At 47.1% G+C, this 144,179-nt stretch overlaps 3 protein-coding genes across 5 annotated transcripts in view; 1 reads left to right on the forward strand and 2 right to left on the reverse strand.

The window, feature by feature from the left end:
- Window positions 1-24,635: 24,635 nt before the first annotated feature.
- Window positions 24,636-104,902, reverse strand: LOC142295586 (vesicle-associated membrane protein 1-like). Its single transcript, XM_075338691.1, has 5 exons — window positions 104,784-104,902; window positions 62,718-62,787; window positions 33,598-33,756; window positions 26,047-26,098; window positions 24,636-24,898 (listed from the first exon to the last, which is right to left on the reverse strand). Coding segments are annotated over exons 1-5 (300 nt in total). The 5' UTR covers window positions 104,786-104,902; the 3' UTR covers window positions 24,636-24,881.
- Window positions 104,903-105,412: 510 nt separating this feature from the next.
- Window positions 105,413-116,215, forward strand: C3H17orf50 (chromosome 3 C17orf50 homolog). Its single transcript, XM_075338692.1, has 3 exons — window positions 105,413-105,467; window positions 112,993-113,171; window positions 115,958-116,215. Exons 2-3 carry the CDS (start codon window positions 113,026-113,028, stop codon window positions 116,175-116,177), a joined length of 366 nt encoding a protein of 121 aa, XP_075194807.1. The 5' UTR covers window positions 105,413-105,467; window positions 112,993-113,025; the 3' UTR covers window positions 116,178-116,215.
- A 16,562-nt stretch (window positions 116,216-132,777) lies between these two features.
- Window positions 132,778-144,179, reverse strand: part of PIK3CB (phosphatidylinositol-4,5-bisphosphate 3-kinase catalytic subunit beta) — a 254,891-nt gene continuing 243,489 nt past the window's right edge. For all 3 annotated transcript variants that reach the window (XM_075340956.1, XM_075340957.1, XM_075340958.1), the window contains exons 22-24: window positions 137,061-137,206; window positions 136,679-136,811; window positions 132,778-135,441 (exon numbers count right to left, since the gene is read on the reverse strand). In XM_075340956.1, the coding sequence (XP_075197071.1) occupies window positions 135,304-135,441; window positions 136,679-136,811; window positions 137,061-137,206 (417 nt within the window). In that variant the 3' untranslated portion in view covers window positions 132,778-135,303. The remainder of the gene's footprint in view (window positions 135,442-136,678; window positions 136,812-137,060; window positions 137,207-144,179) is intronic.

The following is a 144,179-nucleotide window of genomic DNA, read 5'->3' on the forward strand; positions in this document are numbered from 1 at the left end:
GGCAGGCAGGGTATATAGCCATTCCTAGTGGTGACCGTATACCAGCCTTCATCATATCTGGGGCTGGTGTACACAGTCTAAAACAGTCCACATAGTGTCAGAGTTCTCGTCATTAATTTTTGCTCCTAAAACCTGTTAGGTTCTTAGTGCGTCCGTGCTTGCATTTAAAAACCGCACGTGTGTGCCTGTCAGTGGCAGCGTACAGGTGCACTTGTGTGCGTTTTTACCAAACTATTATATAACGCACAAGTGTAGTGTATAATACACGTCAGTCAGCAGTGGCTGATAGTGTCAGAGTTCTCGTCATTAATTTTTGCTCCTAAAACCTGTTAGGTTCTTAGTGCGTCCGTGCTTGCATTTAAAAACCGCACGTGTGTGCCTGTCGGTGGCAGCGTACAGGTGCACGATTTGCACAAACTTTGATATAACGCCCAAGTCTAGTGAATACACGTCAGCACAGCATTGCAAAATGCGCAAGGGCGTTGACAAGGAAGTGGACGTGATGGTGGTGCAGGCAGAGGCCGAGGTCGTGGGCAAGCTCTAATTTTGCCACAACAAAGGGCCACATCTAGTCGCTCGCACGTCCTGTCCCAAATTCTTGGGGACCGCAGCAGTACACCGCTCTTGAACCAAGACCAGTGTCAACAGGTTGTTAGTTGGATAGCGGATAATGCTTCCAGTCAGATTGGCACCACCACAAACACTCTGTCTTCCACACGGTCAAGTGTCAGTAGCCGTGATACTGCACCGCACATTTCAGAACCTGATCTTCCTTCCTACCACAAGGCTGAGTACACGTCCTCGGACATTAATGATCCCACACTTGGACACTCGGAAGAGCTGTTCACGTTTCCATTCGCACATTCTGGCCTCTCGCCAGCTCATGTTGAAGTGGGTCATGAGGAGATCGTATGTACAGATGGCCAAATATTTGAGCAGCCACGTTCTCACGAAGTTGGCAACGTGTCTCAACAAGGGGTGGACGATGATGAGACACAATTGTCAGGAAGTCAGGAGGAGGAGCAGGGTGCGGAAGAGGAAGACGACGTGGTGGATGATCCAGTAACTGACCCAACCTGGCAGGAGGATATGCAGAGCGAGGACAGCAGTGCACAGGGGAAGGGAGGCGTAGCATTCCAACAGGCAGTAAGAAGCAGGGTGGTGGCTCCAGGCAGAAGTCAGGCAACCGTTCCCCGGAACAACAACACGACACAAGGTGCCTGTACAAATGTTAGGTCTTCCCGAGTCTGGCAGTTTTTTAAGTTGGCTCCAGATGATTCTAAAAAGGCCATTTGCAACACCTGCCGTGCCAGCATCAGCAGGGGTACCAAAACTAGCAGCCTGACCACCACCAGCATGATCAGGCACATGTCAGCCAAGCACCCGACTTTGTGGGAAGTACAACAGAGTCGAGGAGCAGTGCTTGCTAATGTCACTGCTACGTCTTCGCTGGTTGTGCATGCGAGCCAATCCCCTGTCCATGCTGCCTGCGAACAAGCCTCCTCCGGTCCTGCACCTGCAGTTGCCTACGCAGAAATAACACCATCATCAAGCACGTCCTTGTCCCAGCGCAGCATTCAGTTATCCATTCAGCAAACCTTTGAACGCAGGCGCAAATACACTGCCAACACCCCACATGCCACAGTTCTAAATGCTAACATTTCGCGACTGCTTGCGCTGGAAATGTTGCCTTTTAGGCTGGTGGAGACAGAAGCATTCCGCGACCTGATGGCGGCAGCTGTCCCACGTTACTCGGTCCCCAGCCGCCACTATTTCTCCCGGTGTGCCGTCCCCGCGTTGCATAACCACGTGTCACAAAACATCACACGTGCCCTGAACAACGCTGTTTCACCCAAAGTCCACCTAACCACAGACACGTGGACAAGTGCTTGTGGGCAAGGCCGCTACATCTCGTTGACGGCACACTGGGTTAATATTGTGGAAGCTGGGACCCAGTCTGAGCGAGGGACGGAACACGTCCTTCCCACACCAAGGTTTGCAGGCCCTACCTCAGTCAGTGTTTCACCCACACTCTACAGCTCTGGAAAGTCATGCTCTTCAGCCTCCTCCTCCTCCTGCGCATCCTCATCCACTGTACCCTCCACACCAGTCCCAAGCTGGAAGCACTGCAGCACTGCCTCGGCGAAGCGGCAACAGGCTGTGCTGAAGCTAATCTGCATAGGTGACAAACCCCACAATGCAGAAGAGCTGTGGACAGCTCTGAAACAGCAGGCAGATCACTGGCTCACACCTCTGAACCTAAAGCCAGGAAAGGTCGTGTGTGACAATGGCCGGAACCTGGTGGCGGCTTTGAGGCGAGGCCAGCTGACACATGTTCCATGCGTGGCCCATGTGCTCAACCTCGTGGTTCAGCGGTTTCTAAAGTCATACCCAGAGCTGTCTGATCTGCTGGTAAAAGTTCGCCGCCTGTCTGCACATTTTCGAAAGTCACCTACTGCTTCAGCCGGCCTTGCCGGCTTTCAGCGCAGTTTGCATCTTCCGGCTCACAGACTGGTGTGTGATGTCCCCACGCGTTGGAATTCAACTCTGCACATGTTGGTCAGGATATGTGAGCAGAAGAGGGCAGTTGTTGAGTACCTGCATCACCTAAGCCGTCGGGAAATGGGTCAAACTCCACACATAACACCTGAGGAGTGGAGATGGATGTCCGACCTATGTACCATCCTCCAAAACTTTGAGGACTCCACCAAGATGGTGAGTGGTGATGACGCCATTATTAGCGTCACCATACCGCTACTCTGCCTTCTAAAACGGTCTCTGCTCAAAACCAAACATGATGCATTGCAGGCGGAGCGCGATGAGTTGCAGCAAGAAACAGTAGTGGGTGTGGGTGATAACACACAGCCCAGCCTCGTCTCATCACAACGTGCAGTGGAGGACTATGACGAGGAGGATGATGAAGACATGGAGCAAATCTCCGGCCAAATTGAGGATATGACATGCACACCAGTCATATCCTCGGTTCAGCGTGGCTGGCCAGAGGACAGGGTAGATGAGGAGGAGGAGGAGGAGGACAGCATGTTCAGTCAACGTGTTGGTCAGGCTACTGAAGTCCTGGCTGTTAAGAGTCTGGCGCACATGGCTGACTTTATGGTAAGCTGCCTGTCTCGTGACCCTCGCGTTAAGAACATCTTGGCCGACAATCATTACTGGTTGGTAACACTGTTAGACCCACGCTACAAGGAGAACTTTATGTCTCTTATTCCCGAGGCGGAGAGGTCAACCAAAATGCAGCAGTTCCGGAAGGCCAAAGTCACGGAAGTAGGCAAAGCATTCCCCTCACAAAACGCTAGCGGCATAGGTCAGGAATCAGTGGACAACCAAGGCGTACAGCCGAGAGAGGCACAAGTCCAATCCGCCAGAGGTAGGGGAACAGTCTTTAAGATGTGGGACAGTTTTCTCAGCCCCTCACGTACCACAGCCCCTGAGGTGCGGGGTAGTGCCACAAGAAATCCTAAGTTTGCCCAGATGCTCAAGGAGTACCTTGCAGATCGAACAACTGTACTCCGACATTCCTCTGTGCCTTACAATTATTGGGTATCCAAGGTGGACACGTGGCATGAATTGGCTCTCTACGCCTTGGAAGTCCTGGCCTGCCCTGCCGCTAGCGTTTTGTCAGAGCGTGTTTTTAGTGCCTCAGGTGGAATCATTACAGATAAACGCACCCGCCTGTCAACTGAAAATGCTGATAGGCTGACTCTGATCAAGATGAACAAGGGTTGGATTGGGCCAGACTTCACCACACCACCAGCAAATGAGAGCGGAATTTAAAGTTTGTAACGGGAATTTGCCATGTACCTCCAGTCACCCATGGGTACACACTTCTGGACTTTGGATAATCGCTGGACTGCTCCTCCTTCTCCTCATGCGCCACCATGATGACCGTTACAAGAGTTAGGCCTTTGTTTCAGGTATACCCCCAGTGGTAAATTTTTTCGCCCATTCTTTGCAGAATGGACATTACAACGACAGGAGACCCGCTCCTTTGCAATGGGAACAATGTTTTGAGGCCCTCATGCACGTCTCTATGCAGGGACAACGTGGAGCCTCCCAATTTTTGGCTGCCCTGCCAAAGGGCTATACTATAATACACCCACTTCCTGACAATGGACACTTAATGTTTTGAGGCCCTCATGCACGTCTCTATCCAGGGACAACGTGGAGCCTCCCAATTTTTGGCTGCCCTGCCTAAGGGCTATACTATAATACACCCACTTCCTGACAATGGACACTTAATGTTTTGAGGCCCTCATGCACGTCTCTATCCAGGGACAACGTGGAGCCTCCCAATTTTTGGCTGCTCTGCCAAAGGGCTATACTATAATACACCCACTTCCTGACAATGGACACTTAATGTTTTGAGGCCCTCATGCACGTCTCTATCCAGGGACAACGTGGAGCCTCCCAATTTTTGGCTGCCCTGCCAAAGGGCTATACTATAATACACCCACTTCCTGACAATGGACACTTAATGTTTTGAGGCCCTCATGCACGTCTCTATCCAGGGACAACGTGGAGCCTCCCAATTTTTGGCTGCCCTGCCTAAGGGCTATACTATAATACACCCACTTCCTGACAATGGACACTTAATGTTTTGAGGCCCTCATGCACGTCTCTATGCAGGGACAACGTGGAGCCTCCCAATTTTTGGCTGCCCTGCCTAAGGGCTATACTATAATACACCCACTTCCTGACAATGGACACTTAATGTTTTGAGGCCCTCATGCACGTCTCTATGCAGGGACAACGTGGAGCCTCCCAATTTTTGGCTGCCCTGCCAAAGGGCTATACTATAATACACCCACTTCCTGACAATGGACACTTAATGTTTTGAGGCCCTCATGCACGTCTCTATGCAGGGACAACGTGGAGCCTCCCAATTTTTGGCTGCCCTGCCTAAGGGCTATACTACAATAGACCCACTTCCTTACAATGGGCACTTCAGGTTTACAGGCCATCATGCACGTCTGTATGCAGGGGCATTGGTGAACCTCACAATTTTGGACTGCCCTGGCAAAGGAAAATACTACAAAGACTCAGTTCCTCAAAATGGGCACATTAGACTCAGAGGCCTTTATGTACGTCTCTTCTCAGGGACATCGGAGTGCCACACAATGTTTTACGTAAAATCTTTCATGTATTGATCTCAAAAAGTAACATACATTAGCTCTATCTCACTATTGGGTATGTGCCCTTAACATTTCCGCCATGAAAAATCATTTTGGTGTCATTTTGGAAGGTTTTCTGGTGAGTCCGTAAAAATGGCGTAAAACGCGGACAAAATTGTTCACAGCTGTGACTTTTGAGTGATAAATGCTTCAAGGGGTCTTCCCCATGCTGTTGCCATGTCATTTGAGCACTCTTCTGGGACTTTTGTGCCATTTTTAGGGTTTCTACATGCTGCCGGTGGTCATTTCACAAAAATACTCGGGTCTCCCATAGGATAACATTGGGCTCGTTGCTCGGGCCGAGTACACGAGTATCTTGGGAGGCTCGGCCCGAGCTTCGAGCACCCGAGCTTTTTAGTACTCGCTCATCATTAAACAATATAGTTATATCACAATAGCTTATGGGGACCACAAACACAACCAACCAACCAAAAAACTACAAATTATACCTATGTATGGTCATTTTCTCTTTTGTATTACATATGTGTTTGTGCTTATGTAACCAAGTGTTAACAAACTTTATTAATGTCAAAATTATACATGACTATGGCTATTTAAACTAAAAAAATCTTTAAACTGATTCCTCACTTGTAGACCAGAAGTGGACACAGTGGTTCTGACACTACCATTCTCTACAAATGGTGCATTTAAAGCAGGCAACTCCTCAATATCTTCGTCATTGCTTTCATGTAATCTACAGTAATTATGTAACACTAAAGTCGATTTAATGACAGCCTTGACGGTGGTTGGTTGGAGTTGTATGGTGGTTTGATAAATGCGCCATCTTGAGGCCAAAATGCCAAAGGAACGTTCTACATAGCAACGTGCTCTTGCCAATTTGCTATTAAATAGGGCTTTTGATCTGTCCAGCCCCTTTCTGGAATATGGACGCATCAAATGCCTTGATAATGCAAACCCCTGATCTGCAACCATTACAAAAGGGACAATTGGGCCATTAGTACCAGGCAATGGTCTTGGTGCAGGCAAACTTAAACTATCAGACATTAATCGTCTTGCTAAACGTGAGCTTCTGAAAATGCGTGCATCTGAGGCACTGCCAAAGGCCCCAATATCCGCAAATAAAAAACAGTAGTTTGTATCTACCATGGCCAAAATAACTACAGAAAAAACTTATGATAATTAAAATATCTTGATGCAGAGTTCGGTGGTTTCTTCACTCTAATGTGTTTTCCGTCAATGGCGCCAATACAATTAGGAAAAGCTGTTTTCTCCAAAAATTCATCTGCAATGTGCATCCATTCCTGTGTTGAAGGCAGCTGCATGACATGATGCCTAAGGGTCTCCCAAAGCACAGTGCAGGTATGCAGGATAATCTTGCCAATTGTGGACCTTCCCAATAAGAATTCGAAATGCAGACTGCTGATGGATTGGCCAGTTGCAAGGTAACTGAAATAGAAAAAAAACATGACATTACTTTGACTATTCATGTAATTTGTATTTCACAACAAATATTTGTAACATCCAATGACTGGCGAGATACTGTGTATGTTTTTTTATAATTTCTTTGGTTGGTAAAAGCATTTGTGATCTTTACTTTCCATATTGGAAAAATATTTAATTTTGTGTGTAATAAACAAGTTTGTTTGAGTTAAGCCTCTTATTTCTTTAATTTTGGTAAATATAGAATGGAAGAAGTGACTTCTCAGTTTTAAATTTGATTTTGCAATGTGGTTAAGTGATTAATATAAGTTTTCTACAAAGACCATATTTTTACATTTAAAAATTTCTACAAAATGATGCTTTTGCAACTTAACATGTATTTCAAAATGACAGATAAAGCATGAGTATACATGACAACACCTACCATAAAGTCACCAACAGTCGTTCCTCAGGGGAGATGCTGAGGCGCATAGAGGTGTCCTGATGCTTCAAACGTTGGTACACAAGGCCAAGGATGTTGTCAAATGAATTAATGGTGAGATGGCAGTAGGCTTGGAATTTAGGTGGAAATTTCCGCATTTCCCCATATAAAATATTAAAATGCCCATGTGTTTTCCTCAGCTTCACAAGGGGGTGAATCCACAACCTTTTCTCCAGTGGTGGCTCTTCTTCAATCATATGTCGCCTAACCCCAAATCTCCTAGATATCAACCAGAGCAAATACATGGTTGCTTCATTGGAGAGAGACATTTTGGAGTGTGTCTAATGTGAGAAAGAGCTTTGAAGCCATGTTTTTTAAGGTTATTTAAGCAAACTAACCAAATTGGGTAGTTAATTGACCAATTTAACACACCAGGAGCACATTATGAAGGTCTAACAAGGTTATTTGTGTGAAAATACGTAACTAAAAAAACGGACGGCACACGGACTGCACACGTACGTATTTCATGACACTACGGACATTCCACACGTACACACGGCTCGCATACGCCATCACACGGATGCCGTACGTATTGGAGAAACGCCCCAAAAATACGGAACACGGACCCGAAAAACGGACCGTATCATACGGACGTTTTTTATGCGGAAGTGTATTTTAGGCCTATGGGGAATTGCTTGTTGGTAGTTTACTGATGATTGCAAATCTTGCCCTTGTAACATTGGTTGAATGGGATATTGGGGCATAATGAATGTCTGTGGGTTTGCAGTGCCAGGAAATAAGTGTTGATGTGTTCCAACATTTACGGCATGTCTTAAATGTTGTGTAGATTGTGTTTGTTGGACATTTGGATAAGGAAAAGGTTACGTATATGTACTACTGATTTGTGTGCTGTATGCGACTGCTTGAGTTGGCGCATAACTTTGTCGGATTGTTTGTGGAATAATGTTTGTAGAAGCTATTGAGGGTATGCTTACTTGATGTATGGCTGGGGTGTTTGGTTGTGTTGATTGTAGTGTTGTTGGGAGGCTAATTGTTACAAGATTGTCAATTGTTGACACATTTGTAGCTGCTGGTGGTAAGTTTCGCCACTGCTCAATTGTTTCAAAAACTCTAACTGGCTCAAGTTCAGCTTGACTAGCAGATAGAAGTGTGAGCATTGCTGCCCGCACTCTTTCTTGTCGTTCAGAAGGGACTTTTGCTAGACTAGTAGATAATGAGCGACAAAATCTCTCACCATCGGATTCTGGTATCAACGAATTCATGATATGTATAATTCGTGTATCAATGATTTCAGGTAATGACCTAATATCCTCATCTCGTCTGTATCGTGTACCACATATAGGTTGTGGTGCTAAACGTGGTGGGACATTACTTTGTGTGGTTTGGAATACCGGGGTTGTGGTTGGTTGTACAGTTGTTGTTTGTATTGTATTTTGGCTGGTTCCAATACCCCCATCACTGGACTCAATTCCTGCAGTTTCATTCTGTTGTTGGTGGGTTTCTGGTTCATCTCTTGCTGCCTCTTGTTCAGATGCAGAAGTGGCTGTAGCAGATGGACCAGTAGTGGCATTGTCGTCAGAGTCTTCAAGGTTATCCTCTGTTCTGTTTGAAATCATAAACAATATTTTATTTTTTTTAAAAACTATCACAATTTTAGTTAAAACGTTATGGTTATCAGAAATTATGGATATTATATCTAACAAATACTGATATTTTGTTTTCAACTTACTGTGTGACTTCTGAAATAGGTGTTAGGAAATTAAGTTGATCATAGTAGACATATTTTCTTTTACGCCCAACGGTAGATGTGGATGGAAGTAGGTTGAATTCACGACGGAATTGATCGCGGGCAGAGCTCCACCTTTTTTTAACTAGGTCAACTGTGGAAAAAGATAGATATGTTAAAAGTACCAATGCAATAGCTTTGTTTTTTGTTTTTTTTTTTAAATATTAAAAAAACATTTGAGCAACACAGATAAACATGATTTTACATTTCTTGATTATTTTTGTTGTGATGTACAACTATAGTTTGTTTTGTTTTTTTAGGGTTTTCTATACAAGCAATGTTCTTAATTAGTATGTAGGCCTTATTTATGGCTAAATTTAAATGTTGATATTTTTAGCCTATAATATTAATTTTATTTTTTTTTTGATAATTTTATGATTTATAATTTTTTTTTTTGTTTTATTTGTTATGTTTTTTTATTTTAAGTTCCTTTTAAATGTATTTTGTAGTACAAATTTTAACTTGAACTTATATATTCAATTTACACAAATTATCTTAAAAAAAACTAGTATTAAACTTTAATAACATCCTTGAAATTTTAAAAATGAAAAAAACAAAATTAATATATTTTTTTTTATTTTTATTTTTTTACATTTTTTATAATAATTCCAATTTTTAAACATTAATAAAGTTTATACATCACACTCATTGCGATGTTATATAAAATTCTGTTATTTTCACATATAAAAATTAAATTAACAAATTTTTAGTGTGGCAGATGTACTGAAACCAAACAAATGGATATTTTAAAAATCTAACCATCAACATGGTTTATAAAATTTTAACATATGATAATATGTGGGTTGGGTTTCCCATTAATTACAAAACCATCCATACCAAAATGTACATATTAATATTTTATGCATTTTTGATACATTTTTTAATTTACAACATTAATACACTCCGTTATTTAATGAAATACACACATTTTAAAATAAAAACATTCACATAAGGTACAAAACAAAAACTTATAATTTTCAAACAAACGGGCAAATCAATGGGTTTATTTAGCATATTTTGTACACTTTGCAGTGGAGCATCTTCCCCAACCATTATTCGGGTACACATCCTCTGTAACAAAGAGCCAGTTTCTGTTAACAGTCAGCCTGTCATGATACCCCTCGACACGGGGATCCCACAGTGGGGGGTGATTCTCAACTGATGAAATTAACTTTTCAGTGTCCACCCGTGGAGCCATAATTTTAAAAATATACACCACAAGTGGTTACAATGGGGTAAAGATGCCTTCAGCAGACCTGTAAACACCTTGCTGCCAATTTCTGCAAAGCAGAATGAAGTTTTTTGCAAATAAATATGAGAACATTATCACCTGAAAGTAATTTGTAAAGTAGCAAACCAAATTTCAGCAACACGGAAATGGACCATACGGACAGCACACGGACGACATCCGTGTGACGTACGTGTCAACACCGCCCCATAGACTTTAATGGGTCCATGTGTACGTGATTCCGGAGCAAAATGGACATGTCGGCGTGAGTTTCACACGGACACACGTATGTACGGAACGTACACACGTTCCGTGCACAAATACTTGTGTTTTACAACATAAAAATTAATGTTTTAACGTATGCACGTGTCTCCGGTACGTGTAAAAAATGACAAATGTGACACCCTGGCAAAACCAGGTAATCACAAATAGGCCCCTGCATAACACCTTACCTCATTAGGAAACACACAGCCAACCATTAAACCCTGGTCACCGCCCTTAGGGACAGATAGACACACCAGTGGGCGTGACCAGGCAGTTGGAAAACGCCCATCCAGGGGTTTAGACAGCCTGGGGCGGGAAAAGTGGGAGATTAGCTTTAGAGAGGAGTGTGAGTGGAGGTCAGGCCTGTGTGTCAGGCCTGAAGCTGACTGACAGGTACCAGGGTAGGAGCCCTGGTGCCACTGGCTAGGAGGCAAACGGTGGTGTCCGTCAGCAGGAGACGGGAAGACAGCTCAGTGGCAGTTGCAGGGACCACCAGCCGGGTCCCACCTCACCACACACCGTGGGTGGCGTCACGAACTTATTACGGCCTAGCCCCTACATCTACGTCCCCCCCCATTTTATTCGGCGTGTCCGCGAGATCCCCGGGTCCGGAGACCCTAGAGCCACCACCCCTGAAGGTCCGGATCCGAGCAGCGGCGGCTGCTGGCATGGGGGCGGCACACCCTGCAACTTGGCGTCACGAACAGGATACTTACCCATCCACTTACCTTGTGGAAGTGCGCCTTGTATTGGACAGTCAGCGGTGATCCGTTGCAAAATTTTCAGAAGTCGCCATCTTGCCGCCATTTTTGGGCGCGAAAATTACAGCCCAGCGTCTTCTTCCGAAAAGGGCGCAAAATCTGAAACCCCGCCCCCTGGGAACGTGGCCGGAAAGCAAGGCCGGAAGTCGAAAAACAAAACTTACATGCCTGAAAGAGGAGTGCCAACAAAAAAACAAGGGGGAGAAGCGGGAAGATGTCTGCGCCTAACCCCGATGGCGGAGTGGCGTGGGCTGCTGGAGTGGCGGCCCCCACGGACGGGGCAGATGACAGAAATGTGGCGGCTCTCGCTCCGGTCGCAGGAGCGGGGGGAGCCGTGGCCCCGGCGGTCACTCAGGTAATGCCGATCTCCTTGCCATATGTGCCCGGTGCTGCCTGGCTACCCCAGTATGACGGGAAGCCCGATGCACTGCAGATGTTCAGAAAGAAAATTTGTACTATCTTTGATTTGTATGCCATGACCGGCAAGCAGCGTGCATCTGTAGTACTCGGGCAGCTGACCGGCGCCGCTGAGCAGGAGGTGGAGACCTGGGCAGACGCCGACTGGGTCTCGGTAACCACCATTTTCGACAAACTGCAAGTCGCTTTTGAGACCCGTACTGAAGCGGAGCTGCAGATGCAGTTTTATAATTGCTGACAGCCCCCGCAGGACAGCATCTGAGACTATGCCCTGAGGCTGCAGACGGCCCTACGCACTCTGAAGCAGGTGGACACTATTAATGAGGCTGAGAGCAACAAAATGCTGGTGGAGCAGTTCCTGCAAGGACTGGGGTCTACCGAAGGTCGTAAACAACTACGACTGTGGTCTCTGGAACACGCAGACTTGAGCATTGCGGTTCTGAAAGAAAGAGCCTTTAAAGCGCTGCAGACGGTCGATGCCAGTACCGCTGACCCGCCACCCTGGCTGGCTGACACTGCTCCCGTCTCGGTGGCGCCACCCCTTGTTGGCCCTGCCAGCTCCTGCATTAGCAGCCGGGACCTCGAAGGACCTGTCATCGCAAGTACAGCGCCTGAGTGATAACGTCGCCAGGATCCTCGCCGCCTTGCAGCTACCGCCGAAAGCCAAACCAGCGGAGAAGATACAGCTCGCCGACAGCCCAAAGGATGTCCCGTGGATGCAGTGGAGGAGGAACAACGACAGCCGGTATGGACCACCCGTTTGCTACAAGTATAAAAAGACTGGTCACTACTCTCGCCGGTGCCCTTTAAACGAGCAACCCCTGAGGCCAAGGGCCAATCCTCAGGAATAGATCCTCAAGGCCAAGCCGACTGGCGTGATCGATATGCTGGAGGCCGCCTCATCATCTCCTTTGCTGTGGATGGTATCCCGACCTAAGCCCCTTCTCGACACCGGTTCGCAGGTAACAACTATGCCTTATGTACTGTACAAGCAATACTGGTCTGATAGAGAGCTCTCCCCCCCGGACAAGTTTGACCATTGTTGCAGCCAACGGACTCCCTATGACCCAGGTGGGGTTTAAGGAGGTAACCTTGAAGGTGGGGCGGGTAGAGCTGAAACACGAAGGGCTAATCGTGGTGCAAAATGACCCCAGTGACCGTACCCCAAAAATGGTCCTAGGGACCAACGTGTTCAAGAACTGAATGGGGGAAGTGCTGCACCTATTGCAACAACTGTCCGTCACAGCAGGAGGGGGGCAGCAGAGGGCTTTACAACGTGAAATCCGGGCCCTACTGCAGCGGCAGCAAGTGAACATGTCAGGTGGAGAGATTGGTGGTGTGCGAGTGATGGATGTGGAGCCTCTAGTGATGCCTCCGCGGAGCGAGATGATGATCTGGTGTAGAGTGGCAGTGGGCAGGGCCGGATTAAGGTTGGTGGGGGCCCCTGGGCAGAAAATCTGGTGGGGGCCCCATAAACGTTAACATTTTTAGCCATAACAGTAGAGCACGAACTGTAGCATTTAGATATAAATCCAATAAACATGTTTCTTAAGTCCCCGTCACACTAAGCAACATCGCTAGCAACATCGCTGCTAACGAACAACTTTTGTGACGTTGCTAGCGATGTTGCTGTGTAGGACATCCAGCAACAACCTGCCCCTGCTGTGAGGTCGTTGGTTGTTGCTGAATGTCCTGGGCCATTTTTTAGTTGTTGCTGTCCCGCTGTGAAGCACAGATCGCTGTGTGTGACAGCGAGACAGCAACAACTAAATGTGCAGGCAGCAGGAGCCGGCTTCTGCGGAGGCTGGTAACCAATGTAAACATCGGGTAACCAAGAAGCCCTGTCCTTGGTTACCCGATATTTACCTTTGATACCAGCCTTTGCCGCTCTCACTATCAGTGCCGGCTCCTGCTCTGTGCACATGTAGCTGCAGCATACATCGGGTTAATTAACCCGATGTGTGCTGTAACTAGGAGAGCAAGGAGCCAGCGCTAAGCATTGTGCGCTGCTCCCTGCTCTGTGCACATTTAGCTGCAGCACACATCAGGTAATTAACCCGATGTGTGCTGTAACTAGGAGAGCAGGGAGCCAGCGCTCAGTGTGCGCTGCTCCCTGCTCTCTGCACGTGTAGCTGCGTGCGCTGGTAACCAAGGTAAATATCGGGTTGGTTACCCGATATTTACCTTAGTTACCAAGCGCAGCATCTTCCACGCGGCGCTGGGGGCTGGTCACTGGTTGCTGGTGAGCTCACCAGCAACTTGTGTAGCGACGCTCCAGCGATCCATGCCAGGTCAGGTTGCTGGTGGGATCGCTGGAGCGTCGCAGTGTGACATCTCACCAGCAACCTCCTAGCAACTTACCAGCGATCCCTATCGTTGTTGGGATCGCTGGTAAGTTGCTTAGTGTGACTGGACCTTTACCCTGATCTGCCACATTCAGATTTACAGGACTACAATACAGATACAGTCCAGGATAACTCACAGCCGTCACTTATACAAAGAAAGTAGAGTAAAGGGGGCTTTACACGCTGCGACATCGCTAATGTGGAGTCGTTGGGGTCACGGAATTGGTGACGCACATTCGGCCGCATTAGCGATGCCGTTTCGTGTGACACCGATAAGCGATTTTGCATCGTTGCAAAAACGTGCAAAATCGCTAATCGGCGACATGGGGGTCCATTCTCTAATATCGTTGCTGCAGTAGTAACGAAGTTGTTCCTCGTTCCTGTGGCAGCACACATCGCTCCGTGTGACACCGCAGGAACGAGGAAGCTCCCCTTACCTGCCTCCCGGCCGCTATGCAGAAGGAAGGAGGTGGGCGGGATGTTACATCCCGCTCATCTCCACCCCTCCGCTGCTATTGGGCGGCGGTTAAGTGACGCTTCAGTGACGTCGCTGTGACGCCGCATGGACCGCCCCCTTAGAAAGGAGGCGGTTCGCCGGTCACAGCGACGTCGCCGGACAGGTAAGTATGTGTGACGGCTCTGGGCGATGTTGTGCGGCACGGGCAGCGATTTGACCGTGTCGCGCAACAGATGGGGGCGGGTACGCACGCTAGCGATATCGGGACCGATATCGCAGCGTGTAAAGCGGCCTTTACTCACATATTTTTAATTGATCCCAATGTTAAGGCAGCCAGGGCCGGCTCCAGGTTTTTGTGGTCCCCGGTTGAGTCTCAGTGGGCCCCATCCACACACAGACACACACATACACATACAGGCATACGTACATATACATATTTGAAGACAAATTCACAAAAATACATTTAAACAGACAAATATATGCACAGTCATATACACTGACATACATGCAGACACAGACGCATTACAGGTGTTAATATGGAGAAGTCACAAGCAGCCTCACTCACCTCTCCCGCTTGTTTTCAGCTCCTCCAGGACATATGGCTGTGTTGCATGATGGCCATCAATAACAGACATGACTGCACACCATGCACACTGACACAGCACTGATGTATATACATCACAGGAGGGGCTGGGGCCTACAATATATACATTACAGGAGGGGCAGGGGGCATGGACATTACTGGGGGGGGCATAGACGTTACTGGAGTGGCAAACCGCTCTGGTGGCGTACACATTACTGGGATGGGTGGCTTAGCGCTCTGGGGGACCCATATAGTTCTGGGGTGCCACATAGACTGCTCTGATTCATATATACACACACACAGCTCTGCTTCACACACACAGCTCTGCTTCACACACACAGCTCTGCTTCACACACACAGCTCTGCTTCACACCACACATCTTTCTTCAGCTCTGCTTCACACACACAGCTCTGCTTCACACACACACACAGCTCTGCTTCACACCACAAATCTTTCTTCAGCTCTGCTTCACACACAGCTCTGCTTCACACCACACATCTTTCTTCAGCTCTGCTTCACACACAGCTCTGCTTCACACCACACATCTTTCTTCAGCTCTGCTTCACACACAGCTCTGCTTCACACCACACATCTTTCTTCAGCTCTGCTTCACACACACACACAGCTCTGCTTCACACCACACATCTTTCTTCAGCTCTGCTTCACACACACACACACACACAGCTCTGCTTCACACCACACATCTTTCTTCAGCTCTGCTTCTCTCACACACACACAGCTCTGCTTCACACCCCACATCTTTCTTCAGCTCTGCTTCACACACACACACACACACACAGCTCTGCTTCACACCACACATCTTTCTTCAGCTCTGCTTCACACACACACACACACACACAGCTCTGCTTCACACCCCACATCTTTCTTCAGCTCTGCTTCTCTCTCACTCACACACACACACACACACACACACACAGCTCTGCTTCACACACAGACACACACACAGCTCTGCTTCACACACAGACACACACACAGCTCTGCTTCACACCACACATTTCTTCAGCTCTGCTTCACACACACACACAGCTCTGCTTCACACACACACAGCTCTCTTTCACACACACTCACACACAGCTCTGCTTCACACACAGACACACAGCTCTGCTTCACACCACACATATTTCTTCAGCTCTGCTTCACACACAGCTCTGCTTCACACACACAGCTCTCTTTCACACACACACACAGCTCTGCTTCACACACAGACACACACACAGCTCTGCTTCACACCACACATTTCTTCAGCTCTGCTTCACACACACACAGCTCTGCTTCACACACACACAGCTCTCTTTCACACACACTCACACACAGCTCTGCTTCACACACACACAGCTCTCTTTCACATACACTCACACACAGCTCTGCTTCACACACAGACACACACACACAGCTCTGCTTCACACCACACATTTCTTCAGCTCTGCTTCACACACACACACAGCTCTGCTTCACACACACACAGCTCTCTTTCACACACACTCACACACAGCTCTGCTTCACACACAGACACACACACACAGCTCTGCTTCACACCACACATATTTCTTCAGCTCTGCTTCACACACAGCTCTGCTTCACACACACAGCTCTCTTTCACACACACACACAGCTCTGCTTCACACACAGACACACACACAGCTCTGCTTCACACCACACATTTCTTCAGCTCTGCTTCACACACACACATAGCTCTGCTTCACACACACACAGCTCTCTTTCACACACACTCACACAGCTCTGCTTCACACACAGACACACACACAGCTCTGCTTCACACCACACATTTCTTCAGCTCTGCTTCACACACAGACACACACACACACACAGCTCTGCTTCACACCACACATATTTCTTCAGCTCTGCTTCACACACAGCTCTGCTTCACACACACACAGCTCTCTTTCACACACACACTCACACACAGCTCTGCTTCACACACACAGCTCTGCATCACACACACAGCTCTGCATCACACCACACAGCTCTGCATCACACCACACAGCTCTGCATCACACCACACAGCTCTGCATCACACCACACAGCTCTGCATCACACCACACATCTTTCTTCAGCTCTGTCCCTACCTGCTCTGATGCCATCCTCCTGCTGCTCCGGTATAGGCCGCCATCCTCCTGCTGCTGTTCCGGTGCCGCGGCCATTCTCCTGCTCCGGTTAGTCTCCTCTCCTGGCCGCGGCGTGGGTCTTCTCCGCGGCCGGCCGCGCGCGTGGGTCCTCTCCTCCGCGGCCGACCAGCCGGCCGCGCGCGTGGGTCTTCTCCTCCGCGGCGTCCTGCTGTGACGTCCGCGGCGTCCTGCTGTGACGTCCGCAGCATTGGACGCCGCAGCAGAGCAGGGAGCAGGCACACCTCTGACCCCGGAAGTACAGGCGATGGTACTTCCGAGGTCAATCACCGTCCTGTGCCCGCAGCTTGTTTTTGCGTCTTAGAGACGCAGATACAAATAAATGTAGGTGCCCCCCCGAAAACACAGCTGATTTAGACTGTCTTAACGGAGGGGGAGCGGGTGTGAAGAAAAGAAAAAAAAAATTGCTGACGGGTGGCAAGTATGGCCCTGGTGGTGGGGGCCCCCTTGGAAGCTCTTTTGGTGGGGGCCCCGGGGCTGAAGCCCCGCCTGCCCCGCCTATAATCCGGCCCTGGCAGTGGGACCCCGTGGACAGGATTACCCAGCAGTGGTGGAACCTCTGCCTTCTGAGCCTTGGCCCACAGTAATGGCAGCCAGAGGGGTGATTGATGTCAAGAAAGGACGGGTGCCCGTGAGAGTGATGAACTGTGGAGAGGAAGAGGTCAGGCTACCCCGCTACGCCACCATTGCTAAGTTATTCACTGTAGATGTAGATGCCATCCACGCAGCAACCTCCACTATGACCGCACCCCAGCCAGGAAGTGATACCCCATCCAGACAGTTAGAAGAGTGGTGCCAGGAGTTACATGTAGGCACCGAATCCACACCCACACATCACAAGGAAGGGGTGTACAGGGTAGTGCAAGAGTATGAGCAGGTGTTTAGCAAACACCCGTTAGATTTTGGGAGGATTAAGGGGGTTCGGCATCATATTCCCACCGGCACACACCCACCTATCAAGGAGAGGTACAGGCCAATCCCACCCGCACATTACCAGTGCGCCAAAGATATGTTGAGAAACATGAAGGAGGCAGGGGCCATCCGTGATAGTTGTAGTCCCTGGGCAGCTCTGGTCCTGGTAAAGAAGAAGGACGGCACTAGGAGAATGTGTGTGGATTACCGGAAAATTAATCAGATAACGCATAAGGATGCGTACCCTCTTCCCCGTATTGAAGAGTCGTTGGCCGCGTTGAAGGCAGCTAATTATTTCTCTACTCTTGACCTCACTAGTGGCTACTGGCAGGTGTCGGTTGCGGAGGAAGACCACGAGAAGACGGAATTCGCTATCCCGATGGGACTCTGTGAGTTCAACAGCATGCCTTATGGGCTGTGTAATGCCCCGGGGACCTTTGAGAGGCTCATGGAGTGCTGCTTGGGAGATCGCAACTTTGAGACGGTCCTGTTGTACCTGGATGACGTTATCGTCTACTCCAAGACTTATGAAGCCCATCTAGAACACCTCGCGGAAGTGTTTGAAGCCCTCTCCAAGTACGGGTGAAATTGAAGCCCTCTAAGTGCCACCTGTTGAAGCTCAGAGTACAGTACCTCGGACATGTGGTGAGTGCCGAAGGTGTGGCCCTGGACCCTGAGAAGATCACTGCCATCCAGAGTTGGCCGCAGCCCACCACGGTTAGGGAGGTGTGACAGTTCCTGGGCCTGGTGGGCTACTACCGTCGCTTCATCAAGGGATACACCAAGATGGTTGCTCCCATGCAGGACCTCCTCGTGGGACAGACTAAGGCGGGCTTTGCACGCTGCGACATCGGTAACAATGTGTTACCGATGCTGCAGCGAGAGTCCCGCCCCCGTCGCACGTGTAATATCTAGTGAAAGCTGCTGTAGCGATTATTATCGCTACGGCAGTTTCACACGCACATACCTCCCGTGCGACGTCCCTCTGGCCGGCGACCCGCCTCCTTCCTAAGGGGGCGGGTCGTGCGGCGTCACAGCGACGTCACACGGCAGGCGGCCAATTGAAGTGGAGGGGCGGAGATGAGCAGGATGTAAACATCCCGCCTACCTCCGTCCTTCTCATTGCAGCCGGGAGGCAGGTAAGGTGATATTCCTCGCTCCTGCGGCTTTACACACAGCGATGTGTGCTGCCGCAGGAGCGAGGAACAACATCGCACCTGTCGCTGCACCGGCATTATGGAAATGTCGGAGGCTGCAGCGATGATACGATAACGACGCTTTTGCGCTCGTTCATCGTATCAAAATGGATTTACACGTTGCGATATCGACTGCGACGCCGGATGTGTTGACCCCATCGACATCGCACGTGCAATGTCGCAACGTGCAAAGCCGCCCTAAGAATGGCAAGATTCCCGGAGCCCCGTTTGCCTGGGGTGAGAAGCACGAGGAATCCTTCCAGCAACTGAAGACTGCCCTAACTGGAGAAGAGATCCTGGCCTATCCCGACTATGGCTTCCCGTTCATTCTCTACACGGACGCCAGCAACGTGGGCTTGGGTGCTGTCCTGTCTCAGATGCAAGATGGCAGGGAAAAGGTGGTTGCCTATGCAAGCAGGAAGCTCCAGCCGACAGAGAGAAATCCCGAGAACTACAGCTTTTTCAAGTTGGAGTTCCTGGCACTCATCTGGGCGATAACTGAGAGGTTCAAACACTACCTGGCATCTGCGAAATTCACCGCTTATACAGACAACAATCCTCTGACACGTCTGGGCGAAACTGGGGGCCCTGGAACAGCGCTGGGTAGCCCGGCTATCTAACTACGACTTCACCATTAAGTACAGAGCCGGTCGCAAGAACACCCATGCGGATGCCTTGTCCCGGATGCCGCACCTACCCAATGAAGGGGCGGATGAAGATGGCTTGGAAGAGATCGAGCTGCCCGCCTTCCACCAACCAAGGGATGAAAGGCCTTATGTTGGCCAGCAGCAGGCGAGCTTTGACCCGTTACCCCGCCATGGGTGTCGAGAAGCCCATGATCAGGAACCCGCAGTCCGGTTAGTCAAAACAATGATTTCTCAAGATGCTTCCAGGCTAGAGCCTACTGCCCCCTCTGAAGCGCAGCGGTTATGGAAAGAGAGGGACCGCCTCTACTTGCAACAAGGCAAGCTGTACTGGGGATTGATCAACCCGAAGACGCACGAGAAAGTCTGCCAGCTGGTGGTGCCACAAGCATATGTACCTATGGTTCTGAAGGCTTATCATGATGGGGCCGGACATTTCGGCTGGAAGAAGTTAGCGATGCTGCTGAGGGAGCGCTTCTACTGGAGCGGGATGAGAGAGTCCGTAGAGGCCTGGTGTAGAGAATATGAGAAAGAATCCCAATATATGAGCCATACGGTGAACATGCAGCCAGCAATTGTGTACTGGAAGCATGTATGCACTACTCACAATTAATGCAAAAACAGAGGACAAGGAGTATCTTGTGCAATGAAGTAATTTTTATTAAATGACAAACAAGCAAGACAGCAATAATGCAAATATAAAAACAACTACCATAAAGTCAAAAGGGCATGGAATGATGGTTCAGATGTAATGTCCAATAGCCGTGGGAGAGGTGGACATAGTACACATGATATGCTGAAAATATTCAAAATGGGGATGAACAATACCACCTTCAATGGCCGTGGGAGAGGAAAAAGGTCTGTGTACACATGGGCCAGTAAATATATGGTGCACACAATGGGACACAATGGACAATGTATAGCCGTGGAAGAGGTGACCAAAACTATAAGATTACAAAAATAGCCGTGTGAGAGGTGAACAAAAATCACCAATGACTAGGACATATAATGGTCACAGATGGAATGTATAAAGTAATAACACCACGGTGCCCCAAAGTATGATCACCAAGACTGATCAAAGGTATACATCATGGTGATAAAGGATACCTAACCAAATCTAGCTCAATACCACGTAAAGTGCAAGTGCATTAGGATAAAAGGGCAGGCACCCAGAACTACCATAAAATGGCAGAAAAAATCCCACAAAAAACCATAGCTAGAGGCATAAAGATATTAAAGACATAATGCACATACCCGGATAGGAGGGATCACCACCAACGCGCGTTTCGCGACGGTACTAATGCTTTCTCAAGGGGGAGAATCCTGCTGGCAGTGTAAGCCAAAGGGGTATAAATAGCCAAATGGTTAATTCAAGTGCTAGCAGGTGGAGCACGCTGGACAGGAAGTGCACAAGGCTGCTGACAGATGGAACACCCTGGTGTAGAGAATGTGGTCTCTGTGCTCTGAGAAGACGGGACAAACCAGCCAAAAGGCCCCGCTACAGCCAATTGTTACTCGCCAGCCGGAGCTGGTTGCCTTGGACCATGTGAAGCTCACGCCTAGTTGGAGCGGATATGCGTACGCCTTGACCATCGTAGACCACTACTCCCGGTTTATGGTGGTAGTCCCTGTCAAGGATTTAACAGGTCGCACTGCAGCAAGAGTCTTCCAGGCGTACTTCTGTCGACCACACGGGTACCCGGAGAAGGTGCTTACGGATCGGGGCCCGGCCTTTGAAGCAGAGGTTTTCAAAGAATTCTGCAACTTACGGGTGCAAGAAAATCAGGACCACGGCCTACCATGCCCAGACTAACGGAATGTGTGAGAAAATGAATCATTTGGTTCTCAATCTCCTCAAGACCTTGCCTCTGGAAGAGAGAAACTTGTGGCCCGAGAAACTGCCCGACCTAGTGGACATGTACAATAATATTCCCTGCGGTTCCACGAAGTGCACGCCTGCATACCTGATGAGAACCCGGCCTGGGAAGTTGCCAGTGGACCTAGAATTGGACGTTGAAGTACCTGAGACCATCTCTCCCACTGCCAATTGGGACGTCAAGCGCCAGAAGCAGTATCGGCAGATTCAGGAATATGTAGACAAGAACCTGCACCAGAATAGAGGGAGGCAAGAGCAGCGTTTTAACAGACTGGCTTGGGCTGCTCCCTTTAGAGCCAGAGATGTGTTACTGAAGAGGAAGAGAAGGACGCACAAGCTGGACGACCAGTGGGAAAGAACCCCTTACGTTATCCAACCCACCGGATGGGAAGACCAAAAAACATACCTTGTCAGCCGAGATCAGGGAAGAACTACGTCTACTGTTTCCAGGGACCACCTGAAAAAGTGCCCAGAACGACTAATGGGGATGGAAGAGGTCCTCCCTCCTACACCGAACGTGGAGCAAAAGAAAGAGGTGATCCACACCGTGATGGGTGATTTTCCAGCTGATTGGCCAATGCAGAATGGAGCGGTGATTGTTCCCGTTATCATGTTCCCACAACCTGTGGAGGAAAGCGAACCAGAAGAGCCTGTCAGTTGTGTACCCACACCAGCGCCCAGGGATGCACCTACATCCCGACCCCGTAGGTCTCTGCCAGCCATACCTGACGTTGGGGAAGGGGGTCTGCACCCCCAGCTCCCCCACCAGTTCCATGTGAATCTAGAGGGCCCAGAAGGTCCACGCACCCTAACTTGGGCCAGCCGCCACTTAGGTACAGGGAGACCGCAATCTAGTGAGTGGTGTCTGTACATTGTGTAAATACGAGTGTGAATGACCACCAATCAACCGAGGCTGTCATCAGATTAAGATGTTTAGGTAGTGGTTCCCGGATACCCACAGTTCAGTTCCCCGTTGGGACCATCTGATGTTTCCCGTTTTCAGTTAAAAAGTTAAAAACAAAGACAATGGCTGAGAACTTGCAGGCCAACCCATAAACTTTTGGGTCTTGTAAATAGCCCCCAGACCATCCTTTTCACCAAACTGCAGTCTCTGGAGAGGCTGATTGGAGGACGGGTCTGCGGTAGAGTAGGCCGAGGCCCTGTCACCAGCAAAACCGGTGACTACCCTCCGGGTCAGGGGTCCCCTGGACGTGGGGCCCTTGAAAAGGACTGCCGAGTAAGGAACTTATTACCCGGACCGTTTGGGCAACACCCGGACCTAGCCTGGACTTTAGCAAGGGGTGCCAACCTGTGTTTTAATGGTGGCACCAGGGCTAGGTTGTTTTGGGTGGGTGAAGTGGAAAGGACCCGGTCCGTCCCGTCCCGGTTATGTTATGCAACGTTTAAGTAACCTGCCTCCCGTACGGGAAGAAATCAAAATATTCTTGAAATGTAAATACGTTATTATACTTGTAATTAGTTTCTTCTTTTATCTTTGCAGTAAAAATAAACTGGTGGTGGTCGGACTGCCCGCGGACGGTCTGTGTTTAACCAAAGAGGAGTGTGACACCCTGGCAAAACCAGGTACTCACAGACGGGCCCCTGCATAACACCTTCCCTCATTAGAAAACACACAGCCAACCATTAAACCCTGGTCACCCCCCTTAGGGACAGATAAACACACCAGTGGGCGTGACCAGGCAGTTGGGACACGCCCACCCAGGGGTTTAGACAGCCCGGGGCGGGAAAAGCGGGAGATTAGCTTTAGAGAGGAGTGTGAGTAGCGGTCAAGCCTGTGTGTCAGGCCTGAAGCTGACTGACAGGTACCAGGGTAGGAGCCCTGGTGCCACTGGCTAGGAGGCAGACGGTGGTCTCCATCAGCAGGAGACAGAAAGACGGCTCGGTGGAACCGAGGTGGACCGGGCCAGGGTTGGAGCCCGCCGGTACCGACACGGAGAACTGACCTGGAAACTGTAGGACAAAGGGGGGTACTCGGACCCTGAAGCCAGGAACCAGAACCTACTGGAACTGGTTAATTAGCCGAGGTCCTGTCCCACTCAAAGTCCCTCATAGAGGACAACAACCCACCGATTAGGGATAAGAGGTCACCGCCAAGGCCCATAGATCCCACGGGCCAGCGTCTGCGGGCACGGCTCCTTAGGCCACATCCAGCCGGGAGCGGACTCCTACGTTTCATACTGGGAAGTGTTTTCTACTTAAACAGTGCAGGAAAAGGATAGAGATCATCAGCCGGGTGGGGATCCCGAACGCAACTGGCCGCGGCACCGGCCACCACCACCTTGGTTTACCAGAGACTTGCGTGTTTTACTAAGAGTGAGTACACCAGCACCCCCTGCGGTCGTCATCTTCCCTGCACCAGAGCCATCGGGTCCCGGGGTCACCATCCCTGCCCACGGAGCTATTAATAACTTGCTGCACAACATCTCCCCCGGGTGCCCCGTAACAGCAGCGATGGTGTTCCACCTCACCACACACCGTGGGTGGCATCACAAACTTCTTACGGCCTAGCCCGTACATCTACGTCCCCCCCATTTTATTTGGCGTGTCCGCGAGACCCCCGGGTCTGGAGACCCTCGAGCCACCACCCCTGAAGGTCTGGATCCGAGCAGCGGCGGCTGCTGGCACGGGGGCGGCACACAAACACTTACCGGAGTCACAAACGTGTGACAGAGGCCTACAGCAGCCCTATGGAAAATGAATGGAGAGGTGGTCGCTTCATTCTGTACAGGAGCAAAGAGTCACCTGTCGGGGATAAGGGTCCTCTTTTCTGCTAATTGGTGCTAGTCCAGCACTGATCAGTAAGCTATCACTTACCATATGGAAAGGTCACAACTTGCTTTCTCCGGACAACCCCTTGAAGTTGGCCATAGCTGCCTGTCCATATATACAAAGGAAAAACATCTCACATACAGAAGTGAAGACCAGCCACTCATCAGAAACAGACACTTTATTTTGGAATATTACATTTCTTATGTAATTTGATATTTTTGATAAATGTACTATTACCAAATTGAATCAGAGAATTTGTTCATTGATAATAAATCATTACACTATGAATGGTGCACTGTAAAAATCAATCTCAGAACATAGGTCTATTAACAAATGAAGAAGTCACTTGGATGAGATCAGACGGAGAAAAAATGAGAGTACTAGGAAGAGGCGGATAGAAAGGAGGATACAGACGACCACAGGATCAAGTGCAGAAATAAACTGCAAGAGAGGGAGAATGTGGTTAGGAAATGGATCCAATAATGCAAGTTCACTAGTTCCTTTCACGCACAGTCTATATATACAGTCATCCATGTATATTGGTTTTTGTTTAATCATGACTTCTGGTGTGCACGTCATCAATTAGTGTCAAGGGGTGTGTGTGTGTGTGTGTGTGTGTGTGTGTGTGTGTGTGTGTGTGTGTGTGTGTGTGTATACTGGATATCCATGTTACTGGAGGAGATTGAACCTTGGCTTAGATTCTCAGTGTGTTATATACAGGAAGGATTAAAGAGATCCAACCAGCAGGATTTTCATATATAGAGTAACGCCAGTGCTATACTGGCACTAGGATGCTGAATGTAATCATAGCTTTTGTTCTTAGACTGGATGTGTTATTTCAGAAATATGTGCAATAAAGTTCCAGCAATGCACTGCTATTTGATTGACAGGTGCAACAGGAAAGGAATATGTGGGTTGGGTCTTGCTATCTATTCCCGCTCCTGTCTTCCAGTGTCGGAATTAACGTCTACGACGGCGACAGGGAGAGGGAGGTCAGGCAGGCAGACAGGGGTGGGTATAGATAGCAAGACTAGACCCACATATTCCCTTCCTGTTGCACTGTCAATCACATAGCAGTGCATTACTGGAACTTTGCTTGCACATATTTCTGAAATAAAACATCCAATCTCTGAACAAAAGGTATTGTTACATTAATCATCCTAGCCCCAGTATAGCACTGGCTTTACTTTATATATGAGAATCCTGATGGTTGGTTCTCTTTAAATGTAAGTATATTTATAGAGAGTTGTATGGCCGGTTATTGGCAACTCACCTGACATACTCCATAAGCTACACATCGTACCAACCCCCATTATATCCACAGTATTGGAAATAAGTGACCCAATGGTCAGTGCTTGAGGGCTATGATTGGCATATAAGAAGGGCAGAACTAAATGATTATTATAGTGCAGGGAATATTGTCAGCTGCACAGTGCAGTATTGGGCTCACCTGCACCACTGTACTGAGAGTCCAGTTCACATTCTTGATGTAGAATTGTATGGGGATTGGATCTGAGACGTGCAGCTTTTATGTAATTACTTGTTTAAAGGCAGCAGATTTTTATTTTGTTCCTTAGATAATTACTTACTGATGAGAATAATGAACATTAGCGCGCCTACCGCTCCCATAACAAGCATCATCTGTAGAGAGAAAAAGCGTTATTGTCACATGTTCTGTATCACAGTCATTGTCACTTTGGTAACAACAGTGAAGATAAAACCCCCAAATTATGCAAAATTACATATACCATTGTGTAGAAAATAAGTTTCTCCCCCTTCTAAATTGTGATGTAAATTAGGAATTTGTAGGAACTTACGACTCCATAGATGAACCAGGATGAAATTCTGTGTCACTTTTTAGATAGGATGCCTCAGAGGTACAAGGGGTTTCCTCTCATTTCAGAAAACGTTACCAGATATGTATAATTAGGGTTCAATCAGGCAATGTTTTTAGCAGAGTTTCATCAGTGGATGAGTTTTTACCATGAGCATTCAGTCCAATTTTCATACATTTTTGCTTAGGTAGAGAACCTCTTTTAACCCCTTCAGCCCCAGGGCACTTTCCGTTTTTGCGTTTTTGTTTTTTGCTCCCCTTCTTCCGAGAGCCGTAACTTTTTTATTTTTCCGTCAATCTTGCCATATGAGGGCTTGTTTTTTGCGGGACAAGTTGTACTTTTAAATGAAACCATAAGTTTTACCATATGGTGTACTGGAAAGCAGCAAAAAAATTCCAAGTGTGGAAAAATTGCAAAAAAAGTGTGATGGCACAATAGTTTTTGGGATGTTTTATTCACGGTGTTCACTATATGGTAAAACTGATGTGTGGGTATGATACTTGAGGTCGGTGCGAGTTTGTAGACACCAAACATGTATAGGTTTACTTGTATCTAAGGGGTTACAAAAAAATTCACAAGTTTGTCCAATAAAAGTGGCGCACGTTTTGCGCCAGTTTCCGAAACACGTAGCGTTCTTATTTTTTGGGATCTATGGCTCAGTGACGGCTTATTTTTTGCGTCTCGAGCTGATGTTTCTAATGGTAGCATTTTTGCGCAGATGCTACGTTTTGATCGCCTGTTATTGCATTTTGCGTAAAACTTGCGGCGACCAAAAAACGTAATTTTGGCGTTTGGAATTTTTTTGCCACTACGCCGTTTACCAATCAGATTAATTGATTTTATATTTTGATAGATCGGGCATTTCTGAACGCGGCGATACCAAATATGTGTATATTTATTTATTTTTTAACCCTTTAATTTTCAATGGGGGGAAAGGGGGGCAATTTGAACTTTTAGGTTTTTTGTTTTTTTTTTTAATTTTTTAAAACTTTTTTTTTACTTTTTTTATTTTATTTTACTAGTCCCCCTAGGGGGCTATAGCGATCAGCAATCCGATTGCTGATCGCTATCTGCTGATCACAGCTATACCGCTGTAAACAGCAGAAATAGTCACTTTCTTTCTTCCTCTGCTCCGTGCCGAGGAAGAATGAAAGTGAAACTTCGTAGCAGCAGGCGTCATCACATGACCCTGTGCTACGATGGCAACCACCGAACGTCACGTGATCACTCACGTGACGTCCGGAGGGGGCGGCGGTAAGTAAAAAAGATGGCCGCGCGCATATAGATCTCGCTGCCAGACTTTGGCAGCGAGATCTAAGGGGTTAATGTTCCGGGTGGAATGCGATTCCACTCGGAACATGTAGGCACACATGTCAGCTGTTGAAAACAGCTTATATGTGTGCCGATCCACGCCGCCTGCCCGCGGCAGGGGGCGGGGCTTACCGGGACACGATCCATGACGGAAAGATCCGTCCATGGTCGTGAAGGGGTTAATGTTGTTTCTTATCTTTTCCTATCTGGCAGTCCATGAAAAACGGACAGCGCTCAGATGGTATCTAAGTGTTATCCGATTTTTGTCACAGAACTATAAACATCCATTGTTGTATTTGATCCGACACTCTGCTCAAAATTGGACGTCTTCGTGATTCTGCACGGACCTTTTAGTCCACGAAAAATCACAGACATGTGAACAGTCCCATTCACTGTTATAGATACGAGTGCTATCTGTGAAAAACAGATAGCACTGGTACGCAAAATATGGGTATGTGAATGAGGTCTTGGTTTAAAAAAAAAAAAAAGCTTTAAGTACCCTCCCCAAGTCCAGTGATGAGTCTCCACTGCTGCGGTGAAATATCGGAGACCAAGGAACGGGTCCAGGGACTCAGCACTGGAACAGAGGAGAGTAAATAAAGATCAGCTTGTATTTTTAGGACCATCTGTACATATCAGGGAAGTTTTCTGAAAAGTGACAACTAGTGATGAGTGAGTACTACCATGCTCGGGTGCTCAGCAGTTGGACACTCAGACAGCGCAACTTGAGTACCGGGAGTAATGAAAGTCAATGGGGAACTTGAGCATTTTTCTGGAAGATATTCTGGAAAAATGCTGGAGTTACCCATTGATTTTTGTTATACTCGGTGCACAAGTCACGCCCATCCTAGCTTATGACTGCTGGTTACGAGTACCAAGCACCCGGGCCTGGTAGTGCTGTCTCATCACTAGTCACAACCTCTTAAATGACTAATATTACTAGTAGTTGGGGGGTTACCAATATCTTTGCAGATTGATTGCATTAACCCTTCATCGTTGGGCATGAAGCGTCATTTGTCCTCTACATTCTCCTGCTTCTTTTTATATTGCCAATTAGCTCAAAGATCAGAAAAATATATCACCTATATTTTGCATTACTAATTCTTACAGTCATATGAAAAAGTTTGGGCACCCCTATTAATGTTAACCTTTTATCTTTATAACAATTTGGGTTTTTGCAACAGCTATTTCAGTTTCATATATCTAATAACTGATGGACTGAGTAATATTTCTGGATTGAAATGAGGTTTATTGTACTAACAGAAAATGTGCAATCCGCATTTAAACAAAATTTGACCGGTGCAAAAGTATGGGCACCTCAACATAAAAGTGACATTAATATTTTGTAGATCCTCCTTTTGCAAAAATAACAGCCTCTAGTCGCTACCTGTAGCTTTTAATGAGTTTGTGGATCCTGGATGAAGGTATATTTGACCATTCCTGTTTACAAACAATTCCAGTTCAGTTAAGTTTGATGGTCGCCGAGCATGGACAGCACGCTTCAAATCATCCCACAGATTTTCAATGATATTCAGGTCTTGTGACTGGGATGGCCATTCCAGAACATTGCAATTGTTCCTCTGCATGAATGCCTGAGTAGATTTGGAGCGGTGTTTTGGATCATTGTCTTGCTGAAATATCCATCCCCTGCGTAACTTCAATTTTGTCACTGATTCTTGCACATTATTGTCAAGAATCTGCTGATACTGAGTTGAATCCATGCGACCCTCAACTTTAACAAGATTCCCGGTGCTGACATTGGCCACACAGCCCCAAAGCATGATGGAACCTCCACCAAATTTTACTGTGGGTAGCAAGTGCTTTTCTTGGAATGCCGTGTTTCTTTGCCTCCATGCATAATGCCTTTTTGTATGACCAAACAACTCAATCTTTGTTTCATCAGTCCACAGGACCTTCTTCCAAAATGTAACTGGCTTGTCCAAATGTGCTTTTGCATACCTCAGGCGACTCTGTTTGTGGCGTGCTTACAGAAACTGCTTCTTTCGCATCACTCTCCCATACAGCTTCTCCTTGTGCAAAGTGCGCTGTATTGTTGACCAATGCACATTAACACCATCTGCAGCAAGATGATGCTGCAGGTCTTTGGAGGTGGTCTGTGGATTGTCCTTGACTGTTCTCACCATTCTTCTTCTTTGCCTTTCTGATATTTTTCTTAGCCTGCCACTTCTGGGATTAACAAGAACTGTACCTGTGTTCTTCCATTTCCTTACTATGTTCATCACAGTGGAAACTGACAGTTTAAATCTCTAAGACTTTTTGTATCCTTCCCCTGAACAACTATGTTGAATAATCTTTGTTTTCAGATCATTTGAGAGTTGTTTTGAGGAGCCCATGATGCCACTCTTCATAGGAGATTCAAATAGGAGAACAACTTGCAAGTGGCCACCTTAAATACCTTTTCTCATGATTGGATACACCTGCCTATGAAGTTCAAAGCTCAATGAGGTTACAAAACCAATTTAGTGCTTTAGTAAGTCAGTAAAAAGTAGTTAGGAGTGTTCAAATCAAGAAATTGATTAGGGTGCCCATACTTTTGCACTGGTCAAATTTTGTTTAAATGCAGATTGCACATTTTCTGTTAGTACAATAAACCTCATTTCAATCCAGAAATATTACTGAGTCCATCAGTTATTAGATATATGAAACTGAAATAGCTGTTGCAAAAACCCAAATTGTTATAAAGAAAAAAGGTTAACATTAATAGGGGTGCCCAAACATTTTCATATGACTGTATTTCTAGTCTATTACTTAGCTGGCTAGGGGATCAGAACCAGGATACCTTGTGGACTCGGTCTAGGGACTTTGGCTCCGACTAGAGGATCACTTGGCTACATGGCTTCAATCTAGGGACTTCGATTCCGATTGGAGACCATAACCTCAGCATAGGGATTTCGACTCTTTCGGCTGCCAGGATTATATGATATCATCATACCAGAGACTACTTAAGGAAGAAACCCAGGTTGGGACAATTTGGTCACCTGGCTACAGACTTTGCTGTGCTCGGTAAGCTTCCTACGCTTACCACTATTCTTTTCTCAGAGTAGCTGGCCCTGGAAACCCCGATGCACGAACAATCTAATCCCTGGTGAGCCAGCGGAAGGGTGAGACTCTGTTGCCTGTTACATTTGTGTGTTTTGCTGGTTATGTGTTATGTGCCGTTAATTCTTTGGGGATCCAAAAAAGTCTTAATATTATGATTCCCTCACTCTGTGTTGTCTGAGTAGTGTTCCGCCCACGGTTAAGGAGGTCGGGCATTCAGTTGGGATGAGCCCTGGGCCACGCTGTCTTTCTAAAGGCGGCCGGGCCAGCGGACGAGAGCACCCACTGACCCCCGTGTCTCCACACCTATCATATCTTTATGTAGATGAAACCTTTCATTGTAAGCTTGCCTGTTTTGATAATAATATTACTAATGAAAAGTATCGTCTACAAAAAGTAAGTGTAAAGCGGGCTTTACATGGCGCTTTACATACATTGGCGCCTCACTAAACCTACAGTATGCTGACTTATATGTACCTGTTCTGTACTGCTGAGTGTCTGGCCGGCCAATGAAAGATAAGGTTCAATACCAATAATGAAATAGTCTTTTCCACATGTGGTATGTTTGATACTAATTCACCACTGATTTAAATATATGTATTGAATTCCATGCTACAAAACAGTGGACTTCAGTTGTACCAACCTTTTGATGAAGTTTCAGACTGGATACAGGCTTTGCAGTGACCAATACAGGATAATGCATGTTAAAAGAGGATATTGATTGAAAAATCCTCAGTGGGGCCTTATTTCATATATGAGAAAATTGTTATTTGACACATAACAGTGTTGACATTCATGGTGGGGTTAGCGTGTCCAGTAACCATACCCTATTTGGGCATTTGTTTTAAATGTTTTTAATGTTTCAATGTGTGTTTCCCTTTGTACATTTATCCTTGTGCTCTGTTTGATTGTCCCTTGAACCATTATTTTGTACAATTATGATATGATAATAAAGTTTTTTCAATTTTCTAAAAAAAACATTTCTTCTGGTGATCCCTATTGTGCCATACTCTTTCTCTTTGTTTTTCTATGACGTTGCTGTATGCCAGGAGATCCCGAAGGGTGGTGCCCTTCTCACATCTAGTCTTTACACACAGCGACATCGCTAGCGATGTCGCTGGTGAAAGCACCCGCCCCCGTTGGTTGTGCGTCACAGGCAAATCGCTGCCCGTGGCGCACAACATAGCTTACACCCGTCATACATACTTACCTGCCTAGCGACGTTGCAGTGGCCGGCGATCCGCCTCCTTTCTAAGGGGACAGTTCGTTCGGCGTCACAGCAGCGTCACTAAGCGGCTGCCCAATAGAAGTGGAGGGGCGGAGATGAGCGGGCCGAACAACCCGCCCACGTCCTTCCTTCCTCATTGCGGGCGGCTGCAGGTACGGTGATGTTCCTCGTTCCTGCCATGTCCCACATAGTGATGTGTGCTGCCGCAGGAACGACGAACAACCTGCGTCCTGCAACAGCAACGATAATCGGGATAGGAACGACTGGTCAACAATCAGGTAAGTAATTTTGATCGTTAACGGTCGCTCTTGCGTTTCACATGCAACAACGTCGCTAACGAGGCCGGATGTGCGTCACGAATTCCGTGACCCCAACGACATCTCGTTAGCGATGTCGTTGCGTGTAAAGCCCACTTTAGTCTTGTTGCAAATTTCAGCAGAATGTATTGCTTTACTTGATATATAGCAATCATTATCTTTATCACCACAACATGAAGGATTGTAGGAATGAACTAATACTAACAATAGAGAACGGACTTACAATACAGTGTAGAGCAGAATTTCCCAAACTCCAGTCTTCACGGCCCCCCACATGTGAGGTTTTCAGGATTAACTTAGCAATGAACAAGTGATGGAATCATTATCCAGGAGACCATAGTAGGGGTCAACTGAGAGGGAAAGTGACGGTTTATTCTAGGAGAAGTCAGTGAAGGCCTAGTGATGGAACGTGACAGATGTAGAGTCTATTGGTCATGAAGATCACATACAGTGGGTGGTTTGTGGCAACAAAGCAAAGGAGACAGAAGGAAACAAAGAACCTCACGTGCGGCTGGCGACACAGAGCGTGAACAGCGTTGTAACTAGACACCGATCTTCAAACAGTGTGGCGCTAGATGATAGGAGCCAGAGGACAGAATGCTATCAACCAGGCTCCTTAAACTATCAAGATACTGGGTGACTTTTACTGGTGCAGGTCTCTAGTGGCCAGGCCCCTTAGTCGTAAAGGTACTGAGTTACTCTTAACTGGCGTGTGAACGTAGTCTACCAACCTAGCGGTATCCCGCTAGACGTCTGGGAGTGCAAAGCTTTACTCTGGTCATTATTTGACTCCTAAAAAGACTGGCAGTGGTACTGCAGAAGAGGGTGACTGTCACGATGTGTGCTATATCGCTGGACTGGGTTGATTACTGACCTGTTACATTGGATGCAATGCAGAGGGAAGTTGAACGGTGTGTAATAATGTTGTGCAAAACTGTAACATGCTGGAAGATATGTGCCCACTATATAGAACGTAACTTGAAAAAGAGAATGAAGAGGTCGTCAGCTCCCAGGTTCCTTTCCTGTTCCTGAACCTTTGCAGTAAAGAGTTGTAGTTTAAAGTGAACAGTTAGTCTCCCTGTGAGTGTAAGTAGTCATATAGGCCTGACCAGCTGACACCAGCGACAGTATGCAACCTACATGGGTTCCCAGCCTGCACGGCAAAAGTCCACACACCCTGTCAGGACAACGTATTTCATGTAGTATGCAGGGGCATCCGGAGTCAATCCCTCGCCCACAGCTGCCATTCTACAATATATCTCCGGCACCAATTTTCTTGTTCCTCAGTGTTATAGGTGGTTACTCATTTGTGTAGTAACCATTTAAAAAAATATTGAATATAAAATCTTTATTACAGGCACCCGTACAAGTGGTACCTGAGGCGCTCACCTTACAGTTCTTCCACCAGTATTTCCTCTTCAGTTTTGCTGCACTGGTCTCAAACTGTGACGCTCCAGCCTGCAAAGCATCGGCCCGGTCGTCCAGCTCTGAGAGCTTCTGATCTCTGTCCAGGACCTTGTCTACATTAACACGCATGATGTCCACCACCTGCCACCAACATCAACACCATGCACAAAAACACAGACATGGCAAGAATTATCAGTATACAAAGGAAGTTAATGTGGCGCAAGAGATAAATCAGCATAACAAGAATAGTGTGACTCCCAAAGTTCATGTTTGTTGTGTATGCCATATGTCAGCGGTCACCATAACATATGACAACAACTTCACTTTGTGGACACTACAGCAGAAACTATACTACGAGAGCTTCACTGAATACATTGACAATTTATTATAAAGAACAACCCCCATAACCTACTGGTCCTTGAGGTGAGTCCTACAGTTTTAAGCAATGTGTTTTCTTCAGCCTGTTAGGGTCGCTCTGTGGGGTCATTCAGACATAAACCTTAAGCCATGGACTGCCATTGGCTTAAAGGGAACCAAACATCAGGATTTTCATGTATAAGGTGCAGCCAGTGCAGTACTGGCACTATCAGGCACATTGTGTACATACCATTAGTGGGCAGCTCAGGTGTTTAGGCAGTGAAATCCAACTTTACAAAATTTGAAAAATCAAGCACTTTTTGATTGACGTGTGCACCACTCTCCTAATGTCCTGGCGGGTTATGCACGTGTATCCCCGCTCCCCCGCCGCCTGTTCCTCCCTCCCTCTAGTTGTATTCAAATTTCTCTCTTCAGAAACATGGCACCAGAGTTGGCACCTGCGCAAAGCGCTTATCACTGGCGCCATGTTTCTGAAGCCCGTAGTAGCTAGTATTGCCTGCAGCTACGATATCGTGCCGCCCCAGGACACCGTGCCTGCACAGCAGCCGCCTGGGACACCGGGACGCCACAGGAAAAAGCCGACAGCAGCCTGCCAGTGACATCGGGGGTCAGGTGAGATAAGTTCACAATAGACTCACATGACCCCATGACGGCAGTGCTGCGAGACCCAGTCATGGTGTCCTGGGGCGGCACGATATCGTAGCTGCAGGCAATACTAGCTACTGCGGGTTTCAGAAACATGGCGCCGGAGATAAGTGCTATGAACAGGTGCCAACTCCGGCGCCATGTTTCTGAAGAGAGAAATTTGAATACAACCAGAGGGAGGGAGGAATAGGCGGCGGCGGGGGGCGGGGATACAAGTGCATAACCCGCCCGGACATTAGGAGTGTGGTGCACACGTCAATCAAAAAGTGCTTGATTTTTCAAACTTTATAAAGTTGGATTTCACTGCCTAAACACCCGAGCTGCCCCCTGATGGTATGTACACACTGTGCCTCATAGTGCCAGTACTGCACTTACTGCACCTTCTACATGAAAATCCTGATGTTTGGTTCCCTTTAACCCCTTCAGCCCCAGAGCACTTTCCGTTTTTGCGTTTTTGTTTTTTGCTCCCCTTCTTCCGAGAGCCGTAACTTTTTATTTTTCCATCAATCTTGCTATATGAGGGCTTGTTTTTTATGGGACGAGTTGTACTTTTAAATGAAACCATAAGTTTTACCATATGGTGTACTGGAAAACAGCAAAAAAATTCCAAGTGTGGAAAAACTGCAAAAAAAGTGTGATGGCACAATAGTTTTTGGGATGTTTTACTCACGGTGTTCACTATATGGTAAAACTGATGTATGGGTATGATGCCTGAGGTCGTTGCGAGTTTGTAGACACCAAACATGTATAGGTTAACTTGTATCTAAGGAGTTAAAAAAAATTCACAAGCTTGTCCAATAAAAGTGGCGTACGTTTTGCGCCATTTTCCGAAACCCGTAGCATTCTCATTTTTTGGGATCAATGGCTCAGTGATGGCTTATTTTTTGCGTCTCGAGCTGACATTTCTAATGGTACCATTTTTGCGCAGATGCTACATTTTGATCACCTGTTATTGCATTTTGCGTAAAACTTGCGGAGACCAAAAAACGTAATTTTGTCGTTTGGAATTTTTTTGCCACTACGCCGTTTACCAATCAGAATAATTGATTTTATATTTTGATAGATCAGGCATTTCTGAATGCGGCAATACCAAATATGTGTATATTTATTTTTTTAACTCTTTAATTTTCAATGGGGTGAAAGGGGGGTGATTTGAACTTTTAGGGTTTTTTTGTTTTTTTTTAATTTTTAAAAAAAAAAAAATATTTTTGTTTTAATTTTACTAGTCCCCCTAGGGGGCTATAGTGATCAGCAATATGATCGCTCTGATCTATCTGTAGCTATCTATACAGCTGTAAACAGCAGATACGGTCACTTCCTGCTTCACTGGCCTCCGGGCCGGGTGAAAATGAAAGTGACTCGTCATAGCTGTAGGTGTCATCACATGACCCTGTGCTACCATGGTAACCACCGAAAGTCACGTGATCACTCACGTGACTTCCGGTGGGGGCGGTGGTAAGTGAAAATCTTCACCGCGCGTATATACATCTCGCTGCCAGACTTTGGCAGCGAGATGTAAGGGGTTAATGTTACGGGTGGAATGTTATTCCACTCGTAACATGCAGGCACACATGTCAGCTGTTGAAAACAGCTGATATGTGCGCGGATCGCCGCACCCTGCCCGTGGCAGGGGGCGGGGCTTAACGTGACACGCTCCATGACGGATAGATCTGTCCATGGTCGTGAAGGGGTTAATAGCCGGTCACAGGTTTGTCAACTTGACTTTTTATTTTTTCTGGACAGCTTATCAAAAAATCACAGATGATATTTTTTACAGACACATTGGAAAACCATTATAAATCATTATGATTAAAAGTGATCCATTAAATATGCTCCAACTCATGGTAAAAGGCACTAAAGCGGATCTGCGATCGACAATGCGCTGTAACCTTCTGATCCCAGGTCGCCCTGAGATCACATCAGGCCGTGACACACTCGTGACAATGTCGATGTCAGCTGCCGCCTACAGAGGACCCTGTGCGATGTAGAAGAGGAGTATAATTTTTTGTGTGTGTGTTACGTGCAGAACGGGGATGATATATACCAGGAAATGGCCCAGGATAAGGCCATATATACTAGGAAGGGGCCTAGGATAAAGACATACTGTATATGTCAGGATGGGGGACTTACCAGGATGGGGATATATATACCAGGATAAGAGATATATTTACCTTGAAGGGGCTCAGGATGGGGATATATATACCAGGATGTGAGATATATATACAAGGAGGACGGACATATTTACCAAGAATGGGGGATATATTTACCATGAAGGGGCTCAGCAAGGGGACATATAGAGGTGGTCAGCTTCCAGTTTTCATTTTCTGCTCTGGTTCCTGAACTTATGCAAGTGGATAGTATCAAGATGTCCAATCATTGACGGGAACATCGCCGCGCTATGGGTCTGTGTTTTCTACTGTGGAGGAGCAGAACACTTCATTCATGCCTGTCCTATGAGACGTGAACCCTCCTACCTTGGCTCAGTAGGAGGGGTCACCCTCGGCGAAAGCAGTTTATTTTCTTCATTTACCCTGTCCGTATCCCTATTGTATGGAGAAGTTCAGATCTCTGAGGCAGCTCACCTACATTGCGGATCTGCTGGGAATTTCATTCAGCAAGCTGTGGTGGATTGTCACTACGTTCCCATCCGGTGCCTTCAGAATCCCTTGTCGATGTCATCTGAAGGTAGAGTGCTCCTGTCAAAATCAATAGGCTTCATTTATGAGCCTGTTGAACTGCACATGGGAGATACGCATTGGGAGAAGATCTAATTTCTGGTGCTTCCAAACATGTCTTGTCCGCTTCTCCTAGGTCTGCCTTGGCTTCATACCCATGGGCCTGTTCTGAATTAAAAATCCAGCGAGATTCTCCATTGGAGGCAGAAATACCACAAAAAGTGTCTGATTGGTGCTCATCCACCCAGGTCTTCTGAGGAACTATGCTGCCATTCAGTCCTGTTTCCTACCTGTCAGCTGGCTACCACTGACTTTGACGAGGAGAGAGAGGAATTCCTATGTGTTGCTGAATCATCTGAGAAGTCTACCCCAGTCTCCAGTTGCGTTTGACATTATATGTCCTGAAGAAGCTTTCCAGGCAACGACCATCTGATCCATCTCTGCCACCGGACATTTCTTCACCATCATCTCCAAGGATGTCATTCTGAAGAAAACTCATTCTGGCCTAGGGGAGCTTTTGTAGTGACTTATTCACCACCACGGCCGGCCTGCACTACTCTTCCACGTGTTCTTCTCCTGCCTTCTCCTTCCAGGGTCTGTGCATGCCATACAAGTTCTCTGGGAATGCACTTAGGGTGTGCGTGTGCTCTTAGCCATTTAAGTGCACCCTCCCACTAAGGGAGGGGCATGACTAACATGGTCAGTTAGTTAGGGGTACTTTGCACGCTGCAACATCGCTAGCCGATTGTTGCGATGCCGAGCGCGATAGTCCCCGCCCCTGTCGCAGATGCGATATCTTGTGATAGCTGCCGTAGCGAACATTATCGCTACGGCAGCTTCACACGCACTTACCTGCCCTGCGACGTCGCTCTGGCCGGCGACCCGCCTCCTTCCTAAGGGGGCGGGTCGTGCGGCGTCACGGCATGCGGCCAATAGAAGCGGAGGGGCGGAGATGAGCGGGACGTAAACATCCCGCCCACCTCCTTCCTTCCTTATTGCAGGCGGGACGCAGGTAAGGAGATGTTCCTCGCTCCTGCGGCTTCATACACAGCGATGTTTGCTGCCGCAGGAACGAGGAACAACATCGTACCTGTCGCTGCTGCGAAATTATGGAAATGACCGACACTACACAGATCACCGATTTTCGACGCTTTTGCGATCGTTTATCGGTGCTTCTAGGCTTTACACGTTGTGACGTCGTTATCGGCGCCGGATGTGCGTCACTTTCGATTTGACCCCGACGAGATCGCAGTAGCGATGTCGCAACGTGCAAAGTACCCCTTAGTGCTGTCCGTCTAGCTAGATACTTGTCAGGTCCCTTTGTTCCGTGTCTGTTATCCGTGTCCACCTACCTATACCAGTTACCCTGTACCTGCCGTGCCCTCCTTGCCCACAAGCTACTGCCGAGCTATCTGCCTCAGTCGTCCTGGCTACCATGGTCGGCCTCAGAGATTCTGCCTGTCCATCTTGGCTGTACTGTCTGCTTCAGCCATCATGGCTGCAACTGTCAGCATCAGAGGCTCTGCCAGCCCGTTCTCGCTGAACTGTCTACCCCAGTCATCCTGTTTGCACCTATTGGCCCTAGAGACTCTGCATATCTGCACCTGTGTCCATCATTGTCCTAGGGGTCAGCTGCCACAGTTCTGGTCACTTTCCTGGGAGTGGCAAGTGGTGTCTGCTTTGGTAGGCGCTTAGTCAAGCCCCTCACATTAAAGGGTAAGCCTGGGTTCCCCCTGTGGTCCAGTGAATCCACTCCCACTCGTCACCTCATCATCATCAGAAGCGAGCGTTAGAGGAGAAATATTAACCAGAATGGGAAACATATATATGAGGATGGGAAAATGTTTATCAGTAAGGAACCCAGGATGGAAGACATACTGTATATACCAGACTGGGGATACATTTACCGAGATGGGGGACATATTTACAAGGATGGGGCTCAGGATGAGGACATTCGTACAGGATGGGGGACATAATTAATACATAATGAAGGGGCAGGGGACAACTCGTGTTTATAGGATTTAGAACACTACAGGGGCCCATATGTGACTACCCTGGACTATCAGGTCATCACAGGGTATTGTACAATCTGCCCTCCCGTGCAGTATCCACCTCCTTCCTGGTTATGGGTCCCCAACTACATGGTGTTGCCTACATCAGCTAATTAAAGTCCTAGATACACTCTGCACCACACCCACCAGTGGACGGCCTGAGTGGAATAGGGTCGCCCACTTGGGGGGTTGGTTAGGGGAGGTCAGGAGTGTCAGTAGTAGTAGTAGAGAGAAGTGTGTTGGAAGTGAAGGAGAGAGGAGGTCAGGAGCAGGGCTCCTAGGAAGCCATCTATGTAGCAGACGGTGGTCTGGGCCTAGAGGAGCAGGGGATCGTGGCAAGGGGCACGGAACTGTCAAGGAGGACAGCCGGCGGCCTTGCACCATCACCGGGCTGGGACCAGGGCACGACGGGGTACATGGACCCTAGGTCAGGGAGTAGCTTCAGGCAACCTGACAATTCACCCGACGAGAACGGAGCCTTCAAGATCCGCTCTCCATCTGCTCCAAAATCGGGGTACTAGTGCAACGAGGGTGATAGGACTAAAAAGTTAAAAGGTTTTTTAACTGCATGAGAGGACACACACTAGCTAGGGACCCCAAGGTAGAGAAATACTTTGGCGTAGTGTTGGGGCTCTATTGCATTGATCAAGTCAATAGCTAAATTTCTCTTTATTCATATGTTCATGGCAGTAATGCAGGTTCCATTTTTCACATTTTCATTCTTACATATAGCTATTGGATTTTTCATGTCCGTATTCACACAGCCGTTTCTGCTATTACATGTATTCCCCTTACATAGTCACTGGTGTGCATACCTTCTCTCCATATAGTGATTTTTTTTTAGGTTCTTGCACCCAGTTCAGACTTAGAATGGTGTTCCAAATGTTATTCCTTATTTTTTAATGGAGCGCTATATCTGATTAAAGGAAACCAAGGGATGTTTTTTTAGAAATATTTTAAAAAACAATCCTTTTATTAATAGTCCCTTATAATCACAACGCGTTTCAACAATGTTGTCTTCATCAGGTGAATAAGGACTCCTTATTCACCTGAGGAAGACAACATTGTTGTTGAAACGCATTGTGATTATAAGGGACTATTAATAAAAGGATTGTTTTTTAAAATATTTCTAAAAAAAAAATCCCTTGGTTTCCTTTAATCAGATATAGCGCTTCATTAGACCGACATCTTTTTCCTTGCAAAAAAAGCAGAAGAATCCTTAACCTCAGTGTCATCAAAAGAATCATTGGCTCAAGTTTGCAAAAAATGTACAAAAATTGGACAGTAGAAGATTGGAAATGGGTTATTTGGAACCATGAGATGAAAATCAATAGACTAAGCTCTGGTGGGTCTGGAAGTAACAAGGGAAAAAGGATAATTGATCAAGAAATTGAAGGGACTGTCATGATCAGTGCAGGAAACCTGATGATATGGGGTTGTTTCACAGCCAAAGTATTGGGTACTTGACCAGGATCAATGGTGGTCTGAATACTGAGGTATATGTGAGTATTATACAAGACGAGGTACTTCATACACTTGAGTAATATGGGTGTGAAAAGGACAATATAGTGTTCCATCAGAACAATGACCAAAAGCATATGTCGAGATCGGCGAAAAAATGGTTCAGTGACAATGAAGTAGAGGTGCTGGATTGGCTTCCACAGTCCCCAGACCTCAACCCAATCGAGCACTTCTGGGTAGAGTTGAAGAAATATCTGTATACCTACCCAAGTGAGTCGACCAGTATGCACCAACATTGGGAACATGTAGAAAAGACCTGGGATCAGATTTCAATGGACACATGCTTGAATTTGATAAAGAGCATGCCCAGGAAGATTCAAGCAGTGTTGAAAGTCAAAGGTGGATTTATAAAATACTAACAAAATAATACAAATTTAAATTTAGATTTTAAGGAGCAAAACAGTAAAAATGCTATGACATAACAAGGATTTGCATAACTAATTATATGCTAAATAGTCGGAAGTGAAATTTATGTATGAGATAACCAAGATGATTGTCTTTAAAATGAAGGTAGTCTCATGTCCAAAGCTGTAGTGGATGGTGACATATCGAGCCTGAAAGTCAAAAGTTCAAAACATTGTAACCCTTTTGCTTGTCACTGTATGTGTAATTATCAATAGTAATTGCTGCATCCACCCCTGAAGTATATGGGGTTTTAAATAGAGCAATTTAAAGGGAACTTCTCTTGTGAAAAAATGCTATTAACCTGCAGATGTTGTTCTTCGTTCCTGTGGCGCCACACATCGCTGTGTGTGACACGGCAGGAGCGACGAACATCTCCATACCTTCCTCCACCGGCAATGCGGAAGGAAGGAGGTGGGCGGGATGTTACGTCCCGCTCATCTCCGCCCCTCTGCTTCTATTGGACGCCTGCCATGTGACGTCGCTGTGACGCCATACGAACTGCCCCCTTAGAAAGTCACAGGGCAGGTAAGTCCGTGTGACGGGGTTAAGCGAGGTTGTGCACCACGGGCAGTGATTTTCCCGTGTCGCACAACCGACGGGGGCGGTTATGATCACTTGCAATCTCACTAGCGAGATCGCAGCGTGTAAAGCCCGCTTTAGAGTTCCACTACCGAGTGCAAAAGAAGTTTAATCCTCGGGTTGGCAGTGGTGTGGGTTCAGCCACTGTTCTGTGTATCAAGAGTGGCGGCTGTAACCACACCCCCCACACTGACAGCTGGCACAGTCAGTGTGGGGAAGTGGTTACAGCCACCACTCTTGATACACAGAACGGTAATGAACCCACGCCACTGCCGACCCAATGACAGTGTTAGAAAAAAGCTCCTCCCCTGCCCTGCTGGAAGAAGTGCGTACCGACGATCATTACGGGACTGAACCCTCGAGAGTGATCCTCCCTCAGTGGTACTGTTAAGGCTCCGTTACACGCAACAACGTATCTAATGATATATCGCCGGTGTCACGGATTCCGTGATGCACATCCGTCATCATTAGCGACGTCGTTGCGTGTGACACCAGTGAGCGGCCGTTAACGATGGAAAATACTCACCAAATCGCCCATCGTTGACACGTCGTTCATTTTCCAAAAATCGTTGGTGGTTGAGAATGCAGGTTGTTCGTTGTTCCTGCGGCAGCACACATCGCTACGTGTGACACCGCAGGAACGAGGAACAACACCTTACCTGCGGCCGCCGGCAATGAGGAAGGAAGGAGGTGGGCGGGATATTCCGCCCACTCATCTCCGCCCATCCACTTCTATTGAGCGGCCGCTTAGTGACGCCGCTGTGACGCCGAACGAACCGCCCCCTTAGAAAGGAGGCGGTTCGCCGGCCACAGCGACGTCGCTAGGCAGGTAAGTCCATGTGACGAGTCCTAACGATGTTGTGCGCCATGGGCAGTGATTTGCCCGTGATGCACAACCGACGGGGGCGGTTGCTTTCACCACCAACATCGCTAGCGATGTTTCTGCGTGTAAAGAAGCCTTTAGTCTCTATTATTGAGCGCAATTTGTAGGGCATAGCATAGGCCTCAGTAACCAGAGCGCGGCATCCGGCCACCTAGGTTGGTGGCATCCGGCCACCACCGTTGTTAATCTACTTTCTTGTTTCGGACATACAGTCTAGTGTTTGGGATATCTGGGGCAATTCATTATTGGCACGCCCCAGCTAGTTTCTGAATCTTATAAAGTTTCACGGTTTCTGCATAGTATTCCCCTACTCGCTTGCATAACTGTTTTATATCTTGCTTGTAAATAAAGCATACCCTTGTTTTTGCAGTCTCATCTTGTGTGTTGTAATTTTACTTTATACTGCGGTGGTCTCCCAACCAGTGCTTCATGTGTCCCTTTAATTTGGGCTCAGAGATTCACCCACACATGTTAACTAGTTAAATACCGCTGTCAATTTTGGACACAGGGATTTAATGCACTCTGGTAGAGAGAGCGTCATTTCCTGCCCACATCGGCGTCCCAGTGACGTGATCATAGGAGGCCAATGGGTTGTCACAACAACTGGGGGTCAGCTGATGACTCCTGTTGCTGTCTTGACAAAGTTCTCGTGAATGTTGGCTGAGCATCAACATTCACAGGAGATCAGCATTTGATGCTGATGCTCAAGCATCGCTCTGTACAGCAGAAGTGATGGGAGAGTATCAGCTTCAGGTCCCCTAAGGGGACTAGTAAAAACAATAAAAAGTGTAAAAAAAAAAACAAAAAAAACACAACACAAAAGTTCAAATCAGCCCCATTTAAAAAAAAAACCCAACAATTAAAAAAAACAACAAAAAACACATATTTGGCATTACTGGGTTCAGAAATGCCTGATCAATCAAAATATAAAATAAATTAATCTGATCAGTACACAGTGTAGTGAGAAAAGAAAATCAAAACCGCCAAAATTACAGTTTTTTGGTCACTGCAACATTGCAATAAAATGCAATAACAGGCGATCAAAACATCGCATCTACCCAGAAATGGTATAATTAAAAACGCCAGCTCAAGAAGCAAAAAAATAAGCCTCACTGATCCCCAGATTCCAAAAAATGATTGATACATTGGAGACTGAATAAATACCTTGAAATTATTATTATGGTCCCCAAACCATTCCTGAGTAATATTTGCAATTAATCTGCTCTGAATGGGTACTGCTATTTGTGAATACTGTTACCATTAAAGGGTTATTTCCAAAATCACATTGTGGTTTTATAATAATATACTCATATTTATTTGAGCCAACATAATGCACTTTTAAATCGATCTGTATAACCTCCAAAGCATGCTCTTCTAGGCTCTTTTTGACTTCCAAAGCCATTGGAAACACCCTGCTATATTATAGTGTTTCTGGTCAAACATCATCAGTGCCCTGCCAGCATAACTGTGCTGTGTCTCCACCTCTGACATAGTCTATTCTACTTTTAGAACACACTCTATGCCTCTGTGCGCTGCACGCTCCTCCACATTAATCTTTGTCTTGATTTCATATTCTGCCACCTTCATCATTATAGCTGCCTTTGTGTTTTTACATAATTGTTAGCTGGTTTCTAGCAGGGCTCAACTCTCCTCCTACATTGATTCACAACAGGGCTTGTAATAACTAAGAAATGGAGAACTGGGTTTATTTGTTGCCTGCTGCTCACAGATCAGTGATGTGGAACTACAAATGTTGCTCTGTTGATGGATATGGCAGAAGATACTTAGTCAGGCAGAATACTCTACAGAGCGTGTAACGGGGTGCCGGGGGTGCCTCGGGGGTTGTAGTCGTGGATCCTTTTCTGGACAGGCTAACCCCCGGCCCCGCCGTCACTATTGGGACAAGGGAATGTTGCGTGGGGCAGAGTGTGGATGTAGAGAGCACGTTGACAGACGCAGGAAGATTCTGCAGACGGGCATCAGTTGAACCAAACGGCATTTTATTGCACATAGCTTCAAAACAGGCTCAATGCACGAATCTTGTAACCAGCAATCACAATTCCTGCCGGGGAAAACTGCTCCTGTCTTCTCCTCTCAGGGGACCTTGCCCGGCTACTTCTAGTCTTCTTCACCCGGGCTCACACTCCGGCTACCACAGACTTGACCCACACAACTCTGCTTCACCGACTAGGACACTTTCTTTCTCCTTTCTTTTGCTAGCTGCCACCATAGCTCCCACACTCTGCTCCCGTTGCTCTTGCTCCCCCGTCCCGGACTCGACTGACTAAAACTCAAACTTTCCTCCCTACAGCACTCTCTCTCCCTCCCCTAAGCTGCCGGCTCCACCTTTCTCCTACACTGTATCTATGGGGACAGCCGTCCCACCAGGCCACTAGGGGGGGAAACCCACTAATACAGTAAAAACACAATTTATCATTAACATTAACAGCTTTATCTACCCCAGCGTGGGGTATCTTCAGGGGGGAAACTACTCCTCTTTGTAAGGGGTCCGTCCACCCCTTAAATTCCTCCCCTCTTTTTGCCTTAGCCTCCCGGCAAGGCCCGCACCTGCAAAACACAATCTTAGCAGCAAGGCAATTTTTATAAAAACCTTAAAACTTTCATGTAAAAACACACTCAATGGGCGCACAAGTCCGGCGCCCGGAGTCCCTCCAAGGGAGCTCCCGGTCTTTGCAGTAGATTTGCCCGGAGGCCTTTAACAGGCACTCCCGGTCTTGGCTGATCTTCTGCCCGGAGGCTCTCACAGCACTCCCGGTCTTTGTAGGCAGGGAGCACAAACATTAAAGTCTCCGTCAACATCACAGAGGGAGTCCTTGCACAGTTCGGCATCAGGCTCCTTCCGGGCTCGGTAACTTGAACGCTGTTACAACTCTAACTCTAACTCTTCACCGGTTCTTCCCACAATACCGGTACTTAGCACAATTATGTCCACCACCTCCGGTCGCTATGATTCACGCGGGGTAGTATGCACGCTGCCATTCAGCTCGCTGGGCCCTCACATAGTCGGAGAGGGATTGGCCTGGCAGGCGGCGCAGCCTCTGGAACGGTTCATAGTTGACCGGTGGCTCTAACTCCTCCGTCTCCGGTTTTGACTCCTCGACCCCCGACGGGGGTGACGGGGTAGCTGAACGCGACGGCTGGGGACTACCAACGACGATCACCGGGTGTGTCACCATGCTCTGGTGGATCGCTAACACCGCCGGTGTCCCCTTTTCCATTTCGGCTACCGGTCCTGTAGCTACCTCTGGCGACACCGCCAATGTGTTTCTCGGCCGACAAGTTTCAGCCAGCACCGGTCTTTGCTGTGTACGTCTCCGGTACTGACATTCCTCCCATTCAATCTCCTGTTGCCACTGCGCGGCCTCCTGCGCAGTGGGCATCCGGGTCACTCCTACGGAAAACAGGCCCCGGCATCCCACTTCCCTCCGGAACTTCACTTTCTCTCCCGGGTACAGGGTATGAAGGCGTTGGGGCAAGCCCTCAGTGTCCAGGTTAACCCGGTTATAAAAGAAGTGATCCCCGGTCTCTTCGTCCCCTATGAACCCATAGCCCTCGGCCTGATTAAATTTGACCACGGTGCCAACGGTACACTGCCGATCAAACTCTTCGCTAAGGGGACCGGCCATCATCTCACAGGCCACGGTCTCGGTCAGTAACCTTTCTTGTACCGGATCTGTTTCAGGCGGCGGGGACTGTCGTCGGGTCAGGGGCGCCGGCTTTACTAGCTCCCAGAAGAATCCCCACTCATCTTCCTCAAGCTCCGGGACATGTTGCTCACCCGGGGCCGGAACTTCTATGGGGGTTGGAGGTCGTACCTTAACTGGCGTAACCACCTCCGGACTCTGGAGGGGTACTCTCAGGGTTTCGCTTCCTGGCTGTAGTTGCGTCTTGTAGGTGGCCCGGACTTCAGTGGATGTTTCACCGGTCACGGCATCCCATGAAGTGACCCACGTTACTTTTGCGGGTCGCTCCGGACCTTTTGGCGCCAATTTTCCGCACACTCACTGTGTTCGTGAAGACGGCGGCCATCTTAGCACCGTCTTGTGCCTGGTCCAACGCCTTAGGCACCACTTGATCTTCACATTCTTGAATCGGGACCCCCCCGCAGATAGTCCGGATCCTGCCGACTACGCCACATGTAACGGGATGCCGGGGGTGCCTCGGGGGTTGTAGTCGTGGCCCCTTTTTTGGACAGGCTAACCCCCGGCCCCGCCGTCACTATTGGGACAGGGGAATGTTGCGTGGGGCAGAGTGTGGATGTAGAGAGCACGTTGACAGACGCAGGAAGATTCTGCAGACGGGCATCAGTTGAACCAAACGGCATTTTATTGCACATAGCTTCAAAACAGGCTCAATGCACGAATCTTGTAACCAGCAATCACAATTCCTGCCGGGGAAAACTGCTCCTGTCTTCTCCTCTCAGGGGACCTTGCCCGGCTACTTCTAGTCTTCTTCACCCGGGCTCACACTCCGGCTACCACAGACTTGACCCACACAACTCTGCTTCACCGACTAGGACACTTTCTTTCTCCTTTCTTTTGCTAGCTGCCACCATAGCTCCCACACTCTGCCCCCATTGCTCTTGCTCCCCCGTCCCGGACTCGACTGACTAAAACTCAAACTTTCCTCCCTACAGCACTCTCTCTCCCTCCCCTAAGCTGCCGGCTCCACCTTTCTCCTACACTGTATCTATGGGGACAGCCGTCCCACCAGGCCACTAGGGGGGGAAACCCACTAATACAGTAAAAACACAATTTATCATTAACATTAACAGCTTTATCTACCCCAGCGTGGGGTATCTTCAGGGGGGAAACTACTCCTCTTTGTAAGGGGTCCGTCCACCCCTTACAGAGTGCACAAAACCATAAGGTGAATTCTACTCTAAGATTAGCCGTAAAGATAACTCAGAGGCTTATCAGAACTCAGGAGCACAAAGGATAATAGGGAGGGGTCTGCGGCACTGAGGAAAAGCAAGTGCTGCTGGGAAATGTAGTTTTAATAGCATAACAATAGGAGTACCCATTCAGCTAAGGCTAAGTTCACACTTCCGTTATTTTGCATCAGTCACAATCAGTTGTGTGACTGATGCAACGGACGCGTTGCAGATAGTGGCACAACTGATGTGACTGATGCTGCAAAACAATAATCCGTTTTTTGTTTTGTTTTTTTACTGTTTTACCCGGCGGCCGCTGGACGATCAGCTAATCATTCAGAAAAGGCAGCCGCCGGCCGATCAGCTGATCGTTCAGAATAGGCGGCCGCCGGCCGATCAGCTGATTGTTCACAGCCGCCCACGAGCGAACAGCTGATTGCTCACAAAAGCCGGCCGCTGAGCGATCAGCTGATCGTTTCGGCCTCTGGAATCGAATTTACAGTCACCATGGTTTTTTACTGTGCGCATGCTCACAGTAAAAAACCGATCCGCCACACACAAAAAACGTTACATTCAGCGTTGCTGCTGCCTAACGGTCAGTCAGTAAACGACTGATCCGTCACGCTGCGGATGCAACACAAGACCATCAGTCACAATCCGTTGCTAATAGAAGCCTATGGGGAAAAAATTGATTCCTGCAAACTATTTTGCAAGATATCGTATTTCCTCAAGGCGACGGATTGGGACTGATGCAAAACAACGCAAGTGTGAGTGTGGCGCCCTGGACAAGCCAGGACGTCACAGGTACTACAACAACACACCCCACACCCCGGCTAGGCACATCTAGGTCAAACACAAATCCTTGTTGCCTCCCTCCAGGGGCTGATGTCCACACCAGGGAGTGGGCCAGGTGGTTGGCCCCGCCCACCGAGGAGTTCACAGTCCTGGAGGCGGGAAAAGGAAGTCAGAGAGAGAGGTGCAGTGGAGGAGAGTAGTAGAGTTGAGTTTGAGGAGTGGAGGAGTGAAGTGGTAGTAGAGGAGACTGACCGTGCCCGGGTGCGTGGCCCGGGCACATACAGCAAGGTTGGCAGACGGTGGTGACCGTCTGCAGGAGGGGCTGATTGACGTGAACCGTAAGGACCAGGGACGGGCGGTGGCCCGCTGGTACCGGAACGGGGAGCGAAGAGAAGCCAGCACCATTCGGCAGGGCCTACGGACCCCGACCAGGCTTGGAGTCGCCGTAAAACCGGTCAAATCCGTTAGTGAAGGGAACCAACGGGGTTTCCCAGCAGTCAAGACCCGATTGAAGGCAACCGCTCAAATCGTGAAGGGAAATACAGTCACCGCCAAGGCTACAGTTCCCAGGGCCAGAGCCTGCGGGCAAAAGGGGCTCCCTCCGCATCCATCCAAGCTGGGGAGCGGGTTACTGGTGGGAAGCCATTGGAACAGTGAACATAACACAGGTGCAGGGAAAGGCAGTCACCGCCAACCTACCGGGAGAAGAACCACCGCAGCCATCTGTGGGACCCATCCATCCAGCTGTTTGTTTTACCAGAGACTTTGCATTCATCATTGGCTGAGTGAGTACCACCGTGCCATGCGGCACCGCGCTGCCCCCGCGACCCTGCACCTCACCAGGTCCTGTAACCCACCTGCCATCCCTACACCGGGCCCCGGGACAACCAACCCCCCCTACCCACGGAGGGGAAAAACAACATCTAAGCTGCTCCCCTGTCACCCTTCCCGGGATGCCCATCCAGAGCAGTAGTGGTGTCACAACCTCACCACAACCGTGGGTGGCGTCACGGACAACATCCCCCAAACCAAACTATCCCCTTTTCACTCACGGGCGAGGAGCGCCGCTCGAGTCCCTGGATCCGGCCCACCGCTCAAGCCACCGAGCAGCAAGCGAAGCAGCAGCAGCGCCGGACCCGAGCGTGGTAAGCGCAGCGTCACCTCCCCACCCGCGACAACTTGGCGTCACGAACAGGATCTTACAGCTCTGCCGTCTGGTAGAGGTGCGCCTTGTGATCGCCGGAGGTGTCCGGCCGAAAATTTTGAGAAGCCGCCATTTTGGGCGTGAAAAGTCCCCGCTCGAGCGTCTCCTCAAGCAGTGGAGGCGCGAAAGCCAAAATCCCGACCCTGTGGAGGAGGAGCCAGAAAAAGACTAAGGGGGACGGATGGCGTCTGGCCGCATGTAGTCCGCGGTTATAAAAGCAGGGACGCCAGGACCCTGCGGCCATCTTGTGGTTCCTGGAAGAGGCCGCCGCAGCGATGTACCAGCCGTCCCGCAGCACCGTAGCCCCCGCGCCTGGAACCGCGGCGTGGGTGGAGGTCCGGACCGCCCAGCTCCAACAGCGGCTGCAGATCAGGATGCAACTCCTCTTAGAGGAGTGGGAGGCCGACATGGCGGAGGTGGTGGCGACCATACGGAGACGCGAGGTGGAGGGAGTCTTGGAAGAGAGGGTAAGTGACCCACGCCCCTGTACCCCTAGTGGGTCGGTCATCGCGGCCGAGGGGCCCGGTCAACACCCGCTCGCCCTGCTACCTCCCCCGCTACCCGTGTTGGCTGCTGCTGCCCCGCCACTAGGCCCGCTACCACCACCACCGGTAGTGGTACCCCGCCAATCTGCCCAGGCGGACCGACCTGCAGCCGAGGCCCGTGACCGCCCGGGGCCGCTCCCGTGGAAGGTGCCGAAGTCCGAGGCCGTCGGAAGAAAAATACCGGAGGCACCCGTGGAGACTTCCCCCGAACCGGTGCCGACAGACCGCTCCGTGCAGGAGGTCCAGCGGGAGACGACCCCTGTGCCCATTCCCCACGCCTCGGCTGAGGCCGCGCCGGGTTGCCGCTGCAGGGCAGCACTCCAGGCCATGACACCGCGGGACCTTCCCCCCAGAATGCCAGTCCTGGGCAGCGTGAAGGAGGTCTCGCGGGGCCCGACCCGTGCGCCGGGGCCCGCAGTAGTCCCTTACTGGGACAGAGGACAGACCCAGCTGGGCCAGGAGATTGCGGAGAGGGAGCGAAGGAAGGCAGAGCTGGTAGCCCGTACTATAAAAGAAAAGGAAAGCCTCCGCCAGGCCACCTTCCGGGTACGGGGCCCGTTCTATGAAGGACAAGTGAGGAGGTTTGACGTCCGTCGGGGGTACGGGTTCATATACGAACCGGGCCTGGAGGCCAAAATCTTTGTGGTCCGTCGGGAAGTCAATGCCTACTTACCCGAGGACCATACAGGCCGCAACCTGATGCCGGGGGACTTGGTCCAATACACCAGGCACTGCGGGGAGAGGGGTTGGTTGCGCTGGATGCGAAGCTGAGGGGCAGTCAAGAGGCCCGAGTATCTGCCCAGCCCCCTCCCCTGGCCGACACCGTGGATCTGGAGTGAGTCAGCGGTCCACCGTGGTTCGCAGTTGTCCCCGTTGGGACCACCAGTACAGTTTGAAAGTTTTTAAATGATAATAGTAAATCAACCGAAGAAGTAACCTGATTGAGGTTTTGATTGAACCGGCCGTTGCCGGCAACTGTTGTCCCCGTAGGGACTGTCTGCAATCCTTGCGTAAGGAACTGCTTACGGACAAGCCCGAGAACTTGCAGGGAAACCACAAACTTAGTGGAATGTAAATAAAAAAATGTGTTGGCTTGATTCCGTTACCGCCTCTGGAGAGGCTGATTTGGGAGGATGGGCCTGGAGGAAAGGGATGGCCCAGGCCCGCCACTACCGTAACCGGTGGCGATCCTCCGGGGGGTTCAGGGGTCCCCATGGACGTGTGTCCCCTGAAAGAGACCGTACCCGCTCGGGCAGCTTGGTTCTGGACCGGGGTCAAGGGGTGCTGCCCACTTCTTAGGGGCAGCATCAGGCCAGGTTGTTTGGGTGGGGGAAGAGCGGAAGCCGTACTGCTTGCAACGTTTAAGTGCCGTACCTCTCGTTATGGGAAATTGATGCAAATACTTCTGTTTTACTGTTTTATGTGTTTTACCCCTTTTTTTTACAGTTAACAAAAATAAAACCGGTGATGGACGGGCAGCACGCGGACGGTCTGCATGTTACTAAGGGGGAATGTGGCGCCCTGGACAAGCCAGGACGTCACAGGTACTACAACAACACACCCCACACTCCGGCTAGGCACATCTAGGTCAAACATAAATCCTTGTTGCCTCCCTCCAGGGGCTGATGTCCACACCAGGGGGTGGGCCAGGCGGTTGGCCCCGCCCACCGAGGAGTTCACAGTCCTGGAGGCGGGAAAAGGAAGTCAGAGAGAGGTGCAGTGGAGGAGAGTAGTAGAGTTGAGTTTGAGGAGTGGAGGAGTGAAGTGGTAGTAGAGGAGACTGACCGTGTTCGGGTGCGTGGCCCGGGCACATACGGCAAGGTTGGCAGACGGTGGTGACCGTCTGCAGGAGGGGCTGATTGACGTGAACCGTAAGGACCGGGGACAGGCGGTGGCCCGCTGGTACCGGAACGGGGAGCGAAGAGAAGCCAGCACCATTCGGCAGGGCCTTCGGACCCCGACCAGGCTTGGAGTCGCCGTAAAACCGGTCAAATCCGTTAGCGAAGGGAACCTCCGGGGTTTCCCAGCAGTCAAGACCCGATTGAAGGCAACCGATCAAACCGTGAAGGGAAATACAGTCACCGCCAAGGCTACAGTTCCCAGGGCCAGAGCCTGCGGGCAAAAGGGGCTCTCTCAGCATCCATCCAAGCTGGGGAGTGGGTTACCGGTGGGAAGCCATTGGAACCGTGAACATAACACAGGTGCAGGGAAAGGCAGTCACCGCCAACCTACCGGGAGAAGAACTACCGCAGCCGTCTGTGGCACCCGTCCATCCAGCCGTTTGTTTTACCGGAGACTTTGCATTCATCATTGGCTGAGTGAGTACCACCGTGCCGTGCGGCACCGCGCTGCCCCCGCGACCCTGCACCTCACCAGGTCCCGTAACCCACCTGCCATCCCTACACCGGGCCCCGGGACAACCAACCCCCCCTACCCACGGAGGGGAGAAACAACATCTAAGCTGCTCCCTGTCACCGCTCCCGGGATCCCCGTCCAGAGCAGCGGTGGTGTCACAACCTCACCACAACCGTGGGTGGCGTCACGGACAACATCCCCCAAACCAAACTATCCCCTTTTCACTCACGGGCGAGGAGCGCCGCTCGAGTCCCCGGATCCGGCCCACCGCTCGAGCCACCGAGCAGCAAGCGAAGCAGTCCACTCCCCGCCCGCGACATGAGCTTATCCTAAGACAAGATGGATGCACCAAGATGCACATGGAGATGTAAAACATACACAAAGGTACAAGAAAGAATCTTTATGTTAGGCTTATCTGAATATTAACAATAAGTATGCATTTGCTATGTTTTCTGAAAGGTAATGCCTTTGTGGGAATGACCATTTAAAGTACAAGTTGGCCATAAAATAACCTAAGTTTTTGGAGCCGTGTGCACACTGACCCAGTGGACAGAATTGGCTGAAAATTGTTATGTATGCTATTTAAGGCATGGGGAAACAGAAGGCATCTTACATTTTTTTTTATACCAAAACTCCCCACAAGGTGAAAAAGTGACGCTGTACAATAAGGCTATGTGCCCACGCTGCGGAAAATGCGCGGATTTTGCCGCGGATTTCTCGCGGAAAAGCCGCGGATTTCCCGAAAATCTGCAGCGGCACTTCCCAGCCATTTCTATGGCTTTTTGGAAATGCTGTGCCCATGCAGCGGATTTTTCCGCGGCGGATTTGGTGCGGATTTTGATCCGGAAAAATCTGCAACATGTCAATTATTGTTGCGGATTTTGATCCGGATTTTGGCTTCAGAATTGGAAAAAAAAAAATCCGCACCAAAATCCGCGGCAATTCCGCGGCAAATCCGCGGTAAATCCGCGGCAAATCCACACCTTTGAAAAGGTGCGGATTTTGCGGGAAAGCCGCGGATTTTCATGCAGAAAAATCCGCAGCAACATTCTACCGTGAACACATAGCCTAAAGGCTGCTTTACACCAGACAATCTATCGTGCAATAGATCGTCGGGGTCACGGTTTTTGTGACGCACATCCGGCATCGCTGGCGATGCCGGCCTGTGTGACACCTCCTAGCGACGCAGTATCGCTCACAAATCGTGAGTCGGGTACTGCTCGTTAGGTTCCATAATATCGTTTAATTTGGTTGATCATCGTTTCCGTGGTAGCACACGCCGCTCCGTGTGACACCACGGGAACGATGACCAGCTCACCTGCCTCCCGCGGCCGCCGCCGGCTCTATGTGGAAGGAAGGAGGTGGGCGGGATGTTTACATCCTGCTCATCTCCGCCCCTCCGCTTCTATTGGCCGGCGGCCGTGTGACGTCGCTGTGACGCCGAACGTCCCTCCCACTTCAGGAAGTGGACGTTCGCCGCCCACAGCGAGGTCGCACGAGAGGTAAATATGTGTGACGGGGGTTACTGACTTTGTGCGACACGGGCAGCGATTTGCCCGTGACGCAGAAAGGACGGGGGCGGGTACGATCGATTGTGAAATCGCACAATCGATCGTACCATGTAAAGCAGGCTTAAGTGCGCCTTGCAACTCAGTCTGCAAGATGCCTGTCTCTTTGCCGGATTGTGCGCTTAGTGTGGTTGTTTCATGATAATGCCAGAAATGCTACAGCTACTGAGAGTCTTTCGTCATTTTAAAGACCTTCACACACATAGCAGTTCAATGGCTGTCAATTCGCTGAGACAGATAATGACACGTTTTGAGGCAACAGGGTTACTGAGTGTTCAGCCAGGGCGCGGGTGACGACCGATAAGCAGAGAGGTTATGGAAGACATTGCCACTGCCGTCGTGGAACAGGGCACGAACAACCCTGCTGGGAACAGCAATGTACGCAGTGTTTCCAGGCAATTGGGACTCCCGTACAGCACAGAGTGGAAACTTCTCCGAAAGGTCTTGTGGGCATACCCGTACAAAATTAGCCATCATCAACAACTCGCATGACATTTGCATTCATGTTTCTGGTGAGAGTGGAAGTGGATGGCAATTGGCCATGGAATGTTCTGTGGTATGAGAAAGTGCATTTTTACCTGAATGGAACGGTGATACACAAAACTGTTGCATATGGTCTACCAAAAATCTGCATGTGGTTGAGGGGGTTCTGCTGCATTTGCCAAAGGTAACCGTTTGGTGTGGCTTCACCTCATCAATCATCCTCGGACCGTTCTTTTACAAAGAAATAAGCAGTGAGCGGTGGCAGTGGCAGCTGCTACAGCACATCTTGGACATTTAAAGCAGGCGTCTTCCTCTCTACACCTCTGCCTTTTCTCAGCCCACCACCAACACTTTGACACTGCATACTGCAAAATGTGATGCCCTCCATATAATCTTCATAGACGGTTGTCCGAGTTGACCCGTACGACATACCATCTCTATATTAAGCAACTACCTTGATAAAGGTGTCATAACCGAAACGTTGGTTGTAGCTATATGTCAGGGATCACACTTTTGCAGTTTGTCGGTTGTTAATAAAACACTTGCATCAAAATCTATTCTCCTCTTCTTTTTGAGTGCTTGGGTTTTGCTATTTGAGATATACATTTATTTACCCTACAGCACCTTTATTTATAGCAGTAGAGCCAGACTTTCTCTACATTATATTAGTCAGCTGATGACCCCTGTGTCTGTCATTACAATCCTCCTATGAATACTGTCTGCGAGCCAATATTCATAGGAGATCGTGATTTCTGCTTTACTGAGCAAAAACGGAAAACCACAATTTTTGCTATACAGCGCAAAATGGAAAATCGCTGACAGTGATGCCACCCGTAACTTGCAGGACAGCTTGAATTTCTTTGGCACTTCATTGGGGCTGCTTATATACCATCCTGACTATCCTGCATTGCAAATTTTTATCAATTTTTTAATGCTGTCCACATCCAGGGAAATTAGCTACACTGCCACAGGTTGTAAACTTGTTGATTATGTTGTGCACTGTAGACAAAGAAACATCAAGATCTCTGGAGATGGACTGGTAACCTTGATTTTATTGATATATTTTTAATAATGTTGGTTTTCAAATCCTCAGACAGTTCTCTCCTTTTTGTGCAAATATTGAGTCAACATCTCCCTTTATTATTTGGTTTCAGGTGTGATTTTCATATTTTTCTCAATTTCTTTTTTGTGCTGGTCCATTACACACAAAGAAAATAAATGCGTATAACCAACAATGTGTAATTACAATAATTTTTGAGGGGAAAAACTTCATTTTCTGGAACAATTTTAAGGGTGCCAACATTTTCGGTGAAGATAAACATGAATGAATGGGAAAGTGCAGTCAAAGGAACAGGCAGGCATTAATAAAAAGTAATTTTCTGTGTCAGGCAGGTGCTGTAAGAGCAAACAAAACAACAACAGAAAGAGGCGCAACAACAAACCAACAACACTCTGGAGTTGACCTAAATTATTTCTTTGAAGCTATTAATGGAAAATATGAAGGTCTGCCTGACAACCGAGTCATGCTGTGACAATGACGACAATGGAAGTGACCCGGAGGCATCTGGAACTGGAAAGATGATTTCTAGCTGTGACATTCACTGCACAGGGAGCTTGTCATGGCAGAAACACTAGACGAAATAACAAGAAGTGTTGGTAACCTCTATTAATTGACACTTTTTTCAGATTTTGTTTATGGGAAAATCTGGTAAAGATACGACCAGCACCTGGCGTCAGAGGTGCAAGTGCTGAATTTAGAGGGTCGGGGGCTTAGCACCAGCAAAATACGAGATACAGCTAAAGGGTGAGCAATTTTATATTGTCTAAAAACTGGACTCACAAACGTCTACTGCATAGAAGTGGCCCGATTGCTGGAGAACTAGAAGTCCCGTCCCCTGCAGCACTGCCTGATGGTTTGCCTCTGCCTCCTGGCACCAATTTTGATTGTCTGTTGTGGCCCGGTAGCTTGGAGCTTTCCGGGCCCCGCTCCCCACTGTTGCTAAGTGAGGGAGCCTGTTCTCAGGAGCTCATGCTTGGGATTTCAGTGGGCCGCTTGCTAGGAAAGCCCTATCCCCCTCGTTGCACTAGTGCCCCCGATCTCTGAGCTGGGTGCGAACAGTCCATAAAGGCCCTGTCCTCTGCAAGTTAATTGCCGGGTTGCCTGAAGCTTCTCCCCTACCTAGGGTCCATGTACCCCGACGTGCCTTCGGTCCCGGACCGGTGGTAGACCAGGCTGCTGACCGTCCTCCTTGACGGGTTCCAGGCACCTAGCCTCAATCCCCTGCGACCGGGGGTCCGACTCCTCTAGGTCCAGACCACCGTCTGCGACCTAGTCTGCTTCTCCCCTAGGAGCTACAACTCCCAGCTTCCTCAGAGCTCCTCACAGCTCGAGGGTTCCTACTCGACTGACTTGACACCTCCCACCTCCCTGCCTGACCCCTAGGTGGGCGGCCCTATTCCTGCTTAAGCAGCCCACTGGTGTGCCTGACAGGGTGTGGTGCAAAGTGTATCTAGGATTTTTGAATGCTGGTGGAGGCAGCGCTGCAGGTTAGGTTCCCAGAACCATGGGGGTTTGAGTTCTGCATGGGAAGGGCAGATTGTACAGAACCCTGTGACGACCCAAATAGTCCAGGGCGTCACATTAGAAGATGCTGAAGATGGCCCAATGAATACAACATGGGTGACCGCACTGAAAAAAATCTTAATTACTCACCGGTAATGGGATTTTCAATAGCCCTTGACAGCACAACCTATCTCTCAGGTGATGCTGTCATGGGCGGCAGGGAAAAAACAAATGAGACAAGAGAGCAGCACAGCAGGGCAGGTAAGGTCTGGATGGATAGAACTTCTTGTTTTCTTGTTTACTTTTTGTTTATTCCTGTCTTCTAATAATTGATTGTGCATGAAAAATCCATTTTTTAAACCACCTGCAAAATAGCCTGGAAATGCAATGGGTGTGTGCCAACGTACCACAAATACATCAACCTACTTCTAATGCATTTGTAGCTAATTTGCCCATGGCTTCAGACTTTCTATTTTTCTATGACCAGAACATCCTACAAGTTTCGCTAGCAAAATCATCCTGACAAGTTTCTTTTTCAGGTCTTAATAAACAATGGGGCCTTCCGGGGGTTGCTATAGGGCCCAAAGTTCCTGTTTTACCTCTGCATCAATTTGGTGCCCTAGCAAAAGTTTGAGGTGAACATAGGGACACACACAGACAAAAGAGGGCTCCTTTGCAAAAACAGTATAGCCCTTTGCAGTCAAATAACTCATCAAAACTCCCCCTGCTTTTGAGGTGGTAGTAGCCCTCTTACCTGCTGGGCCTCTGTGCAGTTGCACAAGTTGCACCAGCAGTGGTATGTCAGACACTAGGTGAACATAGAGAAACACATTTCTAGCACCATGCAGCATGTAACTAACTACTGGAAACTGCTTGTGCATTATTGTTTCCATTTCAGTGCATCATGATCGCAGATTGGGACCATGTTGCCATCTAGTGGTAACACACTGCATTACCAGAGACCTGAAAACATCCAAAATTGGTTTCTGTGCTGGCGTTACGACTAGAGATGAGCCCAGGGGCAACGGTCATATCATTAGTGCAATCTGTGCAGTCACACAGGGGCCCATGAGGTTGGGAGGCCCATTTCTACCTCCAAAGCAGGAGGAATTGTAAATTTTAATGAGTTATTAGACTGAAAAGGGTCCATATACTGTTCTTGCACAGAGGCCCTTTTCTGTCTGTGTCCACCAGTGGGTGAGCGGACCCATAGAAGTTCAGGTTTGTCAGATTTGGCCAGGCTTTAGTTAAAAGTTTAGTTCGGGACCCGAACCCCATATAAGTCAATGGTGACCTGAACCTCTGTGCTGTAAAATGGTCTGAGTAAGAGCTAGGGGGCTGCAAAAGGAAGCAAAATTGCTCTGCAAACATGTGAATATGGAATAAATAAAAAAAAATAATGTTGGCTACTGCCTATTTTGAATAACCAGCAGAGGTAAAACACAGCTGTGGGCTGCTATTTTCAGGCTGGGAAGGGCCAAGTAACTATGGGCCTTCCCAGCCTGATAATACCAGCCTCCAGCTGTCTGCTTTATCTTAGCTGGTTATCAAAAATAGAGGAGATCCCATGGAGCTTTAATTTTAAAATTGCTAAAATAAATAATTTTAAAAAACCGGGTGGGCTCCGTTCTATTTTTGATAATCTGCTAATGTAAAGCAGACAGCTCAGGGGCTGGTATTATCAGGTTGCGAAGGCCCATGGTTATTTGGCCCTTCCTAGCCTAAAAATAGCAGCCCACAGCTGCCCCAGAAGTGGCGCATCCATTAGATGCTCCAGTTCTGATGCTTTGCCCAGCTCTTCCTGATTTTCCTGGTGCGGTAGCAATGGAGTTAATACTGTGAATTGACAGCTGGCATCAATCCCAGGGGTTAGTAATGGAGGTGTCTGTCAGACACCGCTATTACTAACCCAGCAAGTATACTCAAGTACTACTCATGTGTGAACTGAGGGTGAGACTCAGATGCAGAAACTGAATTGATTGCCCCCTGTTCCAGTATTGTATACAACTGTATCAATATCCTGAAATACTCTTGAAATTCTGATGCTCTGCAGGAGGCGGGGAGGGTGCATAATGTTGTTCAGCACCAAACCACCATGACTCATGGGCCCTATAGCAGCCACAAGATCTGCTGCTATTAACAGTGATCCGAGATGATGACTGCAGTCTTTACATTGCTGCTTGTGTACACAGCCCACAAGATGACCATATATATGTAGCGCCCCACGGGGATAGGCGTTTAACCTACTCGTCGCCGGGCTTTCGTCTGTCGCTTGTCACGGGCAACCTAGCCCGTCTCCGTTGCCCCAAGGCATACAAGAGATGTCTGGGGGATAGGATGATGGCTGTAGTAGTGAGGTGTTTGTCGTGACACCACCTGTGGTATGTGGCCAGGGAATAGGCCGCCGCTGCTGTCGCTGTCCTCCGGGGCAGATGTTAGTAGCAGCCAGGGATGGTATCGCTCTCCACAGGTAGAGCAGGCGCCGGGGAGGATGGTGAGGGGAGTAGTAATGGTGGCGGGGAGCGGCAGTATGGGTAATAAAGAGTCATAGTCTATAGCTGCGGTTCCAGATTGTTTACTCACTTCTGTACCATGCCGCTCATCCAGGTAATACTTGCTGTGATGGGCTCCGTCGAACCCGAATCCCTTTAGAGATCAGTCCGGTTTGGTGTTCGGTGGGTTTCTCCTTTGTAACGCTTGTCTGTGGATCCCCTGGCTTGAAGCTACATGGGCACCCGGGGTTTCACGAGATGTACTCTTGTCCCTATATGCAGGTGCCACGGTTCCAATGTGGGGTCTGGCTTGGAACGAGGACCCGGATCCTATATGGCACTGTGATCTCGGGCGCTTTGTGGTCAGGGAGGTTTGAAACCGTCCCTATCCATGCAGATTCTGGAAAACCAACGTGAAGTATGATCTTCCCTAGGGTCCTGCCACCATGTGTGACGTCGGTTCCGTGGGGAGCAGAGATCCCTCTCACTGCCAGCAACCGTTGTGAATGTCTCCTCCTTCCCACCAGAGCACCTGTAGATGTGACTGCTCCATTGCTCTCCTGCTGGAGAACTCCTTAACTGTTCTGTTGGCTCCTGACTCCCCCTGCTGGCTGCACCTCCCCCCTCCCAGGTTCTAAGCTAGTGGGACTGGGGCCCCTGTTGAGGGCATCTGAAAATGCCTCTCTGTCGGCGACCCCTTTATTACCCGACCCTAGCCCAGTCCCCAGTGGGAACAGGGCAACCTAGTGTGTATTTGAGTGTGTAATGTGGTGAAACCGGGACTGATCTTCTTAGGAACCGGGTTTAGCATTACACCCAAATTTGGGTGCAATACTCTGTGGCAACTGAAGCCTCAGGGGCGCCACATATACATCTCGTGTATGTTTTTTGTACCAACAATACTCCACAAGGGAGCGGCTAGATTCCTGTCACATCCCCACCGTAGTCCGCTCCTGCGACTTCTGCTCCGATCGCCAGACAATGCCATGTTCCCACCATGGATAGTGCTGGTGATGGGAGAGGAGTCGGTGCCCGAGGTTCTGCGGAGCACAGGCTCCGCTCAACCCCTAGGCTGGGTTTCCCTGGAACCTGCTGTACCACTGGCTGACTGTAGGTGGCGTGTGTCTCCCGGCTGAAGTGGCCAACATTCACCTGCAGCCTATGGGAAGACACCACACCCTTCTTATTCCCCCTCCTGTCACATGACCACTGCCAGTGATAGTTCTGTTCTCCTGGCTCATGTGCTGTTTGTATTGTGATTCCTGTGCACTGACCTTGCTTGTTGTTTGACTACCCTCCTGCCTGTCGTTTTTGTACCTTGCTGCCAGTTCCGGATTTGACCCCTGCTTTTTCTCCTCACTACGCCCTTACCTGCCGATTCTGTTCCTGTTTTGCATCTCCTGGATTTTGACCCTGCCTGACGACCACGGACTGCAGTCTACCACAGGTAGCGATCTCTGAGGCTCTGTGTAATTCCAAATCCCTGTAAAGGGGTTACAGGGTTGCAGAGTTTTTGGGGTCCTGCTTTGTGAGTGGCTTTTTTCTACATTCCCCTTACAGCCAGTCTGAGTCTGTGGCTCCAATCAGGCATTACAATTCCCCTCATTACTTTTTATTGTAGTTGTGATAATGTAATTAGACATTTCATAGATTTGTTTTGTCGCGGGCGGGGAGGACGCCGCCGCTGCTGCGCTCACTAATGTTCGGGCCCAGCGCTGCTGCGGCTGCTGCTGCTCGGTGGCTCGAGCGGTGGGCCGGATCCGGGGACTCGAGCGGCGCTCCTCGCCCATGAGTGAAAGGGGTGGTTGGTTTTGGGGGATTTAGTCCGTGACACCACCCACGGGTTGTGGTGAAGATAGGCACCACTGCTGCTGGTGACGGGCATCCCGGGAGCGATGGTAGGGAGCAGCTGGGATGTTGTTTTCCCCCTCCGTGGGTAGGGGTTGGCGGTCCCAGGGCCCGGTGGTGTGATGGGGAGGCAGGGTAGGTGAGGTGCAGGGTTGCAGGGACAGCGCGGCGCGGTGCCGGATGGCACGGGTGTACTCACTCAGTAAGAGATGCACAAAGTCCTCAGTAAACCAAATGGCTGGATGGACGGGTCCCGCAGCCGGCTGCAGTGTCTCTCCCCGGACAGGTGATGGCGGCTGTCTTTCCCTGCACCTTTGTGTACTTGTTTGACTACGGTGGATCCCCAACGGTAGTCCGCTCCCTGGTGTACGGATGCCGGAGGAGCCCGTTTGCCCGCAGGAGCTGGCCCTTGGGTCTCTAGCCTTAGGCGGTAGCTGTATACCCTCAGGGTGTGGGTGGTTGCCTTCTGACGGGTCTTTGGCTGTTAGGAAACCCCTGGGGTTCCTGTAACACTCGGATTTGACTGTTGACGGCGACTCCAAGCCTTGTCGGGGTCCGATGGCCCTGCCTGTGTGTGCTGGCTTCACTTCGCTCCCCGGTCGGTACCGGCGGGCCAACGCCCGACCCCGGTCCTACGGTTCCGCGTCGATTCACCACTCCTGCAGATGGCCACCACCGTCTGCCAACCTTGTTGTCAGTGCCTGGGCCACAAACCCAGACACTCTCCACTTGACTCCTCTCACTTTCACCTCCAAACTCTAACTGTCATCTTTTCCCGCCTCCAGGCCTGTGAACTACTCAGTGGGTGGGGCCAACTGCTTGGCTCCGCCCCACCTGGTGTAGACATCAGACCCTGGAGGGAGGCAACAAGGGTTTTGTGTTTGGCTAATGTTACTGTCTGGTGGGGGTGGGGGTGTGTTACCTGTGACGACCTGGCTAGTCCAGGGCGCCACAGTTTGATATACATCACAGAAACGTTATCTAAATATGCAGATAATACAGTGGCATTCACCACATAAAAATCTTTTTCCATATTAAATCCCAGGTGCGATGCAGAAATAAAAGCGGAATTGATAGATGGCATATCAAAGTCAAAGGCGTTACATACTGCATGTATTGGGCATTCTTTGGATGCAACCGATGGCATCAGGGCACCCCAGCGATAAAATGACAAACACAATAGCCATCTTACTTTGAGAATAAGATACTATGACTTACCTCATTGACTTGGGCCTGTGTCTGGAGGAGTCTGCGATTGCTAGTTTGGGGCATGCCGCCTGAGCCTGACCTAAAACATGAAATGATGAAATATACTACTATTATTTTTGCAATTAATAATCAATTGAAGGAGAATGCAACAGCATCTTTCACATTCAATGAGGTTACAAGAATTTGTGACTGTTATAATACCATCTTTTACAAAACTAAATATCCATTCTGAATCCTGGTTTGGGTGGGTATAAAAGGCTTTATAAAACCATAGGCAAGTAAAGGGATTGCACATTTTCTGGAAGGTGAACCTACACCCCCAGTCTCAAGTATTGTAGCCTCTAACATGTTTTCCTCCATAATTACCCAGTATTGAGCTCCATCTGTCACGGGCGGATGAGGGGACGCTGCGCTCTCCCACTGCTCGGGTCCGGCTGCCACTGCTGCTGCGGCTGTTGCTGCTCGGTGGTGGCTCGAGCGGTGGGCCGGATTCCGGGGACTCGAGCGGCGCTCCTCGCCCGTGAGTGAAAAGGGGATGATTTTGATTGATTGTGGGGGATTTAGTTATTGTCCGTGACGCCACCCACGGTTGTGGTGATATTGGTGACACCACCGCTGCTCTAGACGGGGATCCCGGGAGCGGTGACGGGGAGCAGCTTTGTTGTTAGTTCTCCCCTCCGTGGGTAGGGGGTTGGTTGTCCTGGGGCCCGGTGATGGGGTAGGGATGGATGACAGGCGGGTTACAGGGCCTGGTGAGGTGCAGGGTCACGGGGGCCGCGCTGTGCCGCACGGCACGGTGGTACTCACTCAGCCAGTAATTCACACAGAGTCTCTGGTCAAACAAACGGCTGGATGGACGGGTCCCACAGGCGGCTGCGGTGTTTTTTCCCTGACCCCAGGTTGGTAATGTAAGTCCTTTCTTGCACCCGCCGTACGCTCCTCCTGCGCTCCGGTTTCCAGCTGGCTCCCCGATTCAGTACCGGTGGGCCACCGCCCAGCCCCGGCTACCTACGGTTCCACCAGACTGTCTTCCCGGCTCTCGCAGACGGCCACTACCGTCTGCCTGACTGCTGCACGAGGGACCAAGGCTCCAACCTAGGCCCCTGTCTGCTTCTGCCTCTCTGCAGACCTCCTCTCCCTTCCTCTCCTGGACTTGTCTGAACCTGTTTCCTGCCTCAGGCCAGCTAAACTCCTGGGTGGGCGTCTCCATCTCCTGACTCCGCCCACCTGGTGTGTCTGTCTGAGCCCGAGGAAAGGAATCAAGTTTCACTGGGGATGTCTGCTGTGAACTGCTGGGGGTGGGTGTGTGTGTGTTGTTCTCTGTGGCCCCTGGCTTGTCCAGGGCGCCACACATCCATCTTCCCATCATCTCTGACCAGCTTCCCTGTCCATGTTGGGTCAAATGTTTTGGCTATCCTTCCACAAGTTTATCACAATAGTTGGTAGGAATTTGCGCCCATTCCTCCTGACAAAACTGGTGTAACTGAGCCATGTTTGTAGTCCGCTTTGATCACACCTGATTTTCAGCTTTGCCCATAAATTTTCAATCAGATTGAGATCAGGGTTTTTGAAATTTGAACAATTTGAATTCTAAGTATGCATTTTATTACAAACATTGAAAGTTTGGTTGAAGGAAAACAACCAGAAAGCACCTTAGACTGTGTGTACACTTTGCATTTTTATTGCATTTATTTGATGCATTTATGCCAGCAAAGTCAATGAGAATCCTGAAGTGCTATGCTCACATTATTTATGTTTCTTTTGGAGTAATGTAGGCTTCTCTCTGGCAGAGTGGCCTTTCAGACCAGGTTGATACAGTACTCATTTCGCTGTGGATAATGACACAATCTAACCAGCTTCCGCCAGCATGTTCACAAGGTCTTTTGCTTTTGTTCTTGGGCTGATATGCACATGTCTGACCAAAGCACGTTCATCACTGATACACAGAACCCATCTCCTTCCTGAGCGGTATGATGGTTGTACATTTCCATTTTGTTTGTACTTACGCATTATTGTTTGTATTGATGAACGAGGCACCTTCAGGTATCTGTAAATTGCATCCAAAGATCTACCAGACTTGTGCAAATCCACAATTCTCTTCCTGAGATCTTGGCTGATTTCGTTTGGTTTTCCTATGATGCTACACAATCAGTAAGTTTCAGGTGTGCATTTAAATACATCCAAAGGTGTGTCTCTAAAGGATGGTTTAGACACTGCGACATCGCGTCGTTGGTGCGATATGTGGTGATCATTATCGTAGTGAACATTATCGCTACGGCAGTGTCACACGCAAATACCTGTCCTTCAACGTCGCTGTGCCCGCCGAACAATCCCTCTTTCAAGGGGGAGGTGCGTTCGGCGTCACAGCGACGTCACAAAATGGCCGTCCAATAGCAGAGGAGGGTCGGAGATGAGCGGCTGGAACATGCCGCCCACCTCCTTCCTTCCTCATTGCCGTTGGGACGGAGGTAAGGAGATGATCGTCGCTCCTGCGGTGTCACACACAGAGATGTGTGATGCCGCAGGAACAAGAAACAACCTCGCTACGTACGAGACACCGATTTTTGGGAAATGAACGACCTCTCATATACCAACGATTTTTGTCTCTTTTGCGATCGTTTAAGGTCGCTCCTGCCTGTCACACGCTGCGATGTCGCTAGCAATGCCAGATGTGCGTCACAAAAACCGTGACCCCGACGATATATTGTTAGCGATGTCGCAGCGTGTAAATGGCCCTTAAGTAACTCAGATGTTGCCAATAAACCTATCAGAAGCTTCCAAAGACATGACATCATCATATGGACTGTCACATATTGTTTAAAAGCATAATACTCTTATGGGTGCTTTACACGCTGCGACATCGCTAACGATATATCGTCGTGGTCACGTCGTTAGTGACGCACATCCAACGCCGTTAGCGACATCGCAGCGTGTGACACCAAGGAGTGATGATCAACGAGCGCAAAAACGTGAAAAATCGTTGCTCGTTGACACATCGCTCCTTTTCCAAATATCGTTGCTGCTGCAGGTACGATGTTGTTGGTCGTTCCTGCGGCAGCACACATCGCCATGTGTGACACCGCAGGAACGACGAACATCTCCTTACCTGTGTCCACCAGCAATGAGGAAGGAAAAAGATGGGTGGCATGTTCCGGCCGCTTATCTCTGCCCCTCCTCTGCTATTGGACGGCTGCCGTGTGACGTCGCTGTGACGCCGCACGAACCGCCCCCTTAGAAAGGAGGCGGATCGCCGGCCAGAGCAACGTTGCAGGGAAGGTAAGTCCGTGTGATGGGTGTTAGCGATGTTGTGCACCACGGGCAGTGATTTGCCCGTGATGCACAACCGACGGTGGCGTGTACGCTCGCTAGCGATATTGGTACCGATATCGCAGCGTGTAAAGTACCCTTTAGTGTATGTAAAGTAATAAAAATTCCTTGAAACATTCTCTCTCTCTCAGTATTCTGACATTTGGTAAATATAACAATTTTGATTCCTAATTGACCTAAAACAGGAAAGGTTTATTCTCATTTAATGTCAGATAGTGAGAAAAACATGCAGATCTGTCTTAATAAATAGTGTATGTAAACTTCTGGTTTCAACTGTACATATAGAAGCCTATAGAGAAGAAAAGAGCACCAACACCACACAGTTCAGGGGCATCATTAGGTGCACCGAGGGCTGAGATTTCATGAAGTCACATGTAAAAAGACTTCAATTTCTTTTTTTAAGGGCATAATCAAAGATTTTCTGTACTATGAAGGAAACACTAAGGGGTACTTTGCACGTTGTGACATCGTTACTGCGATATCGTTGGGGTCAAATCTAAAGTGACGCACATCCGGCGCCGGTAACGACGTTGCAAGGTGTAAAGCCTAGGAGAGAAGATGAACGAGCGTGAAATAGTCAAAAATCGCTGATCTGTGTCACATCGTTCATTTTCATAATGTCAGTGCATCCGCAGGTACGATGTTGTTTGTCGTTCCTGCAGCTCCACACATCGCTGTGTGTAAACCCGCAGGAAAGACAAACATCTCCCTACCTGCGCCCACCGTCCACCGGCAATTCGGAAGGGAGAAGGTGGGCGGGATGTTTACATTGGCCGACCGCTTAGTGACGTCGCGGTGACGTCGCTGTGACGCCGCACGACCCGCCTCCTTCCTAGCCAGAGCGACGTCGCAGGGCAGGTAAGTGCGTGTGAAGCTGCCGTAGCAATAATGTTCGCTACGGCAGCTATCACAAGATATCGCATGTGCGACGGGGGCGGTGACTATCGCGCTCGGCATCGCTGTCATCGGCTAGTGATGTCGCAGCGTGCAAAGTACCCCTTAAAAACGCGGCTCTATCATCTGCACCAAAAACTCATCAAATAAGGGGGAAAGGCATAAAAAAGCAGCATAAATGCAATAACCAGAGGAGATTGTTATTGAGTTGTTTGGTGCGGACACCTATAGAAAACAAACACACAGTATTTATTTAACGTATGAACATGACCTTACAAATACAAAAAATAAAGATAATTGTGTAGCAAAGCTTATAAAAAAAAATGAGAAAGTTCTGGCTACTACGACTATGAATGAACAAAAAATAAGTCCATAAGTCCCAAATAGCGATGAGCACAACTCACAGATGATGTCGAGCCAGCTCTGGCATATCAAAATCTGTGTTTGGGATGGAAGGTAAGAAAGAGATATGCGGCCTTACGTCCAGCCACCGGGTATCACTGACCTGGACCGGAGTCCTGTGAATCGATGCACTCATCTCTAGTCCCAACCATCCTGGCTACAGCAGGACTGTGCCAGATTTAAGGGCTACACCCTGCAGTGTCGGGTTTCTGCTGAATGTCCCTCACTGCCAATGCCCCTCTGACATCTCCTCTTGCCGGGGAAGAAAGAAATGTCAAATGGGTGTGACATGGGGTATGGCTAGGGGTGGCCAAAACTTTCCGCAGCATGCAAAGAGGGCCAAATAATTTGTCTCTTTTTCTTTTCTTCCCAAATTGGGAGGTATGCTGACAGCCAGTACAGCGCGTACACTACTACAATGCTCCAATGCACAGTTGTGTAACGGTTTTAATTTTTTTCAGTTAATATTTACCAGTATTGTTGGTGGTTTTTTGGTGGTTCACATCTTTCTTTCCTGAGACTCCAACAAGTATTTATTTATTTCCTTCCTTGGTGACCACGGAGTCACCATGATACCTCTGTTGCATGATAATCTTGGTAGGAACTCTCCCTTAATGTTTAGTATCCTAACCTCTTGTTTTCCTTTCTCTATAAATACATTTTGAATGTTACAGACAAAGTTAGTTAATCAGCACATTAATACCGTATGTTTCACACCAACAATTCAACACGCTCAGATTCCTTTATAACACAATTTTACAAGGTGATGATGAATTCATCAGCTCAGCAGGTTTATTTTTAGTGCTTGATAAAAACACATAGGACTTTGAGTATCAGTCTGTCTCTACACCAGCATACAGAAAATACGGTGCTCAATTTTTCTGAGTACAGTGCTCTGCTATGTCCGTCAATCCCGTAGATGCATATTTGACAACTGCTCCATCCACACGGGATATAGAGCCCCTCCCTTTTGATAGGTGGGGTTCCCAGGTTTTAACCCAATTTGATCTTACCTGTGACCACCCATCCATTGGACATAATTCTTTACAAACAGAATACCTACTTTAATTTTAGGCCAGATCATCACCAAAATGAAATAGACATTGTTTAGTCCACTATATGCATAAGAGCAAACAATTAAAGTCCCATAATTAAAGAGGTGGTCTGGCACCTCAAATAAATATCTATCTATACACCCTAACCACTTTGTAATTAGCTTTATTATACATTACCCTACAGTTTCCCCTATCTCGTTAAACACTAAATATATATTTTTTACTTAACTTCCTGTGATGTTTCACTTGAGAGGAGTCTCAAATGTGATGTCACAGGAGGCTGGGGCTGCACTCACTCCCTGTAGTGTCTATCTCCCCTCCTAGAGCAGGATGTCATGAGGGGGAGATACTGCAGTTACTTGCTACAGTTCATTGCATTGCTGCCCTATGAAGATGTCCTGGATCTATGATGGTAAAAACTGTGAGAGATGAATTCAGCACCAGCTTTCTTGTTCTGTCTCTGCCGCTACTGCAGCTTCTAAATTGTAAAAGAAGATTTTGTCAGAGGGTATAGTTAGGCTTGCTTTGCACATTGCGACATCGCAAGCCGATGCTGCGATGTCGCACGCGATAGTCCCCGCCCCCGTCGCAGCAGCAATATCCTTGTGATAGCTGCCGTAGCGAACATTATCGCTACGGCAGCTTCACATGGACTCACCTGTCCTGCGACCGTCACTCTGGCCGGCGACCCGCCTCCTTATTAAGGGGGCGGGTCGTGCGGCGTCACTGCGACGTCACATGGCAGGCGGCAAATAGGAGCAGAGGGGCGGAGATGAGTGGGATGTAAACATCCCGCCCAACTCCTTCCTTCCGCATATCCTACAGAAGCCGCGGTGACGCCGGTAGATGTTCCTCGCTCCTGCGGCTTCACACACAGCGATGTGTGCTGCCGCAGGAACGAGGAACAACATCGGACCGTCGCGTCAGCGCAATTATGGATTACGCCGACGCTGCACCGATGATACGATTATGACGCTTTTGCACTCGTTAATCGTATCATCGAGCCTTTACACACTACGGTGTCGCATGCGATGCCGGAAGTACGTCATTTTCAATTTGACCCCACCGACATCGCACCTGCGATGTCGTAGTGTGCAAAGCCCGCCTTAGAAGCAATAAGTGACACAAGCACCACCCCACAGCTTCTAGCACTACCAACAAATAAATCGTCATCAGGGGGTGGTGCTGGTGTCACTTACTGCTTCAACCACCACCCTCTGAAGACTATTTCACAGTTAAATGCTGCGATGGTGGAGATAGAAGCAGAATACAGCCACTGCAGTCATATCTCCCACAGCTTGTATCACCAGGGATCCAGGACATACAGGAACTGTAGTAAGTAACCACAGTACCCTGATGATGCCTTGTTCAGAGTGAGTGCAGCCCCAGCTTCCTGTGACATCACGTTTGAGACTTTTCTCAAACAAAACATTAGAGAAAGTAAAATTAAAAAAACCACACTTAGGCGGGCTTTGCACGCTGCGACATCAGTAACAATGTGTTACCGATGCTGCAGCGATAGTCCCGCCCCCGTCGCACGTGCAATATCTAGTGAAAGCTGCCGTAGCGATTATTATCGCTACGGCAGCTTTACACGCACATACCTGCCGTGCGACGTCCCTCTGGCCGGCGACCTGCCTCCTTCCTTAGGGGGGCGGGTCGTGTGGCGTCACAGCGACGTCACACGGCAGGCGGCCAATTGAAGTGGAGGGGCGGAGATGAGCAGGATGTAAACATCCCGCCCACCTCCGTCCTTCTCATTGCAGCCGGCGGCAGGTAAGGTGAAGTTCCTCGCTCCTGCGGCTTCATACACAGCGATGTGCGCTGCCGCAGGAACGAGGAACAACATCGCACCTGTCGCTGCACCGGCATTATGGAAATGTCGGAGGCTGCAGCGATGATACGATAACGACGCTTTTGCGCTCGTTCATCGTATCAAAAAGGATTTGCACGTTGCGATATCGACTGCGACGCCGGATGTGCGTCACTTTCGATTTGACCCCACCGACATCGCACGTGCAATGTCGCAACGTGCAAAGCCGCCCTTAGGGATTAGCTACAGTGTTTCTTCGAAAATAAAACAGTTCAATATATTTTTTGGCTCCAAAAGATGCAAAAGGTCTTATTTTCAAGGTCTTATATTTTTTATTGCTGCACATGGTCCCGTTGAGTTGCTGTAACCCACGGAAAATTTACTGTTCTGCGCCGTCTAGTTAAACATATGTTAATGTAAAATGAATATTCACCCCTTTCCCCGCCCACCCCTGTATGCAGGTGTCAATGATTGTGTACAGTCACACTGCTGTATTACTGACCCAGTAATGCAAAATGAATATTCACCTCTTGCCCCACCCACCCCTCTGTGCTGGCATCAGTGATTGGGTGCAGACAGACGGTCGCATCGCAATCCTCGGACTGACCTAAGCATGACAGCTGCATAGAAATACATGCTGTTATGGTTGTGTCAGGAGAGCCGGCGGCCAGTCCGAAGATGTGATCCTCAGGCAGTAATATGTCAGTCTGACTGCACACAATCATTGACGCTGGCATAGAGGAGTGGGCAAGGGAAAGGATAAATATTCATTTTGCATTAACAGACGTTTAATCAGCTGACACACGACTATAAATTGTCCGGGGCTTACAACAACACAATACGGCAAAATACAGCAATAAGTTACATATCCTGATAGTATCCTGAAATAGGGCTTGGACAGCTCTATCAGCATGGTAAACATTAACCAGGGCTTATTTTTGGAGTAGGGCTTACATTTTAAGCATACTCCAAAAAAGCGAAAAAATCCTGCTAGGGCTTATTTTCTGGGTAGGGCTTATTTTTAGGGAAACACAGTAGATAGGCAGAAGTTAAATTTGCATGCTTGGCTCAGCTGAACATAGATGTTTATTTCACTGGGAAGTGGGAGATATATCACTGGCAGAGAGCTCTGACAGTGGTTTTTCTCTATCAGAAGAAATGTCAGACGTCCTAAAATCAATAAATCCATCTGCCTTCGGGCTGTTGTCATATAGCATTTTCTAATGTACACTGTGTTTGGAGACCAGATGGCAGCTGCCTGTATGAGCATAAAAGCATGTGGATCCCCTTTTAGCCAGAACATAGTCTTTCTAAGGCCTCTTTCACATGTCCGTGAAAAACACACACGTTTTGCACAGTACGTGGTGCAAGTGCGGGTGTCCGGGTGTTCAGCGTGTGCTGTCAGAGTACTACATGTGACATCCACATAGCACACAGAATGAATTTTTATACTTACTTGTCCATGGTGCTGATGTCTCCAGCATTGCTGCTACTTCCGTCCTCAGTGCAGTGAATACGGCGATGAGCATAATGAGTGGGGGTCGGAAGCAAGTGACAGCAGCAGTAGAGACATCAGTGCTGGAGAAGGTGAGTGTAGAAATTCCTTTTATTTCACAGAAACATGGTTTTCACACTGTCACACTGATCACATCAGTCTGAGGGCCGTGTGACACCCTTGCTGCTGGAGAAAAACAGACACACATATGCTCCACACGGTCACACGGTCCATGGGCAAACACGCACGTGTGCACAAACCCATTAATTTAATGGGTCTACGTGTGCCCGTGTCTCCGGTACACGTGAAAACAGATGTCAAACGCACCGGAGATACAGATGTGTGAAGGGGGCCTAAAGTTGAGCTGTGCGTGTAAGCCTGGCAACTCTTAATAAAACATTCTAGCAATTCTGTTTAGCAGGTCCCTATATAAACTCTGGCCTTCATCCTTAAACTCCTATGCAGTAAACTGGACTTACACAGGGCCCCCTAGATTACATCCACAGAGTGGGTGCTGGTCAGAGGAGTGGGCTGGTAGAGGAGAGTCAGTAATAGAGTTGGGTCAGAGTACACTGATAACTGACAGCAGTTGGGAGTTTAAATAGGGAGTGGCCCCACCCAAGTCTTAAAGTGGAGAACTAATTACAACTGATAATAAGTAATACGCAGCAGTTACACACAAATTCCATGGCTAGGCAGCATCACAAATCCCAGCTTGTTTAACTGCGAGGCCACCTAGCGACTGACAGAAGTTGCAGGATTCGCTCTTTCTCAATCCAAAATATTCCTCAATACGTTATAAATCTGGTCTCTAGGGTTCAGGATACTTTGCATGTTAGAAATCATGACTAGGGTATTGAAAAGTGTCTACGGTTCTAATATATAACGACTTAATGCAGAGTGATGATGCAATATACATGGCCACAGCAGCCTTTATTAAATACAACATGTAAATGAACACAATAAAACACACGTCATTTTCCTGAGAAGATCCTGGATGGCCCACCAAGCCATCATGGTACTGGTCAAATAACAATTTCCTGTTCCCCGAAATCCGCTCCAGCGGGAACTAACCACATATAACAAAGAAAGGTCACCATATCCCTGATGTAACCCCCGGCTCAATATAAAGGGCCATCCCTAACCTCCTCACCTCCAAAACGAGTGGGAACAAACCATTTCACCTGAGAATACAGCCAAACCTTAACTGCCTTAGGCTATGTGCGCACTTTGCAGTTCTATTCTGCAGCGTGTAAGTCACTGCGTGTGCGTCTCAGAACGCAGCCGAAAAAGCTGCGTTCTGAGACGCATTCGGCACAACGCAAAGTGCGGACATTCCTGGAGAGAATTCATGCATTCTGGATGCTTTCTCTGCCATAGACAGAGTGGAAAAAGCATCCAGAATGCACATTTTTCACAGTACGCACCCACTCGGCTCTGCAGCATCCCCATAGACTTACAGCAGAGCGGAGTGGGACCGCACTGTCACTGTCATGGCTGGCTGCGAGACACTGCCGCGCGATCAGAATGAACTCGGATGAACTTCACCCGACTTCATTGTGATCGCGCAGCTCTGTGCGTGTGCTGCAGCTTTATTTGCGGTCACACGTGAAGGACTCACCTGTGATCGCAAATCCCCTGAGTGACTGCAGTGAGCCACGTGATCAGCTGTGCTTTCACTCAGGTTACTCGTGGTCACAGCTGCAGTCCTCCACCTGAGAGCGGTGGCCACGAGTAACCTCAGTGACAGCACAGCTGATCGCGCGACTCACTTCAGTTGCTGCATGGAGCTCACAGGACCGGCGATGTTCTACTGCCGCTCCTGTCAGCTTCCGATGTAGCAGAGCTGGAAGCATCGTGGGACCTTGCGTGGATTACGTCGGACCTGGAGGTGTTTTTGAGGGATTAATAACGTGGTGAAAGAGGGTGTTTTTTGTCTTTCATTACAAATAAAGGATTTTTTGGATATGTGTGTTTATTTACTTTAACTTACAGGTTCATCATGGACGGTATCTCGGGGAGACGCCTGCCATGATTAACCTAGGACTTAGTGGCAGCTATGGGTTGCTGCCATTAACTCCTTATTACCCCGTTTGCCACCGCACCAGGGCAATTCGGGATGAGCCGGTGAAGTCCCGGGACTGTCGCATCTAATGGATCGGCAATTCCGGGCGGCTGCTGGCTGATATTGTTAGGCTGAGGGGCTCTCCATAATGTGGAGCTCCCCATCCTGAGAATACCAGCCTTCAGCCATATGGCTTTACCCTGGCTGGTATCCAAATGGGGGGGGACCGCACGTCATTTTTTTTCCCATTTATTTATTTTACTGCTCGATATAGACACTTCCACTGGGGGCTGTGATTGGTTGCAGTGAGACAGCTGTCACTCAGCATGGGGGCGTGTCTGACTGCAACCAATCATAGGCGCCGGTGGGTGGGGGAAGCAAGGAATACGTGATGGATTAATGAGCGGCCGGCATTTTCAAAAGAGAAAAAGCTGCCACAGTGTGAACGCCGTGCTGCGCAGAGCCGGTGATCGTGGATCGGTGAGTATGAGAGAGGGGGTGGGAGGGAGAGACCGACATGGACAGAGAGAGAGATAAAGACATAGAGAGAGACCGACCGACAGCCAGACCGACCGACAGACCGACCGACAGAGAGAGAAAGACGAAAGACCTGCCTTTGTTATGTTAAATAAAAACATGTGGATCGCAATAATAATGCAATCCAAGCGCACTGCTTAACATTTTGCCAGCGATTTTCTACAACTCATTGATTTCAATGGGTGTAGAACGCAGCCAAAATGGCAAAAACAATTGACATGCTGCTTCTTTGAACGCAGAGTTTTTGCCCAAAATTATGCAAATTAAACGCAGCGTTTCGAAACGCAAAGTGGGGGCAAGAAATTCACATTTTCTATAGACTTTGCTGGAAAATCAAAACGCATTCCTTTTGGCATGAAAATGCTGCAGTTCAAAACGGACCTAAAATGCAGCTGAAAAGCAGGTGGAAACGGAAAGTGCGGACATAGCCTTAGCCACACCTTCTCTTAGGTTCAATCACAAGAGTTCCAAACCCACCTCAGTCATGTGTACCCCATTTTTTCTAAAAAAAAATAATCCACATGAATCTCCAGCTCTCTGTAACGAACCACCAAGCCACCATTACTCGTAACAAAGCTGGATACTGTTCTATTCACCCACCCCCTGGCTTTATCAAACAAATGAGCATTACACCAAGTGATGAGCGGAAATCTCCAACCATAGCAAAATATTTGGAAATAAAGACCGGGTGCAAAACAAGTCGAGTTTAATAACCTTTATTAAGTCCCTGGATGACCTGATTCTAGGATCATTACCCCCCACATGCAACACCAGCACATCTGGGGCCCTATCCAATGAGAATAATAATACAACTGGAGGAGAACCCCTCCCCTTAACATGCTGCCAATCCCAATCCAACATTCTCTCACCTTGTTCCTGTACAGTCCTAGTAATCTTTCCTCCAATCGTAGGTCTGCTCTTATAGCCCTCCAAAACATGAATGAATACCCTACAATCCATAATAAGCAACTATCTGAATGGGTAGGAGGGAGAAGAAACAATCAGAGCATGAATTTATAAACAAAAACTGCCCTAATCCTGTATCTCTTCACATATGCAGCCGAACATAAGACCTTGATCTACTTGACTTCCAACAGTCAATTTGCTTACTAACAGTTTCACCTAAACCCCATTTTGCTGCCTCAGTAGCAGCACCAATTCTAAAGAAGTGATATGCAGACTTCTCAAAGTTCAGCAAAACGTCCCAGTACGTTATGAAAAACTGCAACATTCTGAAATTTGAATAGAGCCTTTACATTCCTATGAATCAAAAATTAACCATTTCCCACATTTGGTCTAGAAGCTATGCAGATCCCAACACATTGAACTGGACCTATAATAGAATTAGGTCTTCGAAATAAAATTACTTGTTTGTAGTGATAGGCGAACTCACAGATATCTAGGATTAAGTCTAAATGGTGCTTTACACGCTAGCGATTGCTAGTGTCGCGGGCGGAGGAGGGGACGCTGCGCTCTCCCACTGCTCAGGTCCGGCTGCCTCTGCTGCTGCGGCCTGCTGCTGTTCGGTGGCTCGAGCGATGGGCCGGATCCCGGGGACTCGAGCGGCGCTCCTCGCCCGTGAGTGAAAGGGGTTTGGTTTTTGGGATAGTTTATTGTCCGTGACGCCACCCACGGTTGTGGTGATTGTAGGAACACCACCGCTGCTCTGTATGGGAATCCCGGGAGCGGTGACAGGGAGCAGCAAAGTTGTTAGTTCTCCCCTCCGTGGGTAGGGGGTGGTTGTCCCGGGGCCCAGTGATGAGTTGGAGGATGAGGGATGGCAGGGCCGGTGCAGGGCTTGGTGGGGTGCAGGGACGCGGGGGCAGCGCTGTGCCTCACGGCACTGTGGTACTCACTCAGCCTGAGACGGTGACACAGTTCTCGGTAAAACACACGGCTGGAAAGACGGTTCCCACAGACGGCTGCTGTTGCTTTTCTCTGGTAGCTGACGGTGACGGTCCCTTTTCCTGTACCTAAGTCTATGTTGGTAGCGATGGGTTCCCACCGGTAACCCGCTCCCCGGCTTGGATATGTGCCGGAGGAGCCCCTCTTTGCCCGCAGGCGCTGGCCCTGAGAAACTGGTGCCTTGGCGGTGGTGGTGTCTCTCTCTAACGGTCGGACTGTTGCCTTCAATCGGGACTTGGTTGTTGGGAGACCCAGAGGTCCCCTTCACTGACGGATTTGGCAAATTCACAGCGACTCCTAGCCTTGCCGGGATCCGAAAGGCCCCTGCTAATGGTGCTGGCTTCTCTTCGTATACCGCTCCGGTACCGCCGGGCCACCACCCGTCCACGGTCCTTTCGGCAACCTCCAAGTAGCCTCTCCTGCAGACAGTCACCGCCGTCTGCTGACCTTGCTGTTCTCAGTCCGGGGCACACACCCGGACCAACTTCAGGCTTTCTCAACTGTCACTTTCTCTGTCACTACTCTCACTGTCCTCCTTCTCCTTCCTCTCTTGCTCCTCTACCACTTCACTGTTTACTCCTTCACTTCCACTCCCTATCTCTCCCTAAACTGATCTCTCCTCTCACTTCCTCCTCCAAACTCTAACTGCCTGTGTTTTCCTGCCTCCAGGGCTGTGAACTCCTCGGTGGGCGGAGCCAACCACCTGGCCCACCCCCTGGTGTGGACATCAGCCCCTGGAGGAGGGCAACAAGGATTTTTGTGTAGCTTTGGTGTACCTATCCGGGGTGTAGGGTGTGGTGGTGTTATGACCTGTGACCCCTGGCTTGCCCAGGGCTTCACACTAGTGATGTCGAGCGCAATAGCACCCGCCCCCGTCGTTCGTGCAACATTTGGTGCTCGCTGCCGTAGTGAACATTATCGCTTCGGCAGCGTCACGTGCACATACCTTGTCAGCGACGTCGCTGTTACCGCTGAACAATCCCTCCCTCAAGGGGGAGGTGCGTTTGGCGTCATAGCGACGTCACTGCGGCGTCACTAAGCGGCCAGCCAATAGAAGCGGAGGGGCGGAGATGAGCGGGACGTAACATCCCGCCCACCTCCTTCCTTCCGCATTGCTGGTGGACGCAGGTTAGGAGATGTTCGTCGTTCCTGCGGTGTCACACATATCGATGTGTGATGCCGCAGGAACGACGAACATCGTATCTGTGGCAGCAGCAATATTAAGGAAAGGAGTGGCATGTCAACGATCACCGTTTTTGAACGATTTTGCGATCGTTGATCGTCGCTCCTTGGTGTCACATGCTGCGATGTCGCTACCGGCGTCGGATGTGCGTCACTAACGACATGACCCTGACGATATATCGGTAGCGGCGATGTCGCAGCTTGTAAAGCACCCTTAAGTCTCTAAACATTGTGGTACAAGGGATAGGGGGATAGTAACGGCGCGCTATACTTACTGAGACTCCGGCATGGCTGTACACTGCTCCAGCGGCTGCCCATTCACTTCCGGGGCCGTGCATTAGGCTCATGTATATGCACTGCTTTCCCCGCCCACTGGCAACCGTGATTTGTTGCAGTCAGACACACCCTCACCCTGAGTAACAGCAAAAAATACACCATATTATTAACCCCATAAACAGCCCTGCAGGTTCGATGTAATCCACAAGTTTGTCTATCGCCACCAACGGGTGGACACATGCAGACTTCAGGTTGTTAGGGCAAAAAAAACAGCACATTCAACATAACAGGCTTTCTAAAACCAAACATAAAACCATCCTTCAACAATTCTGCTGCAATTCTATCCAGATAATCCCTTAGATATGGCAGCATCGCCTTGATTCTCACCGGTGTCCGCACCTTTCTGGTAAGTTTCACCAGAACGCTCTTTTGATTTCTAAAAGCACTTTGATTGTGTGTGGCTTCTGCTATGCTTAAAACGACAGATAGAGCCATGTCGGCATTGTTTGTCATTAAACTGCCACCAACAAGCTGGCCTCTGATTGGTTGAAGGTGTGACCCTGTAGTCGAACCCCCAGCCCCCGAAGAAAATGGCTGTGGAGTCAAACAAGCAAAGCCACCAAAAACCCAATGCTTCACCTATGCAGTCGATATACTGTAACAAAACAATGGCAGACAATTCTGAGGGGCCTTCTCCCTCCATCACACTGCTTAAAATAACAAAGGTTTGTAGCCTTTTGAAAAAGTCTGGGATATCAAACGATAACACCTTTTTTCTTCCTCTTCTTTATTACTCTCGTCTGGTTTAATTTTATCCAGATTAAATTTTGCCAAGGAGAGAAGGGAAAAAATTTCCATATACTCATCTTTCCAAATTTTTTCCCTTTTTTCCTGTTTCAAATGAGGCCCCAAAGGGCCATCAAAGCAGACATAAACCTCTCCCCGAGCTACATCATCTAACCTAATCCTAGGGCCCGCAGACCTTATGGAGGCCACTGCACTCGAAACCGATGTACCTGATACTGACGGGCCTGGAACTGACACACTAGACACCAGTGCCAGGGAGTGGATGCATCGCTTTCCCTATCCCCTACCCAAGCATTTACTGGGCTAACCTAATGTAATGAAGAAAAAACAAAAAAGCCAGCACTAAATGTGCACTACAGCACTAAAAATTCCAACTGTACATATTATAAATTTGAGATTTTTGGCAAAAAATTGCAATTTCTTGAGCTACCCCGCCACGTCACAGCAAATCTCTTTTGGGCAGTCCTACCCTAAAATATTTTTATAAAATGTGCCAGACCGCCTCTAAAATTAAATAGTAGAACTCCTCTTAGCAGTAGTTACTTGGTCTTTTTCAATCCTGTACCCATAACTGAGTCATGGCTGTGGGCGGGACAGGTCCAAGCAAATGCTGCATGAAGTAAATAGCCTGTGGACAGGGCCTGATGACTGAATGTGAACAGCCACCAACCACCAAAATCTAGACAGGTGGAATACATCCCACATTGGGGTGCATAGCGAGGTGGGGGGCAGCCACCGACAAATTCAATGAAGAAAAACAAAAAAGCCAGCACTAAATGTGCACTACAGCACTAAAATTTCCAACTGTACTGTATATTTTAGTGTAGGACTGCCCCAAAGAGATTTGCCGTGATGTGGCGGGGTAGCTCAAGAAATTGCAATTTTTTTTGCCAAAAATCTCAAATTTTATAATAAGTACAGTTTGGAATTTTTAGTCCTAAAGTACACATTTAGTACTGGCTTTTTCTTGTTTTTTTTTTAACCTAATGTAATGCCTGCATCCCTGCACATTTTCTCACTCTTCTACCAGCAGGGACTCTGACATGCTCATTATCCTGGCGCATTGTAGTGTCCTCTCCTCCAGCAGTGACTTCCTGCTCCCGGGTACTGCGTACGCCGTGCAAGTCTCTTGGGAGTGCGCTTAGGGTGTGCGTGCGCTTCCCCGCCTTAAAGAAGCAGCACGCTTATTCCAGAAGTGCCTCCAGCCTATGAACTTTCTTAGAATGACGCTCCATAAGTCACTGCTAGTCAGTGGCAGCCTGGAATTTCTCATGCTTGTGAGAAATTGCATACCTACAACTGACTGAAAGTGACTGTAGTATCATTCTAAGAAGGTTCACAGAATGAGGCACCATAGGTTAATGTGGTTCAGTAGCTGCCCGGAATTTCTCACCAGTGGTGATGTCAGTAACTCAGTGACATCACCGCTCGCAAAAAATTCTGAGTTGCTGTTAACTGGCAGTTACCTATGGAGCCTTGTTCTGAGAACGAAGCTCTATAGGCCACTCCCGGTCAATGGTGGGTTTATAATATCTCACGCATGTGAGAAATTCCGGACTACTGCTGAGCAGCAGTGATCATGGCGCTTCGTTATTAGAACGTTCGTAGAACATATCTCCATAGGAATCAATGGGTGTCATTGGACATTGCTCCATTAGATTACGTCAGAGCATCAAGGATTTTTTGTTCGATAAATTAGTGAACGTGGGCATGTCGGGGAGCGTTTATTAAAAAAACTTTTTTCCCTGTGTTTCTGGGAGTTTTAATGCTATACTTACTGGGTTAGTAATGGGGATATCTGATAGATGCCTCTCCATTACTAACCCCTGGGCGTGTTGTCAGCTGTCAGTTTACAGCTGACATCCATCCCCAAAATTATTATTCCGAATGCCACCACACTAGGGAAATCGAGAAGAGCTGGTCAAAGTGCCAGAATTGGCAGATCTAAAAAATGTGCCTCTTCTGGGGCGGCTGCAGGCTGCTATTTTTGGATTTGGAGGGGCCAAATAAGCATGGTCCCTCCCAGTTTGATAATACCAACCCCCAGCTGTCTTCTTAACCTTGGCTGGTTACCAAAAATAGGGCAGAACCCATGCTGTTTTTAATTTTACAAGACCGGAGTGGGATCCCCTCTATTTTGATAACTGGTCAAGGTAAAGCTTTTTTTTTAATTATTCCCTATTCACATTTGTTTGCAGGCCAATTTTCCCCATTCTGCTTCCTTTGCAGCCCCCCTAACCCTTACAACAACCATGATAGAGCACAGAAGTTCGAGTCTCCATTGACTTATATGAGGTTGGGGTCCGGGGTCAAGTTCGGTTTCCAGGCTGAACTTTTAACTAAATTCTGGCTGATCCCGGCGTACCCGAACTTCCACAGGTCCACTCAGCTCTAAAGATGGATCCAGAGAAGGTGTCTGTGATTCTAGGATAAGGTATGCACACCAGTGACTATGTAAGGGGAATACATGTAATAGCAGAAACTGCTGTGTGAATACTGACTTGAAAAATCCAATAGCTATATGTAAGAGTGAAAATGTGAAAAATGGAGTCTGCATTACTGCCATGAACATATGAATTAAGAGAAATTTAGCTACTGAATTGATCAATGCAACAGAGCCCCAACACTACGCCAAAGTATTTCTCTACGTTGGGGTCCCTAGCTTGTGTGTGTCCTCTCATGCAGTTAAAAAACTTACCGTGTATGGGAAGCTGAGACCCAGGTCAAGCTTTTGCCTTGGGAGAAGTTCCTATTTAATAATCATGTGACCAAGGCTTCGACAAGGTGTCCATTCTTCATTGTGTATAGTCAACAGCCTAATATTTCCTTTTTCCTGGGTCTACTACTTCTGGCATCCCTGAGGCCAATGGACGAAGAGGCACCTCCCGTCTAGTTTTCGGCCTTTAGAGAAGGTATTGCTTTAATCAAAGTACGTCCATCTAGAGGTACTTTCCTACAAGTTGGATTTTGGCTACATTGGATATTTTAAGGTGCTTAAACAAATGAATGCCATGTCCTACAAATTGAAGCTTCCAGCCTGGTTAAGTATCCCCAACTCCTTCCATGTATTTTTCCTCAAGCCTGTTTTCCTGAGTCACTATTTCAAGGATCCTAGTGCCTTGTCTTTGCCTTCAGCTTGGAGGACGTTATCGAGGGGAAGAAACTTCTGGCCATAAAGAAGGTTAGAGGGAAAATCTTATTCTTGATTGATTGGAAGAGTTTTGGTCCAAAGGAGAGATCATTAAAGTCCAGGGAGAATATTAATACCTCTCTTCTCCTGAAGAGATTCCTTTCTTGGTGAGGGAGGGGCATAAGAATATCAATGCCCCATTTCTCCTGAAGGGATTCATTTCTTGATGAGGGAGGGGCACTCCTCACCATCCACCTCGCATGGTTGCCAACATACTCCCATTCTAGTTGCTCTGTTGTGTCCTCTCCTCTTGCCGCCACCACTTCCTGCTCCTAGAAAATGTGCATGCTGTGCGGTTCTCCCGGGAGCATGCACATGCTTCCTGCCTCTTAACCCTAGAACGCATACCTGGGGCCTCGCAGGCCTGCTAGGTCACTTGTTTCTATGGTTGATTTCTATGGTTGCATGTTCTAGGGTTAAAGGGGCAGCATGATTATTCCAGAAGAGCCTCCAACCTGGTTGGAAGGCACAGGATACATAAGGCATCCTCCCCCTTAGGCAGGTGCCTGAGAAACATGTGTAATCAGCCTGCCTGCATGTACTGCTGTATGTCAGGTCCCCGTTAACCAGAACTTGTCCTGTGTATTTGAACCCATGATCCAGAACCAGTACCCGTCCTGTGGAACCGAACCAATGATCCTGAACTAGCACCTGTCCAGTGTATCCAAACCCATAATCCTTAACTAGCACCTGTCCTGTATACTCAAACACGTGATCCTGAACCAGTAACCCTCCCTTGTACCTGTACTTGAGTTCCAGCCCTCTATCTGCCATCCTGCTGGTACCAGCCATCCAGCCTGTACCTGCCATCCAGTCTGGTACCCAGAGTCTGAAAATGCATTACTGCCCCCTGGGGTCAGTTGCTGCAGATCCGGGGACTGCTCTGGAGGGATTCCTGGCAGCTACCTACAGTACAAGCCTAACTACACCATTAGTGAAGGCCAGGTAGTTGCTTAGTCATGCCCCTCCAAGGTAAGCCTGGCTCCCTGGCGCAGTGGGTTCACACCCATCAATGTGACACTTGACTACCAATTATGGGATAAACTGGGACATTACTTCTCTAAAACTAGCTAACAATTGCCCAACAAATTCCCCAAAAATATATACACTAACCAAACTCCCAGAATTCACTAAGGGTGGTGTATGTGTCACGGGCGGGGAGGAGGCCGTCGCTGCTGCGCTCTCGCTAATGCTTGGGTCCGGCACTGCTGCGGCTGCTCGAGCGGTGGGCCGGATCCGGGGACTCGAGCGGCGCTCCTCGCCCGTGAGTGAAAGGGGTGGTTGGTTTGGGGGATGTTGTCCGTGACGCCACCCATGGGTCGTGGTGAAGATGGGCACCACCGCTGCTGGTGACGGGGATCCCAGGAGCGATGGTAGGGAGCAGCTGGGATGTTGTTTTCCCCCCTCCGTGGGTAGGGGTCGGTGGTCCCGGGGCCCGGTGGTGAGACGGGGAGGCAGGGTTGGTGAGGTGCAGGGTTGCAGGGACAGCATGGCGCGGTGCCGGAGGGCACGGGTGTACTCACTCAGTAAGAAATATACAAAGTCCTCGGTAAACCAAACGGCTGGATGGACGGGTCCTGCAGCCGGCTGCTGTGTCTCTCCCCGGACAGGTGATGGCGGCTGTCTTTCCCTGCACCTTGATGTTCTCTGTTGACTACTATGGATCCCCAACGGTAGTCCGCTCCCCGGTAGGGGGATAAAAGTACACAGGGTCCCTCCGGGGACAACTTGCCGGAATCGGCCGGAATAATCACACAGATAATCAGATGAAGTTCACGGGTCATTAAAGTCATTCAATTAAACTGCTGATGGTCCCAACGGGGGACAACTGCTTGCAACGGCGGACCGCTGCTTATTCCACCTCTTCCTCGGAGGTAGCCTCGCCCTCCGCTGTTAATACTGCAAACATCCGATGGCAGGCCTGGTGGGAGAGGGCCGCCCCGGTATCCGTTCCCTCCACCGCGCGGGACATAGAAAGCCACTGGCGCATCGCCATTTAGAAGGCTCTGACCCGCTTCCTCGGACTCCGAGACCGGCTCTGTGTCAGCCCCCGAGCTGCCGTCATCTGTCTCCAGGGAACTAATGGTGGGACTTGGCAGGTCGGTAACGGTTTCCAGCTGAGCCCAGACTCGTGGCTCCCTAGTGGCAAGCGACCTATCATTGGCCGGTGTATGGAGGTCTGCTATTGGGTCTTTTACGTTATCCGTTCCAGCTGTTGATGGGCTGGCTTCCTCTCGGGCCTCCGGGCCCTGGCAGGGCAACACAGACTCTGCCACCTCCATAGGGGACGGTGATCTGGGTGGGGTTGTATGGGCAGTCAGCACAGGCGATGGGTCGAGCCCTGCTGGGGCCAGGGGTAGACCGGATCCTTCAGCCGCAGCGGCCGGTCCTCTAGGGACACAAGGGTGTGGGTCTCTCACCAGCTCCTCTAGCATGGTCTCTATTTCATGCGCCCGCACGACCGCGGCCAGCTCCTCCATCTCAGCGGTCCAGCGATCGAGCAGGTCCCGTACTTGGACCCGGTTACGGCAGCACAACAGCATCACTTGGGTGTTCAACCAAGCCGCCGTCCTGGGGGCAGGCTCCGGAGATTCAGGCCTCTCTGATGGTGCGGACATGTTGCAAGCTGCTTCCAGGAACTGGTTATGTTTGCAGAGTCCTGGCGTCCCCGCTCTTATAGCCTCGGCTACATCAGGCAGACACACTCTAGCGCCCCCTTGGTACTCTTCAGCACTTCCGTTTTTTGGGGGCGGGGCTTCGCTTTCGCGCCTTCCTTGCTCGAAGAAGACGCTCGAGCGGGAGATTTTCGCGCCAAGATGGTGGCGCTTCAAAATTTTCGGCCGGACACCGCCGGCGGAGATCACAAGGTTCACTTCTACTGGTAAGTAGATGGGTTCAATCCTGTTCGTGACGCCAAGTTGTCGTGGGTAGGGAGGAGGTCATCGCTGCTGCGCTCTCGCTAATGCTCGGGTCCGGCGCTGCTGCGGCTGCTCGGTGGGCCGGATTTGGGGACTCGAGCAGCACTCCACGCCCATGAGTGAAAGGGGTGGTTGGTTTGGGGGATGTAGTCCGTGATGCCACCCATGGGTCGTGGTGAAGATGGGCACCACCGCTGCTGGTGACGGGGATCCCAGGAGCGATGGTAGGGAGCAGCTGGGATGTTGTTTTCCCCCTCCGTGGGTAGGAATCGGTGGTCCCGGGGCCCAGTGGTGAGACGGGGAGGCAGGGTTGGTGAGGTGCAGGGTTGCAGGGACAGCGCAGCGCGGTGCCGGATGGCACGGGTGTACTCACTCAGTAAGAAATGTACAAAGTCCTCGGTAAACCAAACGGCTGGATGGACGGGTCCCGTAGCCGGCTGCTGTGTCTCTCCCCGGACAGGTGATGGCGGCTGTCTTTCCCTGCACCTTGATGTTCTCTGTTGACTACTATGGATCCCCAACGGTAGTCCGCTCCCCGGTGTATGGGTACCGGAGGAGCCCGTTTGCCCGCAGGCGCTGGCCCTTGGGTTTCTAGCCGTAGGCGGTAGCTGTATACCCTCACGGCGGTGTGGGCGGTTGCCTTCAATCAGGACTTTTGCTGTTAGGACCCCCTGGGGTTCCGGTCACACTCGGATTTGACTATTGTCGGCGGCTCCAAGCCTGGTCGGGGTCCGATGGCCCTGCTTGTGTGTGCTGGCTTCACTTTGCTCCCCGGTCGGTACCGGCGGGCCAACGCCCGACCCCGGTCCTACGGTTCCGCGTTGCTTCACCACTCCTGCAGACGGCCACCACCGTCTGCCAACCTTGCTGTCAGTGCCTGGGCCACAAACCCAGACACCCAAGTGTTTACTCCTCTCACTTCCACCTCCTGGACTAAACTAAAACTTTTCCCGCCTCCAGGCCTGTGAACTCCTCGGTGGGCGGGGCCAACCTCTTGGCTCCACTCCACCTGGTGTGAACATCAGACACTGGAGGGAGGCAACAAGGGTTTTGTGTTTGGCTGGTGTCCCTGTCTAGTGGGGGTGGGGGTGTTTGAGTGTTACCTGTAACGACCTGGCTAGTCCAGGGCGCTACATATGCTCTTTTAATCCACAAATGCCAGACACATTAGGGGAAGAAACAGACAAAGAAACATGTATGATGGTTCTCACAAGGCTGACTCTGGTCGGAAGTTGAACCAGCTGACACACTAGAAAGCAGGCGTTGTACTTCCTTCAGGACCCCATCTCTGTCTTCTTGATTAACATCAGCCTCCTCAGAGTTAGAGGACAAAGGGTTAATGTGATCTGATGCAGTGCAAGTGGCCTGTCCAGTCCCTGGTCTCCCCACTGGCATGGAAAAGGTCTTCACACTGTTCCTAGGTATCCTCTTCCAATGTTTGTCTGTGAGTGACCCAAGGCACAGTGATAATGAGGTGGCCATGAAAGGTGTGAACACAGCGGGAAAGGGTGGATCCTATAAGTTCTTTCACACTTTGTCATCACTTCGAGTGCTGAGCCTTGACACTCCAACTTGCAGGAGCGGCCTCTGCATTATTGGTTCCTGGTGTCTAGCAACGTCATCACCCCGTGCTGTGAGGATGGCCATGTCTGGTCCCGAGAAGATCTGCTGGAAGTGGTGACAGGCTCCTCATTCATCTACAGTGGCAGTGAACATCTGGGCTCATTCTCTCTGGATGGCAATGGGGCCTGGCAGGAGGGCACAGTGGATTGCTGAGAGGGCCCAAAGCAGAGTTCAGTTGCTCCTGCAGCCATGATTCTTGACTGTTTCTTTCAAAGAGGACATCACACCTGGGTCCAAGGCGTCGGTCTTCGTGCACTGGTCCTGGAAGCTCGCCAATGCTCACTGGTCCTGGATCCTGAGTGAACGCCGTTGCCAGTTTGACACCCTGGCCGGGCCAGATAGTCACAGATAGGCCCCTGCACTACACCTTTCCCTCACAGGTGACATCAGCCAACCTTCAAAACCCTAGTCACCCCGCTCAGGGCTGGGTAGAAACACCAGGGGGCGGAACCAGGCAGTTGGAAGACGCCCACCAAGGAGTCTAGACAGCCCGGGGGTGGGAAAGTAGTGAGTTCAGTTGAGTGAGTGTTAGGGCGGCTTTGCACGTTGCAACATCGCACGTGCGATGTCGGTGGGGTCAAATCGAAAGTGACGCACATCCGGCGTCACTTTCGACATCGTTGTGTGTAAATTCTAGATGATACGATTAACGAGCGCAAAGGCGTCGTTATCGTATCATCGTTGCAAGCTCCGACTTTTCCATAATTTTGCTGCAGCGATGGTACGATGCTGTTCCTCGTTCCTGTGGCAGCGCACATCGCTGTGTGTTACGCTGCAGGAGCAAGGAACTTCAGCTTACTTGCCGCCGGCGGCTCTACGGAAGGAAGGAGGTGGGCGGGATGTTTACATCCTGCTCATCTCCGCCGCTATTGGCCACCTGCCGTGTGACGTCACTATGACGCCACTCGACCCGCCCCCTTAGGAAGGAGGCGGGTGGCCGGCCAGAGCGACGGTCGCAGGGCAGGTGAGTGCATGTGAAGCTGGCGTAGCGATAATGTTCGCTACGCCAGCTATCACAAGATATCGTACCTGCGACGGGGGCGGGGACTATCGCGTGCGACATCGCAGCATCGGCTTGCGATGTCGCAATGTGCAAAGCCCGCCTTAGAGTTCAAGTTGGAGAGGAGTGTTGGCTGGAGCTGGGTGCAGCTCCAGCAGAGGTGAATACCCCAAATTGAACGGCGCCAGGGTAGGAGCCCTGGTGCCAGTGGCTAGGAGGCAGACGGCGGTCTCCATCTGCAGGAGCCGGGAAGACGGCTCGGTGGAACTGAGGTGGACCGGGACATGGTAGTGGCCCGCTGGTACCGACCCGGGGAACCGACTCGGAAACCGGAGCACGCAGGGGGGGTACTCTGACCCTGATGCCGGGACCAAAAGTGACTGGAACTGGTTAATTTATCGATTGAGGCCAGGACTAGAGGTCCTGTCCCACCCAAACTCCCTATTAGAAGACAACAGCCCACCGAGGGGGATAGAAGACCACCGCAAGGGCTCAGAGATCCCACGGGCCAGCGTCTGCGGGCAAGGGCTCCTTAGACCACATCCAGCCGGGAGCGGACTCCTGAAGTTGTAATCACAGAGAGTCCACCATCTTACAAAGGTGCAGGAGAAAGACAGAGACCACCAGCTGGGTGGGGGACCAGAACGCAGCCGGCTGCGGCACCAACCACCATCACCTTGATTTACCAGAGACTCATGTGTTTCCTTCAATAGTTAGTACACCAGCACCCTGCGGTCGCCCATCTTTCTGCACCAAATCCCAACAGGTCTCGGGGCCACCATCCCTGCCCACGGAGGGGTTAACAACTTGCTGCATAACATCTCCCCTGAGTGCCCCGTAACTGCAGCGGTGGCGTCACGAACTTAATACGGCTCAGCCCGTACATATATGTCCTACATTCACCACTACAAACCCCCTTTTTGATCGAAGTGACCGCGAGACCCCTGGGTCCGAAGACCCTCGAGCCACCTACAGAAGGTCCGGATCAGAGTAGCTCAGCTGCTGCGAGCGGGACGGTACACCAGAAGACCTCTCCCCTAACGGTGACCTGGTATACCCCTCTCCACATAATCTAAGCTTGACCAGTCCTGACTCTCGCCCATGTGACCTAACAACTAACACATTTCTCTATAACTGACCTCTCTGGTGTACATGCCAAACTAAAAGTTAAAGTGTTATTTCCATGTCCAAAATCCTATCCTAATATGTAGCAGGTCTAATAATATTAATATTAGAAAATACCTCCAATTAGATATGTAGTATAGTTCTCCTGATATAGCCATGTTTTTTACCCCATGTGCATTGCAGCTTAGCTATCCATGGTTACGTCCACTCATATAGTGATAGCTGGTTTCTTGTAGTCGCAACCATGGATACCTAAGCTGCAATACCCTGCTAATGATGTAAGCGGCATGGCTATAATCAGGAGAACTATACTATATTTTTAATTGGAGGTATTTTGTAATATTCTTATTATGCCTACTATATATTAGGATAGATTCTTGGAAATGGGAATACCCCCTTTAAACCTTTCGTGGCCTCCCACTTCAAACACCTGTCACGTCCGGGCTTCCACTAGCTGTGCACATTCCAAGGTTATTTTGAATGTCTCCTACAAGAATATTATCATTGTCATTCATATTTTCCGTCTAACCAATGAATATGCAGTTTGAAGGTAAGGGTTCACTCTTTCATGATCGCTATGCAAAATCTCAGCAATGAACAAGGGTATATTTTTGTTATTGATAATTTCAGGAATTAGTCTAATTGGTATTGGTAAATGTGCATCATAGTTCCTACATGGTTTAATTTCTTACTTCAGGATCATACAGTTCCTGTGTTACAGAGATCCTAACAACATCAGGTCCTGGGAATGTTCCCATCTACCTTTGTTACATTCACACATTTGAAATGATCTGTTATAAACACACTAAAATATTCTGATGTGTCAGCCTTGAGAGGAGTTTGGTGTGAAATTTTAATTAACTTACATTTATCGAAAGAAAATATCACACATTTAAGAAAGGGAGCTAGGGACATGCCAAATCTCAGATCCTTTGTGCCTACATACATTGTACAGTATCAAGCTGCAGATAGATCCTGATTTTTGAGAGCACCTGAATTCATAGAAATTAGTCACATAATTGGAGACAATCGTATTGCATTTGCTCTATTTTTTGTTTGCATACAGTTAGGTCCAGAAATATTTGGACAGTGACACAATTTTCGCGAGTTGGGCTCTGCATGCCACCACATTGGATTTGAAATGAAACCTCTACAACAGAATTCAAGTGCAGATTGTAACGTTTAATTTGAAGGTTTGAACAAAAATATCTGATAGAAATTGTAGGAATTGTACACATTTCTTTACAAACACTCCACATTTTAGGAGGTCAAATGTAATTGGACAAATAAACGAAACCCAAACAAAATATTTTTATTTTCAATATTTTGTTGCGAGTCCTTTGGAGGCAATCACTGCCTTAAGTCTGGAACCCATGGACATCACCAAACGCTGGGTTTCCTCCTTCTTAATGCTTTGCCAGGCCTTTACAGCCGCAGCCTTCAGGTCTTGCTTGTTTGTGGGTCTTTCCGTCTTAAGTCTGGATTTGAGCAAGTGAAATGCATGCTCAATTGGGTTAAGATCTGGTGATTGACTTGGCCATTGCAGAATGTTCCACTTTTTTGCACTCATGAACTCCTGGGTAGCTTTGGCTGTATGCTTGGGGTCATTGTCCATCTGTACTATGAAGCGCCGTCCGATCAACTTTGCGGCATTTGGCTGAATCTGGGCTGAAAGTATATCCCGGTACACTTCAGAATTCATCCGGATACTCTTGTCTGGTGTTATGTCATCAATAAACACAAGTGACCCAGTGCCATTGAAAGCCATGCATGCCCATGGCATCACGTTGCCTCCACCATGTTTTACAGAGGATGGGGTGTGCCTTGGATCATGTGCCGTTCCCTTTCTTCTCCAAACTTTTTTCTTCCCATCATTCTGGTACAGGTTGATCTTGGTCTCATCTGTCCATAGAATACTTTTCCAGAACTGAGCTGGCTTCATGAGGTGTTTTTCAGCAAATTTAACTCTGGCCTGTCAATTTTTAGAATTGATGAATGGTTTGCATCTAGATGTGAACCCTTTGTATTTACTTTCATGGAGTCTTCTCTTTACTGTTGACTTAGAGACAGATACACCTACTTCACTGAGGGTGTTCTGGACTTCAGTTGATGTTGTGAACGGGTTCTTCACCAAAGAAAGTATGCGGCGATCATCCACCACTGTTGTCATCCGTGGACGCCCAGGCCTTTTTGAGTTCCCAAGCTCACCAGTCAATTCCTTTTTTCTCAGAATGTACCCGGCTGTTGATTTTGCTACTCCAAGCATGTCTGCTATCTCTCTGATGGATTTTTTCTTTGTTTTCAGCCTCAGGATGTTCTGCTTCACCTCAATTGAGAGTTCCTTAGACCGCATGTTGTCTGGTCACAGCAACAGCTTCCAAATGCAAAACCACACACCTGTAATCAACCCCAGACCTTTTAACTACTTTATTGATTACAAGTTAACGAGGGAGATGCCTTCAGAGTTAATTGCAGCCCTTAGAGTCCCTTGTCCAATTACTTTTGGTCCCTTGAAAAAGAGGAGGCTATGCATTACAGAGCTATGATTCCTAAACCCTTTCTCCGATTTGGATGTGAAAACTCTCATATTGCAGCTGGGAGTGTGCACTTTCAGCCCATATTATATATATAATTGTATTTCTGAACATGTTTTTGTAAACAGCTAAAATAACAAAACTTGTGTCACTGTCCAAATATTTCTGGACCTAACTGTATATTGCCACATTTCATTGTCCCAAATACCTAAACCAAATTTATCAATGACTACACCACCAGAACATCCATCAGTTCATGACTACATCACCAGATTCACCATTAGTACATGACTACCTAAACAGAACCACCGGCAGTACATGACTTCATCAACAGATCCATTGTTAGTGCACAAATACATCAGTAGAACCACTGGCAGTACATAACTACATTACCAGAACCACAATCAGTACAAAGCTACATCAACAGAACACCATCAATCAGTACTAGACTTCACCATTACATGCATCAGGAAATGACTACATCACCAGAACCAATATCAGTACAGGAATACAGCACTAGAACCATCATCAGCTCATGACTACAACATCAGATCCATCTAAACACACTTACAATACAGTCTTCCCCAGTTTGTCAACAAACATAATGTTTCCCATCAGACCCAAATAAATTGAACTTGCTTTCATCACTAAAATGAACTGTGGACCACTGCTCCTCTGTCCACACAACATGCTCCTCACCAAAGGTGAGTCTAGAGTTTTGATTCTTTCTGCTAATAATAGGCTTGGTCACTACAGAGTGGGCTTTCAGTCCATATGCTCTAAAACATTGTGACGCTGTATGACGAGACAGATCCTTACCCTGTTCAGTGCTGAACTGGAGAGCAATTCCAACTGCAGTGTTGAAACGATTACCCTTGGTGATTCTCCACATTATCCTGTCCTATGTTGCATTTGTGTTTCAAGGGCAACAAGCCTTCTTGGGGGACTTAAAAAGAGTTTGTAATGTTGTAAAGATGTAATATTCTCAAAATCACAGACTTGGAACCACTAACTTCTCTTGCTATTGCTGATAGGGTCACCCCTTTGGCCTTCATATGGACAACCAGCTGCCGGAGTCATTTTGGAACAGCACACCATTTTTGCAAAGTTAGTGCAAACTGGAAAGTTAGGCTGCCAGTTACATAGGGTTTGTCATATAATTAAGGACATTTGCACCAGGTGCCAGATTAACGCCAATAACTTGCAGGTATCTGAAAGTGTTTTCTAATTTTGGTTAAATCAAGTTTTATTGGATTAATGACAAAACGAATATAAGAGCAGAATGGAACAGTCGTCCATTATCAATATCAGATTACAAATTTTGTGACAATAACCCGGAAGATGTTCCGCAACAATATAATCCTATGTCAAAATTAAGTCATTAGTGGGAATGCGAGAAGAAATATAAAAGAGAGAACTAGAAAGAAGGAGAGAGAAGGTATGGAGAAGAAAGAGAGCACAAGGGGAAATTCCAGGGTAGGGGAGGGTACTAGAGATATGGAAAGAACTAGGGGCCTGTGCGGGCCCTCACGGATCTACAGGGACAACTAGCTACTAACAGATGTGCTTAATGACTGACTTGCATGTGGGAGACGAGTCCCACCAAGCCATAGCAATAGGTCAGGAGTGTCTCGAAATAAAATCCATGGCGTCTAGACTTCCAAGAATCTCTCCGATGTTCTCTAATTTTGATCAGTGTTCTTTTTAATTTATCTCATTTACATTTTTATTATATGCTTTTGAAAAAAAATAAATTTATGAAATAAGCTTAAAATACTGTTAGTTTACTCAGGATAGAAATCACATAGGACTACGCAATGACCGTAACATTTAGGAAATTGTGTGTTGTTCTCTTATTTTGATCTCCAGTGTATAATTAACAGTAATCAACTATTGTTAATACAATATCTTTATCTCTAAAGTCATCAGCAGACTTAAGGCTGCTTTACACACTGCGATATCGGTCCCGATATCGCTAGTGTGGGTACCCGCCCCCATCTGTTGTGCGACACGGGCAAATCGCTGCCCATGCCGCACAACATCGCCCAGACCCGTCACATGTACTTACCTGCCCGGCGACGTCGCTGTGACCGGCAAACCGCCTCCTTTCTAAGGGGGGCGGTCCGTGCGGCGTCACAGCGACGTCACAGAGTAGTTGCCCAATAGAAGCGGAGGGGCGGAGATGAGCGGGACGTAACATCCCGCCCACCTCCTTCCTTCCGCATAGCGGCCGGGAGGCAGGTAAGGAGAGCTTCCTCGTTCCTGCGGTGTCACACGGAGCGATGTGTGCTGCTGCAGGAATGAGGAACAACCTCGTTATTGCTGCAGTAACGATTTTGAGAAAGGGCCCCATGTCACCGATGAGCGATTTTGCACGTTTTTCCAACGATGCAAAATTACTCATAGGTGTCACACGCAACGGCATCGCTAATGCGGCCGGATGTGCGTCACCAATTCCGTGACCCCAACGAGTTCTCATTAGCGATGTCGTAGCGTGTAAAACCCCCTTTACACCCTATATCCCTAGAGATTTTTTTTAGATAGACATTTATTGTGGATACAATTGTCATTACCATTTAAAGAGAACAGGTTTTGTGCCATATTTTATCATTCTGGTATAAATACGGTATAATATTGCACTTTGATTACTCTAGACTTAATGCACTTTTTGGAAGACATTTGCACAGATATTCATCAGTGGCAAGAGAACAATTCATTGCACATGTCATTTTAAGGTTGTTCTACATTTATGCATACAATATTTATTCTAAATTTATCCTAGCACTTGTTCCATGCGTATTTCATTTTATACACAGAATACTCTTATGTTGACACATACGGTACTCAGTGTATGTAAAAAGTGATTGTAGGCCCTGTGCGCACACTGCGTTTTTACCCTCGGTTTTACCCGCGGTTTTGCTGCAGAAATTTCTTGAGAAACGTTTGTAACCTTTCTGCAGACATTTCCCAGCAAAACCTATGGGAAAAAAAATAGCTGTGCGCACACTGCGTTTTTTTCTCAAGAACATTCTTTCTGCAGAATTTTCTTGAGAAAATTTCTTGAGAAAATGTGCATGTCACTTCTTTTCCGCAGGTACCTGCGGTATTTCACTCCATTCACTGTAATGTAATTGTGAAATACCGCGGGTATACCGCAGGTAGCAAATGATGTGCGGTATACCCTCGGTATAGCCGCGGTTTACCTGCGGTAATGTTCATCACTGCCTGTGGTTTGCAGGGAAGTGATGTCATTATGACAGGAAGAGGAAGTGGAGCAGAGTAAACACACACACACACACAGATATAGAACACACAGATCACACTCACACACAGACACAGACATATAGAATACACATAGAAATCAAACGGACATATAAAAAAAACGCGGGTTCCGCTGTATTTTTACTGTCCAGCCGAGGTAAACACACAGCGGCGGCCCGGTATTCTCAGGCTGGAGAGGGCAAGGGACAGGGTTAATGCCCCCCCCCTCCTGCAGCTGTGAATATCAGCCCGCAGCTGTCCCGGGACTGTTGCATCCATTATGCGGCAGTCCCAGAGTGTCCCCAGCTCTTCCAGATTGCCATGATGCGGTCGCAATCCAGGTAATAACGAGTTAAATGGCAGCGCATCGCCGCCACTTAGTCCAGGCTTAAACATGGCAGCGTCTATGAGACAGCTTTCATGATTATCCCGAAAAATAAGGAGCGCTAATAGTGTAATACCAACAGATCAGTGAGGTAGATCAGGAAAAATACACTCACCTGAAAAGGTTGTGATAGTCACAACCACTGATAAAGCATAGGATGATGGCGTCTGCTGCAGCCCCACGTGGATGTGCATACAAATCAGAGTGAAGAGGGGGTTAATGCCGCGCATCAGCCAAAATGAAGATGTAGCACGTTGATGTTATAAACGTATTCTTTTATTCCATCAGTCTACGCGTTTCGAGGATATACCTCTTCTTCAGGACCAGTGCATCAACATAGTATGTTGATGCACTGGTCCTGAAGAAGAGGTATATCCTCGAAACGCGTAGACCGATGGAATAAAAGAATACGTTTATAACATCAACGTGCTACATCTTCATTTTGGCTGATGCGCGGCATTAACTCCCTCTTCACTCTGATTTGTATTCATGATTATCCCGTAAGTAAAGTGAATAAACACACACACCGAAAAATCCTTTATTTTAAATAAATGCAAAAAGCCCCTCTTAAACCATTTTATTAACACCCCCAAAACACACAGCTCCGGCGTAATCCACAGGTCCCACGTCGCTTGCATCCAGCCGCGACTGACACTGTACTGAATGCAATCTCGCAACGAGCCTGCAGAGGTAATTACAGGTCATTTCCCACGGCCGGTAATGTGAACACACCACCGCTCGGGAGAAATGCAGCGATCTGTCCTCTATCTATCTATCCCTCTATTCTTCCATCTGTCTATTTATCTATTTATCTACTATATATCTCAGAAGGAAATGCCTTTTTTTTCCCCCCCAATGTGCTTTATTGCATTGAATGCATTAAAACACATGTACCAACCCGCGGCAATACCGCGGCAATACCGCAGGTGCGTTATTACCGCATTTTTTGCCACGGGTGCGGTATTCTGCCACAGGGTGCGGATTTCTCTTAAGAAAAATCCATTTTCTAGTGCGCACATAGCCTAAATATTGCATAAGGCGCGACATTTGATAAATATGGAATGGTAGAGCTGATGGTAGAAATGACACAATTTTTTTATAAATGTGTAATCCTGTATTTATGATCATCTGAATAATCAGGTGGGTTTTCCTCTGCAGCACAGCAGCCATGGCACAACACCGGGATTATTGGCAATTGATGCCCCACTTATAGCCCAGGTCTAAGTCATTAGACAAAGAGACAAGAGACAAATTATTTTCCTAATGTGCAGAATAAAAAATTAAGCAAATGACTAAAATTTAACCTTTAATAGATAGTTCATAAAGTTTAATGTCCCTTATGGACACGATATATACCAGAAAGCTCCTAGGAGGAAAAACATTCCATACTAATGTCTATCAAAAGACAATGTAACCTGATGTTATGCCCAATTATTCGGTTACTCAAACAAACAAAGGAAGCCACCAAACATTAATACATTTAATTTTCACTAAAGAAAAAACACAACAAACAAAACAGTAAACAAAACAATGTGTTATTCCTATCTCGTAGGATAGACAATGGTCATCCAATATAAAAAAGAAAGAGAAAAAACACAATATACTCAAATGATAAATTTCACAGTGACAAAGATCAGTATTGTGCTAACACCAGTCAAATTCAAGTATATTTTTCCTTTAAAAATAAATAGAGTGGTCTCACCAAATCCATAAGTACATGGATAATTTCCACCAGGTGGCTTCCTCAGATATCCATCGTAAGACTGACCCTATTAGGCCCTAAGGGAAAAACTACAACACTTACTATCACCCATGAGCTCCCGCCCTTAAAATGATCCTGGGACCCCTACAATAACCCTGGGTCCTGATGCGTTTCATCCATGAGGAGTCTTCAGGGGACATATCATACAGGGGCATAAGGTCCTCTGCCACAGCTAACACATAGTCAAACTGTACAGAATGAAATAATTTGGTGCTAGAGCAGGGGTGGGGAGTATACATCACAGGAGGGGCTGGGGAATATACATCACAGGAGGGGCTGGGAGCATATACATCACAGGAGGGGCTGGGAGCATAAACATTACAAGAGGGACTGGGAGCATATACCTCACAGGAGGGGCTGTGGGCATATACAACACAGGAGGGGTTGGGGCATATACATTACAGGAGGGACTGGGGGCATATACATCACAGGAGGGGCTGGGAGCATAAACATTACAAGAGGGACTGGGAGCATATACCTCACAGGAGGGGCTGTGGGCATATACATTACAGGAGGGACTGGGATATACATCACAGGAGGAGCTGGGGGCACAAGCATCACAGGAGGCACTAGGAGCATATACATGTTCCCAGCCCCTTATGTGATGTATGTGCCCCCTGTGATTCCTGTGATGTATGTGTTTATACAGCAGTCCCAGCATCACCTATGTGATGTATATGACCCCAGCCCCTCCAGTGATGTATGTTTCTTCTGTGATTTATATACAGCAATCCCTGCATCTGTTATGTGATGTATATGGTTTACCAATCTAATATCACAAACAGGTGACTGCGCTCCAGACTGAGACAAACCTGGAAAAGCAGCTGTGAGAAGCAACATGATTAGTATCACCGAACATCACAGCTACACTAAAGAGATACCGCTCCGGCCACCAAAATAGGGGTGAGTTAATTAATATAAATGGGTCATTTTCACATTGATAATTTTGTGTGGCCCCCAAAGGGTGATAGAAATTTCCAAAAGGCTCCCCACCTCTGTGCTAGAGTTTAGCACTGATCACATGGAAAGCACCAGTATGGATGAGTTTTTTCACAAAGTTAGGGAGACCATTTATTTTTCGCACAAAGGTCAATGGATAAATTAGGTAAGGGTGGCTTTACACGCTTTGATATTTCTCCCGATATCGCTAGCATGCGACCCGCCCCCATTGTTTGTGCGAAACGGACATATCGCTGCCCGTCGCGCACAAAATCGCGCACCCGCGTCACACATACTTACCTGCATAACGACGTCGCTGTGACCGGCGTACCGCCTGCTTTCTAAGGGGGCGGTCCGCTCGGCGTCACAGCAACGTCACTGAGCGGCCGCCCAATGAAAGCGGAGGGGCGGAGATGAGCGGGACGAACATCCCGCCCACCTCCTTCCTTCCGCATTATGGCCGGCGGCAGGTAGGAGATGTTCCTCGTTCCTACGGGGGTCACACACAGCGATGTGCACTGCCGCAGGAACGAGGAACAAAAACGGGAAAGCGATAGTATCGATAATTGGGAGCGGACCCCCATGTCAACGAGGAGCGATTTTGGACGTTTTTGCAACGATCCAAAATCGCTCCTTGGAGTCACACACTACGAGATCGCTACAGCGGCCGGATGTGTGTCACAAAATCCGTGACCCCAACAAGATCGCTGTAGCGAAATCGTAGCGTGTAAAGCCCGCTTAATGCAAACATTCATCACAGATACAATCAATAAAAATGAGCCAAATACTCAGAATAAGCATATGTGCCCAAGTAGCAGATTTGTGTGCAGATTTTCTGCACACAAAACTGCATGTTTTGGCATGAAAAACGCAGCAGAGAAAACAAGCATTTTTTATCACGTTTGCATGTTTTTTCCATGCGTTCTATTTGTTTCTTTAGTCATAGAGATCGCGGGGGTTCAGGTACTGTAACTCCGCGATCGTGATGCACGGCAAGGCTCTCACTGCCTGGAGCAGTGTCCGTGCCGCTTCCAGCAGTTTAACCCCCTGAATGCTGTGATCAATGCGATAGCAGCACTCAGGAGGCAGGGAGAGTAATTGCTTACTTCTCCCTGGTGATCGGGTCCCTGTAATGCGATCAAAGAGACCTGACTGCTGCCATGGCAACCTTGGGTCATCACCATGACAACCCTGGGTTACTAAGCTACGGAGAGCCTCACACATGGCGTGTGAGGTGATGTGTCAGTGCTGTGAGTGCAGTACTGATAGATATGATCCATTGCAGTGATCGAGCACGAGCATTGCAGTGGATTATATCTGCAGGAAAAAAACATGCAGAAACAATTGACATGCTGCAGATTTTTTCAGCACCAAAATCTGCATGGAAAAAAGAAGCAACTTGTACACAGCAAGTCAGGATTCTCATAGACTTTCCTGGGATGTGTTTTTCCTTGCAATTTTGATTAAAATCTACAAGAAAAAAACACAATAAAAACACAACTTGTGCACATGGCCTAAAGGCCCCTTTACACACTGAGACTTTCTAGCAATCCCACCAGCGATTCCGACCTGGCCGGGATCGCTGGAAAGTCTTTGGTGAGCTGTCAAACAGGCAAACCTGGCTAACGACGCAGCAGCGATACGGACCTGCAGAACAACCTCGCTGGTCGTTGGGGACGTGTCAAAGCAGCTATTTGAAAGGGAAGTCGCTAACGAAGTTGTTGTAATGGTGTCAAACACAACAATGCTTGCTGCGCAGCGGGAAACAAAGGACCAAAAAATGTTCCTGAGAGATGTGTAGCGATCAGCGACCTCCCAGCGGGGGCCAGGTCACTGATGCGTTTCACACACTGCAATGTCGCTGGGGAGGTCGTTATTACTCACAAAACCAGTGACGTTACAGCGATATCGCTAGAGATGTTGCAGTGTGTAAAGGGGCCTTTAGAGTCCTTCACAAGGAAAATGGCCACAAATCAAAATCCAAGGGATCCCCTTGGCTACCATATCAAAGTAGAAAAGTAGACAGCGTCCCAGGGGTAATCTTCAAAAATTCTTTATTCCATCCAGATAAACAAACAATGTTTCACCTTACAATTGGGCTTTATCAACATGCTTGACAAAGCCCAATTGTAGGGTGAAACGTTGCTTGTTTATCTGGATGGAATAAAGAATATTTGAAGATTACCCCTGGGACGCTGTCTACTTTTCTACTATTCAAGTCTGTGAGGCCGTAAAAAAAACAACAATTTTCATAAACTGACAGATTGGAAAGATGGACAAACTTTATTTTGTAATTATTCTTCACATCTGAGATAAATGAATCCCACGCTGATCACACTTGGATCATTGTGTGATCATAGTCTGATTAGCATAATCAGACTGTTTCTCGGATGGAGGAAATACGGTTATGAGAATCCAACCTATGAGGAATAGTACAAATCATTTAATTTTAAGGGAAGCGTGGTTTGTGCATTTAAGCCCCAATTAATCAAATCGTTTTCACCAGACTTCTGTTGCAAAACTGTTTGAAATGTTGCAAAATCTTTGGGCCTCTTATAGGTGTGCAAAAATGTTGCATATTTTGGTGTTTTTCCCCAGTCCTGGCAAGCTATGCCATTAAAGTGGCACCAAATTATGAAAGAAATGTACTTCAGTCCATGACTAGACTAACATTTCTGGAGGTGGCACACAGGAGGCTAAAAGATGCTCCAAGTTCATTAAATGGCACACCGCCTAATGAATCCTAATGACCAAAAAATGTTCACTAAATACCACGTATTGATAAAAAAATGTATATTTTATTGCAACTATAAAAGCATAAGCATAAAAACATGAAACATGGACATATTAAGCGATTCAAGACCACCGATGGTAAATATATGTTGGCTCCTGCTGGGCTCTGTGTAGCACCAACATTTAATTACTGTCAGAGGTGAGGTGGGGATCACGACCCCCTGAGACCCGCAATCGCCGGGCTTCTGATGCAGATTGGTTGTTCTATCCGGAGACCTCATTAGGACCTGATTGGATCAGGTCTAGATGATATTAACTCTTTGTGATCTTCTTTGTGCTGCAATCAACAGCGATTGCGGCACATACAGTACAAGTGCTTCTCAATAAATTAGAATATCATCAAAATGTTAATTTATTTCAGTAATTCAATACAAAAAGGGAAACATATATTATATAGAACCATTACACACAGAGGGATCTATTTCAAGTGTTTATTTCTGTTAATGTTGATGATTATGGCTTACAGCCAATGAAAACCCAAAAGTCATTATCTCAGAAAATTAGAATAATTAACCCAAAACACCTGCAAGAGTTTCTTAAGCGTTTAAAATGGTTCCTTTGTCTTGTTCCGTAGGCTACACATTCATGGAGAGGATTGCTGACTTGACATCTCCAGAAGGCAGTCATTGACACAAGCCACAAGGAGGGTAAGCCACAAAAGGTCATTGCTAAAGAAGCTGGCTATTCACAGAGTGCTGTATCCAAGCATATTAATGGAAAGTTGAGTGGAAGAAAAAAGTGTGGTAGAAAAAGGTGCACAAGTAACCGGGATAACCGTAGCCTTGATAAGACTGTTAAGAAAACGTCATTCAAGAATTGGGAGGAGATTCACAAGGAGTGGACTACTGCTGGAGTCAGTGCTTCAAGAGCCACCACACACAGACGTATCCAGGACACATGTTGCATTCCTTGTGTCAAGCCACTCATGACCAATAGACAACGCCAGAAGCGTCTTACCTGGGCCAAGGAGAAAAAGAACTGGACTGTTGCTCAGTGGTCCAAGGTGTTGTTTTCAGATTAAAGTAAATTTTGCATTTCATTTGGAAATCAAGGTCCCAGAGTCTGGAGGAAGAGTGGAGAGGCCACAATCCAAGCTGCTTGAGGTCTAGTGTGAAGTTTCCACAATCAGTGATGGTTTGGGGAGCCATGTCATCTGCTGGTGTAGGTCCACTGTGTTTTATCAAGACCAAAGTCAGCGCAGCCGTCTACCAGGAAATTTTAGAGTATCTCATGCTTCCCTCTGCCAACAAGCTTCTTGGAGATGGAAATTTCATTTTTCAGCAGGACTTGGCACCTGTCCACACTGCCAAAAGTACCAATACCTGGTTTAATAACCACAGTATCACTGTGCTTGATTGGCCAGCAAACTCGATTGACCTAAACCCCATAGAGAATCTATAGGGTATTGTCAAGAGGAAGATGAGAGACACCAGACCCAACAATGCAGATGAGCTTAAGGCTGCTATCAAAGCAACCTGGGCTTCTATAACACCTCAGCGGTGCCACAGACTGATCACCTCCATGCCACGCCGCATTGATGCAGTAATTCATGCCAAAGGAGCCCGACCAAGTATTGAGGTAAGTACTGTACATGCTTTTCAGTAGATCAAAAAAATTGGTCTGCACTCAGACAAGTGGGTGGTGGTGAAAGTGAAAAATGGGTCCAATCCAAGATAATAAATAAATTCACTGCACTCAGATTGTAATGCAAAAAATGTTTTACATTTATTGAGGCAACTGTGAAATCATTCGACGTTTCGACCCCGCCTGGGTCTTAGTCAAGAGTCGCTTAAAGATGGGTGCCTGGGATATGGAAATTTGAGTGGATTATAGCGTTGGTAGAGAATACCTTGAGGATAAAGGTCCTGGGTTTAGCCAGCGCAGCAGCGCTGTGGCTGGTGAAATGGTGTACACTGCATCCAAAACACTGCAAATACGGATAGTGGACACACACCCTAAAGGCCGCTTTACACGCTGCGATATCGTGACCGATATTGCTAGTGTGCGTACCCGCCCCCATCGGTTGTGCGACACGGGCAAATCGCTGCCCGTGGCGCACAACATCGCGCTGACCCGTCACACTACTTGCCTAGCGACGTCGCTGTGACCGGCGAACCGCCTCCTTTCTAAGGGGGCGGTTCGTTCAGCTTCACAGCGACGTCACTGCAGCGTCACCGAACCGCCCCCCAATAGAAGCGGAGGGGCAGAGATGAGGGACGTAACATCCCGCCCATCTCCTTCCTTCCTCATTGCGGGCGGCTGCCGGTAAGGTGAGGTACCTCGTTCCTGCGGTGTCACACAAAGCAATGTGTGCTGCCGCAGGAGCAACGAACTACTTCGTACACCGAGCAGCAGCCATATTCGAGAATAGGGGGGCGTGTCACCGATGAGTGATTTTGACCGTTTTTGCGACGATTCAAAATCGCTCATAGGTGTCACACGCAAAGACATCGCTAAAGCGACCGGATGTGCGTCACAAATTCCGTGACCCCCAATGAGATCGCTTTGAGCGATGTTGCAGCGTGTAAAGCGGCCTTAAGGCTGTGTGCCCATGAGCCGGGTTCACAGCGTTTTGGATGCAGTGTGTTTTCACTGTGTCCAAAACGCTGCATTGTGCAGTACAAGCACAAGTGGATGGGACTTCTAGAAATCCCATGCCCACTGTGCTTGTTTTTCTCGCAGCGAAAACTGGCCTGCTGTACAGCTTCCCAAGCTGTAGCATGTCAATTGTTTGCTGCATATACGCAAGTCTCCTTGATAGGGAGAACAAAGTGAAAGTCTGCAGCTGCCCGAACCCAGATCATGGGCACGAGCAAGTGCGGTCACCTGCAGAGGAGGCTCATGGCACCGCAGGTGAGGACATGCCACTTCCAAGACACAGCAGGTCCTGATCTTGTGCACATACCTGATTTATCTTATCAGACAAATTTGCATCTTCCTCTGCCAGAATAAATCAGTCGTTATCAGAATTCTCAATTTGGAGGTAAAATCTGTATTCAGTGAAGACTTTCCCATTACTGAGATAGGAGATGGCAGTTGGAGCTGATGAGATTCTATGTAGATAGAAGAGGGGCCGAGCTCTGCCTCTTCTATCTACATAGAATCTCATCAACTCCAACTGCCATCTCCTATCTCAGTAATGGGAAAGTCTTCACTGAATACAGATTTTACCTGAGAATTTTGATATGGACTGATGAATTCTGGCAGAGAAAGAAGAAGATTTGTCCTAAGATATATTACAAAGTTGCTTATTTTCATGTGTACTATTCATTTATAAAATAAAAGTTAAAACGGCAGATATGCTGTATATATCTATAACGCCTTAAGGGTGCTTTACACGCTGCGACATCGCTAACGATATATCGTCGGGGTCACGTCGTTAATGACGCACATCCGGCGCCGTTAGCGACATTGCAGCGTGTGACACCAAGGAGAGACAATCAACGATCGCATGTCAAAAATCATTGATCGTTGACACGTCTCTCCTTTTCATAATATCGTTGGTGGGGCATGCCGCAGGTTGTTCCTCGTTTCTGCGGCATCACACATCGCTGTGTGTGACACCGCAGGAACGACGAACATCTCCTTACCTGCGTCCACTGGCAATGAGGAAAGAAGGAGGTGGGCGGCATGTTCCGGCCGCTCATCTCCGCCCCTCCTCTGCTATTGGATGGCTGCCGTGTGACGTCACTGTGATGCCGCACGAACCGCTCCCCTTAGAAAGGAGGCGGATCACCGGCCACAGCAACGTCGCAGGGAAGTTAAGTCCATGTGACGGGTGTAAGTGATGTTGTGTGCCACGGGCAGCGATTTGCCCGTGACGCACAACCAACGGGGGCGGGTACTCATGCTAGCGATATCGGTAATGATATCGCAGCGTGTAAAGTGGGCTTTAGTGTTGAGTGATGATTGTGCAACCTTGGCACACAATTAGAGTGGTGAGATTAATCTGCGGATGTGCAAAATGTGATGATATCAAATAAATAAAATTATCAGTGAGCACTGGACTACTTAGAAGTGATATTAGTGTATGAGTTTTGGTCGTGTGAGGAATGATACCAGTGCAGTGAGTTTCGTCATTTTATTTTGTCAGCGTTTCAATACTATAAATAACTGTGATAAGAAGCCATGATCATTATCATCATCGGCAATCAGAAGAGTTATCATAGCTGAGAAATAATAGTATTATGCATTGTAAATTACAAAGCTACCATCACGGCATCAATCAACGAGTTACAAGGCAACCAGCAACACGGCATGCACAATACATACAGGACAATCAACTATACAAATAATAGAGATGGGAACATTGGGGAGCTGGAAATAAATCCAGGGGTTCAGACGTCTGAGCACATGAAGGCTTATGGAATGAGTGATAAGAATATTGGCATTGCTAGGGCACTGCAAGTCAGGGTGCAAAAGTGCTGACAACTATTGAATTTGTGATTGTGTAGCACTGCCACACATTATATATATATATAAATATATATATATATATATATATATATATACACACACACTGATATACTTATATTATATATTATGCATATAAGGATTGTATACATCGGAATTGATTATGACAAATGAGCGTATTAGCTGTGTGTGTGTGTGTGTGTGTGTGTGTGTGCGTGTGTGTATTATATACATACTGTACATACTCATACAAAAAGAGGCTCTGACAACTGAGATGATAAGTACCCAGCCCATGGTGCAAGCACAGAGCATATTGCTGTAGTGCAGGAGGGATCAGCACTGAGCACATGGACAGCTCCCATGTCTGTACTCACATTGTCTTCTGGAGGGTCCACAGATCTGTTGTCTTCTGCGCTCTCAGGGATCTGTCTGTGTGTGATGGAGCAGGCAGCACCCAGTCCTGGGAGTGTCTGTGTAAGAGGCGGTGGGAGAATACATGGGGGCTTGCCAGCTGATATGTGCAGGTGTGAGAAGCTGTGACTGGTGGAGTCATGGATATACTACCTCAATAAGATATGCACTAAGGGGTATAAAGCAAAGTTCAGGCGCTACTGTTACTGGTGGTCACTGAGCTGGTACTTACAGGAAACATCTCCTACAAACTGTCCTAATACAAGGAGCTAATGATCTGTGTTGTCTATAGCAATGTCATCTCACAAAACAAAAACACTGCAGAAAATGACATTAAGCCATTATTGTAGGCAGCATAATGTGGGGGCAACAAGTAGCAGAGGCCTGGGCTGGAGGAGAATCTATCCTGGCCAAAATACAATTAGTAAATTACACATTCCTACTGAGGCCGGTAATTTAATCATAAAGACTGAATGGACAATTATATCTGAACTAGAACATGAAAATAAGGAAATGAAGACTGATCAGTGAGGGGGGCAGGAGGCAGTGCTGGAGCTCCTTGGACACGTCTGGAGAAGCTGCTGGTGCTCAGATCTGACCAGTGTCCATCCAGACAGAGGAGGCTGAGCAGGACAAGCACAAGGAAGGTTTGGACTTCTACTTGTTACTTGTTTTGGCTACTTGACCCTAAATGACATGACACTTACTGACAAGTGGCCAATTATATAGTGTAATGACATCCATGGTCAGTGAGGGAGTTTAGTTGTGTTTTCTTGAATGGATGACCTTATCGACAGAAAGTAATCCTGTGATTGCAATGTGACTCAATTAATAATGAATATAGAAAAACAGGAATAATGAAGGTGCCTAAGAAAAGGCTGAAAAAACTTGATTTGGGGCATTTATTTGAATTATTTGGTGGCAAAATGATATGGACGCAGTCTTGCAATGAAATAGACCCAGAGGACCAAGGAGAGATGACCCTGATAGAAGGAGGTGGTTGGGGCAGATAGTTATCATGTAGGAGAATGATTAGGTCAGATAAGTCTTCATTTATGTAGGTAATACAGGAACCTTGTAGGGTTGGCTATTTTATTATAATGGGGTAGTAGATCATTGTAGTGCACAGAAAATGTTGTCGACGTTGTCTGTAAATAATATTCAGATAAACATCACATCATGATGTCAGATCCTGATTATTTTAAAGTTGTGCAGTTTCAGTGGTGCAAAATGGACATTATACCGTCCTGCAGGACTATGTTTTGCAGCTTTCTATTGGGTATGTTTATACTGAGTTTTCTTCAGGAGTTTTTGGAGGACAAGCACTCCAAAAACCGTGCACACATTGAGTATTTGGTAAGTTTTTACCTCAGTATCTGTAAGGCCATATGCACATGTTGAGTATATGGTGAGTTTTTTACCTCAGTATTTTTAAGGCCACGTGCACACGTTGAGTATTTGGTGAGATTTTTACCTCGGTATTTGTAGCCAAAGCCAGGAGGGGGTGATAAATACATAAGTGGTGATGTGTTTCTATTATACTTTTTCTCTGATTGTTCCACTTCTGGTTTTGGCTACAAATACTGAGGTAGAAAACTCACCAAATACTCAACGTGTGCACGTGGCCTTACAAATACTGAGGTAAAAAACTCACCAAATACTCAACGTGTGCACCTGGCCTTACAAATTCTGAGGTAAAAACTCACCAAATACACAATATGTGCACATGGCCTTACAGGTCAATATTAGAGGAAGTACCTCTGTTTGTGCCTGCTTTCTTTAGGGTGTGTTGACACATTGCATTTTTGCTGTGGATTTTCATATGTAAATTTCCCCATTCGGATGTATATAAGGCTAAGTTCCTACGATGAGTATTTGGGGCGTTATTGAAGCTACTTATTTTTAAAGCACAAAAAGCGCAGCGTCTTACAGTTCCAGCACACTGGATGGATTTATAGAAGTCTCCTGCCCACGGTGCTTCTTTTATGCTGTGTAAAATGACCGGTCCATTTCTTAGATCAGCAACATGTCAATTTCTCTTAAGCCTTTTTTGAGGGATTTTCCTCATAGACTTGAGATAAGGAAAATCCGCAGATAAAAAAAATGCATACGCATTTTTAGTGTTTAGTGCATTTCAACAGCAGAAACGCACAAGACTTTATTAATAAAGTTTCCAAAAGAAAATAATCTTATTTAAGATGACACACCAAAAGGAGATAAAAAATTGCAGCAGAAAAAAAGCAATAAAAAGGCATATAAAAAAGGGCACTAAAAATGTAATAATAAAAACATAACCTAATTTAGTACAGAAATAGTATAGAAAATAAGCAACCTCAAAAACGCACAAAATACTCATGGTGGGAATCTATTTTAAACTGTAGAAATTTCTGGGAAAAAAAATTAAAAATCTATAGAGTTGGAATTGAACTCACTCTTATGGCTGCTTCGAGCAGGGACTGGACGTAGCTCTGCTGCCCTGAGTGTGACAGCTTTGTATATTTCTATAAGGCTATCACACTGGGGTCAGGAGATCAAGATTGGGCCGATAGGCACGGATGTCTGAAGGAGCCCTTAAAGCGCACCAATCACCAGGATTTTCCTATATAACCTAAAGCCAGTGCTAAACTGGCATGATCATGCTAATTCCATACATACCTTTAGTTGCCAGCTAGGATGTATAGGTTTTGAAACATAAGCAAGTAAAGTTTGTAAAATGAGCAACATTTTGAATGACAGCAGCTGCCGAACAGCTGATAGCTGGGGTGGGTATTCATAGTTATCCCCCCCCCGCCTGTCCTTCCTCCCCTATCTGTTATTTATGCTAATTCTATTATAGAAGTGTTTTACTAAGTGGCTTGAAGGATCTGTGCTGATGTCATATCCATGTGACCAGAAGGTGCAGGGCCTCAGCCAACAGAAAAATAATGTTGCTTTCTGGTATTAGCTATATTGGCTGAAGATCTCCCCTTCTGGTCACATGGGTATGACATCAGCACAGGTCCTTCGAGCCACTTCGTAAAATGATTCTATAATGGAACTATCATAAATAACAGGGGAAGGACAGAGGCAGGGGGCGGGAATCACTATGAATACCCACCCCAGCTATCAGCTGATCGGCAGCTGCTGCATTTCAAAAAGCTGCTCATTTTATAAACTTTACTTGGTTATGTTTCAAAACCTATACAGCCTAGCTGACAACTAAAGGTATGTGGAGAATCAGCCTGATAGCGCCAGTATACAACCCCTAGCAAAAAATATGAACTCACCTGGCTCTGAGGATGTTCATTCAGTTGTTTACTTTTGTTTAAAAAAAGCAGATCACAGACATGGCACAAAACTAATGTCATTTCAAATGGCAACTTTCTGGCTTTAAGAAACACTAACAACAATCATGAAAACATAATGTGCTAGCCATTAACAGTTACTTTTCAAGACCAAACAGGGGGAAAAATTATGGAATCACTTAATTATGAGGTGAAAATAATGTAATCACCCTGTAAATTTTCATTCCCCAAACTAACACCTGCATCAAATAAGAGCTGCTCGATAGTCTGCATTTAAAAAAAGGGTAATCACACCTTGGAGAGCTGTTGCACCAAGTGGACTGACATGAATCATGGCTCCAACACGAGAGATGTCAATTGAAACAAAAGGAGAGGATTATCAAACTCTTAAAAGAGGGAAAATCATCACTCAATGTTGCAAAAGATGTTGGTTGTTCACAGTCAGCTGTGTTTAAAATCTGGACCAAATACAAACAACATGGGAAGGTTTGTTAAAGGCAAACATTCTAGTAGACCAAGGAAGACATCAAAGCGTCAAGACAGGAAACTTACAGCAATATGTCTCCAAAACAGGAAATGCACAACAAAACAAATAAGGAACGAATGGGAGGAAACTGGAGTCAATGTCTGTGACCGAAGTGTAAGAAACCGCCTAAAGGAAATGGGATTTACATACAGAAAAGCTAAACAAAAGCCATCATTAACACCTAAACAGAAAAAAACAAGGTTACAATGTGCTAAGGAAAAGCAATCATGCACTGTGGATGACTGGATGAAAGTCATATTCAGTGATTAATTGTGAATCTGCATTGGACAAGGTGATAATTCTGGAACTTTTGTTTGGTGTCATTCCAATGAGATTTATAAAGATGACTGCCTGAAGAGAACATGTAAATTTCCACAGTCATTTATGATATGGGGCTGCATGTCAGGTAAAGGCACTGGGAGATGGCTGTCATTACATTTTCAATAAATGCCCAAGTTTACATTGAAATTTTGGACACTCTTCTTATCCTATCAATTGAAAGGATGTTTGGGGATGATGAAATCATTTATCAAGATGATAATGCATCCTGCCATAGAGCAAAAACTGTTAAAACATTCCTTGAAAGAAGACACATAACGTCAATGTCATGTCCTGCAAATAGTCCCGATCTCAATCCAATTGAAAATCTTTGGTGGAAGTTGAAGAAAATGGTCCATGACAAGACTCCAACCTGCAAAGCTGAGCTGGCAACAGCAATCAGAGAAAGTTGGAGCCAGATTGATGAAGAGTACTGTTTGACACTCATTAAGTCCAGGCCTCAGAGACTACAAGCTGTTATAAAAGCCAGATGTGGTGCAACAAAATCCTAGTGATGTATTGGAGTGTTTTTTTGTTTGTTTTTCATGATTCCATAATTTTTACCTCATAATTGAGTGATTCCATAATTTTCCCACCCTGTTTGGTCTTGAAAAGTAACCGTTACTGGCTACCACATTATGTTTTCATGATTTTTTAGTGTTTCTTAAAGCCAGAAAGTTGCCATTTGAAATGACTTTAGTTTTGTGCCATGTCTATGATCTGCTTTTTTTAAACAAAAGTAAACAACTGAATAAACATCCTCAGAACCAGGTGATTCCATATTTTTTGCCAGGGGTTGTAGCACTGGCTTTAGGTTATATAGGAAAATCCTGGTGATTGGTGCGCTGTAAGATAAGGCTTCTCAGTAGATAAAGTGGAGAATATATGGTTCAATATCTCAGCTGCTGCCAAACAAAATCCCACACAACTGAGATAGTCTAGACCTTCTTTTTGAAAGGAGTGAGCATGTGTCATATCATTACATAGCTAACACAAATGTTCATTTCTTACTGCTTGTAAAGAGGTTCTGCAGCAGACGAGGTGTGTATTAAACTGAATACTATATACCTAAATATAAATCTTAAAGAATTATAGATATTGGAAGGAACCGGTCAGCAGTTTTTTGCTATGTAATCTAAGAGCATCATGATGTAGGGGCAAAGACCTTTATTCCTGCAGTGTGTCACTGGGTATACTGGGTGCAGCAGTTCTGTTGCAAGTTTTCTTTGCGCAGATCTAGCAGAGCTCTGAATTCTGACCCTGTATAACCCCAACTACACCACTGATTGACAGCTTTCTGTATACACTGTTGACAGAAAGCTGATAATCAGTGCTGGGGACATAGTTGGACCAGGAGGCACAAGACACATAGTCCTCGAAAGGTAATCTGCTGCTGATAAAACACTGATGTTATTGAAACAACAAAACACAACCAAGTAAGTGACACATAGTTACACATAACTTGAATTAGGTTATCTTCCCATACATAATGCTTCTCTCAGATTTCAAAAACCTGGTGACAGATCCCCTTTAATTATAATTACTCAGCTTGCAGCTTTGTGTTTTTATTTGGTCATTGATCTCCTATGATGACTTATAACTTGTAATATTACTAGAATTTACAGTAGCGAGTACCATAATTGAGGGTGCATAAGATTGCTGTATTAGCAATATGGGGAAGCACATGACCCGTAGTAGAATGAGCTCAGAGGATATAGTGCTATGCTATGAAAAATTCACTAGAGAGAGGGGGCAGCCAGCACTGCCTATGAATGGAATGCAACAAATAAAAAGTGTAAAATGCACAAATTCATTCCTATCGTACCATAATACAAAATGAGATTTTTCGCAAACAATTGCTCAAAGATTTGAGCCACCCCTGCCACGTCACGGAAAATCTCTATAGGGGGGTCCTACTCTATATTGTATAATTTACCATTGTGCCATATGGCCTCCAAAATATTTTAATAAGCATTATTATATAATTTGCATTATATTAAAGTAGGAATGAATTTGTGAATTTTACACTTTTTATTTGTTGCATGCCATTCATAGGCAGTGCTGGCTCCCGCCTCTCTCTAGTAATTTATTGGTTTGGTGGCTGACCCCCACTATGCCGTGCGTGCGCAGTGTGGTCTGCAAATTCCTTTTGTTACTATCAAAACTAATATTGGTGGCTGTTCACACCACCTCACCCTGTTCCACAGGCATCATTAATTAAGCACCATTTACTTGGGCCTGCTCTGCCTTTATCCATGGCTGCTGGTCTGACACTGTGAGGGCCAGTTCTGACATTGTGCTGGTGTGTGTGGCCTTGCTGCATATGCTGGCACCTGAACTGCCTTTATTCGCAGTTGTCTGTATTTGCAACATGGGACCGGTTCTGAGATGTCACAGGTACAGTACAGGTGTTGCTTTTATATGGTTCTGCTTTTTATAATATTTAGGAGGCCATATGGCACTATGATAAATTATACAATATAGAGTAGGACCCCCTATAGAGATTTGCTGTGACGTGGCAGGGGTGGCTCAAATCATTGATCAATTGTTTGCGAAAAATCTCATATTGCATTATAGTACAGTAGGAATGAATTTGTGAATTTTACACTTTTTATTTGTTGCATGCCATTCATAAGCAGTGCTGGCTCTCCACTCTCTCTAGTGCTATGAAAAGTATTCATACCTCATAAACATTTCGACATTTTTTCATATTACATTCACAAACTTAAATGAGTTTAATTGGGATTTTCTGTGATATACCAACTCAAACTAGGAAGTATTTGTGAAGTGTAAAAGGGAATGATACATGGTTTACTAAATATTTTAAAAATATAAATCGGAAAAATGTGACGTGCATTTGTATTCAACCCCCTGTAGTCTGATACCTCGAAGTAAAATTCTGAATGACCAATTGCTTCCAGAAGTCACCTAATTAGAAAATTGAGTCCTCCTGTGTAAAATGTACTGTGTGGAATTTATACACAGTATAACTACAGCTGTTCCGTAAAGGTCTCAGAGGTTTGGGGAACATAAAGGATCAAACAGCATCATGAAAACCAAGGAACACACCAGACAGGTCAGGGATAAAGTTGTGCAGAAAAGTAAAACAGGGCTAGCATATAGATATATATATATATATATATATATATATTAAAAAAATATATATCAAAAAAAGCTTAATCTCTGAACATCTCACGGAGCACTGTTCAGTCCATGGTACAACAGTAAACCTACCAAGACATGGTCATCCACAGAAACTGACATCTCAAGCAAGGAGAGCACTAGTTGGAGAGGCAGCTGAGAAGCCACGGTCACTCTGGAGGAGCTGCAGAGATCCACAGTTTGCAAAAAGCCATGTAGGAGACACAGCTAGCATGTGGCAGAAGGTGTTCTGGTCAGATTAAACCAAAGTAGAACTTTTTGGGCTAAATACAAAACACTCAGAATACGAACACTGCACATCACCGTGAAAACACCATCCCCACCGTCAAACATGGTGGTTGCAGCATCCTGCTGTGGGATTCTTGTCTTCAGCAGGGGCAGGGAAGCTAGTCACAGTTGATGGGAAGATGGATGTAGCTACAATGCAATGGTTTAGATCAAGGCATATTAATGTGTTTGTATGGCCCAGGCACAGGCCAGACCTAAATACCATTGAGAATCTGTTTTAAGACTTGACAATTGCTGTTCACAGATGCCTCCATGCAATCTCACTGAGCTAGAGCTATTTTGCAAAGACGAATGGGAATAAATTTTAGCCTCTAGATTTGCAAAGCTAGTAGAGACATGACCCAAAAAACAGCAGTAATTGCAGCAAAATGTGGTCCTACAAAGTATTGACTTGGGTGACCTGAATGCAAAAACCATGTATCATTTCCTATAAACTTCACTAATGCTTGCTACATAGTGTTGGTATATCAGATAAAATCCCAATAAAATAAATTTAATGCATGAATAAATGTGGTAAAGTTCATGGGGTATGAATACTTTTTCAAGGTACTGTATGCACTTGTACTGAATAAAACCTTATTTCTGTTGATGCAGGGTTATCATCTTATATTTATAACTGCACTGAAAATGAGCAATCATAACAAGAAGAATCTAGAAAAGGACAAGGAGGTGAACACATCCTTGGACAGGAATGCCAGAAAGAAACAGGAGTGGCTCCTCCGCAAGAAAGTGTCTTCCATTACTGCAATCTATGGAACATTGAAGAAGCACAGGTATTATTTCCCGATCTGAAAGTTACAATTAACTGTTAATATGATCTTTGGCTTGTAAAGGGGTTAAAGTTGGATGATGCTGTGTATAGAAATAACCTCTTTATAAAAGAGATATAGCATGTTGTTGGTAGCAAGGTGGCTCCCTACTCATGACTCCTCTTTACACTTAGGCTACATGCACACCAAAGTTTTTTTGAGAACTTTTTAGGGCATGGCATCCCACTCTTCTTGAAGGGCGGCCCTCATGTCAGTGAGGTTCTGGGGTGCAGAGTTATGAGCATCTACATGGCGACTCAGCTGATGGCATAGGTTTTCTATGGGAATCCAGTTTGAAGAAAGTGCAAAGCATTCCATTTGAGGTCCCCCAGTCTCCAGCAGTCATTCCCTAATGATGTGACCTTGACGAGCTGGAGCATTGTCATCCATGAAAATGAAATTATTCCTGTGTTGTTCATGCAGAAGCACAGTGACTGGATTACTGATGTTACTCAAGTAGTAGGGGCTTGTCACTGTGCCATTCACATGGTGTAGGGCAGTTCTGTATTGACTAGACACACCTGCTCACACTGTTACACCACCACCGCCAAAAGCTCAACAGTGGCTGAAGAATAGTGTTCTCCTTGATGTTTTCAACCTCATTGGCGGCCATCATTTCTGCTTAGTGTAAATCAACTTTCATCAGTGAACAGCACTGAGGCGAACTGGTCACTCGTTCAGCGTAGATGGCTGGTGGTGTGGTCAGGTAACCTTACAGGTTGTCTAGCACACAGACCACTCTGATATAAACTGTTTTGAATGGTCCAACGTGACACTTTGGTGCCTCTCACCTCCCTTAAATGTGCTTAGAGTTGTATATCATTCATCATCCGGTTCCGAAGGGCCTTGTTCATATAGGCCAGGAATCAGTGTTCGATGTGGCCAAAGGACGTCCACTTCTATACCTTTCTGTGACTCTTCCAGTCTCTCAGTATCTCTATTGCAACCTGTTGAAGACACTCTAAGTTCAGTGTCCACTTGTGTCTGAGAACATCCTGCTTGAAGTCTCACAATGGCGAGGTACTGTTGATCAATTGTTAGGTGTTGTCTTGGTCTCATGATGTCAAAATAATAACAGCATGATGAGGAGAACTGTTTAAATACCAATTCTAATTGAATCACAAAATTAATTGGGCGATTCATGGGTCAAACACCTGTTGGAAATTTTGATATTAAACTCCTTTTTAGAGAACAGAAACTTGTGCAAAAAGTAGTGGAACATTGAACAGTTGGACACGTGCATTCAAAAGTTTAGAGAAGGTCACCTGAAAAGGTTAGAGGGCATTTTACAATCATCCTCAAAGCCAAATATCCCAAAAAATGTTATGAGCAGTGTAGGTTCTGTCTTTTCAGCACTTATTTCTACTTCACATTTTGAAAAATTTCTAGTGGGAGAAAAGGAAGTGCACGTCCCATCTTTGATGCAACTCCCGATGGAAAACGCTCCAAACTAAGCACTGCCCAATTAAAATGCTGCAAAAGAAAAAGTAACTTCAATTACCCCCTCCCCTGTTATTGTAAACCCCTTAAAATTTAATAAAATATACAAAAGAAAAAGTAAATACTTAAGGGAGGAGGGGGGAGGACTGCTAAAAAACACTTCAGGAAATGAAAAAAAAATCTTCATTTAGGTCAGCCTCAAGGCATTAGTTTATTGGCTACTCCTAACCTCATATAGGTAGACATCTTCTAAAGTGGGTTATGGGCCAACAATGAATTTTTTAAGCTACGTATTTTCACTGAATCAAAAATGCAGCGTCTTACAGTTCCAGCAAAGTGAATGGAATTTATAGAAATGTCATCCTCACTGTGCTTTTTTACTCAGCAAAAACTGACCTACGGTGCGTTTCAAAAACCGAGATAAAAAATCAATGAAAAAACAAAAATCATTTGCATAATAATAGGTGCAGAACTGCTCCAAAATACTCACATGACAGCAAGTCGCTGAGAAGTTGCACAAATGTCTTTGCTGTGGTGTGACACTTTGCCCTAGCTTACCGGTAGCTCCTTTTGTGCATGTGGGCCGGTCTCCTGTACCTGAAGCCGAACTCAGACTCTACAGCTAAGGATGGAGCTCTTTTATGCATGCTACAGATGGCAGTAGGTCAGCCATGGGTCTAGCAGTCGGTAGAGCTATATTTATGGTGCAATTAGTGGAGGGAAAGGGCAGTGAGGGGTTTGGGTACTGGCCAGGACATGAAAAGTCATAAAAGTTTCCATTCATTAACCAGTTTACTCATGTTTTCTGGCATAAAACAACTGGAAATGTTGCAAAAATATAGTACAACTAAAATGTTGTGGCTTTTGGCGCTTTTATGCCAGTCCTGGCAAAATCCATCCCATTTTTTTAATTAAGCGGAGCTTGCCCAAGATGTGCATGGTCAAGCAAGGCCAAATAGTTCATCATAATATATACCCCAAAAGTGGCATAAATTACGACAGGAATGTACTATAGTCCCTGAGAGAAGCTAAAAGATGCACCAAATTCATTAAGAGGTGGATGTCTGCTAATGAATCTGCTGCATCGTCCTCCTGCGCACACTCCATCCAGATGGGCACCCAGAACACCAGTCTGGATGAATCAGGGCCATAATCCCTATTGACCTTTTCTCTTTCTGTCAGGAGAAAAATGATCCTTTGAAGATTTTTTTGAGGTACAAGAAGGGCTCAGAGTTCATAATAAAAGATGCACCTAAAGGGTTTTCAGGCTGTGAATAAAGACTAAAAGAAAACTACAATCTTTCCTTTAGAGTGAAGAAACGTGTACCAGAAGACAATAAGAAGAAGCCAATGAGAAGGGCGAGACCCAAAGAACCAAAGGTGTGCCATGAAGAACCCTGCTGCCGCCAGCCAGGACGTTCCAAGACAATGTGCCCCAAGTGCGAGATCGTCATTTGCAGAAAGTGTGATACTTTGCATGCAAACTCCCTGTTTGTGGCACACAGTTTACTAGATCACTATGATTACTGAGAATCTTATTGATCCCAACTTCTGGAGAAATTAATAAATAAGGTTATTTGGTTTCAAGGGCAATTGCATCTTTGTCATGGAAACGAATATATATTTATACGTATCTGTTACACGGCGTTCAGCTCTAAACTCACCAGGTGTCTTGGCCCCTTCTGACTGTTCGCAGTGCAGAGTCTGACACGCCACCTGGTCCTCTTTGAGTTGCTCACTTAGAGCTGGGCAGCGACCAGTTTTGTGTTAACTGGTGATCGGTCAAGTCGGAGTAAATTTCTGTTGGCTTGTGAATTGCTGTTAGGGTCACGGGTTTCTGGAGACCTTTCACAGCCACCTCCGCCCTTTAAAAGATGGTAAAATCTGCTCCTCCATGCCAATTATAGCTGTAGAGAACCCGGGCCATGTGCTGTTGTAATCCAGTTGCTGGTGAACTGTTCTATGCTATTCTGGTGTGTTATGGAAATACTCTTGTCTTTTGATTTTTTTCCTTCCTTTTCTTTAGTTCCTCCTGAGCATGTTTTGTGTATACCTCTGTGAGTGATTGCTGGGAGCTTGAGTTTTGTTTTCCCCGACTGTCTTCTTGTGTGGGATTTACCACTCCAGTACTGGTCCCTCTTCTAGATTGGGGGTGAGTGGGTATTAGACCTAGGGCTGAAAAGAGTCAGGGCTAGGCTGGTGGTCCAGACCTCTTCACCTTCAGCTGCACCTCTGGGATAAGGGCCAGTTTAGGTGCCACAATTCCCAGTTTCTACTTTACCCTCTTGACAGTATCTATGTAAACAGATTTAATTCCACAATGTTGTTACTGAATTCTGTATTGACCTTTTTATTCTCAAGGTCGGCTTTGTCTGACATAGCTTGCAGAACTACAGATTTAGAGCTCAGTGGCCATTCCTGGCTCAGTTAGGATTAGCATTATAGTAGGTGCAGAGTCCTTTTACAGATTTTGTATTTTGCTTAAGAAACTCAAGAATTGCCTCTGTGCCTTCTCCTTCCCAAACATTTACATGTTGTGCTTGTATTACACATACCTGCTCTCAGCACGATGACTGCCACTCATTATCAACAACAGCTATTCCCAACAAACAACCCACATTCAGGTGAGATAGAGTTGAGGAAGAACAGGGAGAAGACCCATAATTGGCCAAACCTGACTTGTAAAGGTGGGTTTGCATATATGTGTGTGAGTATGCATGTGCATACCTCCCAACCGTCCCGGATACAGCGGGACTTTCACGCTTTACATTGTTTGTCCCGTTGCCACGGGCGGGACGGCCGTCTCCCGGGCTCCGCCCACCCACTCTCTCCCCGCCTCACTGCTTTTCCCTCCTACCATCCTAGTAGACGTGGCATAACAGAGAGGAGCGCTGTGCTGCTGCTGGTATGTAAACTGAATCTCCCCAGCGCTGATTTCCCTCCCCCCCCCCCACCCCCAGCCGGAGCCTCTCTGTGCGGTCGGCCGGCCGCCTGTCTTTGCGGAAGGACGGCCGCCTGTCTCTGCGGAAGGACGGCCGCCTCTCTGTGCGTGCGGCCGGCCGCCTGTCTGTGCGTGCGGCCGGCCGCTTCTCTGTGCGTGCGGCCGGCCGCCTGTCTGTGCGGGCGGCCGGCCGCCTCTCTGTTCGGGCGGACGGCCGCCTGTCTGTGAGGGCGGCCCGCCGCCTCATTGTGCGTGCGGCCGGCCGCTTCTCTGTGCGTGCGGCCGGCCGCCTGTCTGTGCGTGCGGCCGGCCGCCTGTCTGTGCGGGCGGCTGGCCGCCTGTCTGTGCGGGCGGCCCGCCGCCTCTCTGTGCGTGCGGCCGGCCGCCTCTGTTCGGGCGGACGGCCGCCTCTCTGTGCGGTCGGCCCGCGCCCCCCGCCGCCTGTCTGTGCGGGCGCCCCCCGCTGCCTGTCTGTGCGGGCGCCCCCGCCGCCTGTCTGTGCGGGCGCCCCCCGCCGCCTGTCTGTGCGGGCGCCCACCGCCGCCTGTCTGTGCGGGCGCCCCCCGCCGCCTGTCTGTGCGGGCGCCCCCCGCCGCCTGTCTGTGCGGGCGGCCCGCCGCCTGTCTGTGCGGGCGCCCCCCTGCGCCTGTCTGTGCGGGCGCCCCCCGCCGCCTGTCTGTGCGGGCGTCCCCCGCCGCCTGTCTGTGCGGGCGCCCCCCGCCGCCTGTCTGTGCGGGCGTCCCCCGCCGCCTGTCTGTGCGGGCGCCCCCCGCTGCCTGTCTGTGCGGGCGCCTCCCGCCGCCTGTCTGTGCGGGCGGCCGGCCACCTGTCTGTGAAGGCGACCGGCCGCCTCACTTTGCGGGCGACCGGCCGTCTCACTGTGGCTGCCTGCGTCTCCGTGCTGGAGACCCGCCGGCTGCCTGCGTGTCCATGCTGGAGGCCCGCCGGCTGCCTGCGTGTCCATGCTGGAGGCCCGCCGGCTGCCTGCGTGTCCATGCTGGAGGCCCGCCGGCTGCCTGCGTGTCCATGCTGGAGGCCCGCCGGCTGCCTGCGTGTCCATGCTGGAGGCCCGCCGGCTGCCTGCGTGTCCCTGCTGGAGGCCCGCCGGCTGCCTGCGTGTCCATGCTGAATGGGTGTGGATGGGGAGTGGATATGGGCGTGACTGTGAAATGGGTGTGGTTAGGGGCGTGGCCTAAAAATTTGCCGCATGTTGCGTATTTGCATGCAGTTACGCTGGGATCTGCACCGCAGCGTAACTGCATGCGTCTTTCTGCAGCGATTTGAAGCGCATGTGTGCTGTTTAAATCGCTGCAGAAATTTCTGCAGGGGCAGAACGCTACGTGCGCACATAACCTTACAGCGAAGTATGCAAAATTTGTTCCACATCAAGACCAGAGACAAAGCTGTATTCGTTCATTTGCAACAATATGTTAACCCTGACTCATGGCGCAAAATAAGAGTATATAATTGAAAGTGGTAAAAAGCTCTAGACTTCCCCTGCTTCACTTAGCTGGGCAATTCTGAGGTGATGGGTTCACTTGAAATGGAGTCTGTCAACTTAACAGGAATCTGTCAGCGGTTTATTTGCCACCTAATCCGAGAGCAGCATACTATAGAGAGCGAGACCCTGATTCCAGCAATGTATCACTCACTCAGCTGCTTGCTATAAGTTTGATGAAAACACTTTTTGATCAGACGGAGATCATCATTAGAGGACTAATAACCCAGTTAGCAGATCGTCCTCTATATTTATGAGCTCTGTATAACCCAACCCCAACATTGATTGGCAGTTTGTACACTGTATATAGGCAGAAAGTTGCTAATCAGTGGTGTGGGTGGGGTTATAGAGCTCAGCATTCAGAGAACTGATAGATCTGCAGCAGACAAAATAGTGACTGTATCACTCCAATATCAAGTGGTACATTGCTGGAATTAGGGTCTTTGACTGTACATCATGCTGCTTTCAGATGGTGACAGATTCCCTTTAAAATGATTGCACAAACCAAGCTCAGGAGCTGTGTGCACCCTTGGCATCACTGAGCAGTTGAGAGCACCTTTACACCTACTTCTTTCCACTTTATATCCTCCCTCCTCTTTGCTGACAGCTTTGGCTTTATAAGTGCGAGAAGATCACATAGGTACAGTAGATGGAAACAAGTAGAGAGGTGCACTGAATTGTTGAGCTGCGCCAAGTGTCTACAAATAACCTGTGCTTGGTTTGACATGTTTTGTAGCAACAGACTCCTTCTAAACTATGTGTGTTCTAAAATTATGCCAAAAATCCCTACATCTCATCCCACATAAGATAACCCCAAATTATTATTTCAATAGATGCAGAAAAATCCACAGTTTAAAAGATGCATAATGTGTTTTTTAGTTGCAGAAATGCAATAATACTTAATGTTTAATCAAAGCCAAATACCAGAAAGAATAAAAATAAAAAAAAAACAAACCCCAAAGCTTAATTTAAAACATGATGTACCAAAAAAGAGAAAGAAACCCTAAGCGTTAAAAACAGGTAAAAAAATCCACACTCAAAACTGCAATGAAAAAATGCAAATAACCTAATGGGTGCTGTAAAGCCCCTCACCTGCAGGTTGCCTCAGGGTCTTCACGTGCTGGGTATCTTCCGGCAACAGGTATGTCAGGTTAACTTTAATGGGAATCGTGACGCCACTCTTGGTTGTTGCGGTCAGGATGGTGGGTGACCGCCACTGCAGTTTAACGAACATCTGGGGCTGATGATGTCTGCAGTCTGGTGTTATGGCTTCCCGAGAGTAAGGCTGGCCCCAGGGGCTCAGGTGTAAGTGTGTAGTACCACAGGTCGCAGAAGAACTCACACACAGTCCAGAAATGTCTTTCAGGGTTTTTACTCACTTTTTGCTGGTAGAATGAGGCAACCCGGGCGATGCTATGATGAGCCAGGTGGAACCAGGTATCCTTCAGGCCGACGTAGGGGGTGACTGCTGGCTCGCCTTCCTAGCACTTCTTGTTTCGGACAACCCCTGACTTAGAGTACTGTGGGATTCATCCAGGGAAGTCGCGGCTGCCTTCCTCCCCTTTCTGACCCGTTTGCTGGCAGCGTGGACCAAGGTTAAGATGGGTCCAGGCTCAATCCTGGTTGCTGCTGATGCTCGGGCTCTGTGATGGTTGGTGTGGGACTTAATGTCCACCCCACCGGCAGGTTTAGTAGGTAGTTAAACTTGAGCCTACTTCGGGAACCTATTTCCCCTGCGTGCCTAGCCCTCCAGAAGTCTCCGTACACGACCAGCTGGTTCCCTCAGTGTCCTCCAGACTAGCTGATTTCCCTAGCGTCCTTCTGTCCAACTTATGGGGACTGAACTCCCCCGCCAGCAGCCACTACAGGTGCAGGGTCTGACTGGTGTCCACTCACTTGTGTCTGCACCTCAGACTTGGCTGCTCCACTCCTACGCTTTTGACTGCCACTGCACACTCTCTAGTCTCCAGTCCCACTACTCCACCACTAGCTGAGACGTGAGGGCTACGCCCACTCCTGGGTCTGCCCGGGGGTCCCCTCTGAGCTGTGTGTGTGTGTCCTGGGTACTTCGTGTCTGTGCGTACACACCCTAGTCAGCCTTTGGGATTACCTGTTTGTACTGACCCAGCATGGGTGCAGTACTCAGTGGTGCCTGACCAGGTCAGGGGCGCCACAGTGCCGAAATGCAGAAAGATCAAAAAAGGAGTGGGGCCTTAGCCAACAGAGCTGATGATATAAAGCAACATTTTCCTATTAGCTAAGGCCCTGCTCCTTCTGGTCACATGGGTATGACTTCACCACAGGTCCTGGAAGGGAAAAGTTACATCGATTGTATAATATTTATGCTAATTCTAACAGGGGGAGGGGATTACTATGAATACCCCCCCCAGATATTATCTGATCCTCAGCTGCTGTCACTCAAGCAGCTGCCGATTTTAAAAAATCTTTTCTTTTTTGGATTTCAAAACCTAAACATCCGAGCTGACCACTACAGGTATGTAGAGAATCAGCCTGATAGTGCCAGTATAGCACTGGCTTTAGTTTATATACAAAAATCCTAGTGATTGGTTCCCATTAATGTTTTCTACAAAATTTTGGAGGTGCCTGTGGGAAATTTTGCCCAAGTCATCCAGGAGAGCATTTGTGAGGTCAAATACTGATGTTGCATGAGAGGGTCTGGTTCATAATATCTGTTCTAGTTCATCCCAGAAGCGTATAAAGGGGTGGAGGTCCGGGTTTTGCGCAGTCAGTCATGGTCTTCTACATAAAACTTCCCTAACCATGGCCTTAAAGAGCACAGGGAACAGAAAAGAGCTTTCCTTAAACTGTTCTCACATAGTTGGAAGCAAATATGGGTATGCTGAAGCATTAAGATTAGTCTTCACTGAAACCAATGTCCTAGGCTAACCCCTGAACGACCCTGTAGCAATATCCCTTCTTCATTTGAGTTTAGAGCTGGCACAATGTAGTTAGGTAAGTAATGTGTGGTATCTACAAAATGGCCATCTCCATGGGATACCCAAAGTATAGAGTGATTCGCACAAATGCTATAATTTTCTATGAATATTGTAGCATATTGTGAAAACCTGCTGACAGGCAGCACTCAAAAGGTTAACCTTTCATGTGCAGCCAGCCAATGACAGCAACTGTAGGAGTCACATGATAGTGGTAGGAGCTAACTCTAGCTACATAGTGAAAGGATAGAGGCAGTTGGGAAAAAAAAAAGAGGGAGTTAACGTCCTCCTTTTTGAGAGGATTTCTAATGCATCGCTAGAAAAATAAGTTGTCTTAGGGGTGAACCACAACGCAGCCCAAAATAAGGAAAGTTTTCCCTCAGAGATCTGCCTGTCTGTAAGTGTGGGTAGTGTGGAAAACACTGACCAGCGATCGCTACCTGTAAATAGTTAACCTGTTGTCCCCAGAAAAAAAAAACCATTCATTACCAAAGCGGAGTGGCTTTATAATTAAAGATTAACAACAACTATCACCACCATCAGACTCTACCGTGCACCACAAGAGGCTACCACAAATGTGCTCTTAGCATTCACCAAACCCAGACTCCTACATCAGATACAGACGTACGATTCATCCGTCCACACGACACATTTTCACTGCTAAAGGGTCAAGTGGTGGCGGATTTACATCACTCCATATGACGCCTGGCATTGTGCTTGGTGATGTAAAGCCAAGGAAATCCATGCCATGAAGCTCCTGGCGCATAGTTTTTGTGCTAATGTTAATGGCAGGTGGAGGTTTGGTGACCCCGCTGTGTAACTTTACATGGTCTACCACTTTGTGGCACAATAGCTGTGGTTACTACAGGATTCCACTTTTCCATCATACCCCTCACAAGTAATCGTGGAATATTTAGGAGGGAGAAATTTCGCAAACTGACTTGTTACAACGGTGTCGTCCTATTACATGACCACAGTGGTATCAGACAGACGGTCCCATTCTTTCACAAATAATGGATTTTATACACTTGCTTACTTTATACTTGTAATAATTAGGCTGAATGAAAAACATGATTGAATTATGAAAGGGCGTGCCCCAATTCTTTCATCCCTATATTGTAGGCGCATATAGAGTCCTGAGAAATTGTAGTACCATACATTGTGACATTAGCCCTTTCAATATGTGGACTATACCAATGCAGTTTCCAAATAAAGTACGTTTATTATTCACCTTTAAAAACTAGCACACAAAACCAGAAAACAATTAAAATAATATTTTTAGCATCTGCTCTGTTCCTATAAAGCAGTCATAGAGAAAACCACGGAAGCCAACCAAAGTGGACGTCAGGCAGGTAATAACCTGCACCGCCCATCACAGTGATCACTCTAGACGCCTGCATCATACGATTAGGTCCAGAAATATTTGGATATTGATACAAGTTTTAGCATTTTAACCGTTTACCAAAATATATTGAAAATAGTTGTATGATCAACATGAGCTTAATGTGTTATCAGATTTAATTGGAGGAAGTGTTGAGGAACTACAGCTCTTTAATATGTAGCTGCCTCAAGGGACCAAAAGTAATTGGACAATTATCTCAAAAACTCATTAAAGAGTTGCATGGTCTATTTCTTTGTTAATCCATCATTAATTAAGCAGGTTAAAGGTCTGGAACTGATTCTAGGTGTGGCTTTTGCATTTGGAAGCTGTTGCTGTGAACCCACAGCATGCGGTAAAAGGAGCTCTCAGCGGAAGAGAAACAGAACATCATTTGGCTGAAAAAATAAGAAATTTATCAGGGAGACAGCAAAAATGAAGGGAATGACCAAATCAACAGTTTGCTACATTCTGTAAAAAAGAGAGTACACTTGTGAGCTTGGGAACTCAAATCCTGGCCCTCTATTGATGACGACAGTGGTGGGCACAGATTCTTTTCCTCTTCATAACATCCACCAAGTGAAGAACACTCTCTAGGATGTAGAGGTTTCAGGATCTAAGTTTTCTATAAAGAGAAGACTTCATGAGAGCAAATACAGAGGATTCACCACAAGGTGCAATCCATTAATCAGCATTAAAAATAAATCACAGAAATAAAGGCAGCCATACTTACCAATACCATTGCATCCCCATGACAAAGGCGGGGACAGCACAGATGTAAAATAATAATAAAACAACTACTATTAACCCACCAAACATCTGTGGGGTGGCTGCCTGGTATTCCTAATGCACTCAGGCTTGCATAGAGTGTTATTCCCATCATTACCCAATATGTATGTCTTTTCGGATTGCGAGCAGAGTCTGTGTGTTTTACATTCATTATATACATATTTTTTGCTAATTTTTTTATGCAGGATGCAGGCCAGGCCATTCAGCAGTGTCTTGGTAATGTGGTGTACATCAGGTACTGAGCAATCAGCCTGATCTAATAGTAGGGGTGTTGGTAATAGGCTGTTATCCGGGCAGAGATGCATCTCATGTAATGGTGTGAATGGCATTCTATGCAAGCCTGTGTGCATTTTGAATACTAGGCACAGATGTTTGGTGGGTTAGTAATTAGTTGTTTCTTTAGTATTTTGCAGCTGTCCAGCCCCTCGCCTTTATCATGGGGGGCTGCTGCATCCTAGTGTGTATTTGTGTCTGAATTTAATATTGGTAAGAATGCTTTTTTCCTGTCTTTTTTTTTTTAATTGATTTTTGTCTTTTTTTCTGTGAATTGTGTTTAAAAATAGAATTGCTTTTGCAGTATGTTTAGGGTCATTGTCCATCTGTACAATGATGCACCATCCAGTCAATTTTGCTGCATTTGGTTGAATCTGAGCAGAAGGTATCGTCCTGTATATTTAAGAATTCATCCAACTGCTTCTGTCTTCAGTCACATCATCAGTAAACACTAGTGACCCAGGACCATTGGAAGCCATGCATACCCGGCCATCACACCGCCTCCACCATGTTTTACAGTGAATAGTACTTTGGATCATGAGCCGTTCCAAGCCTCCTCCATACTTTTTTCTACCCATCATTCTAGTATAGTATGATCTTAGTTTCATCTGTCCAAAAAATGCTTTTCCAGAACTCTGTGGTCTCTTTAGATTTTTTTGGGCAAAGTCAAATCTGACCTTTTGCACTTGAGCCTTTTTTCACCCTCCTGATCAGGCCAATTTTTTTAGTTTTAACCAGTGTCACTTTATGACAGGGAAGGGAAACCTCCGGCCCACGGGCTGCATGAGGCCTGCAATGACCTTTTATGCAGCCCCGGGGCAGATTCCCGGGGGCTGCCGTGCTGGGGCCGCCGCTGCTTTTGCAAACCAATGGGCTTTCCTGCTGTCCAGTGTCAGCCTGCTCAGCGGTGTGTGCCCGCCCCTCTACCTTCCGAGCGGTGTATCTGCCCCTCTGCTCTCCGAGCGGTGTGCCCACCACTCTGCCTTCCGGCGTTGAGTGTCTGCCGCCTGCTCTCCAAGGCTGTGTCCGGCGCCTGCCCTCTGTACACTCTATGGCCCGTTCAGTTCTGTGTACCACGCACAGAGTTGTGTGCGGCGCTCAGTGCTGTGTCCCCCCCTCCACCCAGGCGGTGTATCACCCCAGGCTCGTGTCTCCCAGTGATGTCGGGACTCTGCAAGTGCTGTGTGCAGGCCCCCCAATGCTGTGCAACCACCGTGCTCTGTGCCCTCCCAATGCTGTGTATCACCGCCAGTGATGTCTGTGCCCCTAGTAGTGATGTCTGTGCTCTGAAAGTGCGGTCCGTGCCCCCAGTAATGTCTGTGCCCCCAGCCCCTCTGGTGTTGTGTATGCCCACCCCAGCCCCTCTTGCGCTGTATATGCCCCCAGCGTCTCCTGTGATGTGTATGCCCCCTCAGCCCCTCTTGTGTTTGCCTCTAGTGTCTCCTGTGACTTATACATCTCATTGGAGATGCTGGGGGCAGATACATCACAGAAGACACTGTGAACATACACAACACAGGAGGGGCTGGGGGCATATACATCATAGGAGGGGCTGGGAGCATTTACATCACAGGAGGGGCTGTGGGCATTTACATCACAGGAGGGGATGAGGTCATATATATATGTCCCTAGCCTCATGTGATGTATGTGCCGTCGGTGTCTCCTGTGATGTATATACAGCAGTCCCAGCGTCTCCTTTCTGATGTATATATGTCAGTCCCATTGTCTCCTATGTGATGTATATGCCCCCAGTACCTCCAGTGATGTATGTACCTTCAGTGTCTCCTGTGATGTATATACAGCAGTCCCAATGTTTCCTATGTGATGTGTGTACCTGCAGCATCTCCTGGGATGTATATACAGCGTCTGTTATGTGATGTATATGATTTACCAATCTTATTATCACAAGGAGTTGACTGTGCTCCAGACCGAAACAAACCTGAAAAAGCAGGTGTGAGAAGAAACATGGTTAGAATCATAAAACATCACAGCCGCACCAAAGAGAAGCAGCTCTGGCCACCACAGTAGGGGTGAGTTAATTAATTGTTTGACCAAATATAGTAGGGTCATTTTCACATTGCTAATTTTGTGCGGCCCCCGAAGGTTGGTAGAAATTTGCAAATGGCCCCTGCTGAAAAAAAGGTTCCACACCCCTGCTTTATGATGTAATAACTCTGGAACGCTTAAACAGATCCCAGTGATTCTGAGACTGTTTTTCTTAATGACAAATTGTACTTCATGTTAGTGGTACATTGTAGTTGATATTAGTTGTTTATTTATGAAAAAATAAAAAATTGACAAAAAAAAATGGAAGATTTCGCAATTTTCGAACTATCAATTTTTATGTCCTTAAACCAGATAACACATTTAACACATGTCTACTTTAATCAGCATCAATTTTGAAACTTTTTTTTTTGTTATGAAGTTAGAAAGGTTAAAAGGTTATCAACAATTTCTAAATTTCCAACAAAATCAGAAAAAACTTTTTTTAGGGTCAACATCACATTTGAAGTGACTGAGAGGCCTGTGTCAGAAAATATCCAAAAGTTTCTAAATACTGCATCCCTCAAACCCATTCAAGAAGTTTATTAACCCTTTAGATGCTTTATAGGCATTAACACGTGGAAGAAAAAAAAAATTAACATTTTACTTTCTCCAAACAAAAGTGTTGCTTTAGCCCCATATTTTTTATTTATTTTCACCAGCGTAACAGGAGAAAATGAATAGAACAATTTGTTGTGCAATTTCTCCTGAGCGCACCAATATCCCATATTTGGTAGAAAACTATTGTTTGAACGCATGGTTGGGCTCGAAAGGGAAGAAACGCTATTTGACTTTTGGAGTGCAAAATTGTCTGGAATAGATACCGGATATGCCTAAACAATGGAAAACCCCCACAAGTGAACCTATGATGTAAACTACATCCCTCAAGGAATTTATCTATAGATGTAGTGAGCATATTGAACCTACAGGTGCGTCACAGATTTTTATAAAGTTGAACCATGAAAATAAAAAAAAAAAAATTTTTCACAAAAATGTAGCGTTAGCCCCACATTTCTTTTTTATTTTTACAAGTGCAACAGGAAAAAATAGACAATACAATTTGTGTGCAATTTCTGCCGAATACAATACCCCATATGTGGGGGGAAAACTACTGTTTGGGCACATTGCAGGACTCGGAAGGGAAGGAGTGCTATTTGAATTTTGGAGTGCCATTTTAGTTGGAACAGATTGTGGACGCTATGTTACATATGAGAAGACCCTGACCTACCAAAACAGCAGAAACCCCATTTTGGAAACTACACTGCTCGTGGAATTCATTTAGGGGTGTAGTGAGCATTTTTAACCCTCAGGTGATTAACACAATTGTATAACATTGTGTTGAGTAAATGTAAAATTATCTTGTTTTCCAATAAAACGATGCTTTAGCCCCCAGTTTTTAATTTTCAAAAGGGGTAATAGGAAAAAATGAATGATCCAATTTGTTTTGCAATTTCTGAGTGCGTCAATACCCGAAATGTGGTTGAAAACAAATTTTGAGGTACAGTGCAAAGCACATAATGGAAGAAGCCCGATATTGGCATTCAGATCAAGACTCTTCTAGTGACATGGCAGTATATGGCGCTGTGCACACCACAGACTGACAGTTCTCACTGGTTTCTCTGGCGCGTTGGAGTTACACAGGCAGCCTCGGGCATCGACCAGCTGTGTGCTCAGTGATCGGGCTGGCAGGGGTTAATCTCTCCTAGCCTGCTTGTTACCTCTACCATCACATGTGAGAAATCTGTCACAGCTTCTCACCGCCTTTTTAAGATGGTAGAAAGTGACTTCCTGTGCCGATTATAGCTTTAAGCGATACTGGTCCATGTGCTGTTGTGATACAGTTGCTGGGGAACTACTGAGTGCTGTTTGTTGTGTTGTGGGAATTCTCTTGTCATCTGTTTATTCCCTCCCTGCTCTTTATTTCCTACTGATCACATTTTGTCTAGTACCTCTGTGTGCGATTACTGCAAGTTAAGAGTTTTGGTTTCCCAGTTTGTCTTTTTGTGTGGGTTTAACCACACCTGCCCTGGCCCTGCCCTGGAGTGGTGAGGGAGAGGGAATATTAGAGCAGGGCTATCCAAGAGCAGGGGTAGATTGACAGACCTCTTCACCCTCAAAAGTTCCTTTGGGCTAAGGGACAGCGATTGCCCCCTAGCCCGAGGGCCAGTTTAGGAGCCATGCTCACCGGTTATCCCCTTATACTTAATTACAAGATTTTGCTGGAATGGTTTGCAGGTGCCATGTCACATTGGCAGAGCCCCTGAGGTGCCAGAACAGCAGAGCACCCCATAAGTCCTGTAACCTTACAAACTATACCCCTCAATGAATTAATCTATGGGTGCAGTGAGCAAATTAACACCAAAAATGCTTCACAGAATTTTATACCATTGGGCGGTGAAGAAAAAAGATTTACATTTTGTTCTCGAAAATGATGTTTTAGCAGCAAGTTTTTTATTTTTAAAAGGGCTAAGGCTATGTCCGCACTTTGCGTCATCCTAGTTGCAGTTCTAAACGCATCCTCTGGCAGAAATTGCTTTTCCCAAAGTTGCTTTTGACCACTAAATCGCGCTAAATACGCATGCGTTTTTATCGCGTTTTTAGCGCTTTTTACATGCTTTTCCATTGCGTTTAGACAGATGCGTTTTGAACATTAAGACACTGCTAAATAAAGTTTAAACAGTCAAATACAATGGAAAAAAGGGAAAAAAAAAGGGACAAATATATAATTATTGAAATCATAATGAAAATAGTTATCTTTCATATCATTACAGCGGTTTTATGGTATTTTTCGCTAAAATAGCAATAAATTAATAGTTTTCATTAATTTAATTGTCGGACTATGTGTGTGTGTGTAAAGGGACATATCATTCCAATAATTTGATGTCAGAAAAACATGCGTTTTGGATTTCCAAAACGCATTGTTTCTGCAACTAAAAAGCAGTTAAAATGCTGGAATTTTGATGTTTCTTGCTTTTAACAACTTCTCATTGACTTCAATGTTAGCAAAACGCAGCCCAAATGCCAAAAACAATTGACATGCTGCTTCTTTGAACGCAGAGTTTTTGCCCAAAATTATGCAAATTAAACGCTGCGTTTGGAAACGCAAAGTGCAGACAAGAAATCACCATTAGACTTTGCTGGAAAATCAAAACGCATGCTCTTTGGCACGAAAACGCTGCAGTTCAAAACGGACCTAAAAAGCACCTGAAAAGCAGGTGGAAACGGAAAGTGCGGACACAGCCTAATAGGAAAAAATTGATCTCCTAGTTTATTGTGCAATTTCTCCTGAGTGCACCAGTACAGTCTAGGTGGTCAGAAACTACTTTTCTGGCACAGTGCAAAGTGAGGAAGGGAAGGAGTACCATATTATAGTGCAGGTTTTGCTGTTAGGATTTGTGGGTGCCATGTCAAATTGGCAGAAACCCTGAGTTGCCAGAACTGCCCACAAGTGACCCCATTTTACAAACTACAGGTCTCAAGTAAATCATTTTGGGGTGCAGTGATCATATTCCACTATTGGGTGGTAAAAAAAAAAAAAAAACCGCAAAAAACTATATTATGTTTACCATAAAAAGGTTAGGTTTTTCACATAGTGTAATGGCACCATAATTTGTCACACAATGTCTGCAGAACATGGCAATACTGACGATTTTGACTCCATAGGTGTTTTCCAGAAATAAACAGCCGAGTGAAAATTGCAAATCTGCCATTTTAGTGCCTGTAAATTGTGCATGGCTGCTGCTTCTGGAAACCTGCATCCTGTAATATAACAGCACTTTCCTCACTGCAATAATGTTAATGACAAATATGGTTTAGGCACACTGTGGAAGCTGAAAAGGAGGGTGGGATTTGGGAATGCAGGGTTTGCTCGATTTCTTTGGGGGGAGGGGCGAGGAGTCCTAGCACCTTTCCAGAGCCTTTGTGCTACCAGTAATGTGAAAATCCACTATATTGAAGGGTTGAGTTGATGCTTTTATTGTGATCATTTTGGACTACATTTATCCTGTGCTCTATGTTGAGCACTTACAATGCACATTCCATCTAAATCTCTGATTGACGTGATTTAGGTAACACCCCCAAGGATCCATTCACTATAATGAAGCAGCAGAGTTACTCTGGCCTCTGTTCAGAGTTGTCCTTTTCAGAAATGCACAAAACTAGTTGACAGTGCTTTCAATGCACCACTGAAAATATGGACACCACCATATCATAGGCAGACAGTCAAAAATGACTAACTCTACCTCATTATAGGGAATCTTCTCTGTCAGGGGTTTCGTCTGAATAACGTATTTCAGAGATTTACACAGTGTAAGTGCTGTGTGGAGTGCAGGATAAATGTGAGCCGAGCCTTACTGCGATCTTTGAGAGGGGAAAGAATAAATCGAGAGCAAGTTGAGAATTTGTTTTATTTTTTAGGAGTTCACCGAGCAGAATAAGTGACTAGACAGCCTTATTCTTTGGAGTAGGTGCAATTATAGCGATTTATATCATTTTCTTTAATATTTGGCAAGTATCTCACACAAAGGTTTTTTTTTTGTTTTTTTATTAACATAAAAATAATTTTTTGCATCACTATATTTTGAGAGCTATAACTTTTCTAGATTTCTGCCAACAGAGTCATGTGAGGGCTTCTTTTTAAACGATGGAGTTGACATTTGTATTGTTACCATTTTTTGGCCATTAACGTTTTTAAATAGTTTTTAATTCTGATTTTTGGGAGACAGAACGAACTTAAAACAGCAATTCTGAATTAATATTTATTTTTAACACCGTTCAATGTTTGGTACAAGTAATATGTCAGGTTTATTGTTCTGGTCAGTACGATTACAGCGATACTACATTTATAATCTTTGTTTTATGTTTTACTGCTTATACATAAAAACAATTTTATAGAAAAAAAAGAATTATTTTGCATCGCCTTATCCTCACAGCTGTAGTGTTTTTATTTTTCTGCTGCTGGTCGCTTGTGTTTTGCGGGAGAAGATTACATTTTCAGCTACATAATTTTTATTTAAGTTCAACTTTATGTTTTATTACAATTTTTTTTTATCGGCGGTATGATGAAAATGCATAATATTTTGCCACTTTATGCTGTTCACTGAATGGGTTAAATGAATGGGTGACAGTTTTATATATCAGGTTTTTCTGAATGCAGCAATACCAAATATGTACTTGTTTATTTTTGTTGTTACATGAAAGTATTTATTGCTAGAATTTTTTTTTCACTTTTTGTTCTTTATTTTGTGATTTTAAAAAAACACTTTTTTTTTTTTTTTTTACTTAGTTCAGTTATGGGAACTGTTATTACTCTGATCGCTGGTGTAAATTATTGTAATGCACAAACATGGCAATACATTACACCTGTCGAAAAGAGATGGCAGTCCGCTCACCAGTCCCTCAAGTGTCTGAATAGATAATGCAGCAAAGGGTGCGGTGCACGGAGGTTCCTGAGCCGGTACACAGGTGAAGTATTCAAGAGGGGAGGATATTAATCCAGCTACCTCAGTAATAGTGTGCAATAGCATTCCAAACTTCTTAAGTTCTGTTTTTCTATTGTATCAAGTACTTATTTCATACAAGAAAATGTAAATTAATTATTTCAAAATCATACAATGTGATTCCCTGGATTTTTTTCTTATTTTTTTTGAGGGGAGGGGGGGGGGGGTTCTGTCTGTCACAGTTGAAATGCACCTACATTACAAATTACAGACCTCTCCATTCTTTGCAGGTGGGAAAACTTGCAAAATCAGCAGTGTATCAAATACTTATTTTCCTTACTGTATAGGTCGCGATCATTATTTATATCAGCATATGAAAGATAGCGAACATTATTGGAACCTGATCCAATCAGGTCCTGATGATGTCGCTGGTCACAACCAGCATTTTGCACCAGTATTGTGGTGTTTGCGGGACCCTGGCGGTCCTGATTCTAGACTGACCGGCGACCATAGAATAACTTCGGTACTGCCCTAAGCCCAGCAAGCTCTGATGTTTACCTACAGTGGATCGTCGGGTAGAGGTTAAGGCAAATAAATGGAATATTCAGCAATGGCTGAGTCAATCACCAGATCTCAACCCCATTGAGCTGCATTTCACATGCTTAAGACCAAATGTAAGCCAGAAAGATCCACAAATAAGCAGAACTGAAGTCAGCGCAGTAAAGCATCACAAAAGAGGAAATCCAGTGTTTGGTGATGTCCATGGCTTCCAGAGTTCAGGCAGTCATTGTCTGCAAAGGATTCTCTACAAAGTAATAAAATTAACATTTTATTTTGTCCAGCAATTGATAAATGATTAAAGAAGGAGGTAACAAATCAGCTCCGTTTACAGAACATCGGTTACGTTTATTCAGCATCTGAATCCGATTCTTGTCCTGCTTACAGTGTAAAATCAACGCGGATACATTCTCATTAGAACAGTGGACTCTTCCACCCTATGTACACAGACTCGTTTTCCAGTGTAAGACGTGTGCAAGAGAAGCAGGCAGCGGTCGCGGAGCCTCCTGTGCGGTGCGCGCCATGAATGAGGCCGCTGCCAGGTAAAGTATTCTGTACAAAATACAATATCCTATCGCCTGGGAGATCACAGCAAAGCTGGAATGCCAAGCGTTAAATAAATATCGGAGTCATGGGAAAACCATCAAATCATAATAAAATAGTCTCTACTCCTTGAAAATAAAAAAAGTTGGCATAAATAAAATCATTCCATTATATTCTGCCTTACGTGAATCTAACTGGTAGTCAGTCACATTGCATTCAGTCTCTAGTTACACAGGTACAGTACAAAATACAATTGGCAGCAGATAGGACTTATAAAGTAGCCATTGTTTTGATTTGTTTACCCATAAATTAATATTACAGTTTTGTGAGATATCTCAGAGAAATTTGCTTCTTTTTCCTCCTATCATTCTCAAAAATTCTCATGTCAATGGTAAAATAGGTCTTCAATGAACACAGATTTTCCCCATTTCTTAGACAAAAGATAACAGTTGGTGCATATAGGGTTCTATGGAAAACTAACTTGTTTCTTCACGAGAACTTGCAGCAGATTGTCTGCTCCTAACTAGTGATGAGCCGGCACTGCCATGATCGGGTGCTCAGAACTCGTAAGGGGCAGTTGGATGCTCGGAAGGGCGCGACTCAAGTATAATGGATGTCATTGGGGAACTCATGCTTTTCTTCTGGAAGATTTCCCGCAAAAATGCTAGAGTTCCGCATTGACTTCCATTATATTTGGTACACGAGTTGCGCCCATCTGAGCGTCCGAATGCTCGTTACGAATACACTCATCACTACTCCTAACCCTTCCTCCTCCTCACCTCGCCATAGAATTTTAAAAATACCAGCTGTCATCGCCGACCAGTCTTCACTGAATATAGCTTTTACCCCTGTATTGAAAGATCTGTTCAGGAGGAGAAAAAAAAAAAAGCAGACTTCTCAGAAAAAATATATAACAAAGTTACTTATTTTCATTTAACCTATTAATTTACGAAGAATTAATTAAAACGACGGTTACTCAGAGTCTCTCACATTGCATATTCTTGTCAAGTAGCGCTTGATAGTCTTTGTCATCCATCTTTGTACAGGAACAAAGCGCTTTAGGCTAGACTAGTCTAGAAGTCTAGATCTCAGTAGGTCTGGGACGATGCAGATGTTTCTATCACAGGGTTATCCTGGAGGAGTGTTGCTGCTTGGGGCACAAATGATCAGACACCACAGCACTACAGTAAAGCAAAGCTACACCTCGGTTTATGGTAGGATCTAAAATCCAAATTTTAGAGATGAGGTGTGCTGAAAGGTATCCCTGGATGTATGGCATCATATGAAGTAGCTATAACATGACTTTCTCTGCAATATAGAGATGGCCCCATTATTGTTACCAGGCAGTCATTACAATCTTGGTAAGTCAATGCTTTGGCAAAGCCTGTTTTTCTTCATTCAAGTAGTCACGAAGCTAACACTGGTTTACCAGGTGAGGTACAGCCGCCACGGAAGAGCAGACACTGGTTGGTACAGGCAGCCCCCTATCGGTGAAGTGTATACCCACAGTACGAGGGTACCACATGCTTAAGGCAGGACAGCGACCAGACTATAACAATATGTAGTGATCATTCTGCTAAAAGATTAATGAGCAGAAAGGCAATAATAATGGGAAATAAAATCCTGCAAACTGCTACCTGTATAGGAGTGGGAAAATTAATGGAAGACTCATGGTCCTGAGCACCTGACACTAAATCCCGTACTGATACCCCATTCAGTGAAGACACGGCAGTAAAGAGCTGGCACAGTTCCTTAGACTCAGGAAGACGTAAAATAAAAATAATCTGAGAATCTTTATAAGGTCTGGGAAACGTGGGCGACACAATCTCATAAAAACAAAAAAAACACAAGTCGATTAAAAAAATAGATTATCAAACAAAGGGCTCAAGTAGGCTATCAAAACCAAAAGTGTGCAAATCCATAGCCTCGCTGAGGTGCAAGGAGACCCTCTGCCTCCACTCGTTACCCCGCCATCGTCGCCATATCCCTTATGTCCATCAGAAGTGGCCGCACCAATCTCTACTGTACAATAATCGGCAGTACTGTCTTTGTGTTTAGAGCAAAGTCTCACATTCAGTTCTTCTTTTGTAGTTTCTCGTCGATCGGGGCGAGTTACGACATTCAGTGTTCACATTGCACTTTCAGGCACCAATCGGCTATGGACGCTGATGGCCGTCCGCTCCATAGCACAGCTGCAACTGTGTAGAACTAGGATACAAATGTGGAGCCATCAGCGTACCGCTAGGACTTGTAATCCTTACGCACAGTGTGCGCCATCCAGTTGACTTTGGTTGACCAACTCTCCTTTAGCGCCTCATCAAACTTTTGTCTAAACTGCTTAAGTGCTTCTTCTTCTGTCTTTCCCAGTGCCAAGGAGTCCTAGAGGGGGTAAATGAGAACTTCTCAGTAATACAAGTAGGTCAGCGAATTACGGGAACTACAGGAGTTATGGTACATAAAGGATAAGGGCACCTTCCTGATTAATCATTTGATTTTTTTGTTGATTTTTTTTTTTTTACTTAAAGGGAACTTGTCAGGTCCTGTATGCACCCAGAACCAAGGGCGGTTCTGGATGAATATTGCTAATCCCTGCCTAACTGTCCCTGTATACACTAGCATAGATAAAGAGAACTTTAGAAAAAGGATTTATAAAGATCCTTTATGATATGCTAATGAGGCCAGCGACTAGTCGCAATGGCGTTAGTTCCCTTGGGTATTCGGCCCCCTTAGCATGTAAGTATGCCCCTGTGGATGTGCTAACATGCTAATGAATGTGCAGCGTCAGAGGCATGGTCGCTCTCACCTCTGCTGGCACCGCTGTTTTTTTGCTCAGTGTGCATGATCAGAACGTCCCTGGACTTTCAGTCTGGGACTTCTGATCATGCGCACAGATTCAAAATCCGGCGTTGTCAGCAATGGCAGCAGAGAGGTGAGATTTATCATGCCTCTGACGCTGCACATTCATTAGCATCTTACATGCGAAGGGGGCCGACTAGCCAAGGGAGGTAACGCCCTTGCAACTAGTCCCTGGCCTCATTAACATATCATAAAGGATCTTGAAAAATACTTTTTCTAAAGATCCCTTTATCTATGCTACTATAGCCTGGGACGGTTAGGCAGGGATTAGTAATATGCACCCAGAACTGCTCTTGGTTCTGGGTGCATACAGGACCTGACAGGTTCCCTTTAAGTGCATGTATTTTGCGCTAGAAATAATGTTTGCAATGCAGTTTCATTAAACATGTAGTACAGTTTGGTTCTTACAGGGTCTTTATTAACCTGCACAATGCTGGTTACACAGTGTTTTAAGATCATTTATCAGCTGGATATCAGATTCTGGCCCAAATTCTGACTGATGACAACCTATTCTTATCTTATCTGTGGTTGGATCTTATCACAATTATTTTTTTCTGAACTTCTTTGAGCCGATTTATGACCACAGACCACATAAAAGTTTATCAAACTTTGATGTGGTCATAAATCAGGTGACAGCTCAAAAAAAGACAAAGTCATGAGCTCCCCACCACCACTGCCTGTTATCTGCTCCTCATAAACTATTAGTGTGCACATTACAGACTAGGGTGCGATTTATGTATAAAGCCTCTGGTCACATTACCTTGACATATTGAATATCTTTTACGGAGCTAAGCTCTGGGAGACCAGCTGTCAGCATGAGTGCAAAGAGTGTGATGATGAGGTTTCCATTCCTACGTAGGATCAAGTACGCATCCTCGCAGCACTGCCGAAACCTGCATGGAAGCAACCAAAAATCCTTGTCAGGATCTGCAGAGCAGAAACAATAACAGGTTTGTCCTATCAGCCCCATTTTAATGAATTACCGACTTTTCTATGGCATTCACACTATGGCTTGCTCCTGCCAAGTCGTCTGCTCACGAGAAAGGGGCATCAAAATGAAAATTCATGATGTCATATTTAGCAATGTAGCAAGCACCAGTGTTCCTTAAGTACAACATAAAACCATTGGGTCTAATTATTACCTGCCAAATTTATCTGTGTTCCCTGGTTTCCCTTGTTGGATGACATGGATGAAGTCATGAGTAAGAATAAAGGGTCCGCGCTCCCTCTTAATTTTAAACTTAGACTTGAAGTTTCCGAGAATGTGACCAAAATCAATGTGGAAAAGCTGAAAGATCAAAAACCATAAGGAATTACAGAAAGAAAATGCATTTATCCCAGTGTCTGGAGATACACCCACTTCATGGAGGTGAACCAACATTTCCCCTCCCCAGGACTACATCAAGGGTAAATTAAAAACTCATATTAGGAAAGCTTCAAAATTCCATAGCTTTCAACAAGACACAAGTCCAATGAGTTAAACCTGTAACCTAACATGTTGATACAGAGGAAGGGAAAAACCCCCATGAGAAAGATGGTAATTGCCCCATATTAGGGAAAAATTCTTTCCAGACTACATACGGAAATCAGACTAGTTCCCTATATCAACATCCCATCTCAAAAATCCAGTATCCATAAGTAGAGTTGAGCAAAATGATTTGCACATTGGTAGTCTGTGGCCACTAGACCCGAGCCCTGCCATACTCCTCCAATCTGCCGCCATACCTGGTGCCTCTTCTGCTCGTCGGTCTGGTCATCAATGCAAGATCCAAGCATGACGAGGCACTAGGGTTACTAACTTGTAATATATTTTTCAAAGAAGGCATCAAGATTACCTCTCTGTTATTATATATTAGGGTTCAGTGTTCATTTCTAAAGGTAGTGGGAGAATGTTTTTCTGCAGCAATCTGCCTCCCGATAGTGTCATTTCAATCTATGCCCTTTCCTTCCCCCCCAAAACCATTGTTTCACCAAAATTATCATCATAGTTTAAAAGGAACATTATACAGCTGCCCAGTGGGATTTAGATTGAATAACTAGGATGGGACCAAAAAGTGTAGGCTGCAGATTCTGCATTAGCAATTGGGTGGTTGGCCCAGTAAAAGAGCCATGCCAGTCACCGTGCGCCCCGTCCCCGTGCGCCCCGCCCCCGTTACTGTGTGCATTATTTTTGTTACTGTGTGCAACAACTGTGCCTGTGACATCACTGTGGCTAATGCTCCAATACTGATATTTCACTCATGTGCTGTGACATCAAAGTGCTCTTCAAAACAACTGTGAAAGTTCCATTAGATGTGAAATGCTCACTATCCCAGTTCTGTGACATCACTGTGCACACTACTTTCATACTATGATGTTACTGTTTGCTGTGACCTTTCCTGTGACTACAAGTGTTGCCATACTATGACATTGCTGCGTATCATCACTGTACCGTGATATCACTGACTATTCCTGTTCTGTCATCACCCAGGTCAGTCCCCATCCTGTGACATCACTATTAACGCTGTACAAGGACGTCAGTGTATTGTACTTTACACCTGACCATTTCTATTTTAGGTATCCTAAAAAGGCATTTGTTCCGTCTGCAATCTATTCTTTGGAGAGATGAAAAAACGGATTTTTGTGTACTCACCGTAAAATCGTTTTCTCTTAGCCATCATTGGGGGACACAGGACCATGGGTGTTATGCTGCTTATCCATAGGAGGACACTAAATAGATGCAAAGATGTTAGCTTCTCCCCTGCAGTATACACCCTCTGGCCCAGCCAGGCTACTTCAGTTTTAGTACACAAGCAGTAGGAGAACAAGTAACAAAAAACGTGAGTGAATACTCATAACAAAAAAGTACTGAGAGAGAAAAAAGCTAAGGCCCAACAGGGCGAAAGGGAGGGTGCTGTGTCCCCCAATGATGGCTAAGAGAAAACGATTTTACAGTGAGTATACAAAAATCCGTTTTTCTCTGACGCCTCATTGGGGGACACAGGACCATGGGACGTCCTAAAGCAGTCCCTGTGTGGGTAAACAATAAACAACGCAACCCAAGGACTAGGAACCAGTCCCAGATAGTGGAGCACCTATCTCAGTAGGCGCTCCTGGCTATCGTTTTCAGAATTTTCCTACTTAGGTTCGCCTCAGCCGAAGCCTGGGTATGGACTCGGTAATGCTTTGAAACAGTATGTAGACAAGACCAGGTCGCAGCCTTACACCTCTGTTCCACTGAAGCCTGATGCCTAATGGCCCAAGAGGCACCAACTGCTCGCGTGGAAGGAGTCCGCAGCCTTCTAGGAATGGGCTTGAGTTGCAAGCGGTAGATCTCCTGGATCGCAGAGTGAATCCAGCGAGCCAGCATTGCCTATGAAGCTGCCTCTCCTTTCTTAAGCCTTTCAGGAATGACGAACAAGGAGTCTATGTTCCTAAAGGGGCTGTGCTGGGTACGTAATATCTGAGAGCCTTCACAAGGTCTAGCGAATATAGAAACCTTTCCACCCTATGGACTGGGTGTGGAAGAAAATCCAGAAGGGGGCGTAGAACCACCTTGTCCTGATGAAAGAACAGAAAGGGTTCGCGGCAAGAGAGTGCTGCCAGTTCCGAAACTTGTCTGATGGACGTAATCGCCACTAAGAATGTTACCTTCCAGGAGAGAAGAGCAAGAGAAGATTCCTTAAGAGGTTCAAAGTGGGACCTCTGGATACCGTCTAAAACGAGATTGAGGTCCCATGGGTCCAGCGACCGTTTATACGAAGAAACTAGATGGGAAACGCCCTTGAGGAAAGTCTTGACTTGCGGATTGCAAGCTAGGCGGTATTGATAGAATATTGAGAGAGATGAAACCTGTCCCTTAAGGGAGCTGAGGGCCAACCCCTCGTGCAACCTGACTGCAAAAAAAACAAAAAACAAAAAAAAATAAATAAAAATCAAGAATTCTGGGGATCGCCAGAGGCATAGGTTGGACATTAGATTCCCTGCACTGGGAAAGGAAAGTTTTCCACGTACGGTGGTAAATACAGGATGAAGGCCAGCTTTCAGGCACTGTACATGGTGGAGAGAGTCTCGCTCTTGTTAAAGTCCAGGTCTCAATGGCCAGGCCGTTAGCTTCAGGGCTCTGGAGTTGATGGGAAATGGGCCCTTGGGTCAGCAGGTCTGGGATGCTTACGAGGCGCCATGAGCAATTCTACTAATTCAGCATACTAGGCGCACCTGGGCTAGTCCGGTGCTATTAGTATCACTGGGACTCCTTCTGCGTTGATCTTCCTGATTACTCGCGGCAGCAGGGGTAGAGGCGAAAAACATGTAAGGTAGACGGAAACGACTTCAGGAGACTAGAGCATCCGCGCCAATGGACTGTGGATCACGTGACCTGGCTAAGAACGCGGGTACCTTTGCGTTCAACCTTGAGGCCATTAGATCCACGTCTGGTGTACCCCAGCGAGTGCAGATGTGTGGGAACACTTCTGGGTGGAGAAACCACTCTCCGGCGGCCAGGCCTTGGCGACTTAGAAGGTCCGCCGCCCAGTGCTCTGCTCCCGGTATGTGTAACGCTGAAAACACAGACCCCTGTCGATTCGGCCTAGGTGAGGATCCTGAGGACCTCGAGATAAGCAGTCTTGCTGCTGGTACCTCCCTGCCGATTGACATAGGCCACAGCTGTTGCATTGTCCAATTGGACCCGAATCAAACGACCTGCTAGCAGAAGGGGGGAATGACCTGAGCGCGAGAAGATCGCGCTGATTTTCAGGATGATTTCTGGGAAGGGAAGACTCCTGGGGCGTCCAACGTCCCAAAGCAGTGTGGAGCCAGTACACTGCTCCCCAGACTAAGAGGCTGGCGTCCGTGGTCAGGAGTAGCCAGTCTACTTGGGGGAGAAAATCTCCTTCTCGATATGGAAGAGGACTGAAGCCACCAGCAAAGCACATACCTGACTGAAGGTGTCAGGTGAAAAGTTTGTCCAAGGAAAAGGGGCTCTTGTCCCAGGCAGCTAGAAGCGCAAGCTGCAGTGGGCAGTGGTGTGGCTAAGCGAGCAGCACTGCCTCTATAGCCGCCGCTATCCTACCTAGCACTCTCATACTGAATTGTATGGAGCGAGAGGAGTACGTAGAGGGCAGTGTACCGCTTGTTGTAGAGCGGTTGCCTTGCCTTGAGGGAGAAATATCAAGCCCCGAAGGGTGTCCAGGGACATGCCCAGGGAGGTGACGGATTTTGACGGGACCGGGGATGATTTGACTGAAGTCAGAAGCCGCCCTAAGCGGGATAGGATGCCCACAGAGATCTGTACGCTGGTTGAGCCCTTGATGAGGAAGTCATCCAAGCCAGGCAGAACAGCCACTCTCCTGGCGTGAAGGGCACTCATGGCGGCCGCCATGACCTTTATTAAGACCCTTGGTGCTGTGGCAGAGCCGAGGGTAGGGCTACAAATGAAAAAGAAAAAAAAAAGAAGTCCTGAACCGCGAAGCGGAGGAACTTTTGGTGAGCTGGAGCGATGGGTATGTGCAGGTACGCGTCCCTGATAGCTAGGGAGGCAAGGAATTCTCCTACGACCATAAAGGTAATAATGGACCCTAGGAATTCCATTCTGAATCTCCTCACGTGCACATGTTTGCTCAGGTGTTAGAGGTCCAGTATGGGTCGAACTGACCCGTCCTTTTTTGGGGACCACAAGAGGTTGGAATAGAAGGACTTGAACCTCTCGCCGTCCGGAACAGGTACCCATCGCCCCCGCTGTTTGGAGGGAGTGGATTGCTGAGGAGAAGGCCTCGCGGTGTTTTGGAGCCTTTAGGGGGGTTTGAGAGAGAACACTGACCAGGGGATCGGGTCCGGAATTCCAAGTGGTAACCGGAAGACACAAGGTATCGCACCCATTTGTGGTCTGAGGCGGCGGCCCAGATGGAGGACGAGATTCCTCGGTCTTTGTCTAGACTGCCAGGACGAGGTGGACTCGGGGAGGGCTGAGAAGGTCGGGCCCTGCGTGTCTAGTAAAAAACATCCTGGGCTAGAGTTGGGGGAGGGAGGTACTCTTTTCCTCCTGTGGCGTCAGAAAAAAAAGCCTGTCCAGACGATCGGCAAACCATCGGTCTGGAAAGGAGTACTGTGAGAAGCTTCTTAGAGACCGAGTCCGCTCTCCATTATCGGAACCAGAGGGCCTTACGGATGGCTATGGTATTTGAGGCGACAATAACTGCGCAGGTAGCAGCGTCGAGGGAGGCCTGCATGAGGTACTCTGCTGCCGCAGCAATGTGAACAGTTACATCTGTGAGGGTCTGAGGGAAACTGGTAGTCCTGGTACCTGTGCGACCCACACGGAAGGGGAGAGGGACCCGCAGCCTCAAGGCGGAGCGATCGAGCTGCTCCACTTGTCTGTCTGTAAAAGACAGGAGGGTCCTTCAGGCAGGTGGGAAGCCGGGTGAGGGTCCACTGTGGCCGCATCGGCCCAGCCCTTAGAGACAGCTAAGCCAAAGGGGTACCGGGACTCCATGAGTTTACAGATACCGAAGCGGCGTCAAAATTTTTTTTTTTGAGGTTTCTTCACCCTTTTAAAGGAGACCGCAGGGTCAGTAGTAGTGGATGGGAGATCTTCCACATGCAGATTTTGGTTGATATCTGCAATAAGGGAGTCCATCGCAGCTTGATCGCTCGGGGAGGTTGAAACCAAGGAATGATCCCGGTACAAACAACATTCCCCTTCCTCCGGCTCCTCAGAGACCGCGGAACATGTGGGAGAACCCCATCTGTGTACCCCGGAGGGAGAACCATGGGGGTCATGCCCTTTTTCTGATCTGCAACCGGTGAAGCAGAGGGCTGATTCTTATCAGAAGGACCCTCTATAGAGGTGTCATCAGGATGCGTTCTGTCCAGGGGCTCCGAGGGGTGTGAGGACGAAGTTGCATAGCCAGCACCAGGTTCTGGGGACTGTGTCCATTCCGGGGGACTGAGAGCCGTAGGCTCTGGGCTGGCAGCGGTTGCTGCGGTAGTGGCAGGGGGGCCGGGGGGGAGGGGGGGAGCTACAGGGGCACCGGACTCACAGAAGGAAGAGCTGCTAACATCCCCTAGTAGCTCAGCGTGGCAGGATACATTAAAAGTCTTATAGTTGTTGCTGTAGTTGCGCAGGGCAGAAAACATGTGACTGCAGCCCCTGGCTGATGAACCACAAACTCTGATTGTAATGAGGGAGCAATGCTCTGCAGAGCTAATGTGCAAGTGAGGAAATAACTCACCCAGAACACTGATGAACCCCCCCCTCCCCTGCTCCTGTGTCCCAGTCCCTGTGGGAAGGAGGAAGCCAGCTCTGAGAGACGCCCACAGGCTCTGATCACAAAAAGAGGGAGCAATGCTCTGCAGAGCTCCTGTGTGAGGAGGGTTACGTGCGTTTTCGTGAGGGGGCGTGGCTTATCGAGTGTCGGAGGGGGCGGGACTTAGCTCCGACAAGAAGGCATGAGAAAATATAATAAACAAAAAAAAATGGTGGGAAGGGACTCCCCTACCCCCCTCCAGCCCTGCACAACAATGGTGGACAGAAAAAACTCTATAAGTGTACTGCAGCTGCGGGTGCACTGAGTCCTGGGAACTCTCCCCTCCCCCCGCCACAGGTAGAATGCTATGCAGGAGTCTGCAATCAGCCCATGTGAATACAGTTAGGGAGGATCTGACCTTTGCTCCAATTCCTGTCAGAGAGCCAGTGTGGAGATTCTGACGCCTGCTGTGAAGCTGCCTCTCCTTTCTTAACCCCCCAGTCACAGAGCTTATATCAACAACTCAGGGCCTGCCAGAGGGACTGAGGATGTTTTTCATCTGCTCTGGAAATCGGAAGGATCTCACCTCATGTGGAGATGGCAGTCTGCTGCCTGGTCACGCTGGTGCAGAGCTTTTATCAACTCAGAGCCTGGAAGAGGGACTGAGGAAGTTTTCATCTGCTCTGGAAAATCTGTGCCTGTGAGAACCGTCGTCCAGTGAGTAACAGCCCAGGAACCAGCGTCGCAGGAGAGGGGTACGGGGAGGTGACACTCTGCGTTCTCGCCTGTTGATGGTTTTGGGAAATCGGTCACCGAAGGAAACTGTCGCCCTCTAAAAACAAAAAATTCTTGCTGCAGTAGTCTGCAGAGATGTGCCTCCTATAGACACTAAACTAAAACTGAAGTAGCCTGGCTGGGCCAGGGGGTGTATACTGCAGGGGAGGAGCTAACATCTTTGCATCTACTTAGTGTCCTCCTATGGATAAGCAGCATAACACCCATGGTCCTGTGTCCCCCAATGAGGCGTTCGAGAAATAT

The sequence above is a fragment of the Anomaloglossus baeobatrachus genome, chromosome 3 (assembly GCF_048569485.1).
Source record: "Anomaloglossus baeobatrachus isolate aAnoBae1 chromosome 3, aAnoBae1.hap1, whole genome shotgun sequence".
Classification (NCBI taxonomy): Eukaryota; Metazoa; Chordata; class Amphibia; order Anura; family Aromobatidae; genus Anomaloglossus; species Anomaloglossus baeobatrachus.

Bases quoted from the DNA above. Each gene is read 5' to 3' on its own strand.
- LOC142295586 (XM_075338691.1), bottom strand. The intron at 33,757-62,717 runs GTAAGTCATAGT...TGTTGGTGGCAG, and splicing joins CACAGGCCCAAGTCAATGAG to GTGGTGGACATCATGCGTGT. The intron at 26,099-33,597 runs GTGAGCGCCTCA...TTCTCTCTACAG, and splicing joins ACTGGTGGAAGAACTGTAAG to ATGATGCTTGTTATGGGAGC.
- C3H17orf50 (XM_075338692.1), top strand. From the start codon at position 113,026: ATGAGCAATCATAACAAGAAGAATCTAGAAAAGGACAAGGAGGTGAAC. The intron at 113,172-115,957 runs GTATTATTTCCC...TCTTTCCTTTAG, and splicing joins GGAACATTGAAGAAGCACAG to AGTGAAGAAACGTGTACCAG.